Below are 103,618 nucleotides of genomic sequence, written 5' to 3'. Positions count from 1 at the left end.
TATTCTCACTCACTAGAGAAATAGCACGCACTTGCTGATTTCCTTTTTAAAATGTCTTTTAGAAACCCCTGCTATTCATATTTAAATTCCTAGCTAACATCTTCCCATACTCTTTACAAACAAAATCAAAAACAGAAATTGCTTGGAAAACTCAGCAGGTCCAGCAGCATCTGTGGAGCAAAAGCCGAGTTAACATTTCAGGTCCTTCAGAATGGATTGGAGCTGGGAAAGGTTGGTACATATGCTGAAGGTGGGGTGGGGGGAGGTGGAACTGATAGGTGCTGATGGATCCAGGAGAGAGAGAAAGGTAGTTGGACAGAAACAGGAATGGGTCAAGGTTAGCCTGGGGGAATCAATAGCTGCTAATGGGGACCATTAATGACTGACAATGGGTTGTGTGTGATAGCAGCCCATGTGATCACAAGGCCTGATGTGTAGGGGTTAGGCTGAGGATTGAAGAGTGAGGTGCTGGAAAAGCACAGCCAGTCAGGCAGCATCTGAGGAGCAGGTGAGTCGACGTTTCGAGCATAAGCTCTTCTTCATGATGTGCTTTTCCAGCACCACATTCTTTGACTCTGATCTCCCGTATCTGCAGTCTTTACTTTCTCCGAGTTGGGCTAAGGATGACAAGGCCATATTGACTGCTGACAATGTGATGTGCTTGAGACTGGGGGGATGAAACACAGTCTGGATGACTGTCTTGTGAAATACCTACATTCTGTCTGCAAAAATGACCGAGTTTCATGTTGCCTGCCGCTTCACGTCACCGTGTTCCCTGACTGGCATCTGGCATCCAATTCCAGTGAAGCTCAGCGCAAGCTGGAAGGATAGCATCTCATTTTCCACTTGTGAACCCTGCAACCTCCTGGACTCAACATAGTGTTAAATAATTTTAGGGCTGAGTACCGTCTCCCCTTATCCCCAACTTCCCCACCTCTTTCCACCCCCCCCCCACACACACACACACACACACACACACACACACACACACACACACACAGCCTTATAATCACATGGGCTGCTACCCCTTACAACCCATTGTCAGGCACTCATGGTCCTCATTAGCAACTATTGATTCCTCCAGGCTGACCTTTACCCACTCCTTTGTCTGCTCAACCATGTTTCTCTCTGGCTTCCATCTTTCCATCTCCTCCTTTGGCTTGCTCCTTACCCCACACCCCAATCCCCTGTCAGTTCTAAAGAAGGACCCAAAACATTAACCCTGCCTTCTCTGCACAGATGCAGCCAGATCTGAGTTTTTTCCAGTAATTTTAGTTTTGTTCTTCTCAAACTTTCTTAATTTCTTCCTCCTGGTTAACACTATAGTCATTCTCTGCTGTTTTCTTTTGTAATCTGACTAATCAACTGACCTGCCATTCGTGTTTGCACAGTCATGTTTTTACTCAGGTTTGATGCGGTCCCAACCTCCTCTAGTTAACCACAGATGGGAAAGTCTTCTCTTTAGATTTTTTTAATTGATAGTAGGAATATACTTATTGTGAGTTTTCAGAAATATCCCTTTGATTGCCTCGAGTACTTCCAAGTACTTTGAAGCACTCTGAGATCATGCAAAAGAGTCTAGAAATCAAAGCTCCTCCTTTCTACTCTTGTGTGCTTTCCCTACGTATTTCCGGTTTAGCCTATAAGAAATGTAATATTTGTCCATCATTTCCCAACCCCTGTAGTATTCCGTTCAGCCCCACGACTTTCATCTGTAATGCTTACATTTTTGGTTTTTGTACCGTGCCCAATTTTAATCATTTTATCAATAGTGGCTGTGCCTTCAGCTGCCTGGCTCCCAAGCCTTGGAATTCTCTCCTGAATCTGTCTCTGCCTTGCTCCTTTTTGCTTTCCTCCTTAAAGACGCTCCTTAAAACCCACTTCTGTGGACAAACCTTTGCTCTTCTGTCTATCCACATCTTTGTGGCGATTAATGACATTCTACTTATATATAATCCTGCCCTAGGAAGCTTTATCACATGAAAGGTAGTATATTAATGCAGATGTTGTTTCTTTGTTCACTCATGGGATGTACACGTCCCTGGCTTGGCCAGCATTTATTGCCCATCCCTAATTGCCCAGAGGGCAGTTAAGAGTCATCCACATTGCTGTGGGTCTGGAGTTACATGTAGACCAGACCAGGGAAGATTTCCCTCACTAAAACGGCATTGGTGAAGCAGATGAGATTTTTCCAACAATGAATATTGGTTTCATGGTCAGCATTAAACCTTTGGCTTCATGCCAGAAGCTCAATTCTCTCTTTGACCTCTCCCCTGGTGAACCTGCCCGTATTGTCTCAAAAGGACACAAATAGAAATAATGTTGGCCTTGCTACCTCTCCCGCTGGACAGTCTGCGATTGGACTAAAAGCAGACTTTTCCACGGTGGGGTTGCAAGCTTTGAGGCAATATGACTAATTAGTAGCAACTGAGTTGGTGCTTTAGCAGGACCTTGCTATCTCAGCACGAATGAGTTCAGGAAGCAGGGAGAAGTTTGGAAAGCACTGACATTTTTTGGGGGACAAAAACTCAGCAGTGAACATGTTGTAGGAAACAAATTCATAACTCAGTTGTTTAGTCATTATTGTGTACAATGGTCACTCTGCCATACCCATTATTCTCTCTCAAATTTTCTACAATTTTTTGATTCTCTCCCATTGAAGTCCCAATTAAACTTGCAACCTCAAGCTGTGCAATTTTGCACGGTTTAATTTCAAATTTTGTGGAATCATGCTGCTGTTTTCCACTTGAAACTTGTGTCACCTCCTGCCCTATTCCTTGCAGAGGGTGTGCAATAAATGTTGGTGGAAGGAGTGAAAAGACTGTAATATCTACACAGTATTGCTATCGCTGCTCGTCCTTTGCCTGCTAACATTGCTTGGGGACTTGTACAAAATGGCAAAAGTGAGGACTGCAGACGCTGGAAACCAGAGTTTAGATTAGAGTGGTGCTGGAAAAGCACAGCAGGTCAGGCAGCATCCGAGGAGCAGAAAAATCGACGTTTTTGATTAAGGGCTTTTGCCCGAAATGTCGGTTTTCCTGCTGCTCGGATGCTGCCTGACCTGCTGTGCTCTTCCAGCACCACACTGATCTAAACTTGTACAATACCTAGAGGTTGAATCACTTGAACAGGAGAGAAGTTAGTTCTTTCAGAGGTGAATCAGGCATGCCAAGAATTTCTCAAATTGTTTAATCTTTCCACAAATACTGATGCTCTGAGTCACAGTGTGAAGTGCACGTTTGGATATGCTTAGGTGATATTAGTACATGTCAGTTGGTATCTTCAGCCAGTAGTTGTGGATTGTTTGCCGATCTTTTGAACATACTTTTGAAGTTTGCTGCATGGATCCAGACTGGTAGAATCCTGCATTTTGGAAGGAGATGATTCTGTAAAATGACACAGTAGAGGAGCTTTGGAAAAACCTATATCATCCTGTCTTCCTAGGAATTGACAGCACAAATTAGACACAGGGAACATTTTAATATTTTTTAAACCCTTTTAAATCTTAGTAGATCTTAACATGACAAGCTTGCATTGCAAAGTCAGGTCTGATGCTTAAAGGATCATTTCTGAAGAAGCGTCAATTCTGAAGAGTCATCTAGACTCAAAACATCAGCTTTCTCACCCTCTCTCTCTCTTTCTCTGTCTCTCTGTCTCCATAGATGCTGCCTGACCCATTATGATTTCCATCATTTTTTGTTTTCAGTATAGATTCCAGCACCTGCAGTAATTTAATGTTAACTCTTGTTTCTCTCTCCACAAATCCTGCTGAGTGTTTCCAGTATTTTCTGTTTTCATTTCAGATTTCCAGCATCTGCAGTACTTTGTTGTTTTTTGGATCAGTGTATCGAGAGCAGCTCCCTGTCCACCACATGTTCTGATCCAGATTCTGAATGGGTCTCTCAAATTTCAAATTTAATGGTGCACAAACGAGATCAACTTCTCTGCGACCATAACAGCATATTCCTGGCTCTGTTCCGTTACCCTAATGCACTTTGTATGGTATGATCTGTCTGTACTGCACGCAAAACAGAGGTAGCTAGGTATCTTTGATGATAATAAATCAAATCAAATTTTTAAAAAATGCAACTTGATGGATGAAAGGCCCTCTTCTGTCCTGAAAGGCTCTCTGAAAGTGGGGAATGAACTCTTGATGAACCCTCATAAAACCATAAGACATAGGAGTGAAAGCAAGGCCATTCGACCCATCGAGTCTACTCCGCCATTTAATCATGCCTGATGGTCATTTCAATTCCACTTACCCGCCCTCTCCTTGTTGCCCTTAATTCTTTGCGAGATCAAGAATTTATCAATCTATGCCTTGAAGACACCCCTGCCTCCTCTGTACACCGTGGCAATGAATTCCACAGGCCCACCGCTCTCTGGCTAGAGAAATGTCATCTCATTTCTGTTCTAAATTGACCCCTGCTAATTTTAAGGGTACATTAGTTTGATGATGCTGTTGGTTTGGCTGTATCATGAACATCCTTGCCCCTCAGTCATTGCTGTGGCCCCAATTCCAATGACCTGAGCCTTCAGTCAAATCTCATACTGCACTGGGCAGTACAGAGGGAGTGCTGCACATTTGCAGTGTACCATCTTTTGAACATAACACTCAACAGAGACCCTGTGTTCGCAACCAGCCCTAGGGCAGTGTAGAAAATGCCCCAACATTATTGAAAGATCCTGGAACGTCCTCCCTAATGGCATTGACAGTCTACCTACAGCACATGGATCTCGCAGTTCAAGAAGCTGCTTACTCTGAGGGAGCTAGGAATAGGCAATAAATGCTGGCCCAGTTAGTGATGCCCATGTTCCATAGTGAAGTAAAGAAAACCTAGAGATCCTAGCATCCTCGCGTATTTTGTTTTTAAAAGTTTTGTAGTTTTTAAGATCATACAACATGGAAACAGACCCTTCGGTCCAACTAGTCTACACTGACCATGTTCCCAAGCTAAACTAGTCCCATATTTTTAATGTTATGGGACTAGTTTAGTTTGGCCCATATCCCTTCAACCTTTTCCTATTTGTGTACCTATCCAAGTGTCTTTTAAATGTTGTAATTGTACCTGCATCACACTTCCCCAGGAAGTTCATGCCACATGTGAACCCCTCTCTGTGTAAAAGCTTTGCTCATTTTGTTTTTAAGTGTTTCTCCTTTTAAAAATATGCCCCAGAGTCTTGAAATTTCCCCAGACTCGGGAAAAGACACCCACCATTAGCCCTATCTGTACTCCTCTTGATTTTGTAAACCTCTGTAAGGTCACCTCTCAACCTCCACTGAAAAAAAGTCCCAGCCTTTTCTTGGGTAAGAACTTTGCACACTTTACTCCAAATTACACCAGTGATGGTATTTTAACAGCATTTAATTGTCTTTGAAGCATTTCAGGATGTACTGAAGTCAAAACGTTATATAAATGCAAGCTTGTTATTATGGGTTTGATAGAAGGCTGAGTATAGCTGAGATTGGGTCAGCAGTTAAATGGACTAGGCTACAAGTTTCAACAGCAATAAAACTGTGGAGTAATTATTGGACAATAATTAAGGACTCAACTGTGGTAGCAGGTAACTTTTGATAATTAAGACATGGTCATGCGATGGTAATGTCACTGGATTATTAATCCAGAGCTCCCAGTTAATATTCTCAGGACATGGGTTTGAATCCCAGTACAGCATTCGGTCCAATTTGAATCCAGCAAAGATATTGAATGAATAGCTCACCTCAAGCCAATCATGGAACCACTGCTGATTGTGATGAAATCCCATGTGGTTCCATACTATCCATGAGGGAAGGAAATCTCCCATCCTTACTTGGTCTGGCTTAAATTTGAACTCCTGAACCACTTCAGTAGGGCTGATTCTTGTTAGGGATGGACAGTAGGTGCTGGCATGGCCAGCAATATTCTCATCTCATGAATAAGTTTGGAAACAAGACAGCCAAGTGATGGCACGGAAATGGCCATTCATTTGTAGGCACATTTAGAGAGCTTGCATCGGTTGTTACTTAGAATTTTGGTGAACTTTTATTCTAACTTGACTGTGGCATGGCAAATGTTTATGGTCAAAATTGGAAGGTAGTACTTCACTAGCATCCAGCGTGCCATTGGACTCTATGCTGTACTTCTGTCAGGGGAGATAGTGTGGCCCGATCCGTTTCTGAGTAACGAGGAGATCTAAAGATAAGAGCGTGCTGGGGGAAATAGTGTTCAAGATCTAATCACTTTGAAAACGGGGTGGGGAGGTTGAAGGTTGGGGTGGGATGATGAAGGACGACATCTCATTATCTCATCATTCCATGAAGTGAAGAGGAGCCTAATCTCAATAACAGGTTCATGAAGGAAATTTCAGCTCAAACAGCTGTGGGAGATAGTGAAGTGCAATCTGAAAGGTTAAGAATGTTCCAGCTTGGATTGTGTCTAAGGCAGGAGTTGCAAAGATAAATAGGAAAATTAGTTGACAACAGTAATACTCTATAAACATCATAAAAAACAAATGAAGGAGAAAGGTTGGGCATGAGAACAAGTGTGAAAAAAATGACCATTGTAATAACAAAGTATTTTTTTGTAAGTGGATGACTGAGGAACAGGTGATATTCTCTGTGCCTCTTAGCTTCGCATTTCAGGTGAGTTTTGAAGAATGAAATTTGTTTTATCCACATTGAGGGGCCATTCCTTGTCTGACTATAAACATGAGAGCTTTGTGCACTTTAAACCCTTGATTTTTCTGCTGACTGTGACAGACTGGTTCAGAAATGGGTGAGAGCCCATTTCTTGCATGTTTGTATTGAGCCAGTGGTATGTTAAAGCAGTAAAGGCAAAACTCCTCACTGAAGACTGGTGCACACTGTGACGAACAAATGGGTGCAATAAAAACCGAGAATGCTGGAGAGACTCCACGTGTCTAACAACATCTGCGGAGAGAGAAACAGAGTCTCGCTTTGAGTCTCATGGCCCTTCGTCAGAAACAGGTGAAGATCTGCTCCTGCCCTCCTGATGATCATCCTGTTGCAATTTTCAGACAGAAACAGTGCATTTCAGATTGCGAGCTCTGTACTGCAGATTTGTTGGAGTGTTTTTTTTGGCTTGTATGTTTACTCATTAAGCATTCTATTTTGGGTGCGGTGTGTTGAAGGTTCACCTAGTTTTTGTCACACTTTTGTTATTTTAAGCACAATAACAACTCCACTCAACTCCCATTTGGTGACCTACCATTGCACTTTAATGCAATTTGAGGGCACCACCCATTGTTGTGCCAGTGTGCAATTTCACTTTGCACACCACCCATTGTGGTGTCCTCAGTATCAGTTGGTGCTAACTGTGAAGATGTGGCTTTCTTACTCATGAGATGTATTTTTGTGGTTGTTCAATGCCATTCCACAATGGACGCTGACTTGTGGAGCAAGGAGACTGTGAATCCTTCAATCTAGATTGGGTTTAACCTAGCTTTTAAGATGCAAGGGGAATTTCATAACCTGTTGCTTACTAATTCACTCAAATAAAACGTATGATCTGTTGCAAGCAATTTCAAATTTAATGCGCAAAATAGAATGGAAACTATTTTTATTGTCCATGTATTGAATGTGGACATTGCCAATCGAACCCATATTTATTGCCTGTTCCTAAATGCCCTGGAGAAAGTGATGGTGTACTCGAATCTTGCAGCCTTTGGGGTATACAAACGGCCACAACACTCTTGGGAAGGCAGTTTGAGGTTTTTTGACCCAGCGACCCTGAAGGAACAGCGACATGGTTCTGAGTCAGCACCTGCAGGTGATGGTGTTTCCACACACGGACTGCCCGTGTCCTTTCCTGGTGGTAGAGCTGAGGACTGTGGAAGGTGGTGTCGAAGAGTCTTGGTGAGTTGATGCTTTTAAGGTATATGTGGCATGAGTATTGAGAGTCTGGAGTTTCAGGAGCTCGAGCAGAGTAAATGTTAGAGGGGTGGCATCTTCAGTACTTTGATAAGGAGCTGCTAAAAGCTGAAAATGCTCCCACAATGACTTGATTGGTCAAGGCACCACTCAAAGTGGAAATAAGGCTTGTAAACCTGAAAGATCCCCGCTGTCATTTCTGGTGTTTGTGGAGTCGGATGGTGAGAACAGGCACAGTCATGAAATATACTTCTGCCTGATCTGGAGTGAAGGAATGGAGCTGTTGGCATTGTCTTTGTCCAGCTAGAACACACAGGGTTTGGAAGACTGTGAGATCAGTCTCAACTATAGTGGCTATCGTCGAATAGTATTTTCTGTCCACCTTTGCGTGAGAGGAACAGGTCTTAGCAGTAAGCTACCAGAGCAGTGCAGGCCATATCAGACAGTGCCCAAATGTAGGTTAGCTCCATTGGGCGAGGAGAGGGGACCCACTCAAGGCACATGAATGCACTTCACAACTGTAACCAGTTTTTGAAAGCGAGACGTTTGGCATTTAGCATCTTGTATGTGAAGCGGATGAAACAGTGGACTGGCACGCTGTCGTTAATCAGTAGAGTTGATGAGCTGTATGCCGTCGGAGCCTTTGAAGAATGAGCAAAGATTAGGCAGTGGGGTTGAGAGACTTCTAGCTGCATTAGTTGTACAGGTAATCACTGGGTCATAACGAGAGTTAATTGACTCAGAATCATTGAATAGTTACCAGCCCTTTTGTATTTAAGGTGGAGATGTTGTTTTTATTCTCAAATCAAATGCCTTGTTGATTTGAGTAGAACCTACCACCTGACAGTAGATCGTAGCACAGTAAGGTTAATTTCCCTGTAGAGCGGGTTTGCAAATCATGGTGCTTTTCCTTCCCCGTGTTTTAAGGGGAATCCCTTCTGCTGGTAGCTGCTCACTTATCCCTCTGATTAAATTGAGCAAACTGGTTGTTTCTCTTTCCAGCACTTTGGCAATGTTTGTTTCAACCACGAGGCGTTGAGATTGTGCAATGGATAATGTGGTTGTGAATCATCGGCTGTAATACAATCGTTTCATTTTAGTTTCATCTCGGACTATGGTTACTCACCAGATTGTCAGTCTTTTGTCAGGATGCTCTATTAGAGGGTTGGGCTTAGATATGTCTATATAAGAATGCATCAAATCAACTTCTGAGTTTTTCTAACCATTCAGTGAACAAAGAGGGAATATGTGTAAGCTTCGGGTTTGTCATGCAGTTACTTAAAGACTGAAGAGGATGAGTCATAGTTCTTTCATTCATAAGAGCAGGATCTCAGAAGCATCAGAACAAACTCCCTGACACTCGTGTTCCTTGTGAATTAAACTGCTCAATGGAACGACGAAACTGAGCACTGGAAACAGTAAGGTAAGTGCGTCAGCATGGTAGTGTTTGTTTCTCGCGGTCTATTTTGGCACCTTATGTAATAACAGTTTTTTTTGAGGTTTTCTTTTTTTTAATAAAAGTGTGCTGAGCAAGTGATGCATGGAAAGTTCTGCATGATCACATTACATTGAGGTTCATTTTAATTCTTGCAGCCAGAGCCCAGCTCTCCAAATGGGTGCCAGCCCTAAGTCTTTGTATTTGTCTGAACTAGCCACACTCTGCTGTGCTGGTGCTGGTGGAGTTACTGAGTTTACTGTAAGCGGTTGCAACTCTTTTTCCCATTGAACTGGGTGTTTTAATTCTATGGCTGAAATATACACAGGGCACGAAATTTCATGCAAATTTAGGAAGTCAGATTTTTGGTCTTTCTGACTTAAGTGTGCAGCCTTGTCTTTACAGGTGTTGAATATGAATGTTTCAGTGAGGCGGAAGTGAGGGTTTTTCAAGCCTGAATTTATTTTAATAAGAATGAGATAGGGACAAGGAGTAGCTTCCATACCTTGTACATGTAAATCCTCTTCCAGAATCATTGATTTTGCAAGCTGTCAGAGCCTAATAAAAATTATGAATGGGGTGTGTGTGTTTTGTGTGTGTTGATGTGCACACAAACCTCCAGTGGGCACTTTTTCAAAGACGATTAAGTGTTGATCTAACCACACTGACTTCAGCCAAAAACAAACGACTGAACTTCGAACAGCAGCAAATTAAGAAGGAGTTACTGCAGTTCAGTGGTTCTAACATGTTTTTTGTCACAAGTTTATTGCTTGAGAGAAATGTGAAAGTGGAACTGACTGAGCAGTTGACTTCCTTCAGAAGGAAGGCGCCGTTTTGCTCCCATTGACTGCCCTTGAGTAATAAACTGAAGTGCATAGCTACCGCCCATTGACTGTGTATAAGACTGGCATTTGTTGTCTTGGTTTAAAAATATAAATCACTGCACTGACGGGTTTTCAGCTAAGTGTTTCCTAGAAATCTCCCTATTGCTGCTTCTGACATGCTGGGCTTTACATTTAGAGAAAATAATGTTCCTTCATACACTTCCTTTTAAAATCAATCGGTTGTCTTTAAAGGTTTATTGCTTTCAATTTTGTTTCCAAAAGAAATTATTGCAATTGAACACAAGTAAAGTTGTTAGACAGATGACGCATTATGGTATGAGTTATACCATGTAAGGAGACTAATCAATTGAGTGATTCTGAGAATTTGATTTTGCAATGATGTATTCAGACCCACTTTGTGCTGTTTTTACTGTGGGTATCTATATGTTTGCATTAATTTCTGTGTGCACTGATAAATAGATTAATTTCCTTGCCATAATGACTGGGGCTTCCATTCATTGGTGCAGGAATGATTTTGCTTTTTAAAAAAGAATTGTCATTGAATCCATTCATGAAGAGCTGAATTTGAACTTGAATTTTATAAAAGAAACAAAGGTACAAAATAAAAGCCCCATGAGTAAGTGTTTGGAGAATTGAACTGTAGTTTTGTGGTACGAGAGGACTCAGATCCACATGTCTCCATCTACTACTGTCTCAGTACTAGGCATGAAGTAGCAAATGGATGATGAGCACTCATTCACCAAGCACAGAAGAGCAGAGAGTTATTGCCAGGCCACTCCCATCTGAGTTTTAGAAACAGTTGAGTGGAGACTTGCACGTAATCTCCCGCCATTTCCCTTGGTATGTGGCAGTGGAGAAATCCAACAAAATTTCACTCTGCCCGCATGCTGGTTATTTACTCCCTTCCTCTGGTTGTAAAGAAAATGCTGTTGTCCACTGCCTCGTGTATAGAATGTGATTTGCAACCTGTTGTTAAACTAACCAAGTGTTGGAGAATTGGGCTTAGAGTTCAGTCAGTCCCCAAAGTTTCTACCTCAGCCCAAAGTTGGATCCACCGTGACCTGGTCAAGTCTCACTGCTGGGTGGGGCCAGGTGGAGAGAGGGCAGAGAGCTGGAATTTGAAGAAATTGATAGCTGCCCCTCTCAATGCCTCCCGTGAGCAGGATGTGACAACAGAAGGCTGTGGGACACGTAAGTGTTTTCTCCCTCTCACAATCCAAGTTTAGCCGTTAAGTCCAGACTGTGTAGCCGTGTAGTTTAGAAATGTACCATTGGAAAACAATGCCAAACACCAAATCTATGTTTTAATATGTTCCAACCTGTAATTGAAATGTAGACTTCTTTCACAAAAGTGGTTGATAGAATGTGCTAAATTGCAATGTCAAGGCATACGAGGCTATGGGCAAATGGGATAAGAAAGATTAGGTGCTTACTTTTGATCAGAACAAATGGCCTTTTTCTGTGCTATAGATCACTGTGACTCTAAATAGCTAGAATTTGGGAATGCGACTGATTTTGACGATTTGGTGCGAGTTTGGATTGTTACATTTTCTGTCAAGGAGGGTGAACAGGATGAATGTGATGAACAGGCTATGCGGCCCCTCAAGTCTGCTCCACCAGTCAATAAGACTTTAACTCCACTTTCCTGTCTGCCCATCACAAAATCTTTCTGACTCCATTTTGAATCTACTCAATGATCCAGCCTCTGCTGTTCTCTGAGGAAATAAAGTCTAAACACTTGCAACCCTCTTGAGTGAATAAATTCCTCCTCTCCCTCAAGAAATAGAAGGATACAAATATTGTGCTTTTCTTTGCACTGTTGGGAAGAATGAGGGAATTAGAAATCATTGCTTCCCCCTGCATTTCACTGATTTTGGAAGAGTGAGTACCTACTAACATCGGTCAGTTTTTAAAAACATATGATTTAAACTATGAATTTAAACTAATTGTGCTTAATGGATATTAATTGGGCAACAATTTGATTTAGCAGTGCAAGTAGCAGCATAGCAAAAGTCTACTGCTTGAAGCTTGAATTAAGTAAGTTTACTTCAAGAGAGGATAAACAGTATTTCCTTTGTAGTGCACACCTTGGTATTGTCAGATTGAAATCTCGATGCAAGCTTCATGTCACTGAGCCGATCCATAGATGCCTCTGTGACCCGCTGAATAAGAATAGATTTGGGCGGTAGAAAGTGAAATAGTTCTTAAAATACATTTTTCTGCAGATGTTGTTTGATCCTGACTAAGCCACCTGAGGGTAATCTCCAGCATCTGAGAATTTGTGTCTGTCTCACTGTGGTGCATGTGATGTCGAGTAAGGAAAAGTCTTCGCCACCAGGCTCCCTTCACTGATTTGCCAATCTTTAACAGTTTGGTCTTTGTAATAGTACCAAGTGCCCTTCACATTTGAGTTAGATTGGTAGATTCTGTTAACGAAATGGATCCAATTAAATTTCATAAGCAGACAGTGATATTTGTGAATGAAGTTTGATTTTGTTGACCCTGTATCTCTGTCTAAGTGTGAGTGAAATGGTGTCTGTGCCTCTGTCTGAATGTGAGTGGGAGGGGGTTTGCATTAGTGAGAACGGAAGGAGGTGTGCACGAGTGGGAGAGCGAGGGGGGTGTGCACAAGTGAGAGTGGGAGAGCGAGGGAGGGAGTGGGAGAGCAAGGGGGGAGTGCACGAGTGAGAGTGGGAGGGCAAGGGGGAGTGTGCACGAGTGAGAGTGGGAGAGTGAGGGGGGTGTGCACAAGTGGGAGAATGAGGGGAGTGTGCCCGAGTGGGAGAGCGAGGCGGGAGTATGCGCGAGTGAGAGTGGGAGAGCGAGGGGGGAGTGCACGAGTGAGAGTGGGAGAACAAGGGGGGGTGTGCATGAATGGGAGAGCAAGTGGAGGTGTGCACGAGTGGGAGAGCAAGTTGGGGTGTGCACGAGTGGGAGTGGGAGAGCGTGGGTGTGCACGAGTGAGAGTGGGAGAGCGAGGGGGGATGCACGAGTGAGTGGGATAGTGAGAAGGGGTGCACGAGTGAGAGTGGGAGAGTGAGGGAGGGGAGTGCATGAGTGGGAGAGTGAGGGGGGTGTGCACAAGTGGGATTGGGAGAGCAAGGGGGGCTGCACAAGTGAGAGTGGGAGAGCGAGGGGGGTGTGTGAGAGTGGGAGAGCGAGGGGGGTGTGTGAGAGTGGGAGAGCGAGGGGGGTGTGTGAGAGTGGGAGAGCGAGGGGGGTGTGTGAGAGTGGGAGAGCGAGGGGGGTGTGTGAGAGTGGGAGAGCGAGGGGGGTGTGTGAGAGTGGGAGAGCGAGAGGGGTGTGTGAGAGTGGGAGAGCGAGAGGGGTGTGCGAGAGTGGGAGAGCGAGGGGGGTGTGCACGAGTGGGAGAGCGAGGGGGGTGTGCACGAGTGGGAGAGCGAGGGGGGTGTGCACGAGTGGGAGAGCGAGGGGGGTGTGCACGAGTGGGAGAGCGAGGGGGGGTGTGCACGAGTGGGAGAGCGAGGGGGGGGTGTGCACGAGTGGGAGAGCGAGGGGGGGTGTGCACGAGTGGGAGAGCGAGGGGGGGTGTGCACGAGTGGGAGAGCGAGGGGGGGTGTGCACGAGTGGGAGAGCGAGGGGGGGTGTGCACGAGTGGGAGAGCGAGGGGGGGTGTGCACGGGTGGGAGAGCGAGGGGGGGTGTGCACGGGTGGGAGAGCGAGGGGGGGTGTGCACGGGTGGGAGAGCGAGGGGGGGTGTGCACGGGTGGGAGAGCGAGGGGGGGTGTGCACGGGTGGGAGAGCGAGGGGGGGTGTGCACGGGTGGGAGAGCGAGGGGGGGTGTGCACGAGTGGGAGAGCGAGGAGGGTGTGCACGAGTGGGAGAGCGAGGAGGGTGTGCACGAGTGGGAGAGCGAGGAGGGTGTGCACGAGTGGGAGAGCGAGGAGGGTGTGCACGGGTGGGAGAGCGAGGAGGGTGTGCACGAGTGGGAGAGCGAGGAGGGTGTGCACGAGTGGGAGAGCGAGGAGGGTGTGCACGAGTGGGAGAGCGAGGAGGGTGTGCACGGGTGGGAGAGCGAGGAGGGTGTGCACGAGTGGGAGAGCGAGGAGGGTGTGCGCGAGTGGGAGAGCGAGGAGGGTGTGCGGGAGTGAGAATAGGAGAGTGATGGAGGGGAGTGCACATGTGGGAGTGGGAGAGTGAGGGGGGGGGGGGAAGTGCACTAGTGAGAGTGGGAGAGTGAGGGGGAGTGCATGAGTGAGAGTTGGAGAGCGAGGGGGGTACTCGAGTTAGAGTGGGAAAGCGAGGGGAGGGGTGCACTAGTGAGAGTGGGAGAGTGATGGGAGTGTGCACGAATGGGAGAGTGGGGGGGGGAGTGCATGAGTGAGTGGGAGAGTGACGGGGAGTGTGCATGAGTGGGAGAGCAAGGGGGTGTGTGCACAAGTGGGCATGGAAGAGTGGGGGGGGGGGGGGGGAGTGCATGAGTGGGAGAGTGAGGGGATAGAGATGTGCATAAGTGAGCGGCTAGTGTTACTTACAGAAACTGCAGCTCATCCTTTGGATGGTCAAATCAAAATGTGCTATTCTTGTGCCAAAATGCAGGTGTTTTGGAAGTCCCTTGAAAACACTAAGGTTATGCCTCAGAGTGAAATGGATGCCACTGTATTCATTTGAATAGTTGGAAAATTAGTTTTCAATCTGCAGAATATGAAAAAGGGAAGCTCGTGGTTAGTGTGTGGCACACTGGGCAAGTCACTGGCTTAGCTGCCCCTCATTTATGAAGCACAGTCAATTTTTTGTGGGTCGTTGGAAGCGGCATACTTGTTAGGACCAGCAACAGATGGCGTTTGCGAAGTGACTCAGTGAAACCTGAGAGCCAAGACCGCAACACTCTGGATAGAGAAGCAGTGATTAAGAAATAAGGCAGGAGACAGGACACTAGTGGTTTCAATTTACTCATTGCAAGATCTCATTAAAACAGATCTGCTTTGACGTGGTCAATTCATAAATTAACTTGATAGGTGAGTTGGTTGCAGAAGTATTCATTCTTGGACTGCCCTCCTCAGGATTATGAATGTAACAGACTTGCTTTTTCTTGTTTTTACTCGGATTCAGAGATGTACAATGCACTGTTCATTTTCATTACTTGTACAACCACTGGTTGTTTCAGTGACTTCTACAGCCAGTGAAGCACTTTTGAACTTCAGTCACCGCTATAATGTAGGAAAGGTGGCAGTGGATTTGAGCATGTCAAACTCTCCCCAACAGCTCGGTTTGTGATGTTGTTAAATATTGGTCAGGACACCAGAAGTAACGCTTGTATTCTGCTTCTAGACTGTGCCATGGATCTTTAATATACACCTAGGAGGGCAGGTGTGGCTTTGTCTGCTCTGAAATAGGACACCTCCAACAGTGCAACAATCCCTTAGGAGTGCTTTGAAGCATCAGCCGAGATTTTTACACTTGAGCGTCTGGTGCGTAATTTTTTTTACCCTCCTTGTTCTGACTCGAGGTGAGAATGCTTCCAACATGAGCCGTGGTTAGCATTTCGGGATGTTGGCTGAAACTGGTCAATGCCAAAGGAATAATGTACACAGTTTCTCCAAAATAATTCCATGGGATCCTTTACATACGCTCGAGAGGTGGATGGGGCTGTGACTTTACACCCTGTTAATGCGACACCGTGTTACCTGTTCAGTGCTGGAGAGGAGCTCTAGCTTAGATACTTGTGCCCGAGTCTCTGGAGTGAGACTTTAGTGGACCATGATCTGACTGAGAACTGAAACTGCCGCTCATGGACTCTTGCCTGACACCTGTATGTTGGCTGTTGATAGGGATGAGTTCAATATTGCATGTTGACCTCCATATGAGCTGAGAAACGAGAATCTGATTTTAGCATGTTTGGGACGAGGTTAATGTTTCTGTCAAAATGGCGGACAGAGTAACTTCAACCTTGCATGTTAGGTTTGCGTATGCTGGTGCTGCACTTTAATGCCTGACTGATGGCAAGTGTGTTCTCATTGATTTATCAAATCTACTTGTCCTTGTCCAGTTACACTCTCTAGATTCGACCTTGTGTCAGTCTTGCGCAGCACGGGAACTTCTTTTTTAACTAGACTGAGAGGCAGTTTGTTTTTCCGAAATGTAACAGCCTTTTGGCAATGTGCAAACATATTGTATAAGAATGGAATGTTAGGTTGCTGAATGCAGCCTACTGTTCCTTACCCCTCTCCTCCTCTGAAGACACTTCTGTGACTTTACACCCTGTTAATGCGACACCGTGTTACCTGTTCAGTGGTTTTAAGACCAAAGAGGTTTTAACAAGCCTCTTTGAGCCTCAACTGTCCTCCTGTTTCCTCTGTGGCTTAATGTCAAACTTTGTTTGTTATGAAGGTGCCTTGGTATGTTGTACGAAGTTAAATTAGTTCATTTAATAGTTACCTTTGCATGCCTGCAAATTAGGCAAGAAATTCAATTTAAGCGGAGGAATTAAAACTTGAACCTAAAATTCACATGACAAAAAAAATTAAAATAATCTGGCTTTGAACTGAGAGTAGACTAATAATATACGGCAATGCAATTTGTCTGCAGCAGTGCTTACAGCATTATTCAGTTACCTTGAGCTGCTTCAAATGGTGGTTGTATGTTAGCCTTATAATAGGTAGGTGTGCCTTCTTTTCCACTGAACTTTGAAAAGTAAGGTGCCACACAGGAAGTGGGATTGTCACTTGGCATTACACGCAGCCCTGCCCCTTCGGATCTTGGAAGGCTATTCCATTCTGTTGTGTACTGGCTTGTGTTGAGGGTGGAGCTGGTACAGTAAGTTGTTCTAATCTTCATTTCTGTTTGATAAAATACCTGTTTTGTGAGTCTATGGGGTTCACTTTTGGCAGATGACCCAACAAACTAATCATTTTGTCAAAAAGCGACACAAGAAAGGTGGTTGAGATGTGCTATTATATTTAGAGCTGTGCGTTTATCCATTGAGCGTAGCTGCCTTCATTTGGCTTAATTCATCGAGATAAATGCGAGAGATTGAAATGTTTTAAAAATTATTTTCTTGGTCCTGCATCTTTGGAATATTTTGAATCCCAAGTCTCCAATTTGAAAATGTTTAATATCACATCCTGAGAGCACAAGACTTGCACCGGCAGACTCTGGTATTTGGTTCCGGCTGTACGTTAATGACTAGTTTGAATGTTGAAATGATGGCCACCTTCCTGATTCTAGTCTCCATTATACCAATTACTGTTAACAGATTAACCTTCATCTGGTCTCAAAGCACTTGGTCAACTGGAGAGCTGGAAAATGACCCAGCTTTCTGGTCTAGAGGTAGGGCCACTGCCCCTGCACTACAACAGCCTGCTTAATCAGTAAGAGTTCATACTTATAATTGGCAGGATTCAGAGTTACGTGGGAAGACACCAATGGATTTCAGGTCCATTACCTTAGTGAGTTGGCCACCAAAATGGACCCAGCAATTCTCTTCAGTGGTCTGAACTGATGTTTTGTCCATTTTTTTTCTAAATCAACCTGTTCAGCGATGTGGGACCTGAGCCTAGGCCTCTGGGCTGAGAGGTACGAGTGCTACTACTGTGTCATGAGGGTTCCCATGCTTTGTCTCCATGCAGATTCCCGTTGCAAGTTCCACCTGCAGCAGTATTTAGTCTAATAGAGAATTCTTGAAACCTCAGTGATGAAAACACTGTTAAAAGACTGCACTCATCGACCCTATGTAGTGAAATACAGACGTGGTACAGTCATAACACCGATTGTATTAAGCTTTTGGTGGGGGTGTTGGTAAACAAGTGTTTGTCAATGGATCAAAGGTCATATTGCTATTTGCAAAACTTAAGGTGTGGCAGTACACAGCCCCAGTTTATCATCAGAACTCGGCACTGGTAGTTTCCTTAAAAATCATTATCAACAATATTAGTCCATGGGCTTTTTGAATGAGAGATATTAAACGTTATTTTCATCTTGGATTTATTTACTCCATATCATGGAATTATAGGCTACGTTTGGGGCAATGCCTTCAAATAAAATCGAACTGTGTAGTGGTCATCCAGTTATCGGAAGGATAACTGGGGTGGGTTCAGAAGAGACTTACCAGGATGTTGCCGGGTGTGGAAGATTTGAGTTATAACGAAAGGCTGGATAGACTGGGACTTTTTTCACTGGAGTGTGGGAGGTTGAGAGGCAACCATATAGAAGTTTATAAAATAACGAAGGGTATAGATAGGGTTAATTGTAGTTGTCTTTTCCCTAGGATGGGAGATTTCAAGATGAGGGGCACATTTTGAAGGTGAGAGGAGAGAGATTGAAAAAGACATGAGAGTAAACGTTTTACACGGAGGGTGGTTCGCGTGTGGAATGAACTTCCTGAGGAAGTGGTGGATGGTGGGTACCATTACAACATTTGAAAGACAATTAGATAAGTACATGAATAGGAACGGTTTGGAAGAATATGGGCCAGGAGCAGGCTGGTGGGACTAGTTTAGTTTAGGATTATGTTCGACATGGACTTGTTGGACTGAAAGGTCTCTTTCTGTGCTGTATGACTCTGACTCTGACTATGACTATGTTAATGATCTGGGGACCTGGGTTCAGATCCCACCATGTCAGATGGCGAAATTTGAATTCAATAAAGAATGTGGAGTTAAGGGTTTAATGATGACCATGAAACTATTGGCAATTGGTGGGAAAATCCATCCAGTTTATTAATGTCCTTCAGGGAAGGAAATCTGTCATCCTCACTTGGTCTGGTCTATAGATCCACCCAATATGGCTGACTCCTGACTGCTCTCTGGGCAATTAGGGATGACAACACGTCAGTCCAGCTCACATCCCCATGAGTGAATTACAAAAATACCAAACATGGTTGCTAACTGTGGCAGTGGTGTAGTGATGTTGTCACTAGTCGACTATGACTATAAGGGGTTTTGGCTTGCTTCTTGAATTCCAAGGATGTTGATACTTAATACCTTTTTGTTCGGTAAATTTAGATTTAGATTAGATTTAGATTACTTACAGTGTGGAAACAGGCCCTTCGGCCCTACAAGTCCACACCGCCCCGCCGAAGCGCAACCCACCCATACCCCTACATTTACCCCTTACCTAACACTACGGGCAATTTAGCATGTCCAATTCACCTGACCTGCACATCTTTGGACTGTGGGAGGAAACCGGAGCACCCGGAGGAAACCCACGCAGACACGGGGAGAATGTGCAAACTCCACACAGTCAGTCGCTTGAGGCGGGAATCGAACCCGGGTCTCGAGCGCTGTGAGGCAGCAGTGCTAACCACTGTGCCACCGTGCCGCCCACGAATTAAATGCAGCATTTCACTTTTTGGTGACTGGAGCATTGATATTCGACAACTAATGTATAATGCGAGAAAAGTCCGTATCCAATTTTGTTTTTTCTGACTATTTCATGGAATGTGAGTTAGAATTGAAAAGGCTGGCATTTATTGCCCATTCCTAATGGCCTTCGAACTGATGGGTTTGCTTGGCCATTTCACAGGGCGGTTAAGTGTCAATCACATGTTGTGTCTGGAGTCATGTGTAGGCTAGACCAAGTGAGGATGACAGATTTCCTTCTTTACAGGACCTTCGTGAAGCAGATGGGTCTTCACAACAACTGGTGACATTTGCCAGTGTCACCATTATTGAAACTACCTTTATACTCCAGATTGATTGATTGAATTCAGCTTCCACCTGTTGCCATGGTGGGCTTTGAACCACTGCCCCTAAAACATAGGCCTCTGCCTCTGAATAGCCTAGTGACAACATCACTACACCACTGCCACAGTTAGCAACCATGTTTGGTATTTTTGTAATTCACTCATGGGGATGTGAGCTGGACTGACGTGTTGTCATCCCTAATTGCCCAGAGAGCAGTCAGCCATGTTGGGTGGGTCTATAGACCAGACCAAGTGAGGATGACAGATTTCCTTCCCTGAAGAACATGAATAAACTGGATGGATTTTCCCACCAATTGCCAATAGTTTCATGGTCATCATTAAACCCTTAACTCCACATTCTTTATTGAATTCAAATTTCACCATCTGACATGGTGGGATCTGAACCCAGGTCCCCAGATCATTAACTAAATTTCTGGATTAATAGTCCATATTGTATTTGCACCATATTCATAGGCTTAGGAATCTTTTCTTGTTTTCCATGCCTACCATCAAATCACATCTCTTAGCATGCTCAGCCAAACCAATCTGTACTTTACAAAATCCATCATGATCAACTGAAGAGGCACCCATTACCTACCCTGTTATTGCTATACAGAGGGCTTGCATTGCCAGAGGGCATGGTATAGGAATTCTGGTACTTTGCATCAGTACATTGAACCAGCAACATTGCTGGCCCTTTTACGTTCGGTGTTAGCTCAATCTACATTATGATGTTGGGTTTTACTAATCAAATTGAATATATATGTTAATGAAGGGTGTGAGGAGAAAATTTAAAATGTTTTATTTAGCGATATTATGATGATGTGACAAAGAATCTGTATCTACACTAAAGAGCCATCTTGTTCCCATCCTACCTCCAACTGTTTTCTGACCAACTCATTCAGAGATGTTATTATGTATCTCAGGAGCAGGTAAGACTCGAGCCCAGGCCTTCTGGTTCAGAGATAGAGGCACTACAACTGTGCCACAAGTGCCCCTATACATCATTAGAGTGGGACTTGACTCCACTTAAGGGTCTTCTGGGTCAGAGATAAGAGGGCTACTCCAGCTCCCTTCCATCCCACATGCAACCTCCTGTGTTAGTTGGCAACAAGTGCTTCATAATTGTACACGTCTTTATTCTAGGGATTAATCCTGCGTCAGGATTTTGCTCTAAACATTGATTTTCCTGCTCCTTGGATGCTGCTTCACCTGCTGTGCTTCTCTAATCTTGACTCTAATCTCCAGCGTCTGCAGTCCTCACTTCTGCCTATTCTAGGGGCTTGCCTGGTGTACTGATAGTGTTCTTAACTGTGGTTTGTGGAGGCCTGTGTCCAAGTCTCACCTGTACCAGAGATATGCCATAACTCATCTGAACAAGTTGATTTAAAAAGATACATTAAAAGCTGAATTGCAGTCCTGTGGCATGGTGGTAGTGTCTCTACTTGTAGACTCTAAGGTCTCAGTGAAAGTCTCAATTGCCTTTGAAGTTCTTCACAACATTTTCACGCAGGTGGTTTGTAAAGGAATGTTGACAGCTCGTGTGGAGCCATGGTAGTATCCCTACCTCTCAACCAGGACACCAAGTCCCACCTGCTCCAGAGATGTGTCATAATGTCTTTGAACAAGTTAATTAGAAAACATCTATAAATGCCCTTCTCAATCTCCTCATTAGTCTTGACACAGAAACGTAGGTGCGACATCTATTGGTTCAAAATATTATGCACAAAGTTCTGTTGCTAGTAAAGGAAATATTTGGTTTGTGATTTCTTGGAGATCTTTCATTTTGAGTCGTCTTTGCCCTCCTGTTCTATGACACATTTTGTCTGCAGCTCAGATTGGCTCTATATGTGTTAGCTCAGGTATTGATACAGAGATGTGTATCCAACCGTAGCTCCAGTTAGATGCTTTTCCGCATTGGGATGACTGCAGGTCATTTTGTACTTGTGTATTGAGCACTGTCAAACCCTCGCAGGAACAGTCTGGGTAAGGCCCAGAAAGCTGCAAATCAGTGGCATTTTAAACTGATACTTTGGTTCGGACTGGAGGAGTGCTTTGATAGACAAGAAAAACTCCTACTAGACTTTTGTTCCTGTTTAATAGTATTTTTAGGGACTTTTCCACTCCCCAGTCATTTTACATTGTTAGCGAGAGAGTTTGCATTCTTGGAAGAAGACTCTACAGCCAGAGTTGGCGAGGAACAGCTGCCTTTGTTCAGCACACTGCAAGTCATCTAATTCCAATAGTTAAAAATCATGGTTTTAGCTGCGTACTGGTGGAAATGAAATGTCATCATTGAAAAGAAGATGAGAATATGATTTGGATGCGAGCATAAGAGGTACAGTTAGTAAGTTTGCAGATGACACCAAAATTGGAGATGTAGTGGACAGCGAAGAAGGTTACCTCAGATTACAACAGGATCCGGATCAGATGGGCCAATGGGCTGAGAAGTGGCAGATGGAGTTTAATTCAGATAAATGCAAGGTGCTGCATTTTGGGAAAGCAAATCTTAGCAGGACTTATACACTTAATGGTAAGGTCCTAGGGAGTGTTGCTGAACAAAGTGACCTTGGGGTGCAGGTTCATAGCTCCTTGAAGGTGGAGGCGCAGGTAGATAGGATAGTGAAGAAGGCGTTTGGTATGCTTTTCCTTATTGGTCAGAGTATTGAGTACAGGAGTTGGGAGGTCATGTTGCGGCTGTACAGGACATTGGTTAGGCCATTGTTGGAATATTGCGTGCAATTCTGGTCTCCTTCCTATCGCAAAGATATTGTGAAACTTGAAAGGGTTCAGAAAAGATTTACAAGGATGTTGCCAGGGTTGGAGGATTTGAGCTACAGGGAGAGGCTGAACAGGCTGGGGCTGTTTTCCCTGGAGCATCGGAGGCTGAGGGGTGCCCTTATAGAGGTTTACAAAAGGTTTATGGGCGGCACGGTGGCACAGTGGTTAGCACTGCTGCCTCGCAGCGCCAGAGACCCGGGTTCAATTCCCGCCTCAGGCGACTGACTGTGTGGAGTTTGCACGTTCTCCCCGTGTCTGCGTGGGTTTCCTCCGGGTGCTCCGGTTTCCTCCCACAGTCCAAAGATGTGCAGGTCAGGTGAATTGGCCATGCTAAATTGCCCGTAGTGTTAGGTAAGGGGTAAATGTAGGGGTATGGGTGGGTTACGCTTCGGCGGGTCGGTGTGGACTTGTTGGGCCGAAGGGCCTGTTTCCACACTGTAAAGTAATCTAATCTAAAAAAAAAATTATGAGGGGCATGAATAGGATAAATAGACAAAGTTTTTTCCCTAGAGTCAGGGAGTCCAGAACTAGAGGGCATAGGTTTAGGATGAGAGGGGAAAGATATGAAAGAGACCTAAGGGGCAACGTTTTCACGCAGAGGGTGGTACGTGTATAGAATGAGCTGCCAGAGGATGTGGTGGAGGCTGGTACAATTGCAACATTTAAGAGGCATTTGGATGGGTATATGAATAGGAAGGGTTTAGAAGGATATGGGCCGGGTGCTGGTAGGTGGGACTAGATTGGGTTAGGATATCTGGTCGACATGGACGGGTTGGACCGAAGGATCTGTTTCCATGCTGTACATCTCTATGACTCTGTGACTCTATTAGGAGTGTAAATGGAGCTCAATTCTACATTTTAATTTGACAAGGAAACACAAGCACTTCACTGAGCATCAGCAGGGATGAAATTTTAAGTTCTCAATATTTTGTGCTCTCAACCTGGACCTAAGTAGGCAGGGAAAGCCCCAGCACATCACAAGGGGCCATCTTACTCTAAAAGAGAAATAGTCTTGCAGATTATGATAAATCTACTAATTCCAGTTTGACGTTTTTTATTGTAAAATGAATTAGTCAGCGTATGTACATTTCCTAGAGCCCCGGTACAGTCATAGCACAGAAATGCAAGAACTTTTCAATACAGGATGCGTGTGTTCAGCTCATGATTAGCAGTATAATAGTGAGAAGCAAATGAGTCAATCCCCAAAATCACATAAGCTGAGTGTAATAGCATGTTGACTATCTAGCGCAATCTCTCAAAGTTAAAGATGCAGTGGATGAGACATTCTGATCCTTCCACTTTTTACTCTTTTGAAAAGTGGATATTCACTAGAGTATGTAGTCTTGTTAAAATAAAAGGCTGTTAACACCACTGAGGAAATCTCTGAGGTGAACGAACCTCATGGCTAGACTCTTGGACGACGGTCTGTTTTCCACTGGGCAGGGATCTGTTCTTCCAGCTCCCTGCATGGCAACGCCCCTGCCCACCCCCATCAGTTTATTAGCGACAGCAAATAGACCTCCCTGACTGAGCATTAACAAGCACATTCTGGACTGCAGTCAGCAGCTCCCACTCCCCTTCAGCTCAGTCTGACCCCTGTTGGAGATGAACACAGCCATTTTTGCTAATTTTTTGACAGATGGTTAGCGTTCTTTAAAACTCTCATCTTAATAAGCTGGAAGCGTTGAATATCTTAACAAAAGGGCCTGTCTCTGTGCCTGAGAGGTGACTTAACAGAGTCGTACATCATCAATGATGGTCCTCCTTGTAGTGTTAGAACTATGACTAATTGAGCTGTCTCTTACACTGACCAATATCTTTTCAGGACTGTGAAAATGCCAAGAGCTGGCCGTCCATATGGGGATGGTATCCCCATCATTGCAGCACCAAAACCACAAGGGATGCCCCACAACCACTTTCTCAGGATAACTGTGAATATCACATGTGGGATCTCACTGGATTGATTTCTCTATCACTCCCACATAGCGTGCGCGTGCACCCACAAGCACACGTGCACACACCCACACACAGGTGTGCACACACCCTCTCACATTATGATTTAAAATAAAGACAGAAATTGCTGGAGAAACTAAGCAAGTCTGGGCAGCATCTGCAGCGAGGGAAACCGTTAACGTTTCAAGTCCAGTGACCCTCGGTGAGAACTTGTGTTTGAGCTAACATGAGGCTCTTGTCACTTGGTTGAAATTTTTAGTCCTATGCATGCAGCTTTGTGCCTAGGTAAAAGGATCAGCACATGCAGGGAGAAGGCAGGAGAATGGGGTTGACAAGCAGATCAGCCATGATTGAATAATGGAACAGATTCAGTGGGCTGAGTGGCCTACTACTGCACCTATATGTTTTGATTTTATGTTTCTGTGACGTGATTATCTAAGTATTACATGTTAATTCTACCTATGTAGACATCAGGGCTGTTGAATGAGATCTGCCAATTCAATAATGTTTGTTTAAGTTGCTGGAAATTAGAATGTTACATCTGCAGATTTCAAATCCATGGTATGAAACGATGAGATTCACAAGTTTGAATCATACTTGCTTCGTGTAACATTCTGTGCACTTGTATGTATATCTTAGGAATCCAGTGAATTGGCACAAGATGAATATGCTCAAAGGTGATTAGAAATTTGGGGATAGAAAGGAAAGAGATCTCATGCGGAAATGATTTGGTTCAGTGGAGGCTTGTCATGTGCATTCCTTCTCTCTCTCCCTCAATTTCCCCTCTCTCGGCACTTGCGCTCTCTCTCTCTCGCCATGCTCTCTATCTCTCTCATGTTGCTCTTTGTCTGTCTATCTATCTCTATCTCTCTCTCTCTCTCTTGCTCTCTCTAAGGTGCTCATTTGATGTAACTGGGAGATGGCCAAGTGTCTCACCATTGGCTGCTTTGGCAGCTGTGATGTTGGATTGGCTTGTGAGCTGATCCATAGCTGCCCAATCAGAGCAAGAATGGCACCTACTATATGGATTATTGCAGTTCCGTCAGTATGTGTTTGTTTGAGTAGGCTGCAGCATTATAAAAGGGAACAGCTAAGAGTTCCCTTACACTGATATATGTGCTGAAGCTCTAAAACTTGGTGCCTGATGACACGGAGAGGTCACCTAACTCATGTATATTTTCTGCAAGATTAGCACTGCTCTCTCTTGGGTTACTGTTTTTGTGTTTCAGAACTCAAGTTCAGGTAAGCCCCAGTGGTTCATGGAGATTTTCCAGGGAACCTGGGTAATTATTGGTGTTTAGAAGGGGACTCCCTAACACAGTAAGAATTGGAAACTACTGCTTTTAATTTGAGTGTTATCAAGGAAGGCTTATTCCTTCCTGTTTTTGTGTTTCTGGAACAACATCAGGGAGGCAAGCAGCAGGTATTTTTGAACTTCAAAATTAAAATAGAGTTCTATTTGTCTAAACACCTCCAGTTTTCCCAACAGTGCACACAGTCATTTAGGACATTGTGATGGTTCTGTTATGTGTTTACCATGTTTTATTCCTGTCCGCTGTAAAACTCCTGCGTACTGAGCAAGTCTAAATTTGCATCAGACAACACAAATTGTGTTTTTTTTTCTTCAAATAAGAGAATTATTTTCTTAAATGAGAGAACCGTTTTTCATTTCAAGGAAGTGGGGGAAGGCTAAATCGGGGCTTGTGGGATTAGGAACTGATAAGTTCCGAGATGTGAAATGTAAATATCTTGGTGAGAGTTTCCTGCCTTTGGTGAAGTCTCTGATTTCCCTTCACTTGTTGTTTGCTCCAGGCAGCTGTGCTTATGGAGTGAGCCCTCGCTGGGGTAACTGGTGCCAACAAGCCCAAAGAGGGTAGTACATGGAGGTGTGCGAAACCAGAATCTTCCTGGCTAACAAATCAAAAACGGGTGAGTGACTCTGGGATTGTTCACCTGTTACGCAGAGCATGAATTCTTGCAGTATTGGAAATGGGATTGGAGAGGGCATGATGTGTTGGAGTCCAGATTTGAAATGTTTTGTGAAAACGCATTAATCGTTGATCCAGTATAAATTAACAAAATTCTCAACTAATATGAGATGAGGAGGTAGGATTCAGGAGGCTGGGTAGTTGCTGAGTTTACTACAAAGAGGGTTTTATTTAGCTTCTGACTGGCAGGAGTGAACTCCTGTGTAAAATCTCCAATAGGAGAATTTGATCCACCGCTGGGGACAGATGAGAAAGGAGCACCCTGAAAGAGGTATTGGAATCCCAGTAGAAATTTCACATACAGTGGTACAACAGGAAACCTTGATTTCAGAACTCTACAGGACCACACATAGAGCAGTGCAGTACACATCATGGTCAGTAACACTCTGGCAACAACAACATTTCTGTCTCACTGTCAGGTGTAGGCCTGGCTCAAGAATTAGAATAGATCCCTGTCAGCAAGTGATCTCAGGCTGAGTATTTTTGTGTCACGGCTGAATGTTTAACAAATGGTGTTTACTTAGAATTTTTAATTGCAGTTTTTATTTTAAAACGACATTTTAGCTCAGAGTTTCTATCACTTAGTCCCATGTTGAGAAAAACGCTTTTTTTAAAATTCAAATCCATGAGGGGGGTGGGTGAGCAGACTGTAGCATCTCAATCCCTGACCTGGAACACTACGAACCAGCTTCACAGGGTTGACAGGATTTTGAAAAAAAAAACTGAAAAAGCTGGGTTTTGCTGGAATTCAGAAACAAAAGCTGAAATAGCTGGAAGAGCTCAGCAGGTCTGGCAGCATCTGAGGAGAGAAATCAGAGTTCATGTTTCATGTCTAGTGAGGAGGAAGAGTCTGAGGAAGGGTCACTGGACCCGAAACTGGGCAGAGACGAAGCCACATTTTGAAAGTTTTTTTTAAAAAGCTTTATCTCACGTCGGTCTGAAATTTTCAGGTGAGGTTGCGCAGTCAGCGTTTATTGTATCGTTGGTATTAGCACGTCAGTCATGAAGAGACACAATTGAAGGTCTAATCCAGACTGTCTTCCAACAGGAAATAACATTTTACAACAGCAAAATTTTACTGAGGCAAACATTTTATATTGCTTTCAGTACTTCCCTTTGCATTATAGTTTATATAGAGCCTAAAACTAGAGGGCATAGGTTTAAGAAGAGCAAGGAAAGATTTTAAATTGACCTGAGGGGCAACTGTTTCATGCAAAGGTTGGTGCATGTATGGAGGAAGCTGCCAGAGGAAGGAGTGGAGATGGATGCAATTAAGTCATTTAAACGGCATGTGGATGGGGTACATGATTGGGAAGGGCTTAGAGGGATATGGGCTAAATGCTGGCAAACGGGACTAGGTCAGTTTTTTAGGATATCTGGGCATGCTACAGTCTGCTCACCCACCCCCTCATGGAGTTGGACTGAAAAGTCTATCTCTGTGCTGTATAACTGTGACTCTATATAGCCTGTCAGATTATAATTTCTTTGGGAGCCAATTTGGCAACTCCTGTACTTTGAGATTGTACTGGTAATCCTCATTATTTGCTGGACTTCTTTCCACTTGGATAGCAAAACACATTTAAGCGACTGGATTATTGGGTGTAGATTATATGCTGTTGTAATTCACCATGGGTTATACATTATGAAACCTGAATATCAGTGAATTCTTCTCTTCCCAACCCTGAATTAGAAATAGTTTACTCCATAAGTGTATACTCCAAGCTATGTATTAGTAACTTTAGACCAAAGAATACTCCAATCTTGACTCCATGGGTTGACTGTCTTGGACAGGTGTGACCATGAGATGGAGAGAAAGATGGGGTGGGAAGGATTTGGGTGAAAGGTACAAGTGTGTGACTCGCTTTCCAGTAATAAGTTTTAAGAGGTTGCAACGGGAAATAAGCCTGACACTTTGAGCTCCAATGAATAGATGAAAAGAAGTCTTTGACCTCGAGTCATCTTGTGGGCTGATGATTCAAGGGTCTGATATTGGTGTTTGCAAGGCGTGTGGATTTGTGACCTTGAGAATTTGTTTAATACATTCATAAGTGGCAATCTAAATTGCCTTATAGTGATCAAAGCAGTCATGGATTTCAGCACAGTGAATCATTTCCAGATCTTTAATAGCTTTGGTTGCTGGAATTAAAAAATGAAGTGCATCAGTTTATAGCTGCATGATTAATCCCACATGCATGTTCTGAGGGATTGACTCATTTTGAAAGCAGACCCTTATTTAATAAGTGAAAGTGCATTGTAGTAGTTGTCCTTTTACTAATGTGTAACTTGGCTAAATATGGCCTCATCTTGTCCCCTCGTTCCCATCCTCTCTTGGGTTACAAGCAATGCTGCCTCCTGTTGGTCATTTTTGTGTGAACATCTGAGTTAGCGATAGGTTGCTGTAATGGCAATTTCAAATAAAAACCAAAACAACTGCGGATGCTGGAAATCAGACAAAAAAACTGTATTTGCTGGAAAAACTCAGCAGGTCTGGCAGCATCTGTGGGGAAAAATCAGAGTGAGTTAAAGTTGATCAGAGTGAGGACCTGAAATGTTGTTATAGTGATCTATTTTGATTCTTTATATATTTTAAGACTGAAGTTGGTAGATTCTTGATGACCAAAGGCATGAAAGACTATTGGGGATTTGCAGGAATGGAGAGTTAAGATTAAAATCAGATCAGTCATTTCCTTATTGAATGACAGGGCGGGCTCATAGGGCTAAATGGCCTCCTGTTGTTTAGAGTTCCTGTGTTTTCCACAGTCTTTGTGTTCCTTCTCAGGGATATGGGTGTTACAGGCAAGACCTGAGTTGCCTTTCGAATGTGTTCTCGACCAATTTAAAGGGTGCCAAAGGCATTGATATTATAGGCATGAGACTGGAGTTACTTGGAAGCAATCCTTGTGGGTATCAGTAAACCAGTTGTCTTTTTATGATAATCTGACAGTTTTGTGGTCACTTTTCTTTTGTTGGTAGCAATGGTAATTTTGAATTTTATTTCTCTGTTACGAGTCCAGTTCTTTAGGTTACTAATACAGTCCATCGTAGCCGTAGCTGTTTTTGTGTGGTACTAGTCAGTGATCTATAATTGAAGATCCCAGCAGCTAAGGCTGGAGGGGTGTGCAAAGTCACAGGGAGGAAAAACCATTGGCTGCTCTGCAGCATTCTCTCCCTATAGCTGTTTGATAATCAGTCAGAGGAAGATGTACTCACTGGACTGGAACAGCAAAACGTGCCTCCACTGATGAGTGGAGGAGACACCAAGCAAACTGAAAAATCCTACTCCTACTTACCAAGCGAGTATCCATTGTTCACCATCAGCATGGACTCTCTCCTTGTCTCCCTGTGCCTGTGTTCCAAGCAGAGGAGTTAGTACAGTCCTTGTAATGAGTCGAGAGTGCGACGCTGGAAAAGCGCAGCGGGTCAGCCAGCACCTGAGGTGCAGGAGAATCAACGTTTCAGGCAAAAGCCCCTCCCCACTTTCGTCCAGTCTTTGTAATGAGCCCACACTGTCACTACGTGGGAGTATCAGATTGCTGATGTGAACAGATCAGTCACTTGCAATGGTAAGATGGAGCTGCACAGCAGAAAGAAATACTCACCAGGAACAAGGGTGTTTACAGATTAGTTGTGTCCCCTGTGCCCCACACTGCCGAGCCTGTTGTTTTGGGTCTGTTTTATATAGTTATGAAGATGTACAGCACGGAAACAGACCCTTCAGTCCAACTCGTCCATGCTGACCAGATATCCTAAATTAATCAAGTCCCATTTGCCAGTATTTGGCCCATATCCCTCTAAATGTTTTCTTTTCATATGCCCATCCAGATGCCTTTTAAATAGAGTCATAGAGTCCTACAGTATGGCAACAGGCCCTTTGGCCCAAACTGGTCCATGCTAACCCCATTTCCCTGCTCCTGGCCCATGTCCTTTTCATCCTTTGTTATCCGTGTATTCGTCCCAATGCCTTTTAAATGTTGTTAATGTACCCGCCTCAACCACTTAGTCTGGTAACTCATTCCATATGCGTACCACCGTCTGTGTAAAAAAGGTCTCCCCTCGAGTTTCCTTTCATTCTTTCCCCTCTAACCTTAAACTGATGCCCAAGAGTCCTCGATGCCCCAACCCTGGGGAAAAAAGACTTGAGTGCATGTACCCTTTCCATACCTCTCACGATCGTATACACCTCTATAAGGTCCCCCTTATGTCAAATAATTAGCCTGGCTTTTACTGTCAGTTTCCTGTGGATCAGATTCCTATCCGATTTCGGTTTTGGATGCCCGTCAGGTTGCAATGTGATCTGTGAGTAGACCAGAAACGGTGACCTTTAGCAAAGGCATCAGTGACATGATGTTAACAAAAAACATTGAAGTCCACTATGTGCAATCCTGATGACACAGCACCACAGAGTGGTGGGTACCAGGTTTGCGATGTCAGCCACTCATTTATAATTCATGGTTATTTAAAAGCAACAGCGGAGCACCTTGGAAACATCCAGGCTGACTGACTCATTATTCTCTTTAGGTGATGCACTTTCCTTCACTGAACTGGGCAATACCTGGAGTTATTTTTCCCTCCCCACAGTTCTCTATCTCCCAGACCCATCACTGCAAGGCCAATTTCAGTGTTGACCTTGGCTTTATTGAGAGCACCCTTGCCACCAAGTGGTTATGGGTTCATTAGCCTTTCCCTCCATTTGAAAAAGTGTGGGCTGACTCAGCGGAGTACTGAAGGACTGCCACTAGGCAGGAGGCAGTATCTTTCCAATGAGATCTTCAACATAGATCTTTTCTGCTCTCTCAGGTACACGCAAAGAATCAAATAACCCTCCTGAAAAAGAGTAGGAGTGTTGTCCTTGGTGTTGTGTCCAACATTAGCTTGTGTCTCACAAACGGATTATTTAGCTGTTTGTAGGAGCTAGCTATGTACAAGTTGGCTGCCCCTTTTTCAACACTACAATAGTGACTGACTTTAAATGTATTTTATTGGTTTAGGATGCTCTAGGAAGACCTTGGTCATGATCTTGAGCTTGTTTCATTCTCCCTGTGCTATGTCTGAGCACTGTCACGAGTTGGCTGTGTTGTATGGTTAGGAGGTAGCTAGTCAAAGGTGAGGACTGCAGATGCTGGAGGCCAGAGTCGAGAGTGTGGTGCTGGGAAGTTACAGCAGGTCAGGCAGCATCTGAGGAGCAGGAGAATCGACGTTTTGGGCAAAAGCCCTTTGTCAGGAATGATGTTTGCTAGTGTGTGAGTGCAGTGATTGGGAATGACCAATCGCTGATCTATAAATGGCATCTGAAACGGGTAAATGGTGAGAGGTTAGTAATCTTGCAGGTAGGTGTGTGGATCTCACTGTCTGTCTTCTCTCTGTCTCTGTCTCTCTCTATCATCCCTCTCTGTCGTCTCTCTCTCTCTCTCCTGTTTGTACTTATTCACATGATTGGTGTAGATCCCTGGGAAAACAGATAACACCTTTTGTTTACAGCCTCAACAGCGCAAGTGATGGGTTTGTGTAGCAAGCTGCTTGGTCGAGAGATTTGTTTGTTATCTCAGGCTTTCATGAGCCTTGTTCTAATGGCAATCTGTGACCTTCAAAGGGGCTGATTAACTTGAGCAGACACTATAGCATGCAACTTGCACAAATCAGCTGTCAGATGAATTCCTTTCAAGGTGTTGGAATGTCTGAGATATGCTGATCCATTACTTGAGCTGGTTACCAGTGAAATACCTGTGATTCATTTGGTAGGGTAATAGTTATGTCAGTGGACTAGCAACCCTCAAGTCTGGCCTAATTATTTAGAGAATGAGAGTTTCAATCCCACTGTAACACTTTTGAAAATTTGAGATCTGTTGCACGTGAACAGTGGTATCAATTAAAGTAAAAATGAAACGGATGGAATGTCATTAAAAGTGTAAGTGTTTCATGAATGTCCTGCTTTAATCATAGGCTCCAATGTTTAAAATTTCCAGCTATTTTAACATTCTTAATTGCATTGTCTTGGGTAGAGTTCGATCTGTCCTGTGAGGTTTTGGCTTCTGGACTGTTCTTGTTCCCATGATGTCTCAGGGTTTCCGAAAAACAATGGTCGTGCAACAGGTACATGTATCGATCACTAGATTCCTGATCAGTTGCTGAGGGTTACTGTTGAATGTACTGCTGATAGCAGCAAGTGCTCACGTTCGCCAGATCTTGGTTAAGCAAAGACTTGGTGGTGATTTGTAGATGACATATCATGAGGGGAGATTGGTTTGACTGTGCCTGTATTCACTCTAGTTTTGAAAAATGAGAGGAACCATATGAAATTTAAGAGGCTGTTTTGGACTGAGATTGCGGGGGTTGACCTCTTGCTGCTGAAGATGGTGAATCTGTGGAATAAATGCCCGTAGAAGGCTGTGGAGTCACTGAATATACTTAAGAAAAATGGTGAATTTCTCAAGCCTAAAGGTATTGAAGGGTATAGGCAGAGAGTGGGAGTGTGGCGTTAAGATGGGGGATCAGCCATGGTCATATTGGATGGCAAAGTGGCCTTCTCGTATTTTGTGTTTCTATGAAAACAAATGGGCCACTTGCTAAAGCACAATATTTGCAGTCAGGTCGAAAGTAGACAAGTCTGAACTAACTTTGACTTTGGAGTGGCATTTTCATGTGCTTGATGACTAATTTGTTAGGAATGGACTCAAGATCTACCGTTCTGTGGTTTACAGATTCATTGTGCAATTGACTCTAGTCAACTGTCAACAGGATTAGAATAGAAGTTATTCCAGATCTTCGTCTTTGGTTCTTGAATCTTCAGCGTAGAGAAACAAATGTAATGAAGGAGGAAGAGAAGAGCAAATAATCCAATATAATCTGCTTAATGTGCCATTCTTCTATCGTGCTCTGTTCTAATGAAATGATGCAGTGTTTGTTGATAAAACCCTGGCAGTAAGTAGCTATTGCAGTGCAGTGTTAAGGACATAGTACGTTGACTGGTGTTGTACGCAAAGAAACATGGGTGGTTTATTTATTTCTCTTCCATTCTCTGAGCCATCCCTAAAACCACAGTATATAAATTTCATGTCCAACAAGTAGCAATATTCCATATTGTTGGAGTGCAATGATTCCTGAGAGCTGGGCAATTTCCAGTCAAGTGTGGGTAGAGCACTAGCTTCAAAGGTACTGGATAGTGATGTCACTGTCCATTTCTATTGGTATGTTGCCCTTAACATTAGCAAACCATCCAGAATCCCTTCTCACGAATATTATTGAACTAAGTTTGACACAAAATGACAACAGGAGATACACGGGCAGGTGACTACAAGCTTACTGCCAGAGGTTGATTTTATGGAATGCATGAAAGGAGGGCAGTGAGGGGAAAGGATGAAGGCAGGGACATTGAAGAGTTGTGGTTCTGTACGCCGAGCTGGGAATTTGCGTTGCAGATGTTTCGTCCCCTGTCTAGGTGACATCCTCAGTGCTTGGGAGCCTCCTGTGAAGCGCTTCTGTGATGTTTCCTCCGGCATTTATAGTGGTTTGAATCTGTCGCTTCCGGTTGTCAATAAGCACATCGACGTGGACCCAATATACTGGCCACTGCAGTGGACAGCTGGAACTGACAACCGGAAGCGGCAGATTCAAACCACTATAAATGCCGGAGGAAACATCACAGAAGCGCTTCACAGGAGGCTCCCAAGCACTGAGGATGTCACCTAGACAGGGGACGAAACGTCTGCAACACAAATTCCCAGCTCGGCGAACAGAACCACAACAACGAGCACCCGAGCTACAAATCTCACCAACTTTGAACATTGAAGAGTTCCCAAGCAGCTGAGTGCAGAGTCACCAATTGTGGCATGAAGAATGCGGAAGGCACCAGGGTTGGAGAAAGAGGGTTCTCAGACATTTGGAGAGCTGGAGGTGGTTAATGATCGAATAGACCATGAAGATAATATTATGCATTTAGGCTACATTGGGATGAAACAAATTGCGTGATGGCATAGATTAAACTGCTCTAAGGTGGACCAGTCCTGCCAGTTAATTTTCAGAAACAGTTTGGATTTTGATATAGTCTGCTGGCACCTAGACTCGGTTCTAGTTTAGGGGATTAACTGTATCACTTAGTTGAGCCTCCAGTGATGGCAATTCCATTGACCTCCTTTTCTAACGTACTGATGGACACAGGAGTAGTTAGCAGAGTGTATCAACTCCTCTTGAAAATCTATTACTCAAGGTTTTGGCAAATTTAATTCAATGATGTTAAATTCCTGTTTGTAATCACATTTCCAGACAAAAGGATCCCTTCCACTGCTCTGTGCTAAGATGTCTGAGCAGGGCTATTCAACTTTTTAACCAAATTCATCACCGCATTATTTGTTAAATTCACATCGTCATATTGGCTGTGTTTCATTGCAGCTGTTAGGCATTTCTCTGTCTTGAGATTTATAACCATTTGCAAGTGCCTTGTTTCTGGAAAAAAGACGCTTGAAACCTGTTGTGCAGTGTCCACATGTTTTAAATGATGTGCTGCTTAATCTGCCTTTGATTCTCAAGGCCAGTAACCAAGCCTTGATGGAGGTTAATTGTTAAGTGTGCTGCAGCCTCAAAGCAGTCATGGTGGGTTTTAACAATGTTCCTGAAAATTAGGTCGGGGAATACTGAGGATGTGGTCATGTGTAGGATGTGGTATTGCGTCAGAACGAAGAATTTAGTTCAGTTGCACTGAGTGTTTCAGTAATCCTTTGTCATATTCCTTACAGAGTGCTGGTAATAACTTCAGGCCATTTGGGTCAGTTACCTCTGTAACCAATTTGCTTTGGGGGATTGTGACTCATGGAGCACCTGCTTGTGTTGTCCTGCCTTTTGCTTGGTGTACAGTTTGCATTCTAAAGGAATCCACAATCTGCCAAGTGTTTAGGTATTCAATGCTCTCACCAACTTTATTCAGCTTCAACTAATATAGGGGATTAAGAACTAATCTTGTGTTATATGCCAGGAATCCATTCCTAAACTGCTTTATTAATCACTCCTTCATTGACTCTCGTAAGATATCGTACTCCTAAAGCAGACAGAAAGGGTACAATCCATACACGGTTAATATCTGAGTTACCAATTCTACTAGATTCTAACATACTAGACCATTGTGTGTATCCATGTCTTTTTACCAGAGTCTGAGATCCTACCTTCTATTGATTATATAATTGACAGTCAAGACACCTAAAACAAGTATTTTCCATCTCTCTCGCATGTCAGAATTGTTTCATGCACGGCTGACCATACATCGAAAGTACTAAACACGGTCACACTGCATCCTGCCCATGGGCCTAAGAATGACTGTTACCTAGAACAGTTTTCTACCAGTGAATACATCAGGGTGACTGCAAAGGAAACCATTGCTAATCTTGAGTCAGATAGGCAGGACACTGATGTAAAACATAACAAACAGATTGCACTGCAGTTGTGGTGTGTTTTAAACTCCACTGTGGAGTGTTTAGTGGAGCACTGGCACTTCCAAGCTGCTACAAGATGACCAGTATAAAATTGCTGCATGTGATGTTGAAATCCTCCAAGGAATTATCTCAATAATACGCATGTGGAGCTTTAGCTAAGCAGTGCCAATGAATATGCTAATGCAAGATGGAAATAGCCTTGTTTGAGCAATAAGCTAATAGTGGCATAGTATGTCATTATTACAGATAACCAAGACCAAGTAAGGAAAATGAGTTAATTTAACTCCCAGTTAAATGTCACATGAGGGCAATTATAACATTGAGGCATTTTATCCTTAAGTGAAGTCAATGTTTCTCTCTGTCTATATAGATATTGCCTATATCTATATTTGATCAGAATAATGTTCAACATATGCTTATGTTATCACCCTATTTAGGATGGTATCAATGTTAGAGACCCATTTCCACCTTCCAAATAAATTACAAAAGAACATGATATGCACACAGGCACATGCACTATAGAAAGGATGAGATTGCACGAGAGAGGGTACACTGTTTTGTTTGTCCATTTTTGTCAAGTCACCAGATATTTTTTGTTTCTATCCACACCATTATGTGGGACCATCCTGCTGGTTCAGTCAGTAACATTGCTAGCAGAAGGTTTTGTGCCTTCCACTGTGAGAGCCAGCGCCCTGAGCTACCTGTCCTCAACAACACAATGCTGCTGCCTGAGAAATGTATATACCTAATTGTGTTTCAGCTAGGTGGAGAGATTTGATTTGGGAAGTGGTTTGAATTGGGAGCTATCCAGTCTGGTAGGTTATTGAACCAAATATGTTATATTTATTGCTGCTGGGAGAGATTCCAGTCTTTTTATCCTCTTGATATGAAAGAAATCTCTTTGACATTTTCCCAGCTTGTCAGCTGATGGTATTTACCACCTCTACCGGTATGTGGGTCTGAGTAAGGGTTCTCAGTAAGTAGTTTGCTGCTGCCAGTCCTCATATCTTTAGTTGGGCTTATGTAATGACTAGTGGTAGAGGATACACCCATCATAGGGGTATCTACAGAAGAGTCATTGTTCTTGGCTAACGAAGGTTTATTGTATGACAGCATTAAATACAAAACATTCTGGCCAGGCATAATTACTTGGCTGTCAGGGAGCTGGTGCAGATACATTAGCCTCTGAAAGCTAGAGTAGAGCTCCTTGTTTTCCTCTCCAGACTCAGTTGACATAAAATGAACATTGACCCTATCAGAACCATTAGCTTATCCAACAATATCCCAGAGCTAAGATTATTGGCAGGTCTCCCACTCTCCGGTTTTAGCTCCGATCACATTTCAGACACAGACAGCAGTCAGATTCCTCCACCTTCCCGGTTCCTCTCCTACCACACCTCCTGAGGAATTTCTGAGCCTGAAGCTGCTGATCTTAGATGTATGGCAGGGAGATCACATTTACCTCCAATTGCGCCCAGCTTTATGCTGCACACACTGCAACCTCATGTTCTCTTTTTGCAAAAATCCTCTTGTTGTAAAGTCAGCATTCTGCACTCCAATATATTAACTTTCCATTGTTGTCTTTGACTTCCTTCAGTTTTAACTAGAGTAACGAATAACAATTTTAAAAATACAAGGCTTATACCTTTAACATCAGAATATCCCTCTTACATCTGACTGACAGTGTAATTAACTATTTGAAAAGATATTGATGTGCAGTCACTTGATGACAGCAAGTTTCCTGTGGTGTAAGTAGAAATTTTTAACAATTTAAGAGTAGAGCATGCACAAAAATAACAAAATGTGAAAAGGGCATTCAACGTTATTAATCCCGTTCTTCAAAACCCTTCTGATCTCAAGTCTTTGAGCTTAATATTATCTACTTGCCCATCTCTGTGAGCTGTCCACACCAAGTGAAATATTTGTATTTGTTGCAGAAATCTCTGCTTTTTAAAGTCCTGATCAAATTACCTGTTAATTGTACACATTCTTTATTGCAAACTTGGCTTTTCCTTGACAGGTTGAAGGTTAAATTTACTTGGCCTTCAGGATACATCCCAATATTTGATTAACCTTCAGTCTGGAAACAAAATGCAGCCCACAGCTAAAAATGTTTGAGGGAAACTGAACTAGCTACTTCCCTATTGCCCCACTGTTGGAGACAGAATTTCAGAAACTGTTTTGATCTTCATATTGAACATCATCTAAATCTCCTCATTAAAACTAAGTCTAACAACATCATAAAGCCATTTTGTTGTCATCTGTATTCACAGTTGTTATGTAGAAGTCTTGGAAATTTGGTAATGCACAGAAAGGGCATTGGGGAAGGACTTGAGGCACGTCTTCAGTCATTTTGGTAAGAGGAAGCGAGAGTAGGAGAAAAGGGAAAAATAGTTATTTTAGGAAGGGATGTAGTTATAAAAGTTTGTTACATTTCTTCTATGACTGTTTTCTCAGTTTGTGGTAGAATTTGTCAAATACTATTGTTGGGGTATTTTGTAAACCTTTGAAATCTCCTCTTGAGCACTTTGCCAGATGGAATCACTTCATCTCAATGGGCATAAAGGTGCTGGTGGGACTTCTGTTTACCTGTTGTCTTTGTCCAGGATCTTGTATAACTTTGAAGCTCTGTGTAATTCTAAATCACGGGATTAAGCTCCAGTATCTGAAAGTACTCATAAGTACAAGATCTTGAGTGGTAGCTGCTTCAAAGTTGGAGCGACATCCATTTGATGAAACCCAGATAGTAGCAAATGCCAGTGTTGCAGATTGGAGTTTACTCTTGTGATTGGATCTGGAAGAATGTCAATGAATGAAGGGTACAGCAATTGGCTGCAGCCCTGCCACATTCAAGAGTTGGGCAGAATAGTTGATCCCAATTACTGTCCACTTACTCTAGCTTTTACAGTGAATGCCCCGTGTGAGCTGAGGTGAGTACAATGTCAGGATTGTGAGAAGAGCTATCAGCAGCAGCTATTCAGCAATAACCTGCTCAGTGACGCCCAGTTTGAGCCTCTCAGCTCCTGACCTCATGACAGGCTTGTTTCAAACAGGAGCAAGAAAATTGGATTGCAGGGGTGAGGTGAGAGTGACAGCCCTCGACATCAAAGCTGCATTCAACCGAGTGTGGCATCAAGGAGCCCTACAAAACATGGAGCCAGTGGGTATCTGGGGCAAACTTTCTGCTGGTTGGAGTCATACCTGGCACATGGGAAGGTGATTGCAGTTATAGAGTCATAGAGACGTACAGCACGGAAACAGATCCTTCGTCCAACTCGTCCATGCCAACCAGATATCCTAACCCTATCGAGTCCCATTTGCCAACACTTGGCCCATCTCTCTCCAAACCCTTCCAATTCATATACCCATTCAGATGCCTTTTAAATGTTGTAATTGTACCAGCCTCCACCACTTCCTCTGGCAGCTCATACACGCACCACCCTTTGCGTGAAAAATTTGCCCCTTGGGTCCCTTTTTTAAATTTTTCCCCTCTCACCCTAAACCTCTGCCCTCGCGTTCTGGACTCACCCACCCCAGGGAAAATACCTTGTCTATTTATCCTATCCATGCTACTCATGATTTTATGAACCTCTATAAGGTCACCCCTCAGCCTCCGCTCCAGGGGAAACAGCCTGTTGAAGATCAGTCATCTCAGCTCCAGGACATCGCTGCAGGAATTCCTCCTCCGCTCCAGGGGAAACAGCCTGTTGAAGATCAGTCATCTCAGCTCCAGGACATCGCTGCAGGAATTCCTCAAGGTAGTGTCCCAGGCTCAACTGTCTTCAGCTGCTTCATCAATGAGCATCCTCCATCATAAGGTCAGAAGTGGGGATGTTCACCGATGCTGCACAATGTTCTGCACCATTCGTGATGAGTCAGGTACTGAAGCAGTCCATGTTTAACTGCAACAAGATATGAACAATATCCAGCTTGGTCTGAAAAGTAGCATTCCTGAAGAAGGGCTTATGCCTGAAACGTCGATTCTCCTGTTCCTTGGATGCTGCCTGACCTGCGCTTTTCCAGCAACACATTTTCAGCTCTGAAAAGTAGCATGTAATAGTCATGCCAAACAAATGCTAGGCGATGACATGACCATCACCCCTTGAGATTCAGTGTATCACCATTACTGAATTCCCCATTGTCCATATTCTGGGGATTTTGTTTGACCAGAAACTGAACTGGAATATCCATATAAATACAATGGTTATAAGAGCAGATCACTGACCTGGATGAGTGCAGCTCCAACAACACTCAAGTTGCCATCTGGGACAAAGCAACCTGCTTGATTAGCACTAGAATCACCCAGATACTGGAGATCAGAGTCGAGAAGTGTGGCACTGGAAAAACACAGCAGGTCAGGCAGCATCCGCGGAGCGCGAGAATTGGCGTTTCAGGCATAAGCCCTTCATCAGGAATGTGCTGATGCTGGAAATGTTGATCTTCCTCGGATGCTGTCTGACCTGCTGTGCTTTTCCAATGCCATATTTTTTGACTAGAATCACTCAGCCCTCCTTCATCGATACTCCGTTGCAACAGCGTATACCATCTATAAGACGCATGCCAGAAATTCACCAAAGGTCCTTAGACAGCATCTTCAAGACACAGCCACTGTTATCTAGAAGGACAATGATGGTAAATATTACCATCTGCAAGACAATCTCCATTCTGAATTGGAAATAGATCGCATCTCTTCAGTATCGCTGGGTCAAAATCATGGACCTCTCTTCCTAACCACATTGTGGGTCTGCCCTCAGTGCGTGGACTACAATGCTTCAAGAAGGCAGCTCACCAACATCCAGTTGGGATGGGCCATAAATGCTTGCCAAGCCAGGGATGCCTGTGTCCCATGAGAGAATACAGAGGTACCTTGGTTATCCGAACGAGATGGGTAGGAGCTATTTTGTTTGGGTAATTGATTATTCAGTTAATGGATTTCCTTTGGAGCTTGGGGTTTTCTGTGAAGACTGCTCTCCGTTCAGGGGACTTGGCAAAAGCACACTGCGTGCAAGACCTCACCCCCACCGCCCACCCTTAACCCCATCTGCTCTGACCCTGCCTGCCTGTACCCACCCTGCCCACCCCAACCCCGTACCTCCGTCCATCCCCACCCGTCGTCCAACCCCTGACTAACCTGCACCCCCCTCCCCCTCACAGCCGGACTGTGCACCAACAGTAAGACAGCTGCTGCCTTTGTAGGATAAGTCTGCAAATAGCATGTGCACGCGCACACAACTTTTTGACAGGTTCCACCTCTGCCCTGTACAGGACAATGTTGGAGAGATTATCTTGGGAAGGGAGGTTTAGGGTACACCCCTGTGTAGAACTCCAGGGAAAGTATTGGGGGGGGGGGCGGAGGAGAAAGAGGGTGGGAGGTCAGTCAGTCATTTAGAGACGGTGCCTGGACTGTCCAGGACTGTTCTCAGCAGCATTTCAGTGAGCCGAGTTCGTTTTTAATCATTGTACCTGTAAACAAGGACGCAATCAGGGTTGAAACAGCTCTTTGATGCAATGTTTCTATCGGGACCTTGAGCTCCCCTTCGGATAATCCGATGTTCAGATAATTGATATTTGGATAATTGAGGTTCCTCTGTATATCAAACTAAATATCCGTTTGGGTTCTGTTGCTGTCTGTGGTGACATGTTTTAGTGAGGAGTTGGTTTTTGTGTGGGAAGACATGGCAGAAGAGATGGTGGGATTTGAGAAACATTCCAGGAAAGTTTCACCTGGGTCTTGTAAGTCCTCGGTCCTGTTGATCTCCGTATCCATCATCATTTGTCTGAATAGAGTGATCGCATTTTGTTTGTCTTCCCAAGGAAAATAGTCACGAGGAAGGTTTTAATTTGAACTAACAATTTGCATTTTCCCAAGTTTCAGATAAAATTTAGTCACTGTTCCAAATGTGAGCTATTTGCCCCGCACAAGTAACAAGTAGTATTGAGTTAACTTGTCTGGGTAAAATCAGTTATCCTCCACTTAGCCTTCAATTGTGAATAGGAGGGATGAAGGGGCAGAGAGAGAGAGAGCGAGACAGTAAAGCAGGCTTTATGAGGAGGGAGGTTTAAAGCAGTTTTGATGGGAGTGACTCGCTGGCAAGATCAGCATTGTTGCCCATCTCCAGTGATCCTTGAGGTGATGGCGAGCTATTGCCTTGAACAGCTACAATCTGTGGGGCATAGGGACACCTGCCGTGCTGTTGGGCAAGGAATGCCACATTTTTGACCCAGCTACACTGAAAGGGCAGTGCTATATTTCCAAGTCAGGATGGTGAGTGGCTTGCAGTGGAACTTGAAGGGGGTGGTGTTCCCATGTATCTGCCTCCCTTGCCATTCTTGATGGCAGAATTCATTGGTATGGAGAGTTCTGTTGAAGGAACCTTGCTGAGTTGCTGGAAGGTTTGTTTTGAAGAGCTGGCTAATCTATTGATGCCTGTTGTACTTTATGTAATTATCTCGCAGTCAGGTGGACAGATTGAATTAAATGAATCTGTTCATAGTTTTTTCCCACAGCCGGCAATACTGTAGAATAAGGCACCTTTATAATTCACATCTGGTCTTCTGTTTGCTAAATCCTGTCATTTTTTTTTACAGCCAGTCTATAAACGATATGTTTTTAAAAAGAGCCATAATCTGGATTGTATACACAGGCTCCTATGGAACTGAACGCAACAGGGTGAGAAATCTATTCTGCACGGAGCTTAGTCGCTCTTAGCCAGAGTTGCTCTGGGGCCCAAAAATTGGCCTGTGTCTAGGCTTGTGAAAGTTTAAAAATAAGCCGCAGTTTCAGCTTATGACACTTGGCAACATCTTGTTGGAATGTCTGAGTGTGTGGGTGGCAGATGATGACAGAATTTGGGTGGACTTCAATTTTCCTCCAACATCTCTTCCCCTCCCCTTCCTGCTGCCGTCACCTGTTAGGTGGTCAGCATCTTGCGATAGACGTTGAAATAATGGAATGGATCTGAAGAATTGCCGACCTTTTGTGGAGCTGTTAACTGAGCAGGAATCTGATTTCTCGGGAAACAGAACTGATGGAGAAAAATAAAAGTGATGCTTTTCTTTAAAAAGAAAATGAATGGTATGGCTTTAAATGAAGAAACCCCATTGCTACCCAGGCGTGATCAGATGTTTTTTTTCCACATGGGTGTGTGCTTCCTTCTCCATGAATAAGGCGCTCCCTCTGTTCTGTGCTTCAGAATAAGCAACAAAATAGAACACAGGAAGATACTGTATTTAAAGGAAAATAAAAGCTTTCCCCACAGTCTTGCAGCCAATTTCTGATGCCGTTGCTACAAGGTGATGCACAGGAACTTTGCAGCTTGTCATGGCTCACTCTGGATCAAAATTGTGGACTGGCCTTAATTATTTCAAACGCTGGAAAGTACTACAGGAAGCTGACTTTGCAGGTATGGCTGGGAGAGGCCAGTGATGATCTTGTTTCACAGCTCATGGTTATGCAAATGCATTGTAATTCAAATGTTTTTATAATATGTCTTGATAAATAAACGATTGGGTACTTTCCTCTTCCTGGAATTGATAGAATGTTGTGTCTATTTTTAAATACGTATGTGTAAGAACATATTATTGTTAAAATAGGTGCTGCAATGGTGAAATATTATCCTTGGTATTCTGGAACGATGAAATGGAACGGGCCATAATGCCTTCTCTGTCCAAACCTATAATGTGAAGCCTATTGTGGTCTTTAGGTAGAGGGAAGAGTCTCTGGGCCTTGAATTCAGTGAAATGCTCAGGATTTGTTACTGATGGTGAAATTTGTGCATGTAAATTTGTCTGTTTCACTCTGGCAATTTTGAATTTTAACTCGTTTCCTACAGGCACCGGACTTTGTAACAGTTGCTCTTCTGTCGATTTAACTCTCCATGGACAAAGGCTTTGCCTGTTTGGCTTGGAAACTTGAGTTTTTGCTCTCTCTATCTCTCTCTCTCTCTCTCTCTCTCTCTCTCTCTCTCTTAAGCTTTGTTCAAGCAAAGATCACAAGTCTTGTGTATTTCTTTTCTAAAGTATGGTTGGCTAGAAGATTAGATGAATTCAATAAATCATTTTATGCATAGGAATTAGAAGTGCAATTGATCAATAATATTTAACACTTGCAGAGCTGTGAGCAATCTAATGCTGTGCGGCCTTTGGGGGTATAAACTTGTATGGTCTTTTACGCAGTATCTCTTCCAAGTGGCCTCTCAGTGACCGGTGAATGTTGGAAGATGTTCAACTTGCATAGGCATTGCCACAGAGCCTGAGTCATTCCATACACTAACGTACCTCTGTGAACCTCCCTTGAGGAGGGTCACTGGATGGCCATCAGTACCAAGAAATGCAAAACCGGGATGGGGAGACTTTTTCTTGGAAGGCCAAGAGTCTTCGCAAGTCTCTTCCCCAGACAACAGTGAAGTATTTTTAAGCGAGAGTTAGATTGACTCACTTGATGGGCATGTGGTTACGGATATCTGCGGGAGGCAGAATTGTGGAGTTTAGGCCACAGTTGATCTGGCTATGATCTTATTGAATGGTAGGTCAGGCTCATGAAGCTGGTTAGCAAGCTCCTGCTCCTAATTTGTTTGTTCCAAATGTGTTTGTTCCCACTCCTGGTATCTAAGCAGTTATTGGCTAAAACACTGCTCATTCCAACCCAGGTGGAGCATCAGTGGGATCATTCTGCTCTGCCTGGCTCAGTCCCTTGTGTAACAATGCATTTATCGTAAACTGTTGGGTGAGCATTTGGAAAAGCTCAGCTTTTTAAATCCAAACCTGTACTTTATTTGTATTTGCTTTTTTTTTGATAACTTCCTAGTTTAAAATCTGAACAATGCAGCGCTATCACATCCTAGCAGTGAGGCTGCCAGTTGAAAGGTTATCATGTGGGACATGAATCTCTTTAGCAGCATCTTACAGGAGGTCTGAGTGATATTGGCAGTGGTGAAATTTGTGGCAGACTGAGATGAGTGTGGTGGGCTCCGTCTCAACGCTGAGGTCATCCTACTCTGTCTTTTATGCTTTTCACAAGAGACGTGGTGGGATTCTCACTGGGCAGAGGTGAGCTGCCAAATTGACTGTCATTACTGATTACTAAATGCCTTTTTTATTGGCACAGCTTGCTTTATTAATATTCAGCCTTCCATCATGCCAAGCAGGCTCGATATTTAGAGAGAGCCCAGCGAATTCAGCTCCCACTGAATTCCGTGTTGGAAACATCTCAGTGCGCACTTCAGCTGCTGGTACCCCACATCCATGGACATTACTGTTCAACGTGCCAGCCTCATAAAATCCCTCCGGGTACAAGAGAGAGAGACAGGGAGAAAGCTGATGTTTTGAGTCTAGATGAATGTTCATCTCTCTCCTACTGAGCCAACCAGACTCTGTCACTCTACCTATTATCTGCAACATGTCTTTATCATTGGCAGCAGGTCTTTATACAGGGGTTCTCGGCACAGTTAGTTAAGGGCATCCTTGTAACCAGTCTAGGCCCCACTGGGGCGATTTGGAGTCACTATTGTCTCCTCACCCTCATCCACTCCTCTGGAGACCCTGTGTCCCATTGTCATCCATTTATCTTTTGGAATGAGAGAGAGGTGCAGGTGTTGAGGAAGACAGAAGTGGGTGGCACACCAATTGGTGCAGGTGACGAAAGTTCCCATGGGGTTGAGTAGCTAGCACAGGTGACACCTGGGATTCATGGTGTTGGACATTGGGATGGGAGAGAGTGAATGGGGAGCATGTTGCAGATAATAGGTAGAGTGACAGAGTCTGGTTGGCTCAGTAGGAGAGAGTGAGTGTGAGATATCGGGGACAAGATGGTGGCATTTACACTGTCAGGGTGGGGAAGGTAATTGTCCTTCTTCCCAGAGTGCTGGGCATTCCTGCAGATGGCTGACACCACTTTCACCTGGATGGCAACCTCCCGGAAGGCTGGCATTGTCTGGTTTTGTGGCCTCAACCACTAGTCCTGGGAGGAATGAGGTTGTGTTGGATTGGACCAACCCTAAACTCCATCTTAACCCCCATCTCGTGGCCTCTGGTCTCTATTCCTTTACACTCTAGCTTTGCAAGAATCCATCATTAACATCTGTAGTTAATTGACGTAGATCCAATAGCCTTTTGGGGAAGAGGTCCATGACCCTAATATTTATGTTCCTACTCTCCCCTCCCCCAGCCCTTGTCATCTGGTTGCACTGCTGGAGCGTAGCTCATTGTCTTAGCCAGTTTTCCCTCAGAACATAGAATGGTACATCGTAGGAAAAAGCCCTTCAGCTTACAATGCCTGTGCCAACCATCTGCCATTCTGTCTGCAAATGGTCCATATCCCTCTATTTCCTGCTTGTTCATGTGTCTGTCAAATATTTATTAACATTGCTATCACACCTGCTTCGAGCACCAGCCCCCCGCAGTACATTTCAGGCACCTATTGTCCTCTGTAGGGGAGGGAAAAACTTGCCTCCCACATCTCCCATAAACTTTCCCCCTGTCGCTTTAAATCTATGCCTCCTAGTATTTTACATTTCCACCCTATCTATGACTCTCAAAATTTTGTGTATATCAATTGGGTAGCCCCTCAGTCTCTGATGCTGTGGAGAAAGCAATCCAAGTTTGACCAACCTCTCCTTGTAGCTAATACATTCCAATCCAGGCAACATCCTGGTGAACCTCTTTAGCACCCTCTCCAAAGCTTCCACATCCTTCCTACTGTGTGATGACCAGTGCACTGCACACGGTACTTCAGAAGTAAACAAACTAAAGTTTCATATTGCTGCTACATGATTGGCCAACTTTTGTACTCCATGCCCAGACCAATGAAGGCATGCATGCCATATGCCTCCTTTACCACCTAAACCACTGGTGTGGCCAATTTTGGGAGCTATGGACTTGCACCCCAAGATCCATCTGTATATCAATGCTCCTAAAGGTCCTGCCATTTACTGTATATCTTCCTGTTGCATTGACCTCCCAAAATGCATCATCTCATACTTGTCTGGATGAAACTCCACCAGCCATTTTTCTGCCCGATTTTCCAACTGATGTATGTCCTGCTGAGTCCTCACTATCCACAGCTTTACTAATTTTTATGTCTGCAAACATATTAACAACAGACGTCCCAGCACTGATCCTTGTGGAACGACACCAGTCACAAACCACCAGTCAGAAAAACACCCCTCCACAACCACCCCTCTGCCTTCTTTGACCAAGCCAATTCTGTGTCCATCTTGCCAACTCGCTGTGAATCCCATGTGACTTGATCTTCTGGACAAGCGTACCATGAGAGATGCTGCCAAATGCTTTCGTCAAGTCCATATAGACAACATCCACTCTCCTACCCTCATCAATCATCTTTGTCACTTCCTCAAAAAAATCTCAATCAAATTTGTGAAATAAGATCTCCACCGTACAAAGCCATACTGACCATTCCTAATACGACCTTTCCAAATGCCAGAAAAATGTGTCTTTCAAAGACATTCATCAGTTCACTTTTTTTTTGCCCCAGTGCCATGTCTCTGGAATTGGCCTGAGCAAGTTCACATTGAGGCCTGACCAGAACATAAACATAACTTCAGTGTTTGTCTCTGTGAAACTGCAGAATGTAAATTGTAGAAACCAGAATCCAACATTCCTCACCTTTCATTCCGTTAGGAATGTAAACAGTCCCAGACTCTGTAGGTTTATTACTTGTTCCTTTTGCCAATATCTTGAGAGGAGTTTGGTGTACCACTCTCCTTTGCTGTTGAACTACCATATGAAATAAATTCATATACCGAGTTGGGCCCAAAAATGTAAGGGCTTGCTCTTGTTCCATCTGCATGAATTGGGGCAGGTACATAGCCATGAAGCAGCATAGAAATTTCAGACTTTAAAATAACCTACTGAGTTAGCCTGGTGCTAACAAAGATGGAGCAAGCCAGCCAGCTGCTTCTGAGAATCTGGCAAACGAGCAAATCACATTCTTTATTCTGCAACTTTTGTTTCCTATCACCAGCCTTTTGTGTTCTGACTCTCCTGGGCAGTTGGGTGAGTGAACGGCTTGTGATAGCATGAAACGGGCCCTTCGGCAACATCTCTCGAACATAAGCAGAAATATGGTTTACTTGCTTATGGGATGCGAGCATTGTTGTCAAGACCATTGTAAATTGCTTATTCCAAATTGACTTTGATGGATTTGCAACATCTCGACAGCCCTGTCAAACAGAGTCCAAACAATTTTAAAGCAAGTTTTTTTTTAAAGATAAGATGCCTGGGCTGTTTTTTAATGAGTACATGTTGGTGAGGTCACGCATCCGGAGTATGTTTGGCACCTGGTCATGAGGCCACCTTGCGGTCTGGTGTGAGGAAAATGTTGTCCTTGCTGCCCTGGGTCTGTATTGCATGAGTTTGGATCATGTTTGTTTTGAGTAAGATGCAGAGATTTGTCAGGATGGAAGCTCGTTTCCTAAAAGATGGTGCCACCCAGAAGAGGTTGAGCAGGAAGCAATTCGCTGACCTGGATTGCTGCTCTTTGTGTTTGGCCTTCCCGGGAAAGAATTACTAACAAGTGTCACTTGGATAGAAGCCATTTTTTGTGATTCGTTGTCATGTGCCTATTTTGCAATGGGTGAGTGAGACAGGCAATCTTGTGGTCCTCCAGGCAAATGGGTGCAGTGTGCTGACTCTGACAGGTGTAGGCAAGACATGATTGGGGGGGGGGGAGAGAAGGTAGGTGCCGGACAACAGAATAATTTTATTGTTTATTTCGTTTATTTTAAGGTGGCCCTTGGTCTTGTTAAGGTATTGCAAAACCCCACTTCTAAATAGTGTTAATCCTCTTTTAACAGATATCCATAGCTCAGGTAAATCAGAAGTATCCAACTTCCTTAAGCTGCACAGACCTTTCTCAGTGACCATAAAAGATGTGTGCTGACCATTTAGAGGTTAGAGACTGGTTTGTGCACTTATTTATGAAATAAACGGTTGCCACATTGGTAGATTAGGATGAATAACTGGACCAGTGATTTGCCAGAACTTGCCCTTGTGAATTGAGGTCACCTCCCCTGGGTATGATTGCCCATTTCATGGCGAGCACCAATTTGTGCAGAACCCCTGATTCAAACTTAAACGAGTACATAAATACTGCCACTGTAGAGCGGGCAGACATCTCTGGTCCTACATTCTCCAGCTGAAAGAACAAAGTCATGGTCCATCCACAAATGGAAACAATAAACCGCTTTGAAAATGCACAATGGGTACGATCTCACTGGAGGGGAACAGTCAGTTAGACCATCCTTATACGTCATCCAGAAATCCACTCAAATGACTTTAAAATAATTTTTGAAATGATTTCAAGGTTTTTATGTCCGTTATCTGAAAGGCCATTCTATGTATTGTTGACTCTGCAACAAGGAGTTGGCCATATATCTATCCTGAACCTTGTTTTCCTTCGAGTCACTGTCCCCATTCATTCTCTGATGTCATAACATGATATAAATTCCCCATTGTACCTTGCACTTGGCGATGAGCTTTTGGATGTATCCTTTTTCAAGGTTACAAATCTCAAGGGTTAGATTTTCTGTTTTTGGGACAAATGTGGATCCCAACTTGGCCCACCACGTTGGGATCAGTAATTGGTCAGTGAGTTTTTGCAGAGGTCACCACTCTTGACCAGAGGGCACACTTGCAGCTGGTTAGCTGTTCAGCATTGGCTTTCCTGAAACAGCTGGCATGATATGACATGGCAGCAACAAATTGGCATACCAGGGGGCATTGCAGAACTTACATGCATGTTGAAAATCCAGCCTCAAATTTCTTCTGTCTTTCCTTAAGATTCAGAGCTTTGACATTCCATCAGCTTTGTGCCTCTTCCCTGCACCTGCTGCAATGTTAGCATTTGTGCTTTATTTATTACAGTGATTTTTCCCTTATGCTTTTGTGACCAGAACTGATGACCAAACCTAACCAAAGGTGATCACAACTTCCTATAACTTGTTTTCTGCTGCTGACTGCATAGTTCAGTACTCTGTTAGCTGTTAGTTAGTAAGTTGTACAGACTAACCAAATTGATATTGTGCAAGTGAAGGCTATCATGTCTATCCTGGCCCTCTGAGCATTTTAATTTTCTGCCAGTCTTGTGCCCTTTCTTCATAGCCGTGCACATTCATTCTATCTAATTGGTCATCCAATGCCCTCTTAGATGCATCAATTGAGCCTGCCTCGCAGAAGTGCACGCTATGCCCTAACTACTCACTGGGTGAAAAAAATGCTCACCGCTCATTTGCTTCTTTAGCAACACATTTTAATACTCTGTCCTCTCACTTTCAATCCTTTTGAGTGGGAACAGCTTCACATAATCCACTCTCTCTGGGTCCCTCATTGAATTTGAAAGTTTCTATCAGATTTTCTCTCCGGTTTCCCCTCTCCCAGTAACTGTAGTGTTTCCTTCCTGGGACCATTCTCATAAAATCGAGTAGTCAACCCAAGACCTCATTAAGCTGTGTCCTTCTCTCTTTCAGTACTGCTTGTGGTATTTGCTGGTTGCCTGTTTATTCTTTTGGTGATGTTTTACACTTGATTTGCATTAAATTCCATCAAACATTGTTTTGCCCACTTGAGATATCACAACACAATCTATCATGACCTTATGAAAGAGCGTGATGGCATGAATGACTGATTTCTGCTCTGAAAGTGCATGGAACAAGAACTCCAATGTATTTTTGAAACTGAAAAGAACTGAAAATGTTGTGGTGCTCCAGAGTGTCGTGAATGTATTCACTTTGACCACAATTGCTCTCCCAACTCATTTCCTTTTTTAATTTTATTTTATCAGCATATCACACAGTTAACATTTTTTTTACCATTTGAGTTAAATATTCTGCTATTACACAAATAAGTGACATATTGGATAAATTACCAAGTATTTGTGAAGCAATGGAAGGATGAGCAACATCCTCAACAACATCTCCTCATCCCTCCGGGAAATGACTAAACCCAGTATCATCACTGTCCGATAAACACATTGGAAAAACAAATATGACTTCGTTTCTAATGCAAATAGAAGTAGCAGTTCAAAGGTCCACATTTTCATTCTCACAAACTGGCTTGGTTGGTTCAGTAGACAAACCATTTATAAACCTGCAGCCCTTCAGGCTTCACATATTGGAAGCCAAATGAAGAATTCCTTTTAAAATAAGGAAGAGCACTATTGCATCAGGGCCTGAAGATTCCCAATGCCAGCCACTAGATTGCTGCTTTTTTTGTGTTAGTTTTATTGTTTGAATTGTAGCAAGGTGACAGTGAGATGGTCTGCCTGGAGATGATGATGATTGATGGCAGTCTGAGCACAGTGCTGTGAATGGACTGGAGTGGTGCTTCATTAATCGGTCCCAGGCAAACACACATTTGATGGATTACTGAATTGTGTAATCAATTGTCCCTTCAATTTGAGGATGATATCTGCTTAGGGCTACCAGCTTCTGCCTTGGCTCTTTGTAACAGAGCAGGTTGATTCTTAACCTGATCAAACCAGGGATGGGATCTGGAACTCGGGATTTACATCTCGGGATTTACATCTGCTGCTGCTATGCCTCGTTCAGACATTGGGACTCAGTCAACAAGCAGCTATTGTTCTGACAGCTAGGAGCGAGCTGCTCTCACTCCCGTTCAATCTTGCTGCACTGCACTGTACTGTACTTGGTGAGGCCAAGGCCATCTTCCCTCACCAAGTGAGGGTCCCTCCCCTCTCACATGGTCACCCCCAAGGGCTTATGCCCGAAACATCGATTCTCCTGTTCCCTGGATGCTGCCTGACCTGCTGCGCTTCTCCAGCAACACATTTTCAGCTCTGATCTCCAGCATCTGCAGTCCTCACTTTCTCCTTACAGGGGACGACAAAGCAAATGCTTCCAAACCATCTGCATCTCAAATGAGGAGAGGTCCTCCATTAGCACGATGGCTCGGGGTTAGCACAGCTGCCTCACAGCACCAGGGACTCAGGTTCGATTCCAGCCTCTGGCAACTGTCTGTGTGGATTTTCGCTGGGTACTCCAATTTCCTCCTACAATCCAAAGATGTGCTGGTTATTGCGAATTGGCCATGCTAATTTGCCCATAGCGTTCAGGGATGTGTAGTTTAGGTGTATTCATCAGGGGTAAATGTAGAGTACTGGGGGAATGGGTCTTGGTGGGTTACTCTTCGGAGTGTCGGTGTGGACTTGCTGAGCCGAAGTGATTCTATGATTGTAGGTTTGGACTGAGCCAGCTGATCTCTGCCAGAACAGCATGAAGAGAGATGGTATGCGATCTCTCACTTGCTGATTCATTTCACAGTGGGACAGCTGAGCTTTCCGTTGGCCCACTCAGGATCTAGATTAGAATGGTGCTGGACCCAGTTGAGGGTTTCTTGTGGTGAATTCATGTCCATTTTGAGGGCTCATTCCCACCCAGCCATAGTTTTCAGGGTAGTGTGATGACTGTAGGGGCAGGTGGGAGTCTCAGAAAATGGTCCTACTCACGCCTGGGCTGGGATGGTCTTTCATGGACTTCTGTCAACATTTTGGCATCCCTTCAACAAAGTGTTGCCTCTGTGAGCACTCTCTCTGCTCCCACCAGCCTTCCTCTTTCACTCTGAAACTCGCTGACACACCTGTCCCCAGGTGAGCCCATGTGTGCCAGTACTGCATCCTGGGCACTGCCTGTAGCCTCCAAACATTTCACCAAGCATCTCAGCCAGGCCTGCAGAGTCCGACCTGACCTCCCGGTCACCGCCCATTTTAATTCCCCTTCCTACTCCCTTTCAGACATGACCATCCTCAGCCTTCTCCATTGCTACAGTGAATCAGACTGCACATCGGAGGAACAACACCTCATCTTCCTTCTGGGCAGCCTACAGCCTGGAGGACTCAACATTGAGTTCTTCAGTTTCAAAAAACCTCCCTTCCCATCCCCCGACTCCATTTTCAGCCCCTCCCCTTCCCTTCCATTCCTCTGACTGACCCTTCCTTCCAGGTAGCAACTGGATTCACTCCTCCCATTGACCAACCAGGCCATACTTGCTACCTGTGTTCATCTATCCCTACCTCACAACCCCCCCCCCTTCCCCCATTCCCCTTTATATGCAGCTCCCCCTTACATCCACCTCCCAGTCCTGACAAAGAGTTACAGTGGAAACATTGCCTTCTCCACCCCCCTGATGCTGCCTGGCTTGCTGTGTTCTTCCAGCCTCCTGCTTGTCTACCTTGTAGTCTCTTTTCTGGCCGCTGCAGTTGCTGGTTGGCATCAGTCTGACTGACTGGCAGAACAGAGTTGGGACCATTGCCAGGGTGTAGGACAAAAATTGTACATTGCTTACTGCTTGTTGGGCCATTAAATGGCCAAGAGGCAACCAGTATACATGGTCATACATTGGTTACCAACTCTGGCAATAAGATCAATTCAGTGAGTGCTGTGAATGAAAGGTATGTGGAAATGGGTGAGAACATAATTGACTGCAGTGTGGATGATGAAGGACAGTGTGCTAAACAGCTTGAGTTAGGGCCTGATTCATGTTTGCACCGAAATCCAGTTTAAAATCATACTTCAACTCCAACTTACACTTCAGTTACAGCTACTGCCCACACATTGAAAGGGGATTTGAGAACAGTGAACTGGACCACAATAAGGCTTTCCTGTATGTTATTATAGCCAAAATGACAGTACTATAATCTGCTGATAATTTGAAAATTGAAATGTGTTTAAGAAGCTGTTGGTGAGACCACGTCTGGTGTACTGAGAGTAGTTTTGGTCCCCTTATTTAAGGGAAGGTATCATATGTTTGGGGGCACTTGAGAAGAACTTCACAAGGACTATCCTTTGAATGAGGGGGTTGTCTTATGAGCAAGGGCTAAAGAGTCTGCTCACTGGCATTTAGAAGAAATATTTGAATTTTAAGGAGCTAGATAGGATAATGCAGAGAAGATGTTTCCCCTCATGGGAGAGTATACGACCAGAAGTCAAAGTTTCAGAATAAAGGAGCACCAGTTTTAGACTGAGATGAGGAAGGATCTCTTCTCTCAGACCTGAGTATCTTTGGAATTCCTTGCCATAGAGCGCTGTGGGTTCGGAGTCCTTGTGTGCATGTAATGCTGAGATAAATGGATTCTTCAGGGAATTCGGGGATATAGGGAAAGGGCAGGAAAGTGGTTATGAGGAATATTCAACAGCAATTATCCTATTGAATGGTGGAGCAGGCTGAGGGACTGAGCTGATTACACTTGGTCCTGTTTCCTGTGGTCTGAAGCCATTTTTAGTGTAGCTGCTCCTCCCTTTCTGCATGCTGTCTAAAACGTAGCACAAGATTAAACTGAGGTTTAAAACCACCAACATAGTTACCCTGAAGGATTCTCCTTCTCAACTTTGCCCCTTACCTGAGGTGCGGTGACCCTCAGGTCAAACCACCACCGTCTCTTTATGATGGCTTTACTTTTCACCTTGTAACTTGCTGTCAATTCCTCTTGGAATGAATTACGCTTCATTATCTGCTTCTATGTTTGCTTTCAACTTGCTCTTTATTCTTTCTTGTGCTCTCTCACTTTTTTTTTTATTTCTCTCTCCTTGGTATTCGCTCCTTTCCATTTATTTTCCTCTTGATCTGTTAACTTTCATCTCTCCCTTCCTTCTTTTCATTGCCCCCCTCCTTTCATTCTCTCCATTTCTCTACCGTCTTGATTTGCATCTTTTTCCTTGCTCCCGAGCACTAGGGCTCGCTTGCTCTCTCTCTCTCTCTCTCTCTCTCTCTCTCTCTCTTGTCTTGACATTCTCTCTCTGCCTCATTATAACAACATGACAGCATGGGAAGCAAATGGTTTGATTTACAAGCTCAGTTAAAACATGATGAGATCATATCACGAGGACATGACTTAGCTGCGATTTAAAACCGAGATATAATTGTGTTTTTTTTTGTCCCTGAAGTGTTTTGTGGCATTAACAGATGTGGTCAGTCTGTTTTGGCTGCACTGTAAGTCAGCAGATTGCAGTTTCGCCTTTATCTTCTCCCATTTTAGTTGCAAAGGTCAAAACAATGAGAGAGGATTTTGCTTTGAGTTTCAGTTTCCATCCTCTCTCAACACACTTCTGCTGGAAAACCAGTGGGGGTCAAAATGTCATGTTGTACAATACACACAATGTCAGCTCTGTTTTTGTCGTACAAAGATGAAGAAAATGATGTCGGATTTCTTTGTTTTGCAATTGTTGTGCAAAAGCTATATGACAAATCAAAGTAGTGTATTGACAGCACATTGCACTTTTGATATGTTACCCACAGTGTGCCTTGGCATATGCCAGGGAGCAGCGGATGGCATGAGAATGAAGCTGGCAGTTGGTGTAAGCTGTGATTGCCTGGGGGTGGGAGTAGGTGTGTATAAAGATGTTCCTAATGCATTTTTTGGCTCAGTCTCTTTTAAAGTGCAGATCTTGAACACTGAAGGAAGATTTTTGCTCTAATAAGGGATATTTTATATAATCGGTGGATGGTGTTACGACTGTCATCTTCCAAGGCTACTGGAGATAATGGAGTCTTGGGTCAGAGTGTGTACTGAGTGCCTGCACCGTGTCTGTGAAAACTAGGCATTCTTTTATCATGGAACAAACCTGTTGAATGTAATAAAATTAATTGAAAGGTTGTAGCATTTTCTCAGACTTGTAAAAAAGGTGCAAACCATTTCTTGCTTATGTTTTCAGCCAACAATTGGCTCCATGTTCCAAATGTGTGCAGAAACTGGCAGAAACCAGAGCCCCAGCAGTGTAAATATTGCATTGCCAACCTGTATCTGCTGACAAAATGCTCAAAATGGCATTTCTGGCACCCTGAGCTTGACCACTCATTATGACCATGCTGTGCTGTCTGTCTCCTTAGCTGACGTCAAGTCATGCCTGAACAAATGTTTTTCCTCAAACACAGCGCTGAAGCCAGCACTGTCAGCTTCCCATCCTACACACCCGAGCCTTTCATTTGTATCTCCCACCCTGGCAGCAGGCTGACTTTAACTCTGAGCATTTTCACAGCCCCTGTCATGACACTATCTTTTCGAAGCCCACCCCCTACCCGACATCAAGGTGACCTCACAGCAAATCCCCAGCATCACCCACCTGCCACACTTTTACCAAGCCCAGAATTAGTGAAATTGTTGGTTGTACCTTCCTGTCCTCTGGCTGGATTTACCCTAACATTTCCCTCTTTGACCTCCCCAGACGTAGCGGTCATGGACTGCACTCACCTCTTATCCCACACGCATTGAAGCTCAAACCTACAAGAACTTAGAGACTTTTTGGATTTTAAGCTTGTCATTCTATAATTTCCAGTTCCCTCCTCCCTACTTCTGCACAGGGTTAAAGCCTGTGACATCTCTAACTTTTGTCCAGTTTTGACGAGAGGTCATCAACATGAACTGCCTACTCTGTTTCTCCACCACTGGTCGTATTATTTTCACGCACAGCTTCTGAGGATGATCCTACCTCCTGAGATGAAGCTGCAACACAAATGGATTCTAATTAGTTTTATTCCAAATACTGCAAGCTTAATTTACGAAGGTCAATGCAGATGGCTGCTCCCACTTTAATTTTCAGTGCTGAGCTGTTATGTAAATAACAATTATATTATCAGGAGCTCCTTTCCTATTGGCAGAATGGCATTTTAAGTTTCTCTTGCCAGAACTTGTATCGGGTACCTACCTCTGCGAAGCATGGGCATGGAATGGTGTTTTTCAGCATTTCTTCACACAATATCCGTCCCAGTTAAGCACACACCTGGCTCTTAATTAAATCTCCGGAGATAGAGAATTACAGCACAACACAGAGTAACCTATTCCTGCCTTGTGTTTTTTCCTGCCTGAGCATTATTCGATTTGCCTGCATACAAGTCTCAGGAGATCTTCAGGTATTCTGTGGCAACTAATTGGCTTTTTTTTAATTAGATATATTTTGGTAGGAGAGAGGAAGGTGGCCTGAGGAATAACAGCAGAGGAGAGGCTAGCACATTGGGAACCTCCTCCTCAACGTCATCCTTTTATTCCAAATCCTTGCTTCACATATGGAAAAGATTTCAGTTGTAAATTTTGAAAGGTATAGATATTATTTCACACCTGAAACTGTATCCAAGGATCATTTTCTGCCGAGGGTTTGTTGGTAAGATTTGGGAATGAAGGTGTACGTACGGGCACATCTTGTGACCAAGACCAATCGGTCTTTTCATGTAAACTTGCCAGCATTGGACAGCAGAGACTCAAATCCCATAATTGACATTTTACATTTGGTGCTTCTGTCATGAGCAAGTTACGTGAGTGTGCCTTGTCCCCATTGTTATCAAATTTATGGATCTGTGCATCATCTAGGAGTGCAAAGACATTGGTTTCCAAACTACAGCGATGAATTCCTGTCATTGTCAGTTTACGCATGTGAGAGAGGCATTGAATCCAAGGATATGATCCAAACCTATTTAATAATACAATTCTCACCTACCTGCACAGGTACTGAAAGTTTGTCCTTATTCAAATATTTGTTTGTATCCATACTTTGCCTTCCCTCATCTCGAGACAAAATATTTTGCACGTCGGATCTTCCCAAACTTTGGCTGTTGTCGGTTTGAATGTTTTGCGCGTGCATGTTTTACTCTGCAGGCAAAAATCTGTACCATGGATAACAACGCCCACATTTGTTGTGGCCGTTCTCATTTTTAACAGCATGATTTTATTTTCAAGCCACAGGATTGGGTGTGTGAGGCAGAAGATTGTTGATGCTAGTCTCAAAATATTCCACTATAAAAATGGAGGAGGATGCTGCCTGAGATGCAGCAATATCCTGGCTTTAACTATAGTCTTGCAGCTAGTGAAGATAGAGGCAGTATTAGAGAGAGCTAATTCATTTTCATTGCTGTTTCTCCTCTTCAAAGGAGTTTGCAGCCCAGAGTTCACTGGGTCCTATGACAACATTTGCTCTTTGCACAAGTCTCCTCCCACTCTTTGTTCAATCCCTTTTGACCCATCATTCTGTTCCTCCCTACTGCACTTATCTAATGTTCCCTCAACTGCAAATACTTGCTACTTACTTTATCCCCTACTCGCAATCCCTCGCCAAAACGGAAACCGTTGTTCCCGAAGCTGACCAGAATTTTATTCTTCCACGGAATGTGAGTGTTGCCAGCACTTGTCCTTCCCTAATTTCCCGTGAGATCCGTGTTTTGCCGAGCCATATCAGAGCAATGTTTGCAGTCAGTCACATTGTTGTAGGTCTGGAGCCACGTGGCCCAGGCCAGATCTTGACAGGGGCGTGAGAGAAACAGGATGGACTTTCATCGCAATTGGTGATTGCTGAAGTCCTGCAATGCAGGAAGAGGCTGCTCGGCCCATCTATTCTGCACCCACTCTTCAAATGAACCTCATTACCTGCTGCCACTTTCTTGCTTTCTTTCCCACCCCACCATTATTTCTCTCCAAATGATTATCCAAATCCTCTCGAATGCCTCAATCGGCGATGGTTGTCACGGTTACCATGACTGGTACTAGCTTTATTTTTCAGATGTACTCATTGAATTTAGATTCAGCCACTGGCTGTGGTTGGATTCGAACCCATCTCCCCAGGGTGTTAGCCTGGCCCTCGGGGTTACTAGTCCTGTGGCATGACCACTACGCTGCCATTCCCCTTCACAAGTAAAAACCTCATGATGAATGTCTGGGCCAACAAAAGGGACCTACTGTTTCTGTCCAATGCATTTTGCAGATTGAAATTTTCTGAGATGGTTTTCTTTTTGCCAGTCCCATTGTTTCATTAATTGTCAGTGATTAATCTTGCACTGACAGAATAACATACCAAGTCATTTGTGAAAGAACCCTTTGATTGCCAGTTTTACAACTATTGATGTGTTTGTATTCAGTGGAGAGATTGAAACATTTAATATGAATGAAGAAATTGACTAAACGTATGTTAAGCAATCATTTGGAAATGCTCACACAAACATGATGCCTCAATATTTGTCATTTTGTCTCTTTGTCTCTCTATTTAGATACGCATACCCTCGGAGGATCTTGCTTGTCCACAGATGTTTGTTATTTACCAGATCCAGCATATTTGTTACCTCTGTTGAAGGAGATGATGGAGATTTACACTGCGACTAATATTCTGGAAATGTATGGGCAACCAATCCTCATCTGGAAGAGAAAGATTTGTTGGTGGATGGATGCTTTCAATGACACTGGTTAGCTTTTAGGAGACAATGTGAATCATTTACCCATGATTAATATCATGCAAGAAAGCTACAGAAGGTATAAAAAGAAAGTCTTTAACCTCTAATCTTAATCTATATAGAGATATTTTGTGTGTATATATAATTAGCTATCTATCTAATGTATTACTATCAGACCATTATATTGTGTGCTTGACAGTGGTGATTATACAATGCTTCTGTACTAACATCCTATATCAAGCCTGTCATTGAAAAACCAGAGTGCAATCTATTTGATTCATATCTGTTCCCACGCTCGCTCGCGCGCTCTCTCTCTCGCGCTCTCTCTCTCGCGCTCTCTCTCTCGCGCTCTCTCTCGCGCGCTCTCTCTCTCGCGCTCTCTCTCTCGCGCTCTCTCTCTCGCGCTCTCTCTCTCGCGCTCTCTCTCTCGCGCTCTCTCTCTCGCGCTCTCTCTCTCGCGCTCTCTCTCTCGCGCTCTCTCTCTCTCGCGCTCTCTCTCTCGCGCTCTCTCTCTCGCGCTCTCTCTCTCGCGCTCTCTCTCTCGCTCTCTCTCTCTCGCGCGCTCTCTCTCGCGCTCTCTCTCTCGCGCTCTCTCTCTCGCGCTCTCTCTCTCTCGCGCTCTCTCTCTCGCGCTCTCTCTCTCGCGCTCTCTCTCTCGCGCTCTCTCTCTCGCGCTCTCTCTCTCGCGCTCTCTCTCTCGCGCTCTCTCTCTCGCGCTCTCTCTCTCGCGCTCTCTCTCTCGCGCGCACTCTCTCGCGCGCACTCTCTCGCGCGCACTCTCTCGCGCGCACTCTCTCGCGCGCACTCTCTCGCGCGCACTCTCTCGCGCGCACTCTCTCGCGCGCACTCTCGCACTCGCTCTTGCTCTCGCTCTCGCGCTCTTTCTCGCTCGCACTCTCGCGCTCTTGCTCACTCTCTCGCTCTCTCCCTTTGTGCAACACCCACATTGGGTGTTTTACTAAAGCCAAATACCACAGAAAAAAAATTTACAACTGCTCAGTGGGCCGTGAGGTGAAGAGAGAAACAGGGTTAACATTTCGGGTCGATGCCCCTTCAGTTGGGTGTTTTGTATCCTCCTGTGGGTCTGCTGCCTGTTACTGGCTAACACAGCAGCCCCCTGGTTACCAGCTGTGTCCCTGACATCAGTGGAAGGTTTGGGTACTTCATCTGGCAGCTCATCCCTCTGAGGCACAGCCACAGGGATCCTTCCTGACCAGCTACAAACTCGGGCACTGAAACCCCTCCAGCCCCAGGCTTCCTGTTCCTGACTCTGCATCCATGAAGAGTAACTAATGGATGTTTGTTTCGTGAGTGCTGTTAAAACAGGAACCCATTTGGATTATTGCCATCATGTAATTCATTTTGAATGCTGCTATTTGTTTATGCTGCTAATCAAGCTTAAGTATTCAAATTATCCAGCAGGATTTGAAGTAATTTACAACTGAATATAGCTTGTCAGTTTATGGGTTGGTTTGTGAATATGCAATTATTTTGTGTCCCTCAAATTGAATCTGGTTTATGCTCACTGAATAGGAAGCCATGTGGACTGTGCGATCCAACCAGCCTTTGGTGCTGTAACCAACCTCTTGAATTTCCACTTCTGTAGAATCCCTGTGCCTCATATCCTTCTTCCTCTCTCCAATTATACTTTGTTGTAATTTGTTCACCGGTTGTGGACGTCACTGGCTAGACTGACATTTATTGCCCACTGCTGTGGGTCTGGAGTCACATGTAGGCCAGACTAGGTAAAGATGGCAGATTTCCTTCTCTAAAGGGCATTAGTGAACCAGATGGATTTTTGTTTAACAACATTAAGCCAGCTTTTCATCCCTGCTTTCTAATTTCACCATTTGTGGGATTTGTACCTGTGCTCCCAGAGCATTAACTCAGATATTCATCCAGTGGCATTACCAACACACCCAGTGCTCTCTGCATTTGCACAGTGCAACTGACTGCTGCAGTCCCCTTCCTCAATATCATCCTCTGCACAGGTTTCTGAATTTTATAGTCCACAACACTTCCATCACAGGAGAGATAATAAAAAGACAAAATTGAAGACTTGGTGGATGTAAGGGTGTCACTGAGGGGAGAGTCAGTCACAGTGTTGGAGAGAGCCCTTCAGAAAGCTATAACAGAAGATGGGAAGGCTGGGTGAGACATAGAGAGGGTGACTAATTCAAAGAGAGCAGACTGGGAGTTTGATTTCTGATTTGTAACCCCATGTGTTTTTCTTTGTTCAAGGCTTCATGGACTTGCTCTGTTGCATTATGGAAAGGATTTTGTGTGTGGCATCACACCTGAGTCGGATCTGAACCAGCAACCCCTGCTGTCCCCCTCGGACAGGGCCAGGTCAAATCCTCTTCCCTTGCCCACACACCTGAAAACTGCTTTGCTTTTCTAGAATGTACACGGTGAGATAATAAGCTATTCTAACTTTGCACCTGTTTTATTTATCACTGGAGCAGGTTCACTCCAACTTTCGCTCAGACGAGAGTTTCTTTGCCTTTTGTACCATATGATGTAATATTCTCCCCAATCTCCTCTGTTGCGAATCCTTCAGGAGTTGGATGCAGTCCTCACCGGATGGAATGGGTATTTATCTTGGATAGTGCTTGAAGAAAACCCTGGAGCTTCTCCAGGAAGCTGGTTCCATATGGTGGTTTAGATTTAACTGAGCTGTGTCTAGCACCATTTGAAATCAGTGTTCTTGGAGAAAGGCTTGCATCACACTCGAATCTGTTTTGGCTGAAGACCAAAGTTGATAAAGCCGGCAGGAATAAATAGCAAGTTTCGTCATTTTACATTTTTAACCATTATCATCTCGGTAACTTCTGTGATCAGTACCAAGGCAACTAGTATTTCCTAAAAGCATGGAAGTGGTGGGGTGGAGAGTTTGTGAAATAGATGCTGGTGACCTTGCTCCCTTTCCCCTCACCCTCCACACCTCACCTGCTTATTACTGATTTCGCAGCAAGAACCACTCCTCTAAAGCTGGAGAAAAGGTGGTTCTGCCAAATATCTTTGTGTTCCTGAAGTGTCCGGAGCTGAGTGGCAAACAAGCTCTTTACTCAGCTGGTGTGAAACATGCCTGTGGTTCCTAGTTTTCAAGCTCAGGCTTGATTTGCTAACTTTTTATTCGCTTAATCTCATGGCTGTGTACTTGCCTGTGCACCCCGTCCTCTATCTCCACACTCTCTCGCTCCCCTTTCCCCCCCATCCCTCGCTTTCTTTCTCTCACCCTCCTGTCTTTCTCCCTCCCTCAGTCTGTGTGTGTCTCTCTCTCTCCTCCCTCCCTGACACGCTCTCTCTCTCCCTCTCTCTCTTTTTACCCTCCCCTCTTTCTCACCTTCACTCATCCTCTCCTTTCCTTCGCTGTCCCTCCATCCCCTCTTTCTTTCTTTCTCCCTCCCTTCCTCCCCACTTGCTTTCTTATTCTCTCTCCCACCACCCTCCCCTCCTCTCTTTCTTTACTTTCTTTTTCTTTTTCCCTCTTTCACTCTCTCTCTCTTCCACCACCACCACCACACCCCCCCCCCCCCCCACCCCATTTTCTCTCACTGTCTCCTTTTTACATTCTTTCTCTTGCTCGTCCTTGAGAGTAAAGCCCATGAAGTGAATGCAGTTTGAAGGCAGGTTTACCCGTGCGTTCACAGTATGACTGAAGTGTTCCATTAAAGCAGTGTGCAGCAGGCAGAATGCGTAAGTTCAAATGTGTGACAGGTTGGAGGTAGCAGGCACGTCTGAAACCAGTGTCCCCAATTTTGCTTACACGTCCCTGTGTGTTTGTGGTCTGTGTCCCTGATTGATTTATAAGCTGGGACACAATTCCCCAGCGTGTTACACCCAGCGCATTGATGTAATGTTTGAATGGCTCTCCTGCTGTGGTGCAAGACCGAAGGCTGTGCTGCGGAACCACAGTGTCGACAGATTGAACTGATTTGTTTTCAGCTGCCTATTGAGCCATCTGCTTGCCTGGACAGCAGAGGTTAGTGCATGATGGTGTCGAGCTCTGCATGTTTTCTCCCTCACTGTCTATGGCCAGCTTTCTATCCTCTCTGCGTTTCAACAGTCTAGTTGTACTGATGGATCAAACGTTTTGTTTGATTTTGGGGTTTTTTTAACGTCTCCGATGAAGGCAAGTTTCCTTGTGCTGAAAAGGCCTTATCTTTTAGATTTTGATCGAAGAAATCTTCAGGGAGTCATTTTGTTTTTTAAAAATTTTTTTCATTAAACACCCGCACATCATCTTTCTGAACTCCAGTCATTTCTGCTTCCACTTTCCACGTGCTGCTGGATGTTTAAGGGGCATCCTTTTTTTTCCTTGGGCACAGGTACAATTGTGGTGTTGGATATAAGACCTGGTCACTTCTCATAGCAGTTGGTAATATTGTGTGACATGTTCTAAGGGCAGCATTGTGAAGAACAGTTTCCTAAACCTGCGATTTGGTTGGCCCTGATTCACATTCTAGTGGAAGGGAATGGCCTATGGATTAAAATCAAATTTTTCATTTTATCACAGATGATCCTTTTGATTTGACACATGCCAGCTGTGCCCCTGAACCTGTGGATAGTTGCTGTGCAGAGGGCACATGACCTTCTTGTAGGCAAAGAGGGAGATGCCCAGGCCACTGGCACTTCCTAGTATTTTTATATTCACTGAGACCCAGTGGGTTTCATTTCACTGACTTGGCCAACATGCCTGAGCACCTTCTGGTGTAGAGTGTGGTGCTGGAAAAGCGCAGCTGGTCAGGCAGCATCTGAGGAGCAGGAGAGTCGACGTTTTGGGCAAAAGCCCTTCATCAGGAATGAGGGCTTATGCCCGAAATATCGATTCTCCTGCTTCTCTGATGCTGCCTGACTTTCTGTGCTTTTCCAGCACCACACACTCACCTCTGATCTCGAGCATCTGCAGTCCTCACTTTCTCCACCTTCGGGTGTAGCCACCGACTGCTGCTTACCCATTCCCCAGTTAGTGTGCAACCTCCCAGATGCCTGTGTGTTTGCAGGGTCTCTGTCTATAATCCTAATGACTATAGATATGTAATTGACCTTAATACTATAGCCTGGATGGCATGTGGTCAATGAATTCAGGTGATATTAATTATGACTAAAATTTGAGCTTTTCTTTCCAGTAGGATTGTTAGAACAACTTTGTTCTTGCAGCATTGGAAGTTATCTGCCAGCCTCGTTACATTGTGTACACAATGTCCACCTTCCCTTTAGAGAATGACCGGTTTCTCTTGGTGTTTGGAGTCTATGTATTTATCTAGCACCATTTGAAATCGGTTATAATGATTGGGGAACAACAGCTATCTTCACTAAGACACGATGGCTTCTTCTGTTCTATAATTCAGGTGATTCTGTGATAAAGGTACTAGTGAATGATATGTACCATGTTGAAGACTAATTGTGCTTCTGCCCATCACTTGTCCGACTACAGGAAATTAGAATTGGAATTGCTTATGCTGCTCCTGTCAGTGATGACAAACTTAATGTTAGAATTGTATTAAACAACTGGGTTTGTGTGTGTATGCTGTTTGTACTCTGCTGGCCTTAACTCGGGGGGGCCACATTTCTGTCTCTGATTCAGAAGGTCATGGATTCAAACTCTGCTCCAGTCTTTAAACATATAATCCAAGCTGACATTTCAGTGCAGAGCTGAGAGTGCATTGCATCGCTGGATATGACAGGAAGAGGAGCTGGGCATCTCTAACAGCTGAACAATGTTTATTCATCGTCGCTAAAAATCTGATTAGTGATCATTTATCTCATTGTTACTGAGAGACCATGCTGTGTGTAAATTGAATATCAAATTTGCTTTGAGTCTTTTTGCAGATTTAAAATAGTAGTTACTTGGCTATAAAGCTCTTTGAAAGTCGAACAAGAATGACAATAAGTAAACACCAGCTTCATTTGCCAAGTCTAGACAAAACCTTGGCGCACCCAGGTGGCGTAAGCCCTTTTCTCACAGCGATCATGGATTCTGTGGTAGCCCACCTAACACTGAGGAAATCAGGAGACCAGACCCACAGTTAGACCACACCAGCTCATGCCATCTTCCTCCCTCTGTGAGGCCCAATTGAGATCCTCTAAGAAATGGAGCAACTTGGCCATCTTCCCCACAAGAGTGTGACACTGGTCAGATGAATGAAGTACGGTACATCAGGAAGAGTTAAACTCTGTTTGTACAAGCACTATCCTCCCTCTTTTAGGAAGGCATGTATAGAGCTTCATTACTCAAATAAGAGGCCAGTCAATAAGAGGTGATCTCCCAGTATCTGTGATGCTGAGCTTTAATCAGTGACTGGGAAGTGGGTATTGCTGAATCTGGGCTTTTTGTGCTCGTTCTGGAATAGTGGCTACTCGTGGAGTCCTGAGAAACTGCAGCAATAATCCTGATAGTTACCCTTCAGCTTTGGGCCAAGTGCTGAAAATGCGGTCAGCATAGATGGGATATTTGAATATCAGCATGGACATGATGGGTCGAAGGGTCTCTTTCCGTGCTGTAAAAACCAACCCTATAGTGGCAACATACTGCCTTCATATAGCACCTTAAATGACGTCACAATGCATAATCTAAACAGCATATTCACTAGGTATAGGGTATCAAATATGTAAAGGAGGAGGGAGGTGGAAAGGCCTTGTGGTATTTAACACTGGACTGTTAATCCAGAGACCCAGGTAATGTTCTGGAGACCTAATTCGAATCACACCTCAGCAGATGATGGAATTTGAACTCAGTTTAAAAAAAACTGGAATTAAGAGTCTAATGATAACCATGAATCCATTGTCAGAAAATCCCATCTGGTTCACTAATGCCCTTTGTGGAAGGAAACGGCCATCCTTACCTGGTCTGGCCTACATGTGACTCCAGAGCCATAGCAATACGATTGACTCTTAACTGCCCTCTGGGCAATTAAGGATGGACATTAAAGGTGCCTAGCCGGTGACACCCTTGTCTTGAGCATTAATAAAGAAAAAACTGGTTTGAATAAAGTTGTTTGAGAAGTGATCGAATCTGTTTGGAAGATAAGCTGTGGCTAATATTCTGGAGGATAACACTTACTTTAACTGGGTGTCTTCAGTTTTGTGGTTTAAGTTGTCAGTGTGTCGCAAGACAGCTCCCTTCCCCTTCGCCTTTGGGGGTGAGGAAATGGAAAATATTAGTTTGCAAACAAATGAACGCCATGGTATAGCAGTTGGGTTAAGTGGAGATCTGATGCAACACCAAAGGAGAATCAATTGTCATGAACTGTTTATGAAGGAGGGAACAGGCAATTGCAGGAAAGTATAAAGTCTATGGCAGTGAACTCTGAAACAGTATGGCTTTAGAAATATTACTGATTCGTTCCCGTCGAATGTGAATGGAACATGGGCATTCATCGTGGAAACATTAGATGTGCAAAAGTAGTCATTCATCTCAGAGTTATGACAGTCATAGACTGAACTCTACTTGACCCTGACAATTAAAATTATAAGTGGTTATAATTACTCTGATTCCTACAGGAAATACTTGAATAAGGCATAAAGGGAGAGGGGCTAGGTCAGCAAGTAAACATTGCGTCGTTTTGCTGACCCTGAACTACTGCCAAGCATGGTTTCCTTTAACCTGCATTATTCCGGGCTTCCGACACCGATCCTACACTGGTCGATAGCCGAGCAATCATCCGCAGACAGCCATGTACCAAAGATCAAGAGATTGTGTACTTTAATGACCTGTGCATTCCAAAAGGGAGAGAATGTCCTGCCTGCATAGCAGCATAGGGAACCTCACTGGTACATGCAAACCTTGGGCATCTAAATACTGATACCAAACAGTAAATGACCAATCCAGTGCTTATGTTACCTATTCAGAGCAGTAACTTTAGAATTAGAATCCCAACAGTGTGGAAACAGGCCCTTTGACCCAAGTCCCCAATGACCCTCTGAAGAGTTAGCCCATCCTATCCCATTCCCTTACCCTATATTTACCCCTGACTAATGCACCTAGCCTATACATCCCTGAACACTTATGGGTAATTTAGCATGATCAATTCACCTGACCGCCACAACTTTGTGATTGTGGGAGGAAACCAGAGCACCCCAGAGGAAACCCACGCAGACATGGGGAGAGCGTGCAAACTACACACAGTCACCCAAGGCTGGAATCGAACCCAGGTCCCTGGCGCTGTGAGGCAGCAGTGCTAACCACTGAACCACCGTGCCGCTTTATGATTGACTGTTCCAAAACGTTGCTCATCTCGTAACCAGATTTCTTCACCACCCTAAAATGCCAAAAATCACACAATACCAAGTTATAGTTCAACAAGTTTATTTGAAATCACAAGCTAGCTACCTGAAGAAGGAGCGAGGCTCCGAAAGCTTGTGGTTTCAAATAAACTTGTTGAACTATAACCCGGTGTTGTATGATTTCTGACCTTGTCCACCCCAGTCCAACACCAGCACCTCCACATCATGGCTTCCAGAAAGCTGCAGCCTTCAGTCTCAAGCAGAGTATTTATTGAACAGTTGGGTGAGAGATTTGCTCACAGTTGTTCTTCAGGACCTTTTGAATGGTGCGTGACTACGTTTGAAAATCTTGTTTGCCAAATTGTTTGGGGTGGCACGGTGGCTCAGTGGTTAGCACTGCTGCCTCACAGCATGAGGGTTCCAGGTTTGATTCCAGCCTCGGGCGACTGTGTGGAGTTTGCACGTTCTTCTCGTGTCTGCGTGGGTTTCCTCCCACAGTTCAAAAATGTGCAGGTCAGGTGAATTGGCCATCCTAAATTGCCCATAGTGTTAGGTGCATTAGTCAGAGGGAAATGGGTCTGGGTGGGTTACTCTTCGGCGGGTCGGTGTGGACTTGTTGGGCCGAAGGGCTTGTTTCCACACTGTAGGGAATCTAATCTAATCTAAATTTGAAGCCTCCCTGTGCCCCTTTCCCCCACTTCTGAAGGTGCAGGAGAGCCCATTGTTTGGCCAAATGCCTCCTATCAACAGTGAGAGTCCGCCGACCATTCCCATGAGCACTGTGTAGGACTTGCCACAAGTCCATACCTGTCCGTGCACACACAGCAGCAGGAGATGGTGATAAGGGGAACACGTCCTCTATACATCCTTTGTTCCTCCTCCTCGGCATTAGGAAGGAAATCTCCTTTGTGGTGATCCTGGTGCTGAGTAGCAGCACTTACTTGGTTAGGATCAAGTTTGAACCCGGGGGAGTCCAGAACTAGAGGGCATAGGTTTAGGGTGAGAGGGAAAAGGTTTAAAAGGGACCTATGGGGCAACATCTTGCACACACACGGAGCTGCCAGAGTAAGTGGTGGAGGCTGGTACAATTACAGCATGTAAAAGCCATCTGGATGTCTACATGAATGTCCTTTATGAATCTAGTCCCATTTGGCCGCTATCCCTCTGAACCCTTCCTATTAATGTACCCATCCAAATTGGGACTTGAACCCGGGGGTCCGGCTCAGAAGCAGAGATGTTGTCAGTGTGCCACATGACCTCTTCCAAACAGTTGCATTGCACTAACTATGGCAGTACAAGTTGAGAGGGTGTTGAAGAGGTTGCCCTGCTGGAGGGATGGGTACAATGCGTTGTGAATATGAATGTCCTAGCTTCCATGGGTACTCCTGTCTCAACTTGCATCCTCCTGGATGGAGTGAGCTGTTACTAAATCAAACACACACAATGCTTAACAGGAAGTACATACGGATGTGCAGGGCTGTTAAGTTAACAACAGTTCTCAGATATTTCATAATTGATTAAATGGTAATTATGTGTCGTGTAATTATAAATAATCTCAGATTTAACAGAGCGTTTGTACATTGTCTAATCATGGCTCAAGTGCTCATGATAATAGCCAAAATGAATGGCTATTCTGAAGGCAAATTCACTGGTTAATTTGCAGTTGGGATGATCCCACAAACAGCAATGAAATAATAAAAATATGTTGGTGACTCACTTGAGAGAAAAATGTTTTCCAGCAAATCAGAGAGGCTCCCTGTTCTTCTTGGAATTGTGCCATGGAGTTAATACCCAAATGCAACAAAGTGATGAGCTCTTGGTTAAATGCCTTAAATCTGGCACTTCCGTGAATCAGTCACTAATAAAAGTACAGGTTTAGTGTGCGTCTGGGTTTTGTAAAAGTGTCACAGCAGAAAACGGATCTTCAGAGATCTGGGTGGCCCTGCTGAGAGTTACCAGCATTTTCTGTTTTTTGTGTTCGGCTTGTAGTTTCTCCATCTCAGGAGAACTGCCCCAATCTATTTGCTCAGCCGAACAATGTAAATATTGTTGAACCGATGCAAGTATTTTTCCGATGACATCCACACCTACGTTAGAGATAAAGAATGAGTTGTGGTGCCAAATGCTGTTACAAACGCTGCTCATATCCCACCCATTTGTTAATTCCTCAATCTTGCTTTTCCTCTTTTTCTTGACCCCTTTTTGTTTAACTTGCTGCTCTAAACTTTGGCCAAACCTTTGCACACTTGTTTGTACAGCTCCTTAAGGTGTTGGTTTGGAGCTGAATTGTGTTTGGCAACTTGCCGGGTGTTACTCTACCAGGTTCAGGCTGTTATAGAAATGCAAGTCACTGTTGTCACCACGTGGTTTTCCCTCTGCTGTCATCATTAAGACGGGTGAGGATTGCATAAACTGTAAACACAGAGGTGGATCGATTCTTGGTTACCGGATGTGATGAAAGATTGTCGGGATGTGCAGAAAAGTAGAGTTGAGGATGAAATCAGATCAGCCGTGATCCTTGGAGCAGGCATGAAGAGCCGAGTGACCAACTCTTGTTTTCTTGTCCATATCACCATCTTGGCACAACTGAATCCTCCCCCTCTGGCTAACCCTAGTGATGCATAATAACTGGGCTTCTTATTACTGACCGACTGATCCTTTTTTATTATGGGTTATATCGAATCAACTCCTTACTTCAAGACCTAGTGTTTTATTTGGTATTTTTCACTTGAATAATTAATCTGTTTTGTTGCACAGGTCTCAGAATGACTTTATACCTTGAAGACAGCTGGATGACATCATGACATGTGATGCTTTCGTATAAAATGTCTCCATTTTGCTCTTAGTTAATTAAAATTCGGGCATTAGGGCCTGTAAGGTGAGAGGCTGTGGAGAGGAGAACTTTAGAGGAGATGAGGTAAGTATCTGTTCGGCATAAATATGGTTGAAGACATATTGACGTTTTCCTATTAAAACATTGTCAGAAGTCACACGATACCAAGTTATAGTGCAACAAATCACTTGTGATTTCAAATAAACCTGTTGGACTATAACCTGGTGCCGTGTGACTTGTGACTTATGTCCATCCCAGACCAACATCGGCACCGCCATGTCATGGCTTACCATGAAAACATTGGCATTGTTACTCCACACCCACTGGTACTGTCATTCCACACACGTACAAGTCTAAACACGTACCATTTTGGCTGAGCAGGTAGACTGATAGGTTGTCCAAACCCACCTGACCATGTGCTGTGTTGCGCTGCACCGTTGCACAATGGAACCTAGTGAGACCAACAGCTGACTGGAAAGTAAAAGAGGAACAGTAGCACCTTTGGGCTGCTTTTCCCCATGAGCAGAAGGGCTGGGAGAATGATTTTAATTTAAAATGCTTCAAAGCAGAATTGCTATGGGTTGCCAATTGCTCATCACTGTTAGAACTCTGTTTTTACTTCTGTCTGGCCCAGGGCAGAGGAGAGTGTACTAGCAAATTGCCAGATGGTATTCCACTAACTGAGGTAAAAGCAGAATTCTAGAAACACCTCAGTAGGTCAGGCAGAAATGATGGAGACTTCTGAATGTTGCGCCAGTGGTCTTGATATGTGGTCCAGGTGCAGTACAGATTTGAAGCATTGTTCACACTGCTGATCTGGACAGCTTAGTTTCCATTTCTACTGTTTGTTGTACTTCAGTGGCTTTTACACACCTGCAATAAGTTTGTGACACTTGAGCTAATCTATTGTGATGGAGACATGATGGCTTTCAGACAATTGTCAGCTGTTACCTGCACCCTGGACTGATGTTCCAAAGATTCTGTATGATGCTTATACTCATGTTACGTTGCCTGACCCTTTTTCAGTGTGCTGTAAGTCATATTGTGTACAGTAATGTAACCTGATCAGAACATTATCAGTGCTGCAAATCTGTTCAAAATCATGTTAATTACAGGCTGGAATATACCAGAAGAATAACAGTAGATTCATATTATGTTACAGGTTAATATGTTAATAACCTGTACAGTTATTGGTTTGGAGGAAAAAGACAGCTGTTTGTTATAAGGTGGAGGTGAGCCATGAGATTCACATCGTCATGAATTACTGCAAGATTTGTGGGATTCTGTTGTTATTCTGCCTTAGAAATGCTGGAGATTTGCCTCTCCCTGCAGTTGTCAAGACATCTCTGCCCAGCACTGTAAATGCACATTATAGATGTGGTCAATCAACACTGTAGTCTATAACACACCTATGTAGCAGGTAGGATTGATGAAACCTATGAACACTGAACTCCTGGTTCGCAGGTAAGGATGCAACCACTGCACCACTAGAACCCTTACGTACATATTACATTCCCTATAGAAAATTACACTTAGTATTTACCTGCATAAGGACACTGTTCATGTGGTAATTTGTTCTTCATTGCCTTCTGCTTTTGAACCAGTTGCTAATTAAATGATTGCTGTGCACACATACCATAAAGGAAGCAATCAGGAAGCAAGTTTAACTGATTTTGCTGACTTAGTGTGAATTCTAGCCACAAGTTACATGACTTACAAAGACGATAATGTGAACCCTGAGCAAGCATGTTTCTCTAGTGTCTTGGCTGAAAAAGCTTAGAACAACATATTTTTTATATATGCAAGTCAGTGCGAACATTTATTTACATGACATGTGACCTGTAAGAGCTTTGCTCTTGCCTTACAGCTGGTTAAGTACTTTTCAAGTGTCATTTTTTTGTAATGTAGGGAATACCTAGATTTACACGCTTCCATGAACTTCAGTGAGCTGAATGAGCATATCACCTGTGACATCTCTGACCAGGTTCATTAAAACAAAACGGCTTTAGTGTTGCCGAGCTCACCAGGCAAGACTGATTTGTTTGTCTCAGAATATGGAGAAAGTGAGGACTGTAGATGCTGGAGATCAGAGCTGAAAATGTGTTGCTGGAAAATGCAGCTGGTCAGGCAGCATCCAAGGAGCAGGAGAATCGACGTTTCGGGCATGAGCCCTTCTTCAGAGCACCTGGAGGGTGCTCACGCAGACACGGGGAGAATGTGCAAACTCCACACAGACAGTTACCCGAGGTGGGAATTGAACCCGGATCTCTGGCACTGTGAGGCAGCAGTGCTAACCACTGTGCCACCGTGTTGGATGTTGAGGCCAGAACCACATTCAGTGCTCAACTCCAGCTGAAATGCTTTCCCAAGAGAGGTGGAATTTCGACACTTTTCTGAAGAAGGGCTCATGCTCAAAATGTTGATTCTCCTGCTCCTTGGATGCTGCTTGACCTGCTGCGCTTTCCAGCACTGTCTCAGAATATGGCCATACAGTCGTTTACATATGCTGGAGAGGATGGGTTAAATAACTTCTTAGAAAGATGACACCTTCACCAGTGCAGGGCTCCCACAGGATTGCATAGGAGTGGCGTCTGGATTGCATGCTCAAGCCTGTAGACTGGGACTTGAGTGCACAACCTTTGGACTTTCAAGAAGGTTGGGATTCATTGAGCCACAGTTGATATCTGAAAAGAGGAGACAGTAAAGGTTGTGTCTACATAGAAAGGCCATGTCTCCCATATGGATGAGGGCAGAATTCCCAAGGGTGTCCTCTTTTTGAAAACCTACCTCGGGCAAATGATAGTGACCAGTGCAAGCTGTATAAGGGCACCGTAAAACAGAGCTGAAACTTTATTGCTGGAACAGCACAGCAGGTCAGGCAGCATCTAGGGAACAGAAGATTCGACGTTTCGGGCACATGCCCTTCTTCAAGAAGGGCATGTGCCCGAAACGTCGAATCTTCTGTTCCCTAGATGCTGCCTGACCTGCTGTGCTGTTCCAGCAATAAAGTTTCAGCTTTGATCTCCAGCGTCTGCAGACCTCACTTTCTCACCGTAAAACAGAGCCTTGTAAACTAAAGTGTCGTAAATCCACCTCTCTTGGGAAAGCATTTCAGCTGGAGTTGAGCACTGAATGTGGTTCTGGCCTCGACATCCAACACGGTGGCACAGTGGTTAGCACTGCTGCCTCACAGTGCCAGAGATCCGGGTTCAATTCCCACCTCGGGCAACTGTCTGTGTGGAGTTTGCACATTCTCCCCGTGTCTGCGTGAGCACCCTCCAGGTGCTCTGGTTTCCTCCCACAGTCCAAAAATGTGCCGGTTAGGTGAATTGGCCATGCTAAATTGCCCGTAGTGTTAGGTGAAGGGGTAAATGTAGGGGAATGGGTCTGGGTGGGTTGCTCTAATCTAAGTACCTTAATCTAATCAATCATGATCTGAATGACCTCTTCTCACATTCATAAAAAGGGAACTGTGGAGGCTGGAGATCTGACACAACGGCAGAAAATGCTGGAGAATCTCAGCATTTCTGTGGGAGAGTCAAAATGTTAACTCTGTTAAAGTGGGCAGCATGGTGGCACAGTGGTTAGCACTGCTGCCTCACAGTGCCAGAGATTCCCACCTCAGGCAACTGTTTGTGTGGAGTTTGCACATTCTCCCTGTGTCTGTGTGGGTTTGCTCCGGGTGCGCCGGTTTCCTCTCACTGTCCAAAAATGTGCAGGTTAGGTGAATTGGCCATGCTAAATTGCCCGTAGTGTTAGGCGAAGGGGTAAACTTAGGGGAATGGGTCGGTGTGGACTTGTTGGGCCGAAGGGCCTGTTTTCACACTAAGTAATCTAATCTAAATCTAAATGTCCAGAGGAATTCAGGTCCTGGTGCAGCTACAGAAGCTCTCCTAAATGCTGACACTGACAAGTAACTCCTGGTCCTGTGGATGCCCCTGCTGATTCCACCTTAGCTCCTTCTGTTGTGAGAGGCCCCTCAGAATTCAATGTAATCATTTCCAGTTTGAACATATTGGAATAATAAGATGTCTATCACATTACTGAATAAACTTGCTGTTAAAGTAGTAAGTAGGGAGAAGAACTCTAAATCAGTGTCTACTCATTTTATCTTGCAGTGAGAAACATTGAATTCAGAAGTGACAGCAATTCTAATGCAATATGTGGGCTTAATCCTCACCAGAAAAAAATGGTAACTGGTGTTTACCTTCAAATCAAAGTTTGGAATTTCGTATCGAAAATGTCTGTATAGGTTTTCAGCTGTTGGCTTGTTGGAAAGACATATGATTCCGAAAGAAAAGGAATGTTCCATCTTCTCATTTTCTGAAGTGAGAAAGTTCCCATCCTCAATCTCAGCAAAACGAAAACTGTGTTTGTTCAACACTTTCAATTAAACCTTCCGCAACTGCAGTTTCTTGTTGTCATGTATTTCACTTTCTATCTCACTCTGCAACTGAGGTGATGGAATATTGTATTCACCTGCAGGTCGTCTCATCATCGGCATAGCTCGTTGCACTTTCCATAATTATATGATTTCACATGTGACAGACTGTTTGGAGATTTGTTCAGCTTCCATCGCTTTCACTAAAACCAATGCTAGTTGGGCATTTGTCATATAAAGTTCAAAAGGTGTGGCCCTGGGAAAACACCAGGTCAGGCAGCATCCGAGGAGCAGGAGAGTCGATGTTTTGAAGATAAGCCCTTCATCGGTCATAGAAAGTCCATTTACTTTCCCATTTAGAAAGAAATATCAAGCCGTTTCTTTAACAGGCAATCACACTGCAGCAGTAAGTTGCAAATTTATTCCCAGTCATTACTCCAGTTAAATAAAACCCGAGAATGATAAAACAAATCAAAGGAGGTATGACATGTTAGCAAGCTCCTACAACACAAGGGAACCACATTCTTCTTTTCTGGAACTATAAACTGAAATGGAAGTTGGACTGCTGTACAGCGGAAATACCAGGGGAGTTTTACAACTTGGAAAACCCAGGTGCTGCATGTTTTTAGCTATGCGAAGCAGTCAGCAAGATACTTCAAGCCTGGGTAGCACTGAGAGGCTTTGTGTAAAGGAGATTCTGCCTGACCATCGCCCTATGGTTGAGCTACAGTTTGTTACAAAAAAATCTAAAGACTAGAGCCTGCAAACTCGACACATCTCTCGCCCTCTGATGAAAGAAACAGGGGAAAAAAAACAAGAAAGCTTAAGGGAATTTTCATGAGAAAGACTCGCATCCACAGGATCAATTATTGGAGTGTCAATTTAAGGAAATCAATATGGTATCAGTGCTTAAAAAATCGAAAGAGCCTGTACGTGACTATTTAACATTGCCTTGACCTCTGGGATTTTGATTTCTGAATTTTTCTTCTTTCTATCTACTTGCCATCCATGGTATCCAAATCAAGTGTCTAACTTAATCATGAATGAGTGTGTAAGTATTCGAGGGTTTTAAAGATATATGATTTAAGTTGTGTAGTAATAGGTGAGTATTTCTTCCTTACCTCTATCGTTTGTTAAAGTTAACTGTGCTGTATAAATAGTTATTTTTCTGTTAATGATGAAACCTAGTGTGAGTTGCTTTTGTCCTGCGTAGCAGTTGGTCAGGCAAATGGGTCATCTTATGGTTTACTTGAGAATTTATACATTTTGTGATGGCTTGTGCAATATTATTGGCAAACACTTCACACACTTAATACATAGCTAAATATAGGCTTAGTATTTCATAACATTTAGGATTAATATATGCATTCACAACCCAAGTTAGTTATTGGGTTGAAAACATATTTAACAGTAATTGCCATAAGGCAGCAGCTGCTCATATGGATGATGTAAGTTTATTCTAGATTAGATTCCCTACAGTGTGGAAACAGGCCCTTTGACACAACAAGCCCACACCGACCTTCCAAAGAGTATCCCATCCAAACCCATTTCCCTCTGACGAATGCACATAACACTATGGGCAATTGAGCATGGCCAATTCACCTGACCTGCACATCTTTGGACTGTGGGAGGAAGCTGGAGCAGCCGGAGGAAACCCACACAGACACTGGGAGAATGTACAAACTCCACACAGACAGTTGCCCGAGGCCAGAATCGAACCCTTGTCCTTGGTGCTGTGAGGCAGCAGTGCTAACCACTGAGCCACCGTGTCGTCCCAAGTTTGATATTCCAGCTTTCATTTGAGTTTGATGATGATAGAGCATTCACTATGTACAGCTCTGCTTCCTGGCTGGTTAGTGTTAGGGAGTTGATTCAGCATTAAAATATCATAAGTTTCTAGCACAGTAACAAGCCATTTGGCCTTTCCTTGGGGCCTTAGTTTAATTGCACCTGGATCAACCTTTACTATTGGATTTGTCTGTGATGAAGGCATTCCAGCTACTGGTTATCACAGTTGCCTGGATTGGCTGGGCATGCTGCAGGAAAATGCCAACTGTGCAGGTTTGATTTCCGCCCAGTACCAGCTGAGGCCATTCTTGGGGACTATCACTTGTCCTCCGGTGATGTCAGGGGTCATGACTAGAAATCCTTGGACAATGGCGATGGTACAAGGAGGTGGGGCTTGGGTAGAGGTGATGGGAAGAGGGAGGACGAGAACTGTGATACAAAGCATCAATGTTGGGTGCCAGTCCCTGAAAACACTGATACCAGACATAGATGGTGAGAAGCTCAGCAAGGCAGCCATTTTGCAGCAAACAGCAGAATATATATTTTCAATAAAGTTATGAACATATAAAAGAATCAAAACGTGTGGCGCTGGAAAAGCACAGCAGGTCAGGCAGCATCCGAGGAGCAGGAGAGTCAAAAACATTCCTGATGAAGAGCTTATGCCTGAAACGTCAGCTCTTTTGCTGCTCAGACGCTGCCTGACCTGCTGTGCTTTTCCAGTGCTGCATCTTTTGACTCTGATCTCCAGCATCTGCAGTCCTTCCTTTCTCCTAACGTTTAAAAACCAGTCTATCCAACCGACAACTTCCAAAGTGGTGTGGCAGTGTTGATAGGAACAAAACGTCAAACACAGTGTATGCTCAAGATGAGGCAATAGCATTGTAGCAATGAAATTCCTACCTACCTTATTGATCAGAGCTGCAGTTGGCTTCAATTTCCATTGACCTGATAGGATCTTGGTTGATTTTTCTCCCAATTCCATCACTATCCAGAGCCCTGTGCGTACAAACACATGTAAGCTTAGATGTCTGGTTGTTTTGCTGCGTTCTTGGTCTAGACCAATCCTCAAGGAAGAGGCACTGAGTGAAATGCCAAGAGAGACATCCATGTCCTTGGGCTCATGTATCCCCCCAACCCATTATCACTGCCCTACACTGACTCTCAAGCTGCTTGTACAGCAAGAGTGGGCTGAGAGGAGTTAATCTGCCACTGTTTTCTGGCAGGTCCTGGGTTTGAAATGATTAATATCTTGGCTGCAATGTAATATTACTAGGAATTTCATTTTGTGACTCAGCACATACAGGAACAGCATTTCGCTCACTTCCTGGAAATGACCTTCAAAACAAACAAGACCCAGTGAGATGGTGACGAACTCTCTCAAATTGTTCACTTTTATTTTTGGACGCTATTAATTCAGTCATCCTTTTGTGAGGTTGCAGAATAAGGGGATGTTCATTTTACACTGACATGCAAAGGAATTTCTCCTCCCAGCGGCCTGGAGTTCTCCTTCCCAGAGAGTTGTAAAGGCTGGACAATAAAGATTTTTCAAAGAAGTATGTTTTTTTTTGAAGATTGAGGAGTTGAGGGCTATGAGGAACTGACATGAAAGATTTGAGGCTAACGACAGATCAGCCATGATCTTATAAAATGGCAGGGCAGACCTAAGGGGATGAAAGGCCTACTCCTACTCCTGTCTCTAACATTCTTATGAATGGTTTGGGTTCATATGTCACCATGGTAACAGGAATTTAAATTCCGTTAATAAATTTGGGTAAAACTAGTTTCCATTATGGGGTCTAAAAGATGAGAGACTTAACAAACAATCTGGGTCTTTTTCAATATATAATTTCAGTTACATCACACTGTAAGCTTTTGTTACAAATTCTGTGTCTTACAATCTTATTCTCCACAACCACCTGATGAAGGAGCACCGCTCCGAAAGCTAGTGCTTCCAAATAAACCTGTTGGACTATAACTTGGTGTTGTGTGATTTTTAACTCCATTATGGGGAGCATGATTATTGTAAATGGATGTTTTTTAGGTAAGTAAATCTACTGATCTCACTATCGTGACAGGGTTTAATAAACTGTTCTTGAGCCTTTGAGGTAAGTGCTGATGTAACGGTGACCTCAGTAGTCATGTGCTGGTCCTCTACTAGGAGGCCAGAACCTGTACATCACAGAATGTGCTGTACTTTGTCGCCATGTCGTCATATACAGGCTACTGTTGTGCAGTAACCTCAAACTCTGGTCTGTGGGTCACATGACAATCAGAACCCATACTAGAGAACCTAACCTGGCCGACATGTGACTCCAGACCTTCACCAATGCGAGTGACTCTTAAACCCCCACCCCCTCGAAACAGGCCTCAGGTCGAGGGAAATTCGAGATGGGCCAGAAATGCTGGTGTTGTCAGTGACGCCATGAGACGAGAGAAACCTCCATTCTAACCTGGAGGATCCCGTTTGAGGGGATCACTGGCCTTGATTCTGGACTGACTGCCCCTGCTTTCCTTTGCTGAAATTCAACACAGTATTTATCTCAGCTGTAGCATTCAGAAGTCACTGTGCACCTTTAAGAGGGTGGTTTGTTCATGGCATGAGCTGCCAGAGGAAGTGGTCGATGCAAATACAGTTACAACGTTTAAAAAGGCATTTGGACAGGTACATGATTTTAAAAAAAAAGGTTTAGAGGGATATGGGCCCAACGCAGGCAAGTGGGACTGGTTCAGTTTGGGAACCTTGGTCAGCATGGACAAGTTGGACCAAAGGTTCTGTTTGTGTGTGTGGTATGTCTCTACAATTATCCAATCTTAGGACATGCTACTTGCTGTTGAAGACTGTGACGCAGCTAAGAAACCGATGAAAGCTTTCTGCGGTGATGTGTAGGTTACTGCTGCACTCTAGTGGTTGAACACTCTTACATACTCTCAGTTTTTTTTTCAATATGAAGTAGTTACTAATAGGCTCTGAAATGCCTAAGGAGTACCAAGCATCCTGTCTAATTACTTGTGCTTTGATGCCTCCTTCACTGACTCTGTTTTTAGTTAATCAAACTACATCTGGGAATTTGTTCAAAGGGTATTTCTTTTAAAAAAGTAATTTTAGTGGTGAGCTGTCAATGAGTCATGGAGCTGATGGTCAGAAATATGCTTGGAAAACATTAATCAGTGGGGTTTTAGTCTTCAACTTCCGAAATGTTTTTTTTTTAATCTCTGTCTCTACTCCTCTCTGGAAAACATTTTTCCTGGATATTTCCATAGCTATTAGCAATACTGCCCAACTAGCGATTCTGTCTCATGCTGACATAAAATGTGTGAATGTGTTAGCGTAGAAACTAATAGCAAGAGGACACCATTTATCCCCTTGATTAGATTAGATTACATTACAGTGTGGAAACAGGCCCTTCAGCCCAACAAGTCCACACCGACCCGCTGAAGGGTAACCCACCCATACCCCTACATTTACCCCTTACCTAACACTACGGGCAATTTAGCATAGCCAATTCACCTGACCTGCACATCTTTGGACTGTGGGAGGAAACCGGAGCACCCGGAGGAAACCCACGCAGACACGGGGAGAACGTTCAAACTCCACACAGTCAGTCGCCTGAGGCGGGAATTGAACCCGGGTCTTTGGCACTGTGAGGCAACAGTGCTAACCACTGTGCCACCGTGCCACCCACATCTGCTGTGTCATTTGATAACAGCATCGTTGATTTGATTGTGGCCTCGCATCCATGTTCCTGTCTACCCCTTTGAATGCCCAACAGAAAGAAAGAATGACTTGCATTTACAACGTGCTCTTTATGATCTCGGGAAGACCAAAAGTGCGGCAGAGCCAATGAAAATGGAACGTGGCAGCCAACGTGCAAAGGTCTCATAAACAGCAATGTGAAAATGACCTGATCATAGATATGATAATCATACGTAGAGATGCATAGCACCAAAACAGAATCTTCAGTCCAACTCGCCCATGCCAACCAGCTATCCTTAAGAAATCGAGTCCCATTTGGCCCATATCCCTCCAAACCCTTCTCATTCATCTCCCATCCAGATGCCTTTTATGTGTTGTAATTGTACTAGCCTCCACCACTTCCTCTGGCAGCTCATTCCATACACGCACCATCCTCTGCATGAAAAAGTAATTAACTATTGGCCAAGATACTAGGGAGAACTCCAATTTTTTGCAAGAATGTAATAAGATCTTTGGCATCCTCCTGAGAAGCTGTTGTAATGCCTCATCCAGGAAAACACAGGGAAGCACTAGAGTTTCAGCCTCAGCATCTGTGCTCAGGTCCGTGGAGTTGTTTAAGCCCCTACCCTCTGAGCTGGAGGTGAGAGTGCCACCTAGGGACCTATGGTAGCCAACAACGATTCAGCCTTCCTCCAACATAAACATGCCTACTTCGCAGCACTGTGATTGATGTAAGAACCAAAGGTTTCTTTCCTCTTTCATTCTTCATCCACAGAGCTGCTGAGCTCGGAAATCTTCAAAGCCCAGTGATCAATTCTGACACTGTCAAGGCTTTTGTGACTTGATGCCGCATTCTGGTGAATTTGGTTATTAGGAAGCAGGTGGGACAAGCATTCATTGCTGTGTTGTGAACTTGTAAATTTTATGAAATAGCTTTATGTAATTAAGCCAGATTTATCCTTAGACCATAAGAATTAGGAGCACATTAGGCAATTCAGCACATTGAGACTGCTCTACCATTCAGTCATGGCTGATATGTTTCTCAACCCCTTCTTCTATAACCCTTGATCCTCTTACTCATCAAGAACCTATCTCTCTCTATCTTAAAGACATTCAATGATTTGGCCTCCACAGCTTCTGTGGCAATGAGTCCCAAGATCCATCAACCTCTGGCTGAAGAAATTCCTCTTCATCTCAGTTCTAAACAGTCATCCCTTCACTCCGAGGCAGTGCCCTCCGGTCTAGTCTCTCCTACTAGTGGAAACATCTTACCCTTGTCCACCCTATCCAGCTCTGTCAGTATTCTGTAAGTTTCAATCAGATTCCTCTTGTGCTCCTAAACTCAATCAAGTACAGACCCAGAGCCCTCAACCACTCCTCATATTGGAAAGCCCTTCATCCCTGGGAAGAAAGTGAGGTCTGCAGATGCTGGAGATCAGAGTCAAGAGTGTGGTGCTGAAAAAGCACAGCAGGTCAGGCAGCATCTGAGGAACAGGAGAATCGATGTTTCGGGCCAGAGTCCTTCTTCAGGAATGAGGCTTTTGGGCCAAGGGGGTAGAGAGATAAATAGGAGGGGTGTGGGGTTGAGGGGCAGTTAGCTGGGAATGCGATGGGTAGATGAAAGTGGGGATGATGGTGAGAGGTTGGAGAGGAGGGTGGACCAGATAGGTGGGAAGGAAGATGTACAGGTTGGACAGATCAAGAGGGCGGTGCCGAGTTGGAGAGTTGGATCTTGGATAAGGTGGGGAATGGGAAATGAGGAAACTGGTGAAATTCACATTAATCCCGTGAGGTTGGAGGGTCCCAAGGCAGAAGATGAGGCGTTCTTCCTCCAGGCATCGGGTGGTTAAGGTTTGACGATGGAGGAGGCCCACGACCTGCATATTCTTGGCGGAGTGGGAGGGGAAATTAAAGTGTTCAGCCACGGGGCAGTGGGGTTGTTTCGTGTGTGAGATGTTCTCTGAAGAGTTCTGCAAGTAAGATTTCAGTCTCCCCAGTGTAGAGGAGACTGCATCGGGAGCAACCGATACAGTAAATGACCACGTGTGGAAGTGAAGGTAAGACTGTGATGGATGTGGAAGGCTCCTTTGGGACCTTGGATGGAGGTGAGGGGGGGGAGGTGTGGGCGCAGGTTTGCAATTCCTGCGGTGGCAGGGGAAGGTGCCGGGGGGTGGGTGGATTGGTGGGGGGGGGGGGCGCGCGGACCTGACAGGAGAGTCATGGAGGGAATGGTCTTTACGGAAAGCGGATAGGGGTGGGGAGAAAAATATATTTCTGTTGGTGAGGTCCGTTTGTAGGTGGCGGAAATGTCAGCTGATGATACGGTTTATGCAGAGGTTGGTGGGGTGGAAGGTGAGGACCGGGGGGGGGGGTCCTGTTCTTGTTGCAGTTGGAGGGGTGGAGTTCGAGGGTGGGGGTGTGGGAAATGGAGGAGATGCACTGGAGGGCATCATCAACCACGTGGGAGGGGCAAATGGGGTCTTTAAAGAAGGAGGCCATCTGGTGTGTTCTGTGGTGGGACTGGGAGTAGATGCAGCGGAAGCGGAGGAATTGGGAATAAGGGATAGCATTTTTACAGGAGGCAGGGTGGGAGGAGGTGTAGTCCAGGTAGCTGTGAGAGTTGGTGGGTCATCCCTGGGATCATTCTTGTAAATCTCCTCTGGACCCACTCTAAGGCCAACACATCCTTTCTTAGATACAAGGCGCAAAACTGCTCACAATATTCCAAATATGATCTGACCACAGCCTCAGCAGCATGTACCTGCTTTTGTATTCCAGTCCTATCGAAATGGAGACTATCATTGCATTTGCTGAAAAATGTGTCGCTGGAAAAGCGCAGCAGACCAGGCAGCATCAAAGGAGCAGGAGAATCGACATTTTGGGCCCGAAACATCGATTCTCCTGCTCCTTTGATGCTGCCTGGCCTGCTGTGCATTTCCAGCAATACATTTTTCAGCTCTGATCTCCAGCATCTGCAGTCCTCACTTTCTCCTATCATTGCATTTGCCTTCCTAACTGCTAGCCAACTCAAAACTTTGTCACGAAAGAAGTGTCCGCTGTATTTCTTTATGTAGACAGGGTGCCAGCCCTTACCTCCTGCTGTCAGATTGCAAATGCAGAGTTTACAGGTTTGCAGCAAACAGACTGATCCACGGCAACGCATGTCCATAGACAATTCAAACAGTAAGTGGGGGGTAATGTATAAAGTCAATTAAAATGATCACATTTGAGCTTCAAACTGATGTGACAATTTTAGGATTGTGGCTGTAAGAATTTGGGTACTTCCAAGGTAAGTTCACCTGAAATTGGGGCTGAGCCGTGGTGTGTGGTTGGGGGAAAGGGAAAGTTGCTTTGTGTCACTTTCAGCAATGTTATTTCCTGGTCCGTAAGCACACCAACAGCTGGATGCTAGTTATTTGCCTGGTCATGTCAAACCCCTGCTCAATGCCTGAAAACAATTGCTGTGATTAGTTTTGACATGTCCCGTCCATGTCATGGGGTCAAGAGAAGGCCAGCAGCTCTTGTTAATTTAAGCCTACATTGACTGTTCTGGAAAGAACAAACTTTGAGCTTCACCTACAGGAACTGAATTAATGGAACTCAATGCTCAAAAAAATGATTGTGTTCAATATAATTACTAATTAATCATGTTAGTTGAATTTTTTATTTTTAACAATGTAGTAACATTCCTTATTTACCAACATACAAATTAGGAGCAGGATTAAACCATTCAGTCCCTTGAACCTGCTCAGCCAGTCAATATCATCGTGATTAGTCAGATAATGCCTCAGCTCTATTTTCCAGTCTGTTCCCTTGGGAGTGAAGAATCTATCTACTTGAGCTTTAAAAGTGTTCAATGAAAATGCCTCCATGACTTTTTGGGGATTAGAGTTCCACGGACTCAAGACCCCCTGAGAGAACATTTTACGCCTCCACCACCACCCCTCCCCGCCCCCACCCCCCACCTGCCCCCACCTCCCCCGACCTCTGTGTCAAATCAAAGATCTTGTGTTTTTGAATGTTCCACCCTAGTTTTGGAGTCTCCAGCAAGGCGGAAGCATACATCCAGCATCCACCATGTCAAGTCCTTTGAAGGTCTTGTATGTTTCAGCAAAAGGCATGCTTTTACAGATGCGCCATGGAAAGCATTCTATCTGGATGCATCATAGATTGGCGTGGCAACGGCTCTGCCCAGGACCATAAGAAACTACAGAGAGTTGTGAACAGAGCCCAATCCATCATGCAAACCAGCCTTCCTTCCATCTACACTTCTCACTGCCTCGGAAAGACAGCCAACATTGTCACAGACCCTTCCCACCCCGGTTATAGTCTCTTCCAACCTCTTCCATTGGGCAGAACATACAAAAGCTTAAACACATGTCGCAACAGGTTCAAGAACAGCTTCTTCCCCGCTGTTATTTTTAAAAAATTAATTGACAGGATGAAGGCATCACTAGCTAGGCTAGCTCTTATTGCTCATCTCTGCCCTCATCACTCAGGGCTGGGATGATTTGACCCTAAGACTCTGCTTCCACTGCCTTTTGAGGAAGAGTTCCAAAGACCTGTGACCCTCTATGCAAAAAAAACTCCCCATCCCTGTCTTAAATTGGCAATGCCTAGCTTTAGAATTTCCAACCCAAGGAAATCTCCTTTTCACACACACTCTGTCAAGAGCTCTCAGGCTCTGACATGTTCTCATTATTTAAACATCAGCAGAGGAAGCAGCAATCTAATGGTACTAAAGTTGGGTTATTAATGGCCAGAGTTCAAATCCCACCAGGGTAGATGGTGGAATTTGAATTCGATAAAAATATCTGGGATTAAGAGCTTAACGATGACCACAAATCCATTGTTTAATTGTTGGAAAAGCTCATCTGATTCACTACGGTCCTTTAGCGAAGGAAACTGCCTTCCTGGGTCTGGCCAATATGTGACTCCACACCTACAGCAATGTGGTTGAATCTGAATTGCCCTCTGGGGAGTGAGGGAAGGACAATAAACGCTGTTCTAGCCAACGACCCTCTCATCCCGTGAATGAGTGAAAAAGATACAATCTTAACCTTTCTTCGCAACTCATTCCAGCTATTAGGAGAAAGTGAGGTCTGCAGATGCTGGAGGTCAGAGTTGAGAGTGTGTTGTTGGAAAAGCACAGCAGGTCAGGCAGAATCCGAGACCTCGTTTCTGATGAAGGGCTCTGACCCGAAATGTCAATTCTCCTGCTCCTGGGATGCTGCCTGACCTGCTGTGCTTTTCCAGCAACACATCCCAGCTATTAGTTTAGTACTCTTCCTCTGACCTGCCCCCAGTGAATCTACATCCTTCATTGAAATGGGGAGACCAGTAGGGTTCACTAGTTGTGGTCTCACCAATCCTCTCTCTTAAATCAGAAAACATCATGCCTGATAACGTTGCCACCTACTTCCACTCTTTCTTCCCCCCCCCCCCCAATGCAAGTAAAGCTGCTGTTGTGTGTCCGACCTGCACACCCTCATTGGGAGCAGAGCCTCTCAATTGTCTTTTTGTCTATCAATCAAAGTGACCAGCAGCTTTGTACCCTGTGGTCTTGGCATTTGTGGGAAGTGAGGGATGAGAGTTTAACTGAGCTCATAAAATTTTCATGCTGTGCAAACAACAGATTTCATTCAAATGCGACTCAATAAAGATTCCTTTCAGAAAGTTGATCCAGACTGTTCCGGTTGGCTGATAACGACTCTCACTGTACTTACATTTGAAAAGTTTCCCCATGTGAATAGGTTTGTGATTTTCTTTTTAACAAATACATAAGGATACAAAAATTGGCCTTGATCCAGACTTTCAGTTCATTTCTTGATTGAAAATGTTTCCAACTATACAGAGTGCAGAGCCAGCAACATCCTGAAGAATAGTTACAGTAGCAGTAATAACGTGGATTCAGTGTCTTTAAAAACCATGATTGCTCCCTCATTGCAGCAAATCCAAAACCTATTTAGAAGGATCAAGTTCTTTTTTGAAACTGGATGATCCCAAAGTCTGTTCCATACATCCTCTGCCCTCCTGGTTTGGATTTACTGGAGGAAAATTACTTTGTGGACATTATTTTTAAAAGGAAGATGGAAAACAGCAACCGCAGCAGAATATATTTAACTTAAAAATCTGAAAGCAGAAAATTTGACATCTTTTCAATGGCACTGGATTTGGAACAGTCCAACGAATAGGGAATAGTGATAATCTCACTGATTAAACTCATCAGAGCATGCCTATTAAGAAAACTTTGATTTATGCTGCGTTTGAGATGTTTCTCAGCAGTTTGTACCCTGCCAACAAGTCAATAATTAAACATAGCATTTGGGAATAGAACTATGACAATAGCCAATGTATTGAGTTGATATCCAGATTGCAGCCAGGTACCTCACACTTCGGTTTGTTCTGTTAAAATGATCCAGCAGATAATGCAAATGACATACGGGGGAGTGAAATTATAGAAGCTTTGCTGTGGCAGGCTATCTAACACTGTCTTCAATGTGCCAATGTTCATAGTTGCTACTGGTAACAGCATAGATTGTTTCAAACTGCTACTGAAAGCTACTGCCTTCTCACAATAGTGAAAGTAAATGAAGCAAATTAACCTGCTTAAAACATTCCATCATCCAGGCACACATTCTGGAGCATTTCTCACTGTCAAGACCTACTGGTCACAGCCTTACTTATTCTGTCAGCTCAATGCCTTAACAACAGTCCTGTATTTATTTGCCAGCACTTAACTAGTCAGAGCTCAAGTGCCAGATTAGCACTTGATTAGAATAATTGACTGCTTGATTGTTGTCAGCTTGAGTTAAATGGATGACCGACTGGAAGTCGACAAAGTGGGACGCACCATGGTAACGATGCTGCAATGTCTTCTGGGATGTGAGAATGAAATACTTCACTGCAGCAAGGAAGTTACCAGTGGGGATTAACAAGCTGCTGTACCGTGGAGCACAGAGCTCTGGGGCCCCTCTCACACCACGGCTCTAACTTCTGAGCCAGACTGTGAAGTCAGGAATGGAGATGTGGGATCTGAAGAGATGGCCAGTGGCTGTCCAGTGAGTCTTGGAATGCCTTTCCCATTGCCCGCTGTTTTGAGGAGAAAGCGAATTTGGTGTCCGGGAAAACCACCCTCCACTATCAGATGGAACACTCCTAAGCTCATAAAGCAATCTGCTGGGAGGGTGACTGGGATTTTCCAGTTTCTCCCAGCAATGGGGGTATGGGCAGGTTGACAGTTCTCTAGACAATTCTCCTGACCCTCCCTGTGCCTGAGTAACAACTAAGGGCATCCAAATAAAGGTCTCATAGAAAATAGAGGCGGGAGTAGTCACAGTTCCCACCGTCATTTTGAAACTTCAGACCAGTGTCCAGTGGGACCCACAGTTAAATGGAGCTCAACAGCAGCAAAACCACAGAAACTATTCAATCCCCATGGCCATTCCAGACCTCTTGCTGCATACCTGCTGAAACTAAATCCAGTTACACACAATGTTTGGGACTTATTTCTGATTTGGGTTACAAATCGTAATGTCAGTCGGTCATTATACTGCTTCATTTGAAACCTCACCAATCTCCAATCATTTACCATTCCATTTCATAGCTATTCACCCACAATCATATAAACTCCAGATTCTCCCAGTGAACTTGCATGCATTGTATTCTGTACCTTGTTTTTTTGGTCATTCACAGGATATGAATGGCACTCACTGGGCCCAGCATTTATTGCCTGACCCTAGTTGCCCCTTGAGAAGATGGTGGTGAGCTGCCTTCTTGAACTGCGGCAATTCATATGCTGTTGGGGAGGGAGTTCCAGGATTTAATGCAGTGACAGTAAAGGAATGGTAATATATATCATAGAATCCATGCAGTGTGGAAACAGGCCCTTTAGCCCAACAAGTCCACACCGACCCTCTGAAGAGTAACCCACCCAGACCCATTCCCCTACCCTATATCTACCTCTGACTAATGCACCTAACCAACACATCCCTGAACACTTTGGGCAATTTAGCATGGCCAGTTCACCTGACCTGGGCATTTATGGATTGTGGGAGGAGACCAGAACACCCGGAGAAACCTGCACAGACACAGAGAATGTGCAAACTCCACACAGTTGCGCGAGGTTGGAATTGAACCCAGGTCCCTGGTGCTGTGAGGCAGCAGTGCTAACCACCGAGCCACCATGCCACCCCAAATCTCTTGAATCTCTCTATGAATCTCTTGAAGTGTACAAAGAATATAGGGGCATTCTTAAGAGGGAAATCAGGAAGGCAAAGAGGGGATATGAGATAGCCTTGGCAGATGAGGTGAAGGATATTCCAAAGAGATTCTACAAATGCATTAAGAGCAAAAGAGCAGCCAGAGAGAGAAGCAAGCCCCTTAAAGATCAATGAGGTCATCTTTGTGTTAAACTTCAGGAGATGGGAGAGGTACTAAATGAATATTTTGCGTCAGTTTTTACTATGGAGAAAGATATAGAGGTTAGTGAACTCGGAAATAAATGTTACATTTTGAGAACAGTTCACATTGTAGAAGAGGAAGTACTGGATGTCTTAGAAAACATAAAGGTGGATAGGTCTCCAGGATCTGATCTGGTGTATCCCAAGATGGTGTGGGAATTAGGGGAAAGATTTGTGAGGCCCCTAGTAGAAATATTTGTATCATCGATGGACTGGAGTGCAGCTTGGAATGTGCCTTTATTTAAGAAAGACTGTAAGGAGAAGTCTGGGAGCTATAGACCTTTGAATAGTCTACCCATCAATGGTGGGTAAGTTGGAGGTGATTGTGAAAGATAGGATTTACATGCATTTTGAGAGGCAAGGGCTGTTTAGGGATAGTCAGCGTGGCTTGCGCGAGGGAGATCATGTGTCTCAAACTTGATTGAGTTTTCTGAGGCGGTAACCAAAAAGACTATGACCGCAGAGCAGTAGACGTTGTTTACTGAACTTTAGTAAAGCCTTTGGCAAGGGTCTGCATAGAATATCATACAACTGCTATTGTCTGGAAACTTGACATTTGGCACAACAAGTCCATACTGACCTTCCAAAGAGCATCCCACCCTGGCCCCTACCCTTTTCCAGTAACCCTGGATTTCTGATGGTTAATGCACCTAACCTACACATTCCTGAACACTATAGGCAATTTAGCATGGCTAATTCACCTAACCTGCACATCTTTGGACTATAGGAGGAAACCAGAGCACCCAGAGGAAACCTACGCAAACACGGGGAGTATGTGCAAACTCCACACAGTCGCCCAAGGCTGAAATCGAACCTGGGTCCCTGGCGCTGTGAGGCAGCAGTGCTAACCACTGAATTACCATGGCCTAGGTAGACTAATCAGTAAAGTTAGGTCACATGAGATTCAGGGTGAGCTTGCTAATTGGATACAAAATTGGCTTGACCATAGGAGACAGAAGGTGATGGTGATGGTTATTTTTCAGACTGGAGGCCTGTGGGCAGTGGTCTTCCACAATGATCGGTACTGGGTCCACTTTGGTATGTATTTAAATAATTTGAACGAGAATATAGAAGGCATGGTTAGTAAGTTAGCAGATGACACCAAAATTAATGGTACAGTGGACAGTGAAGAAGGTTGGCTAAGGTTACAAAGAGATTGTGAGTAATTAGGTCAATGGACTGAGGAGTGGCACATGGAGTTAAATTTGGATAAATGCGAGGTATTGCATTTTGGTCAAACAAGTAAGGGCAGAACTTATACAATTAATGGTAGGGCCGAGGGTAGTGTTGTAGAACAGAGAGACCTCGGGTTCAGGTATGTAATTCTTTGAACTTTGCATTGCAGGCAGGCAGGGTTGTTAGGAAGGCATATAGCGCACTTGCCTTCATTGCTCAGACCTTTTGAGTATAGGAATGTCATGTTAAGGTTGTACAAAATGTTGGTGAGGTCTCTTCTGGAGTCCTGTATGCAGTTCTGGTTGCTCTGCTAACAGAAGCATATTATTAAATCAAAGAGGGTTCAGAGCAGATTTACCAGGATGTTGCCAGGAATAGAGGGTTTAAGTTTTAGGGAGAGGCTGGATAGGCTGGAACTTCTTTCACTGGAGCGTAGAAAGTTTTTCATGGTCTGTGGAGCATATGTAAATGTTATTGCTTACGTCTAAACATTTGTCAAACATGCCTCTTAGGTTAAATATTCCCTCACTTGTTTCTATTCCTGATCTAAATCCAAACCATGTTTCTCCAATTTCTGCTTCAAATTTGGTTTTCTTTTCCCACTATGATTTTCATGATCCCTTTAATGAGGTGACTCCTTAAACCTATAGTTTGAAAATGATTGCACTTATTGCTTTAGCTTTATTGGGTAACAATGAATAATAGATATTTGAGGAAACTTCAAATTTATCCTTTGGTATATCTTTGATCGCTTGTTTCTCTGAGTGCATTTTGATGTTCTGTTGTTACTCCATCAATGCCAAGTACTTATTAATTTCAAAGTGTTGGTTTTATCTCTGATACCATTATGCTTTGTTTATTATTTACTTCTATTTCTTGACAACTCCCTCAATTTGGATCAATGGACAGCTTCCTTATACTGGGAGAAAGTGAGGACTGCAGATGCTGGAGATCAGAGTCAAAAAGTGTGGTACTGGAAAAGCACAGCCAGCCAGGCAGCATCTGAGGAGCAGGAGAGTTGATGTTTCGAGCAAAAGCTCTTTATCAGGAATGAGGGGGTGTCCCAAGGTGGCTGAAAGATGAATGGGGGGGGAGGGGGTGGTTGTGTTGTGGAGCTGAGAGGAAGGTAGTTGGGAATTCAGTAGGTGCTGCTCTCTTGAACTGTCCTACCTGTCCATCTTCCTTCCCACCTATCTGCTCCACCCTCTCCTCTGACTTATCACCTTCAGCCCTACCTCCATCTACCTTTTGCATTCCCAGCTACCTGCCCCTAGCCCACTCCCAGTTATCTCTCAGCCTCCTTATCCCCCCATATTCCTGATGAAGGGCTTATGCCCAAATCGTCAACTCTCCGGCTCCTCGGATGCAGCCTGACCGGCTGTGCTTTTCCAGCACCACACTTTTGGACACAGTTTACTTACACAGTATATTTTTGCTACTGCATGTCTTTCAAAGTATACATCAGATTAAAAACAGAACATACTGCAAAAACCCAGCAGATCTGGCAACTGTGAAAAGAGAAACAAAGTTAATGTTTCAAGTCCAATTTAACTTCTTCAGAAGACGCCTGCTGAAGAAGGGCCATATTGGACTCAAACCATTAACTCTGTTTGTTTCTCTTTCCACAGATGCTGCCAGACCAAGCACTTTCTGTTCTTACATTCGTTTTACAGCACCTACAGTATTTTTGTTTTTTCTTTTAATTTTAGTCTATTCAGGGCTTCCTTTCAGCTGTAAACCAAAATGATCACGATCCGCTCCCTCCTCGAGACCCTGCCAAGTTTCCCTCTGTGCTCACTAAACTAGAACTGTTTGCCCAGGACCTGTTGGTTTTTATTATTATTGAAGGCTACCTTGCTAAATTACTTATCTCACTTAAGTTTATCATCATTCACACAGGCAACCTACTCTTGAGGGTGGTGGTGTGGCGAGTTTTTTTAATTTCATTTTTTTGTGGGATGTGGGTGTCACTGGCTGGGCCAGCATTTATTGCCCGTCCCCAGTTGCCCCTTGAGAAGGTGGTGAGCTGCTTCCTTGAACCCCTGAGTGTCAGTGGAGTATAGCAGTGAAACTGCAAGAGATTGAAGGTAGTTTCCAGGTCCGTTTCACTTTGCTGTAATACAATGTGAGTTATCACAGATCTAAATATTGCCCTCTTGGTCATCTCAGACATTGTAGCTGCTATTAGAATCCTAGAGATCCGCAGCACTGGAAAAAAGGCTCTGCAACAGTCATAAAGCAACCACTTAAGGATTCCAATGTCATTTTCCAGCACTTAGCCCAGAGCCTGTTATGTCCGGACATAACAAGAGCTTATTTAAATGCTACTTAAATGTTTTCAGGTTTCTGCCTGTACCAGGCAATGAGTTCCAGATTCTCGCCACCCTCTGAGTGAAAATATCTTTCCTCAGGTTCCTCATTCCTAATGAAGGGCTCCTGCCCGAAACGTCGATATTTCCTGCTCCTCGGATGCAGCCTGACCTGCGGTGCTTTTCCAGCACCTCTCTAGTCTTTTCTCTAAACCTTCTGCCCCTCATTTCAAATCGATGTCTCCCATTCATTGGTCTCTCCAGCAAAGTCAAAGTTTTTTCCTGTCTATTCTGTTTCTGCCTCTCATCAATTTGTGCATCTTAATTATGACCCTCCCCTCCGAAGCCCCTCTGCTCTAAGGAAAGCAACCTCACTCTATCCAATCTCTTTTCATAACTGAAACTCTCCAGCCCAGGCTCCATCCTGGTAAATCTCCTCTGCCCCTTCTCCAGTGCAATCATATCCCATCTATAATGTGGATCCCAGAACTGCACACAGTACTCCAGCTGTGGCCTAGTCAACTTTTTACAAAGTTCCAGCAAAACCTGCCTGCTCTTACTTTATTAGCCAAGGCATAAAGTTTATCCCATGTGCCTTCATAGGCACTTTACCTACCCTGTTACCTTAACAGACTAATGGACATGCGCACCAAGGTCCCTCTGATCCTCAGTGCTTCCTCTGGTCCTCCCATTCTTCATGTATTCCTTGTTCGTATAGCACCTCATGCATATCCTTGTTGTGGAGATCATTAACAATATATCACTGAAAGTCCACTGTGCAATGCAAGTTGTCTGCATTTGATGAGAATGTTAACCTGGCAGCTTGTCACAGTCATAATTCTATAAAATAGCTGGTTTGATCATTCAAGACAAGTCCTCTGGAGCAGAAATGAAACCATCGATCACAAAGCAAACATTTTGTTATTCCTCGGACTGAATCCAAAGGTCTTGAGTTCAAATCTTGCCCTTGGGCAAATTGTAAATTGAATTTGAGGAACCTCATTCCCCGTGGGCTAGATCTGGAGAAGAATAAATCGATATAAAAGATGTTTGAAAACCCAAGTGCCCAGGGGAGGGTCATAATTAAGATGCACAAATTAATGAGAGGCAGAAATAGAATAGACAGGAAGAAAACTTTGACTTTGGGTCAACCCTGTTGACATGATGGTCTTAAAAATAAGGCACTCCGCTCTTGAAAGAGAAATGGCCATAGTTTTGCAGGGAAGGCAAGAATGGAACGAAATTCAGCAATGCCAACCCTATCCTGAGAACAAATACAAAACAAGGCATTTCACCCAGGTGACAGTGCACAAAACATTTGAGAATGGGGTCTTTCTCCTCAAAGAAAATTGGAAGGAGATGTTTGTTTTGAAGCTGCTCAAAACCCCAAGGGGTCCCAGACCAAGTAAATTGGGATAAATTGTTCCCGTCAAAGGAATTTGTTTTCTTCATTCATTCACAAGTTGATGGCATCGCTGGCCAGTCCAACCGACTGTGTGGAGTTTGCACATTCTCCCAGTGTCTGCGTGGGTTTCCTCCCACGTCCAAAAATGTGCAGGTTAGGTGAATTGGCCATGCTAAGTTGCCCATAGTGTTAGGTGCAGGGGTAAATGTAGGGGAATGGGTCTGGGTGGGTGCGCTTCGGCGGGTCGATGTGGACTTGTTGGGCTGAAGGGCCTGTTTCCACACTGTAAGTAATCTAATTTAATCTAAAAAGAGTAAATCCCAAATAAGCAGGAGTTGGCCCACCTCCCCTGACTCTTATCTATAACTTTTGGCAGTCAGAAGAAAAGTGCTGTCAGACCTTGTGACATTGGTATATTTTAGTATCATTCATCCTGTTTCAGATTCCAGAAAAAAGCATCAACCTAGGCTGCAACTCTCCTCTGTGTCACTGTTCATTAAGCTGAGACTAATTGGCGTTTTGTATATGAGAGTTAAAGAACTTTGCTTGCCATTATCATGGAGATTACTCTTTGTGGGACTTGGGACTGTTCTTGTGAGTTCTGGAGGCCTTGATAATGAACCTTCCTGATATTGGCTGTTCTTTATTCAGCCAACAGAGGAACACATGCATTGAGGATTGAAAGTAGATCTTTTAAGTATATTGCCCCCAGTGACTAGCACATGGTACCTTCACTTATGAGGACACAACTTTGCCACTTCTATTGCAATTGGAAACACCACTTTGTATTTCCTAGGTCTGGCCAGAGTGGGGCATCTTGGTCAATCCTGTCAATTAGACATTTTGCTGCACCTTTCAGCTCCAGTTTGTTTTACTCTGTATCCTCCGAGAGGTGCAAGCTGCTAATTTTAACCCAAGGACAGTAGGACCGTAGCGGATGACTGGGCAAACAATGTGTCTCCTTAATCAAAGGGACTTAAGGATTGAGAAAGAAACAAAAGGATAATGCAGACGGAACATGAGTAAGAGTTAATTTAAGCAAAGGAAGTAAAATAAAAGAGAGGTTGGGTTAAGAGAAAGGAAAAGATAAAAAAAGTAAGAATTTTAATTTTCTTTGACCCTACTATAGTGTAAAGGGTTAATCACTATTAGTGAATCTGCCTTATCAATAATGTCAGATGGGGGGGGTGGGGGTTTCATATCATATGAACGTGGGATTTGAGGGAAGTGTGTTTGAGCACAGCCATGCTGGATAATGTCTCTGTAAATAGTAGAAATAGTGTATGAATATTCATTAATTTGTACAGATATGGTTTCCAGTCCTCGTCTGTTTTTATGCTTTTACATTGTACACATGTTACCCTTACCATGTGATAACGAGGCTAGGAACAGGGAGAGATATCAGCTGAACACGTGGCTGCAGAGATGGTGCAGGAGGGAGGGTTTCAGGTTCTTAGATAATTGGGATCTCTGTAAACAGGACAATTTTCACTTGAACCAGAGAGGTACTAATATCCTGGGTTGGAAATTTGCTAGTGCTATTCAGGTGGGTTTAAACTAGCTCAGCAAGGGTGATGGGAACCTGTGATGTAATTCCAGTGCACAGGAGGATGAGAGTAGGGAAAACGTGGGCAGGATTTCATGGTCACAGGAGTGTGCTGGCAGACAGCAAGTTGGTTTGAAGTGTGTCTACTTCAATACCAGGAGTATCTGGAATAAGGTAGGTGAGCTTCCAGCATGGATAGGTACCTGGGACTTCGATGTTTTGGCCATTTCAGAGACATGGATAGAGCAAGGTCAGGAATGGACAGATTCCAGGGTTTAGATCTTTCATTAAGATCAGGGAAGGTGGTAAAAGAGGGGGAGGTGTGGCTTTGTTAGTCAAGGACAGTATAACGGTGGCTGAAAGGACTTTTGACGAGGACTTGTCTACTGAGGTAGTGTGACTGAGGTTAGAAAAGGAGAGGAGAAGTCACACTGCTGGGAGATTTTTTATAGGCCTCCGCAAAGTCCCAGGGATGTGGAGGAGAGGATCGGCAAAACAATTCTGGGCAGGAGTGGAAGGAACAGGGTGGTCATTATGGGAGACTTTAATTTCCCCAACATTGACTGGAAATGCTATAACTCTACTACGTTGGATGGGTCAGTTTTTGTCCAATGTGTGCAGGAGGGTTTCCTGACACAGTATGTCGAAGGGCCAACAAGAGGGGAGGCTACACTGGATGTGGTACTCAGTAATGAACCAGGCCAGGTGTTTGATTTAGTGGTAGGTGAGCACTTTGGAGAGAGTGACTATAATTTGGTTATGTTTAGTTTAGTGATGGGAAGGGATAGGTACATGCCACAGGGCAAGAGATATAGATAGGGGAAGGGCAATTATAATGCAATTAGGCAAGACTTAGGAGGTGTAGAACGGGGTAGCAAAATGCAAGGGATAGGGACAATCGAAATGTGGAGCTGTTTTAAGGAACAGATATTGCATGTCCTTGATAGGTATGTCCCTGTCAGGCAGGGAGGAAGTGATAAGATAAGGAAACTGTGGTTTACTCAAGAAATTGTGTCTCTGTTAAGCGGAGAAGACAGGCTTATGTGATGTTGAGACGAGATGGTTCAGATGGGGCAATGGAGAGTTAGAGTAGCTAGGAAGGATTTAAAGAGAGAGTTAAGAAGAGCAAGGATGGAACATGAATAGTCTTTAGCAAATAGAATAAAAAGGAGAACCCTAAAGCTTTCTATAGGTATGTAAGGAACAAAAGGATGACTAGTGTAGGAATAGGGCCAGTCAAAGACAGAAGTGGGAAGTTGAGTGTGGATCCTGTGGAGATCAGAGAGGTGCTATACGAATATTTCTCATCGGTTTTCACTCAGGAAAAGGAGAATATTGTGGAGGAGAAGACTGAGATACAGTCCATTAGATTGAAAGGACTGAGGTTAGTAAGGAGAAGGAGTTATCAATTCTAGAAGTTGTGAAAGTAGATAAGTCCCCTGGGCCGGATGGGATTTTTCCAACAATTCTCTGGGAAGCTAGGAAGAAGATAGCCGAGCCTTTGGCTTTGATCTTTGAGTCATCATTGTCTACAGGTTTAGTACCAGAGGACTGAAGGATTGCAAATGTGCCCTTGTTCAAGAAGGGCAATAGAGATGACTCAGATAATTATAGACCAGTGAGCCTCACCTCAGGTTCCACATGGTAGGCTATTGGAGAAAATGCAGAGGCATGGGATTAAAGGTGATTTAACAATTTGGATTAGAAAAAGACTTTCTGTAAGAAGGCAATGAGTGGTGGTTGATGGAAAATATTCAGCCTGGAGTCCAGATACTAGTGGTGTGCCACACGGTCTGTTTTGGGGCCATTGCTGTTTGTCATTTTTATATCGACTTGGATGCAGGAATAGGTGGATGGGTTAGTAAGTTTGCAGATGACACCATAGTTGGTGGAGTGGTGGACAGTGTGGAAGACTGTTGCGGATGGCACGGGGACTTGGATGAACTGCAGAATTGGGCTGAGAAGTGGCAAATGGAGTTCAATGCAGATAAATGTGAGGTGATTCACTTTGGGAAGAATAAGAGGAAGGCAGAATACTGGTCAATGGGAAGATTCTTGGTAGTGTGGATGTGCAGAGGGATCTGGGTGTCCATGTACATGGATCCCTGAAAGGTGCCACCCAGGTTGATAATGCTGTTAAAAAGGCATACAGTGTGTTAGGTTTCATTGGTAGTGGGATTGAGTTCCAGAGCCATGAAGTCATGCTGCAACTGTACAAAACACTAGTGTGGAGTCACTTAGGGTATTGTGTGCAGTTCTGATCGCCCCATTACAGGAAGGATGTGGAAGCATTGGAAAAGGTGCAGAGGGGATTTACCAGGATGTTGCCTGGTCTGGAACAAAGGTCTTATGAGGAAAGACTGAGGGACTTGGGTCTGTTCTCATTGGAGCGAAGAAGGCTAAGAGGGGATTTAGTAGAGACATACAAGATGATCAGAGGATTAGATAGGGTGGACAGTGAGAGTCTTTTTCCTAGGATGATGATGTCAGCTTGTATGAGGCGCATTGCTGCAAATTGCCGGCTGATAGATTTAAGACAGATGTCAGAGGCAGGTTCTTTATTCAGAGGGTGGTAAAGGTGTGGAATGCCCTACCTGCCAATGTAGGTAACTCAGCCACATTAGGGAGATTTAAACAATCCTTGGATAAGCGCATGGATGATGCTGGGATAGTGAAGGGAGATGGGCTTAGATTAGTTCACATGTCGGCGCAACATCATGGGCCAAAAGGCCTGTTCTGCGCTGTATTGTTCTATGTTCGATGTTCAATTTCCCACATGTGGCAATGATATCAAACAGTTAAACAACTCCTTTTCCTGTCCAGAGACCTTGATTGGTGTTGTTTTAACAGTCATCTGGCCACACTGTAGTATCAGACCAAACGTTCTCTGATGTATTTAATGTAATTAACATATCAATCCAGTAAATTATTAAAATCAAAGTTCTGGTGGTGGAGTGAGCACAGTTGACCAGGAGTCATGGTGATTCACAACTCACTGTGTAGCACTTTCTCAATTCACTGGCCAATTTATACCTTACTTCCAGGGCATTTTGTAAACCCACCTTAATTCTTCAGCTAAGAGATGGCCCATGGTTTCAAGAGGACATCTTAATGTTAATTAGGAGAAAGTGAGGACTGCGGATGCTGGAGATCGGAGTCGAGAGTGTGGTGCTGGAAAAGCACAGCAAGTCAGGCAGCGTCAGAGTATCAGGAATGTTGATGTTTCTGGCATAAGCACATTCCTGATGAAGGGCTTATGCCCGAAACGTCGATTCTCCCACTCCTCGGATGCTGCCTGACTGACTTTGCTTTTCCACCACCACTCTCTCGATCTTAATGTTAATGTTGAAGTTGCATTGAGCTCTGCCCAATGTGATGATGTGGCATAGTCTTTCATTGGAGAATCAGACAGTCTTGCACACAACCCTGATGGGGTCTCTCAAAGTTATTTTCATTAAAACTGGAGAAAAGTGCCATAACATTGAGGTGGGAATTCAAGCAACATGTGTTGGTACCCAACCACCTCCGAACATTCTTCTGCGTAGGCTGGCCTGACTGCTCAGCCTCAGCTCCTCATCCATAAACACCTGCCCCCAAACCCCAAGAAACATGGAGCATATAGTGCCATTGGTTTCCCTTGAGATGAGAAGTAAAGGTGCCTATTTTTCCAATTTCTATTACCAACCTCAAAAATGGAAATCCAGTTCTAAGAGAAGATTGCATTGACCAAACTGTTGTCTTCCAAATAAGATGCCAAACCGAGACCCTGAGCTCTCACTTAGATAAACATTGAAAATGTTGCTTAAAGAAAAACCAGGTGCCGAAACCAACTGTTATTTGATCTATTTATTGTCAAGTGTATTTTGTTATAAAATACAGTGAAAAGTGTTATATAGAATCGCCACTCTTTGGCGCCATTTTAAAACACAAAAGAATAATCCAAAACATAAAGGTAGAAGAATAAGGAAATAAAGTTCAGCTTTATGGTCCATCTTGTTAAATGCACATGGTCCTGGAGCGCCCAGCCATGAGTTTCCTCACCATGCCACAGAGCAAGAGCTGCTACTCTCCAGTGCCATCTCGCCTCCACCAATGCTGCCACCACCATGAGTCCTCACCAGACTTCGCCAAAGCAGCCAGCCCTGATGCCGCTAGATCCCACGCCAGTCCAAACTCATTGCTGCCGCAGCCAAGATTCCGCTCTGGGCCCATCTTGCCAATGCACTGCTGCTGGCTAGGTCCAAACCCCCCTCCTTGAGCTTGCACTGGATGCTGATGCCATGGGGAACCCAAACTCGCCTGTGAGGCCATTAGAGCACTGGATGTGTTTTTTCCAATAATCGCCAATAGGTTCTTGGTCATGATTTTATTGAATTCAAGTTCCACCACTTGCCATGGTAGGATTGGGACCAGGGTCTCCAGAATGTTACCCAGGTAATAATAGCAACAGACCATCGCCTCCCCTTCAATTGCATTGATATGCATGTGACACTCAGGAGTATGTGATGCTGTTGCCATGACAGAGTTCCTCAAAAGAGCTAAGATAAAAAGTGAAAAAAAAACTAGTCATAGAGTCATAGAGATGTACAGCATAGAAACAAAGCCTTTGGTCCAACTCACCTGTGCCAACCAGATATCCCAACCCAATCTAGTCCCACCTTCCAGCTCCCAGCCTATATCCCTCCAAACCTTCCTATTCATATACCCTTCCAGATGCCTTTTAAATGTTGCAATTGTACCAGACTCCACCACTTCCTCTGGCAGCCCATTCCACACACGTACCACCCTCTGTGTGAAAAAGTTGCCCATTAGGTCTCTTTTATATCATTCCCCTCTCACCCTAAACCTATGCCATCTAATTCTGGACTCCCTGACCCCACGGAACACTTTGCCTATTTATCCTATCCATAACCCCCATAATTTTATAAATCTCTATAAGGTCACCCCTCAGCCTCCGACGCTCCACTAGAAAAGAGAAAAAGAAAGAGGAAGAGTTGACAAGCCTGGGCTCAGGAGCTTTGCTATGTCGCCATCTTTGAATTCTATCCCAGAGATTCATCTTGGTCATTGATCCCATTACTGCTAGTGGGGCTTGCTGTACAGTAGTTAGCTGAACTCCTTCCTCCATAACTCCTGCGGATACAAAACCAGTGAACTGGCTACGAAGCCCATTGAGTCACCTTTCTGAAGAATGCATAATATTTAAGCAAGTGCTTCCTGCGCTGAGAGATTCAGTAAAGGGCATTAATCACCTCATCTTTGTTCCCCACCTCCACACCCCAACTCCTAGTAAACACAGATTAACGTACATTGCTGAGAATGTCTTCACCAGTAAATATCTTTTAAAAACATTTATTCTTTCACAAGACATGAGTGTTATTCACAAGGCTAGCATGTTTTTGCCTACACCAAATTGCCTTTGAGAAAGTGGTGGTGAACTTCCTTCTTGAACCACTGCAGACCATGCGGTTCAGGTAAGCCCACAGTGTAATGAGGAAGGGAGTTCTAAATTTTTGATTCAGCGACAGAGAAGAAGTAATGGGAGAGCTTCAAGACTGGATAGTGAGAGACTTGGAGAGGAACTTACAGGTGATGGTATGGTGTTCCAACAGACCTGCCCTTATCCTTCAAGGTGGCACAGATTATGGGTTTGGAAGATGCTTTTAAGTTGTTACAGTGCATATTGTAGATGCTACTGACTGCTGCCTCTGTGTTTTTGTGGTGGACCCTGTAAATGTTGAAGATGGTGGATGTGATACCAGTCAAGCCTGCTGCTTTTTTCTGGGAGCTTCTTGGATGTTGTTGGAGCTGCACCCATCCAGGCACTTCGGGATTATTTCCATCTCTTTACCTTGTAGATAGTGGGTAGGCTTTGGGGAGTCAGGAAGAGAGTAAACCCAGTGCTTGGGTGGAAAGCGCTATTTCCTCCCTTCATGAAATTTAAATCTATATCTCCAGAACATTCTCTGGCATTCTGGACTATTAATTGCATGGCATTGCCATTTAATTCATTGAGTCCACACCAATACTCTAAACAGCATTCTACCTCTGTAACCCTGCATTTCCAATGCCTAACTCACCCAGCCTGCACATCCCTGGACACTATGGGCCAATCCACCCTAATCTGCACATCTTTGGACTGTGGGAGGAAACTGGAGCACCCAGAGGAAACCCACACAGACACAGGGAGAATGTGCAAACTCCACAGAAACAGTTGCCCGAGCCGGAAATCGAACCCGGGACCCTGGCGCTGTGAGGCAGCAGTGCTAACCACTGAGCCACCGTGCCGTCAAAGCAAAAAAATGTTGGGAGGTTTCAATTAAGTAAATATTTATAAAGTTGAGATAGTAATGGTGTTTCTCTGCATGGGGCAACAGGTTGCAACATTTTGAGTGGGTTGCATGGTGATTTCAGGGACAGTTATAGGTGAACCACATAGCTCTGGGTCTGAACTCACATGTAGGCTAGGCTGAGTAGGGAAAGCAAACTTCCTAAAGAAGATGTGTGAACCAGATGGGTCTTCAGAACAATTGGTAATAATTCTCAATGTTACATATTTTCAATTCCAGATTTTATTAATTGAATTGGAATTCCATCAAGTGACATGGTGAGATTTGAACCCTTTTCCGCAGAGGATTACCCTGAGCCTCTGATTACTCCTCCTGTGACAGCACTGAGCCACCTTTCTCTGTAAAATGAGATGCTGGGATGTCGCTAGCCAAAAATAATTCGATTCTGTTTTCCTGAAGTAAGTTCCAGGTCCACCCTAATACTTTTGCAAAGCCTCAGAACATTTCCTTGATAAATTATGTAGAATACGTCATCCATTCTAAAAAAGAAATTGAAGAGATGCTGCCAATGTCATCTGACTGCTTTGAACCCTGAGAAATTGACAATGTTCACAGTTCGGCATTCCTAATTCAAATTCCGTCTGAAACCTGTTTCACTGTTTAATTGATGAATAAAAGACGTTGCTCAGAGGCAGGAAAGGGGCGAGATTTAAAGGAAGCGATTGGTTTTATTTGCACACAGTTTTACAAAAACGTTCATCACCACTATGAATGTAAAGTCAATGCATGATCTTGCTCAAATCATCAAGTATCATCTAGGTGCCGCAATGTCTGTACTCTTGACAAAGTTGACTTTTTAAACACAGTCTCCTGCTCCCTATTGCAATTCCCCGTTGCGAACACTTCACCTTTTTTTTGTGTAGTGTTGCTGGTGACCATTCTGCAGCAACTACCTCTTGCTGCTGTGTCCGCTATGACTTGACGGAGTGGGAGGGCTTTTGTAACACTCTCAACAACAATAACTTGTATTTACGTAGCACTTTTAAGGTAATAAGCTCATCCCAAGGCACTTCACAAGAGCGTTATAAAATAAAATGATACCAGGCCAAATGAGGAGATTTAAGGGCAGTTGATCATAGAGCAGTGCTTCCCAAAATGGCAGCTGGGATCCTAGGTGGGGTCGTAAGCTAAAACTTTGTGGTTGTGAGATCTGAGGCAGTGCTGTCCGCTGTGGAGCTTGGTCCTAGTAACAACAGCTGTGCTCCCATTGTAACAAGACCTGGCTCACTCTGAGGTGGTCATCATCACGTTTCTATTTATGGGAGTTTGCTGATGCAAATTGGTTTCTATGTTTCCAACAGTACAACAATTCAAAAAGCATTTCATTCCTAAGTGTTTTGAGATAGCTTGGGGTTGTGAAAAGTGCTATATACATGTAGGTGTTCTTACTGTTGGCATGTTGCATTGGGCACTTTCACCATTCAATTCATACACTGGTTTGTTCAACACAAGTATCTCCAAACCCATGCCAAACGGTGGCAGCTTGTGTTGCTTTCAGTCTGAAAACACTTCCGTTGTCCAGTCTAAGAATGCTTTGGGTAAAGAATGCGTTTGAGATGTCTGTTTCAAAACAGAGGACAATAGTTCCAAACAAAGGGAGAGTTCATTTAGGACTGAAATGAGGAGGAATTTTTTCATATAGAAGAATCTTTAGCAATCTCTACTCCCAAGGGTTAAGGAAGCTAAAATGTTGAGTATGTTTCAGACAGAGCTCCACAGATTTCTAGATATTAAAGATGACAAAGGACATGGCGATCATGTGGGAAATAGTTGAAGAAGGAGGAAATGGCATGGTGGCTCAGTGGTTAGCACTGCTGCCTCACAGCGCCAAGGACCAGGGTTCAATTCCAGCCTTGGGCAACTCTCTGTATGGAGTTTGCAAATTCTCCCCATGTAGGAAGCATAGGATGGGGAAAGAAACTGCAGGGGATGGGCACATTAGAAATGTGGAGCTTATTCAAGGAAAAGCCCCTGAGTGTCCTAGATAAGTATGTACCTGTCAGGCAGGGAGGAAGCTGTAGAGCGCGGGAGCCGTGGTTTACAAAGGAAGTGAAATCTCTGGTCAAGAGGAAGAAGAAGGCTTATGTTAGGATGAGATGTAAAGGCTCAGGGTGCTTGAGGGTTACGAGGTAGCCAGGAAAGACCTAAAGAGAGAGCTCAGAAGAGCCAGGAGGAGACATGGGAAGTTGTTGGCAGATAGGATCAGGGTAAACCCTAAGGCTTTCTATAGATATTTAAGGAATAAAAGAATGACAAGAGTAAGATTAGGGCCAATCAAGGATAGTAGTGGGAAGTTGTGTGTGGAGTCAGAGGAGATAGGGAAAGCATGAAAT

At 44.1% G+C, this 103,618-nt stretch overlaps 1 long non-coding RNA gene across 4 annotated transcripts; it reads left to right on the top strand.

Annotated features, from left to right (window-relative positions):
• The first annotated feature begins 8,653 nt into the window (after positions 1-8,653).
• LOC148145815 (uncharacterized) lies at positions 8,654-74,584 on the top strand. 4 transcript variants are annotated; one of them, XR_015761059.1, is made up of 7 exons: positions 8,654-9,293; positions 26,344-26,456; positions 42,523-43,337; positions 58,933-59,191; positions 61,354-61,523; positions 70,099-70,258; positions 74,293-74,584. It is a non-coding gene; the product is annotated as an uncharacterized LOC148145815 (long non-coding RNA). The 4 variants fall into 4 exon arrangements; XR_015761058.1 differs by lacking the exon at positions 42,523-43,337 and having other exon boundaries at positions 8,677-9,293; XR_015761060.1 differs by lacking the exons at positions 26,344-26,456; positions 42,523-43,337 and having other exon boundaries at positions 8,680-9,293.
• The last annotated feature ends 29,034 nt before the right edge of the window (positions 74,585-103,618 follow it).

This window comes from Chiloscyllium plagiosum, unplaced genomic scaffold, assembly GCF_037043375.1.
Source record: "Chiloscyllium plagiosum isolate Xiang-an unplaced genomic scaffold, Cpla_swu_hap1 HiC_scaffold_23, whole genome shotgun sequence".
Classification (NCBI taxonomy): domain Eukaryota; kingdom Metazoa; phylum Chordata; class Chondrichthyes; order Orectolobiformes; family Hemiscylliidae; genus Chiloscyllium; species Chiloscyllium plagiosum.
Note: the sequence above shows the minus strand (reverse complement) of the source record. Positions and strands in the feature narration are given on the sequence as shown.